The 144,179-nt window shown below is 37.3% G+C and overlaps 6 protein-coding genes across 7 annotated transcripts; 2 read left to right on the top strand and 4 right to left on the bottom strand.

The window, feature by feature from the left end:
* Positions 1-28,775: 28,775 nt before the first annotated feature.
* On the bottom strand, positions 28,776-60,991 carry LOC120432667 (katanin p80 WD40 repeat-containing subunit B1). Its single transcript, XM_039597920.2, has 6 exons — positions 60,678-60,991; positions 55,698-55,825; positions 49,450-50,970; positions 48,634-49,385; positions 48,496-48,570; positions 28,776-32,902 (listed from the first exon to the last, which is right to left on the bottom strand). The coding sequence occupies exons 1-6, from the start codon at positions 60,724-60,726 to the stop codon at positions 32,665-32,667; spliced, it is 2,763 nt and encodes a 920-aa protein (XP_039453854.1). The 5' UTR covers positions 60,727-60,991; the 3' UTR covers positions 28,776-32,664.
* Positions 60,992-70,164: 9,173 nt separating this feature from the next.
* On the top strand, positions 70,165-75,549 carry LOC120412989 (serine--tRNA ligase, mitochondrial). Its single transcript, XM_039573643.2, has 3 exons — positions 70,165-70,784; positions 74,607-75,183; positions 75,245-75,549. The coding sequence occupies exons 1-3, from the start codon at positions 70,278-70,280 to the stop codon at positions 75,487-75,489; spliced, it is 1,329 nt and encodes a 442-aa protein (XP_039429577.1). The 5' UTR covers positions 70,165-70,277; the 3' UTR covers positions 75,490-75,549.
* A 2,781-nt stretch (positions 75,550-78,330) lies between these two features.
* On the top strand, positions 78,331-92,118 carry LOC120413531 (uncharacterized). 2 transcript variants are annotated; one of them, XM_039574416.2, is made up of 4 exons: positions 78,331-78,878; positions 78,936-79,187; positions 91,607-91,841; positions 91,968-92,118. In XM_039574416.2, the coding sequence occupies exons 1-4, from the start codon at positions 78,581-78,583 to the stop codon at positions 92,083-92,085; spliced, it is 903 nt and encodes a 300-aa protein (XP_039430350.1). In that variant the 5' UTR covers positions 78,331-78,580; the 3' UTR covers positions 92,086-92,118. The 2 variants fall into 2 exon arrangements, with proteins under 2 accessions (XP_039430350.1, XP_039430342.1); XM_039574408.2 differs by having other exon boundaries at positions 78,331-79,187.
* A 1,878-nt stretch (positions 92,119-93,996) lies between these two features.
* On the bottom strand, positions 93,997-99,943 carry LOC120412416 (protein FAN-like). Its single transcript, XM_039572881.2, has 8 exons — positions 99,539-99,943; positions 99,011-99,467; positions 98,698-98,883; positions 96,085-96,991; positions 95,582-96,014; positions 94,918-95,046; positions 94,405-94,862; positions 93,997-94,342 (listed from the first exon to the last, which is right to left on the bottom strand). Exons 1-8 carry the CDS (start codon positions 99,550-99,552, stop codon positions 94,242-94,244), a joined length of 2,685 nt encoding a protein of 894 aa, XP_039428815.1. The 5' UTR covers positions 99,553-99,943; the 3' UTR covers positions 93,997-94,241.
* Positions 99,944-108,678: 8,735 nt separating this feature from the next.
* Positions 108,679-109,811, bottom strand: LOC120412889 (proteasome subunit alpha type-7-1). Its single transcript, XM_039573520.2, has 2 exons — positions 109,554-109,811; positions 108,679-109,476 (listed from the first exon to the last, which is right to left on the bottom strand). The coding sequence occupies exons 1-2, from the start codon at positions 109,653-109,655 to the stop codon at positions 108,829-108,831; spliced, it is 750 nt and encodes a 249-aa protein (XP_039429454.1). The 5' UTR covers positions 109,656-109,811; the 3' UTR covers positions 108,679-108,828.
* Positions 109,812-112,688: 2,877 nt separating this feature from the next.
* Positions 112,689-141,373, bottom strand: LOC120412464 (uncharacterized). Its single transcript, XM_039572942.2, has 8 exons — positions 141,248-141,373; positions 133,317-133,419; positions 119,454-119,547; positions 117,149-117,252; positions 113,843-113,950; positions 113,542-113,776; positions 113,362-113,482; positions 112,689-113,300 (listed from the first exon to the last, which is right to left on the bottom strand). Exons 1-8 carry the CDS (start codon positions 141,250-141,252, stop codon positions 112,892-112,894), a joined length of 1,179 nt encoding a protein of 392 aa, XP_039428876.1. The 5' UTR covers positions 141,253-141,373; the 3' UTR covers positions 112,689-112,891.
* Positions 141,374-144,179: the final 2,806 nt, after the last annotated feature.

The raw sequence follows: 144,179 nt of genomic DNA, 5'->3' as shown, positions 1-144,179 counted from the left end.
AAAAGTTTGAACTTTCTACGAATATTCACCAACGCGAACTTTTAATCCAACGAACGATCTTTTTAAATTTAGAGTATTTTTTCTTTGTGTGTACCTATCGACTCAGAATCGAAAACTGAACAAATGTCTGTGTGTGTGTGTGTGTGTGTGTGTGTGTGTGTGTGTGTGTGTGTGTGTGTGTGTGTGTGTGTGTGTGTGTGTGTGTGTATGTATGTATGTGTTCAAAATTCTTGCCAAGTTTTCTCAGCACTGGCTGGACCGATTTTGATCAAACCGGTTGCATTCGACTTGGTTTAGGGTCCCATACATCGCTATTGAATTGTTTGAAGTTTCGATAAGTAGTTCAAAAGTTATATATAAAAATGTGTTTTCACATTTATCCGGATCTCACTTATATGCATGAAAACTATGTCCGGATCCACCATCCGACCCATCGTTGGTTAGGTTATCAAAAAACCTTTCCAATGAGTCCAAAACATTGAAGATCTGGCAACCCTGTCTCGAGATATGGCCACATAAGTGATATTGATGCACTTTATTGAAGCCGGATCCCACTTAAATGTATGTAAACTATGTCCGGATCCACCATCCGACCCATCGTTGGTTAGGTAATCGAAAAACTCTACGAGCTCACAACATTTTTGATCTGGCAACCTTGTCTCGAGTTATGATTACTTAAGTTATATGTGTGTACGTATTTTTCTGGATCTAAAAAAAATAGCTGAAATATGTGTCCAAACCACTCATATTACCCATTGTGGGTAAAAAGTGAGGAAGGCATCAACCACGTAGGTGGATTAAGTTAGTTTTTTAAATCGATCATAGCTTGTGTTTTTTAAAGATTATAATGTGGAATTGTCTCAGATTAGGTTTTAATTTGTCGGTTTCTCAGTAAAGCGGTGCGCTAGTTTTCAAAAATTTACCTTTTTTAAAACAATTGTATTTTTAGGCTAAAATTGGTATATAACGGTTAACGGTTAACAAATGTATTTGAAATCTTTTCAAATCTTTTCTAAAATTACCCAAAAAAATATCGAATTTATCAGCATTTTTGTAAATGTCAAGCAGTCTACAAATGACCATTTTGAAATGTTTCAGTTTATATTCGCTAAATCCTGATCTACAATGGCAAATCGCAGAATGTTGCGTTTGAAAACTTGATGATTGTTTTCGCAAGAGTTTGCGTAAGTTTGATTGTAGATGAAGTGCTATGGAAAAAGTACATTGGTTTTATTTTTGGAACAACATGTACAGATAGAAATCTTATGAGCAAATCCGTAAAATCTATGTTGACGACATCTCTCAAATCATTTACCGTTGCCTCTGTGCACTTGTACTAAGCTTACTGATTTTCCTATAGAGCACAGCGGTATAGATAAAACGTTGTCGATTTAGAAAAAAAATGCATCTAAATCCAGAAAATTGTAAACGATTTTGTTCAAAAAATTTCAGCGATATCGGAAACAACAAATGTTGTTGAACTATTTTACGGATTCGCTTACAAGAATTCTATCCGTGTGTACAAGCAATGTTCCATTTAAGTTTTAGATATTTTTTTCAATTATTTCTGTGATTTTTTTATATTTGATATAAGAATATTTTTCTTCCAAAATTTCTGGGGGGGCACAATGTATGGGCTGCCCCCCCAGCCAAATTTTAGGGGGGGCAAAAAGTACCGTGCCCCCCCAGAGTCGGCGCCTCTGGTAATGATTATGGTTGATTGCTCCTCTCTTAAAATTTTCAATTCGCTTCCATTACAATTTTAAAAAATAACTTGTTTAACTAAATAGAAATGGGCAACAATAAAAAGAAACGCACCTTCCACTTTACGGTGACCTGAGTTCAATAATTTCTTTTTCATGTTTTCTGATGTACCAGCTCGAGCTCGAACAACCGAAAAATTGATTTTTGATTAAGGCCTTCGCAGTCGGTGCGGTGCGCTGCGCCGCGTGTTAAACTGTTCCTCCCCCGTGTCGGCTTCAACGGTCGACGAATGTACAACACAAATCGTTTGCTTCCGGTCACGCAAGGAGGTCCCGGGCATCCCACCGACTTTCGACAGGCGCACAGCAGACTGCCTGGATCGACCTCAGCGGGACCCCCACTACTAGCAACGGGCCAACATGTGTTAAACTCGGCGTCTTTTTCGATATTTTTCGAAAAACTACATCCAATTAGCCTCTGCAATTTCGGCGTCCACGCGGCAATTCTCTTTTTCTTTTATTGCAGCCCAAAGGCGTATTTGTATAGTTTTTGAAAAATTTCCCAAACTACCCCCGGTGGGTTTATTACGGGCCGTCCTTTAGCAAGGGTGGCAATTGGCTTGAGCTCAAAACAGTCCACCCTCGCGCGCTTGCTTTCGAATTTAGGGGGTGGAAACTGTTTATGGTCCAATGGATCAGATAGTGTAGGTATAGGTTTAGCAAAATTTGTTTCGAAAACAATTAAATTTTACAGCTCTGTGTTTGAGAAAGACTAAGGTAGAAGAATCACCTTTTATGTGAACGAAAAGCCGACACAGCATGGGTAGCGGAATGATGGAGTTGGGAGACAACTATATGAATTGGAATTACGTAGGGGAGAGTGGGGAGACTTGATCCCCGGGGAGACTTGATCCCAAGCCTGTATCTCGTCAGCATGTGGGTAAAACAATTAGCTTTGTTCTAGAAAGTTGTGCGAAATTGACTAAAACTCATTGTAGAAAACAAAGAAAAAAATTAAAAAATGTTTAGATTGAGTTACACACATTTTTCTAAGAAGAGCTGCAAAAAACATCCAAGAGATCTTTTTTCTTTGTTTTGATAAGTATAGAAAACACTCAAAAATTATTCAAAAAAATATTTTTTATACATGAATTGTTTGATAAACATATCAACTCCAAAACCCTTACGCATTTGACGTTAAATTTATCGTCATACTATTTTTACAATCAATTGTTTAAAAAAGTGCGTTTAGGGAGACTTGATCCCTGCATTTTTACAGTCACTGGAATCAGCCTCAAGATTAAATAATTGGGCTGGGTTTTCGTACATAGTTTCCTTTAGTATAGTTGTACATAACTTACTGCAGTTTGAACCATTTTTCAAAAGTTTTGTAAACAAAAATTACCAGCTTTTGTAAACATGCTCAATTTTGGTCTAAAAAAGAAAATTTTAAGTTTTTAAATATTTTGCATGCTAAACTTGTTATATTTTGATTACAAACGTACAGGTTTAATGTGAAATTGCTGTAACTTATAGAAAATTAAAAGTTTGGATGAATAAGAAACATTTTGCTTAAGGTTTCTTCAAAATGTTGAAAGGGGGATCAAATTACCCCCAACATTTTGAAAATGTCGGTTTAAAATATTTTTTTAAAACGCTTGGCATGATTCGAAGAGTTTATCTGATGAAATACCCTTATCAGCCAAACATAGTTGAATGTTTAAGCTTTCAATTCATGCAAAAAGATCATAGTTTTGTGAGAAATTGACAGAGTTATGTGCGATACAAAAAAAGGGGATCAAGTCTCCCCACTCTCCCCTACAATAAAACGTTGTACGTTGTAGATTTGCTGTTGCAGTTTTCTAATTTTTACCTGTAAAACAGTGTGTGCATTAGAATGGTTTAAAGAATAGCCTCTTTCAACCCAAGCCAAATCAATTTTGGTTTTGGACTTTTTGGTATTTCGAGATACCAAAAGAAAACTTTGCCGAGGACAAAGAAGTGATTCGTCAACTCTAAATAATTGTTGTATGCATTCATCGCAGCAAAATTTCTTCCAACCTAAATTGACAGTATTTCAATGATTCTGTGCTCTCTTAAACTAAGCTTACTGTGATTCCTATCTAGTTAGCATAAGAGAGCACAGAGGCATCGGTATGTTACTTAGTTAGCTGAAAGTGCTGCCAGGAGAAAAGAATAATTTTGAGTTTTTTAGGACGTTTTATCTATTGCTTATTGCGAGATAAAATCACGTTTCTCCTTCGCTGTGAGTGTCAGGAGATTATTTCCGCTTAACCACCGCAGTGTAAAAATCAGCAAGTTGAACTGAAATTCTGCGTTGATTTGGCTGTCAACTTGGTTTGTTTTGAATATTTTCCAAAAAGTCAGCTGAAAACTCAAGGCAACCTTTGACAACAGCCAAAAATTTGTTCTGCGGTTGTCATGCGGCTGTCATGCGACCATTATCTTGCGGTCGTATCACCGCGCGTGAACTCTAATTATTGACGCCCGCAGTAATAAATAACCAAACATTTAAAGATTATCCAACTTCGACCAACGCCTAAAGCATATTTTTTTGGGTAAATTTTGCCTGTATTTTTGATTACCATCTCCTATATAAAGATGAAAGAAGTACCGTAAACCGGGGTGACATTGATAGGATTTCAATTCATTTTCAAAATATTATTCAACCGTTAAGACGATACTGTGTGTGTATAGTTTGTATCAGACTTGGGTTAGCTGATACAACTTATCTCAGTCCCGGTTATTAGGTGGTGATAGCCCTCGCGCTGCTTCCAACGACCCATTTCAGAATGACAGAGCTCCTTGCGGTCCAATTCCGAGGTCGTTGGGCATTGTCCGGCCTCGCCTAAACATAGAGTAAAAACCAGACGGGTTCTCGATCTATCTTTAAACTTCCAATCCCATCAGGCAAACAGGGATCAGCGCGTATTTAATTATTGTTGAAAAGAAGGCATCATTTTAAATTTTCAGTTCGGATAGATCTCACCAAGTTTCTGGATCGACTGGTTGTCCAATTTCTAGGCAGCTTTTAAGCACCCGTACGTTGTATCCTGTTTTGTTCGCAAGCGCCCGGAATTCCAGCTGCGAGCAGCTTGATCACATCTTGGAGTACAGATTCTCTGGCAATTCTTGGTCAGCTGCTGATTAGATACTGCGGCTTCAGCGCAATCTCCAACATTTCCGGCCGACTTCACCCGTTCGTTGAACTTAGTGTAGTTTCACTGATCTTCCAAGTACTTCCTCTTCATCTGCAACACCTCCTCCAGTAGTAGATAAAACTGCTTGAGCGCAGCTTCCAAAAGCCTTCCTTTGCACACTATTATTTTCTTTCGCACTAATTGATTTTTGTTATTTTAGGCGTAGAAAAATACAGGTTGAATACCACCCTTAGAGCTAGCTAGCTCACATCTCACTAATACAACGCTAGACCGAAGCCACCGCGACGATTTGCTTGAACTGTCAAACCCGTCAAACCAGGCGTCGCAGAAATTAAAATCGCGAAAACTGGTCAAATTTATAAATTTAAACGAAATCTTCACTTTCCACAAGTAAATCTACACATTTTACAATCTTTCCACTTCTTTCCAAGGTCATGACTATAAAATAAACGTTCAAAAATCATTCAACCGTTAAGACGATTCTCAAACGTTATTTAAACAATTTTCTCAAGATTTATATTTGGAAAAAAGTACTGGTGTAGGCCAAACAATGTTCATGTTCATTTTTCTCTCAAAAGTTTTGTTTAATTTTGCTTTAATTTTTTTTGTGAACACCGTGGAGATATTCCCTTGTCCCCTTAAAAAAGAAGAGCATCAACACTTCCCGTTTCCCAAATCTATATCCTTGTCCCTGTTGTGCGGTGGAGATGAGAATGTCTAGCAATGGGCGTGTTGAAAATCTGCTTCAGGTGGAATTGGTTTTAGCCGCTCTGTATACATGGCGAAATCCAGTCTGCAATCGGCTAAATCACCGTCTCCAAGCGAAGCGTCTATGTTTCTTACAAATTTCAGCCTCAAATTGCGCACTTCAAGGCCGAAATTTGAATTGATTGAATTGATTACTTCGAATTGACCCGAATTGAGGTTCCTTTTAATGTTACAATAAATTGTTTGTTTAACCCTCTACAACCTAACCCCGGCTTCGATCTAAAAAATCTCCAAAAATCAATTTTTCCAACCAATTTTTGATCTTTGAAGAGGATTGAAAAGAAAAACTCTTAAAATTTTAGAAAGTTTTAGGGGTGGAAGTTTTACTTTTTTTATGTGACTTTGCCAATGTTTTTAATAATCCCTGGGCCTTGTAAAGTCAAGGGGCATGATTTGATCCTAGTGCATTAGTTAAAATTTGGGTATAAATTATTTTTTATAAGCACTATGGACACCACTTCATGCTACGAGAACTCGCTTTGTCGCAGCCCCAGGGCTTAAGCGTTGACCGATAAGCTGTCTTCGTGAACTAGGTAGTTCTCCGATAGTGAAAATATCACAATTGCACAAGACACCGTTGCTTCTGTGACTTTTTCACTATCACAATGTGGGATTTAGGTTGGGACTTCAGGATAGTTCAATTGATTTGTTGCTTAGCATTAGCATTTAAAATAAACCTGTATCCTTTCCAAATCTATTTGATGTTAAATTTAGTTGCAATTGTTAAGTTAGAGTAATGCTTTCAATAAATTTTGATTGATGTAGAATACTAGGCATTCTTTTATGTCAAATTGTCCATAGAGTCTCGATCAATCAATAATGTAATGATATCGGACAAAATTCGTTGATCTGTTGAACTAACGGTTTTCGGATTATGGTTGTATCGACCATTGTTGCGAATCGAGGAACTACGGATCTTTTGACGTAAATGGTCATTTCTTTTTCAAATCGCGATTTCTATCCTATTTGTATATCAGTTCATAAATTTTTATTGTTTTTCATAGAAGTAGTACTACAACAGTTAAAGGAACGTTTACTTTTGAACATTAAGTTTAGAGGATTTTAGATTAAAGTTTAGATTTTCAATCCAAAGTAGTTAGAAAATGAATATTTGGACTTAAATGAATAATTGAATAAGTTGGACTTATGAATAACATACAACTGTGCATTGGTCGAAGTGTACTAATTCATTGGCAGATCTGATTCTAGTTGTAATGTACGACAAGACTACTGACGGACGTGACAGGACGAGGGCCCAGTTTAGAGGTTTCAACATCAACGATGTGCGGCTGGACCACCCTCCCAAAAAAAAAAAAAAAAAGACTTTGCCAATGTTTTTAATAATGTCATTTTTTAGGGGTTAACTTTGGCTGTGTTTTTACTAATATTTCCTATATTTTAAGTAAAAATAAGTATGCAGTAATTTTTATGAGCGTCCCAGACTATGCCTCTTCACATTTTATACAATTTAAATGATAATGGTGCCATTCTATAGCAGAAAATGTGAAAAACAAGTAAAAAATTTAAAAAGTGACTGTAAAAACATGAAAAAAAATAGATAGGCAAAATGTAATGATAGGAGGTGGTAGAATATGCCAAATACTACCAAAAACAATCATAAACTAAACAAGATAAATGCAAATTAAAACACTTAAAATGAAACAAGAAAAACATAAAACAAGAGAAGTGAAGTTTTTTGTTTTACAAAAATTGCTCAAAATGACCTCCCGAACACGGGAAATATAAAAAATTTCGAAAAAAAATGGGCATTAGAGGGTTAACTTTTAATATAATGTGAATAAATTTGAGGTTATTTAAATAAAATGTTCCAAATTAGCTCAAATTTATTACGAATTGATTTTTTCATTAAATTTCTAGAATTTTATGTTTATATGACCTATTCAAAAAACACTATAAATTATGAATGCAGGCTGTGGAAAAAAAATGTTTGGAAAATCAACTCAAGCATTTTCAAATAATTTAATTTCATTCAAGTATTGCTTCGTTTTTTTTTAAACCATAATTCGATTTTAAATCAAATTTGTTTAATTAAAAATTAATGTTTTTTGAAGCATGTAAAATCATTTAAAATAAGAAATATATTTTCATTGCAAACTTCTAGTTCAGAATCTTGTTTTTCAATTAGGACTCATCAAAAACCAATTAATTTCATTGTCCGTTCACCCCTTCACGGTACAACAATCCGCATCGAATTTTTCAACCAAACCGGCATAAAAAAGGAAGAATAGTTTTTCATGTTAAGTTCAAAATGAAGCAATAAACGCGTACCAACGATACACCCTCTCGTCAGCGCTCTGCCTCGATATTGAACACCACGCGGGGACTCGGAAGGGGTGGAAAACATGTGTTGGAAATTTCAAGCCTCTTTTTTCATAACGAGTTTTTTCTTTCGGCATGAATGATAAACTGGAATGAAACGAGTGAAGAAAAAAAAAAGTAATTTAATTATATTCAAACCCAAACCTGTGCTTGAGCGCCCAAAGGTACCAGCTTCACGATAACATTCGTCAGGTTCGATTAGCCACGCACATTTGTGTGCAGTAGAGTAGAGTCGTGACCCACGTGGTGGTCGTTGATAAACACTTGCTGCAAACGCAACAACCCCTCCAACAACTGGGACGCACTTGTTCGCCAGGAACGGCACCATCTGATGCAAATATACATCCGAGAATAGTTCCGGAACCAAATCCGACCGTGAGAAATTGACCTGTTGTGTGGGCTCCTTTCGGGGAATTTTAATACTTTTGTCAAATATCGGAAAAGGGGCTCATCTAAGAGAGATTGAATTTAACAGTCAAACAGTGTTTGTGCATTAGAGAAGAGATTAACAAAAATGAGCATGCAAGGAATTTAATTGAAAGTGACACGTCGCAAATTTATTTACCGATTAGATTAGAGTTGACAATATTAACACGAACACAATTTGTCTTTAATAAAATGATTGAAAACTGCTATAATCCTTTACAACGCATTCACGATTCTAAACCGGGGAAAATATGAAAAATTAAAAAAAAAACGATTTTTAATTCTCTGGTCTTAAAAAAGATGGAACATGTTTTAATTGTTTTTGTTTCCTTCCTTCAAATATTTTCTCAAACGAAGACAAAAAACAATTAAATTTTCGATATTCGATTTGGAGTTCTTGCAACCCTGCATCATGCTATGACCACTTAAGGGGTTACATACATGTAAATCGGCAAAAATGTCTGAAGTTGATATGAGCACACACTTAAACTTTTTTTAAATCTGTTTTCGAGTATTGAAATATACATTTTTGCAATTCCGTCGTGAAACTACTTACTTTTCCTGTCATTCTTGAACGACGAAACAGCCTACTTTTCTGTACCAAAAATAACAGAATCGAATAGCAACACTTTTCAAAATAAATGCTGAAAAGTTCTACTTTTCAGCACTGAAATGGGTGCTGAAAAGTTGAACTTTTCAGCACATGTTTTGAAAAGTAACACTTTTCAACATTTTTTTACTTAAACGATTTATTAACAAAATACATGAAAATTTTACTTAAAATTTCACTCAATGGGTGTTTTTCGGAATTGCAAAAAATGTTGTATGGAACTCGTTGCAAAACTTGATTTTTTCAGCACTCATCGTATTTATCCAACTCGGTGAACCTCGTTGGATAAATGTACGACTCGTGCTGAAAAAATCCTCTTTTTGCAACTTGTTGCATAAACTACTATTTTGCAATTCCACTGTGAAACTGTCAACATTTCCTGCCCTTCTGGAGAAACGAAACGGCCTACTTTTCCCTACCAAAAATAACAGAATGGAAAATTAATACCTTTCAATAACAGTACTGAAAAGTTCTACTTTTCAGCACTGAAATGGGTGCTGAAAAGTTGAACTTTTCAGAACTAGTATCGAAAAGTAACATTTTTCAATATTGTTTTGTTTTGAACGATGAATTTACTAAACACATGAATGTTTGACATAAAATTCCATTAAATAAGCGTTTTTCGGAATTGCAAAAAATGTTTTTCAGCACTCGTCGTATTTATCCAACTCGGTGAACCTCGTTGGATAAATGTACGACTCGTGCTGAAAAAATCCTCTTTTTGCAACTTGTTGCATAAACTACTATTTTGCAATTCCACTGTGAAACTGTCAACATTTCCTGCCCTTCTGGAGAAACGAAACGGCCTACTTTTCCCTACCAAAAATAACAGAATGAAAAATTAATACCTGAGCAATTCTCTGAGATTTCGGTCATTCGATTTTTTTTGTATTTTTTAATCCGGCTGAAACTTTTTTGGTGCCTTCGGTATGCCCAAAGAAGCCATTTTGCATCATTAGTTTGTCCATATAATTTTCCATACAAATTTGGCAGCTGTCCATACAAAAATGATATGTGAAAATTCAAAAATCTGTATCTTTTGAAGGAATTTTTTTTTTTTTTTTTTTTTATTCTTTATTATAGAGTTTTTCAGCCGGAGGCTGGTTCAACTCTTTAACATCTTTTGAAGGAATTTTTTGATCGATTTGGTGTCTTGGGCAAAGTTGTAGGTATGGATATGGACTACACTGAAAAAAAATGATACACAGTAAAAAAAATTTTGGTGATTTTTAATTTAACTTTTTGTCACTAAAACTTGATTTGCAAAAAAACACTATTTTTAATTTTTTTTATTTTTTGATATGTTTTAGAGGGAATAAAATGCCAACTTTTCAGAAATTTCCAGGATGGGCAAAAAATCTTTGACCGAGTTATGATTTTTTGAATCAATAGAGATTTTTTCAAAAAATCGAAATATTGGTCGCAAATTTTTTCAACTTCATTTTTCGATGTAAAATCGAATTTGCAATCGAAAAGTACTTTAGTGAATTTTTGATAAAGTGCACTTTTTTCAAGTTATAGCCATTTTTAGGTAACTTTTTTGAAAATAGTCGCAGTTTTTCATTTTTTAAAATTAGTGCCCATGTTTGCTTACCTTTGAAAAAAATATTTTTGGAAAGCTGAGAAAATTCTCTATATTTTGCTTTATTGAACTTTGTTGATACAACCCATAGTTGCTGAGATATTGCTATGCAAAGGTTAAAAACGTTCTAAATCCACCTTTAGGTGGTTGGTGCCTTCCTCTCATTTATAGAGTGATTACAATCCCCTAAAGTGTCCACATGGTTTATGGATCTTCCCTAACGTGATCGCAGCACCTAAGAGGTCCTAATAAAAATAAGTTACGAGTAAAAAAAAAGAGACTTCCTACAGACTTTTTGTCAAGATTATACAGACACCGCCTTTCAGGAAAATGGCATCCCTCTACAAGGCTTTTTTCGTAGCGATCAGTCGGGACCATTTGAGGTTATGTAAATTCAGATAATTTTTTAAATTGCTTGTAATTTTAGATAGGTAAGTCAGATCTTGAAAATTCTTAATCCACAAGAAAGGTCTTCTCATATGCTTTCTAAAAATATATAACATGTGAGGGTTTCATGAAAAAACCACCCTTTTTACCATAATTTTAATTTAATATGAAACAGTTTTTTAACATAACTTTTTAAATACATGATCAAACTGCATGAATTTAAATAGCAACTTAGGGGACGTTAAGACGGATTGATTAAAACCATTCCGGTCAAAATCGGTTGAGCCTGTGACAAGATATTCCAGTGACATTGATTTGGTACACATGTCTACATACAGCCAAACACACAGACATTTGCTCAGCTGGTGATTCTGAGTCGATATGTACAAATGAAGGTAGGTCTAGGAGGTCTAACTAAAAAGTTCATTTTCCAAGTGATTTTATAGCCTTTCCTCAGTAAAGTGAGGAAGGCAAAAACAGGAAAATTGATGTTTTCTAAGTCTCACCCAAACCACCCACCATTTTCTAATGTCGATATCTCAGCAACTATACGTCCGATTCACAATGTTAAAATATGAAACATTCGTGAAATTTTCCGATCTTTTTGAAAAAAATATTTTCAAAAATTTAAAATCAAGACTAACATTTCAAATGGGCGTAATATTGACTGTTTGGCCCGTTTGAAATGTTATTCTTGATTTTAATTTTTTGAAAATATTTTTTTCAAAAAGATCGGAAAATTTCACGAATGTTTCATGTTTTGACATTGTAAATCGGACCTATAGTTGCTGAGATATCGACATTAGAAAATGGTGGGTTGTTTGGGTGAGACTTAGAAAACATCAATTTTCCTGTTTTTTAACCTTTGCATAGCAATTACTCAGCAACTATGGGTCGTATCAACAAAGTTCAATAAAGCAAAATATAGAGAATTTTCTCAGCTTTCCAAAAATATTTTTTTCAAAGGTAAGCAAACATGGGCACTAATTAAAAAAAATGAAAAACTGCGACTATTTTCAAAAAAGTTACCTAAAAATGGCTATAACTTGAAAACAGTGCACTTTATCAAAAATTCATTAAAGTACTTTTTGATTGCAAATTCGATTTTACATCGAAAAATGAAGTTGAAAAATTTTTGCGACCAATATTTCGATTTTTTGAAAAAATCTCTATTGATTCAAAAAATCATAACTCGGTCAAAGATTTTTTGCCCATTCTGGAAATTTCTGAAAAGTTGGCATTTTATGCCCTCTAAAACATATCAAAAAATAAAAAAAAATAAAAATAGTGTTTTTTTGCAAATCAAGTTTTAGTGACTAAAAGTTAAATTAAAAATCACCAATAAAATTTTTACTTTGTATCATTTTTTTTCAGTGTAGTCCATATTCATACCTACAACTTTGCCGAAGACACCAAATCGATCAAAAAATTCCTTCAAAAGATACAGATTTTTGAATTTCCATACATCATTTTTGTATGGACAGCTGCCAAATTTGTATGGAAAATTATATGGACAAACTAATGATGCAAAATTGCTTCTTTGGGCATACCGAAGGCACCAAAAAAGTTTCAGCCGGATTAAAAAATACAAAAATTAAAATTAAAGAAAAAAGACCGATTCCGTAGAGAACTGCTCACCTTTCAATAACAGTACTGAAAAGTTCTACTTTTCAGCACTGAAATGGGTGCTGAAAAGTTGAACTTTTCAGAACTAGTATCGAAAAGTAACATTTTTCAATATTGTTTTGTTTTGAACGATGAATTTACTAAACACATGAATGTTTGACATAAAATTCCATTAAATAAGCGTTTTTCGGAATTGCAAAAAATGTTTTTCAGCACTCGTCGTATTTATCCAACTCGGTGAACCTCGTTGGATAAATGTACGACTCGTGCTGAAAAAATCCTCTTTTTGCAATTCCGTCGTGAAATTACTTACTTTTCCTGTCATTCTTGAACGACGAAATAGCCTACTTTTCTTTACCAAAAATAACAGAATCGAATAGCAACACTTTTCAAAATAAATGCTGAAAAGTTCTACTTTTCAGCACTGAAATGGGTGCTGAAAAGTTGAACTTTTCAGCACTTGTTTCGAAAAGTAACACTTTTAAAAAAAATTGATTTAAACGATTTATTGACAAAATACATGAAAATTTGACTTAAAATTTCACTCAATGGGTGTTTTTCGGAATTGCAAAAAATGTTGTATGGAACTTGTTGCAAAACTTGATTTTTCAGCACTCTTCGTGTTAAACCAACTCGGTGAAACTCGTTGGATAAATGTACGACTCGTGCTGAAAAAATCCTCTTTTTGCAACTTGTTGCATAAACTACTATTTCATCTATTAACAAAACAATTTTGAAAACATTGGGTAGTATCATTGCCGAGAGATAGCTATTTGAAGTTAGCAGTTTCAAAAAACGGGTGCCACGATATCTAAACACTGTTTTGACCAAATCGGCTCAAAATTTTGGTGAAGATTCGTTAAACCGATCCCGTGAGCATGACGAAGGCCGATTTCAAAAAAATATTTTAAAAAAAGATAAAAATATTTTTTTGTTCTTCATATAAAAAATCGTCAGTTTTTGATTTTTGTAATTTTTTAAAACCTAAATTTAAAAATCGGACTTCGTTATGCACACGGGATATGTCTTAAGAGTCTTCAGCCAATTTGGTCTATCCCATCTCGAGATATTGTGGCACATTTAATAAATTTTCTATACTATGAAATTTTGTGAATTTCTACATGTATGTAACCCCTTAAGTTATATTTAAGCTGGGTGCTGAACAGTGGTTTGCAAAACGGCCTCATTTTTGAACTGTCAAAGTGGAACCATTTTACTGTTCACCAAAAATAGAGAGTATTGTAATCGATCATTAAAAATTGTTTTTTTTTTTTTGCAATAATGGAAAATGTGTGGCTTTTGAGGACCTGGGGTTGAAGTCAAGAAACCTTATTAAAAGTTGAAGGCAAGATCGTATTTTTTTATAGTTATGAATGGAAGTTGTTTATGGATTCGATGCGGTTGTATCCATCCAGAAGCTGTATTGTATGATTCCGTTTGAAAATCTGGTTTGGTGAAAATCCATTCTGTATGTTGGATCAACTTCGCTAGAATTAGCGATGTTTTTTCGCAGGATCACGAAGAGCTGCAGGATTCCAAAATCAGCCAGGGAGTTTATCTGCGACATCGTCGATCGAAACGTGACAATTTTCCAGTAAAAAATTGTCATTTTTTGACAAACTAGACAAATAAAACACATACTTACTTTGCAGATGTAAACAAAGTGGGATCATTCGAAAATCAAGTTACGCATTCTCTCTATTCATCACCCAGTATTTAAGTACCTTAATTTAGTCGGATCTCACTTATATGTATCAAAACTGTATCCGGATCAAAGATACAACCTATCGTAGGGGAACGTTCTTTTATTACGTAATGCAGATGGGGGGAGGAGAGGCCGGAGGCCGTGTTACGCTCCATACCAAATTTTTAATAATTTGTATGAAAATTTTGTTCCGAGGGGGAAGGGGGTCAAACAAACTCAATTTTTTGCGTTACGTAATAAAAGAACGCTTCCTAAGATATGGAATCGCAAAACCTTCCCATTGAATCTAAAATGTTGAAGATCTGGCATCTCTGTCTCTAGTTATGATCCATTAGGTGATATTTATGTACTTTTCTGAAGTCGAATCTCACTTATATGTATGAAAACTTTGCTCGGATCAATCGTTCGACCTACCGTTGAATAGGTTATCGATCTGAAGATCTGGCAACCTTGTCTCAACTTATGAACACTTAAGTGTTATTCATACTGTCTCTTGGATATTTAGAATGTTTTGGTTTTAGTTGGTTCCGTATCAAAAACCTAGGTTCTGTATCTGAATCTTGAGAACGTATTTTCTGGTCATGGTGTCTTGGGCCAAGTTGTAGCTGTTGGTTGGGACTTCTAAGAAAAAATAGCTGCACTCTTAAAAAGTGTCGTAAAAAATTGTTGACTTTATTTTTATATGAAAATCATAATAGCGTAAAATTTTTGAGTGACGATAACTCAGCAACTATGCGTCCGATATTCATTGTCAAAAAATTAAACAATCATAAATTTTCCGATCTATCAAATAAAATAAAAAATCCTAAAACACCAATCGTGCCTTCAATTTCTTTAACATAACTTTTCTAAGCAAGAGTGTATCCCTCTCAAACCTTATGTAAACTGTCATTTGAGTGAAAGGGATACACTCTTGTTTACAAAAGTTATGTACTCTTTTGAAATGTTATGCTCCAAATGTTCGACCATATTAAATCTCGCTTACTTTTCAAAATATCCTATGTACATAGGAAACCCATGGCGCATTGGTGGTTTAGTAAAAGTAATCTAGAAATAGGTGATCTGAAAATATAGTTTTTTCTTACATTTCTCATGACCTGGTTACCCCCGGTTGAATATTTCAATTGCCTCCGAACTCATAATGCTGCACCAATGGCACAAATTGGACATTCTCAATGTCACCTTTTGGTCACCTCTCTGTGCTCTGTGACCCACTGGTCAATTTCGATCCGTCCCACCAAAATATACAGATATCGCTACTTTAGTCAACTTTTCATACAAATGTTCAAAAACGTAGAGGTCGTCAACTTGGGCTGTCCCTCAACCAGCGGCATACCCGTTCTATTGAAGTCGCAACTTTTTAGAGGTGTACACCTTAATTTCCCATCGCTGATGACCCGGCACGATAACGCGTTCCGAGGGCACACAATGCAGGAAATCGTTACAAAAATCGTAATTACAGGCTTCTGGCCAAGTTGGAAATGCCTTCCCGCTGGCCGGAGTAGAGCAAACTATCAGCAGGACTCGACGCCACCGGAATCGTTTCGGGGGACCATTCCGGGAAATGCCATTGGCAGCACCCCCCGTTGAGGGCGCTGATTTTGTTGATTAAAAAGTTATTAGGCGAAAATTGAATGTTCGCGAAGGGGTTCTAGCTCGAGCTCGAGCTCGGCCACCAACGGAGTTCCGCGCAGATGTTGAACGTGGACTTGGGAAAATTACACTCAATGCAACTGTTCCCAGCGAGAGGGACGACGAATGTATTTGAAACATCGTAAACAAACAATCTGAATTGAGCTGGGCCAGACATCACAGAGACAGGAATGCTATTAAAAATTTAAAACGTTTCACAACATTATTAAACACCATAAAAGTGGCATCTTCTTCCAAGATGATGCACCTTCCATTCCGGAGTTCTGCCGCCGGCGAACATAAATCATCATCTGTTCCAAAATGATCAGCATGTTTAACATTTGACACGATCTCCTTCTCGCGTGTGTTTGGCGCTTAACGGAATTAGTTTAGGCGTAGGAGCTCGAAACTTTGAAAGGTTCGGCGTATTTCAAAAGCACTTTTCCGTGTTTCAGCCCTATTCTGTACAAACCCACATTTACTCAGTGCGGACGTTACGCATCGGCGGCCGTTACTGATCGTGTGGTCCGCCCTAGAACCGCCCTGGCGGGCCGAGGGCGAGCCGCCTGGGCGGTTGAAATTTGACATTTGAAATTTTTCAATTTCGTCCGCCCTCCATCCGCCTTGGCGTGCCATGGGCGCATCGCCTGGGCGGTTCAAACTGATCGCTGAAATGTTTCAATATCGTTCGGCCCTCAATCGCCGCGGCGAGCCAAAGGCTGATTGCCGTGGCGGTTTGCATCTGAAGGAATTTATCTCGAATTTGACATTTCAGTCAGTTTTCAACGAGCTTCGGTGGGTGTTGTTATTTAATCGGCGGCTGCTGATTTTCGTTGTTAAGTTTGTGTTGGGAGAAGTGTTGTGTTGTTTAGATTGTTTACTTATGTAAACAAACAGTTGAAAGTGCGTTTGAAATAGTGATTGAAGGTTGTTTTGCAAGAATCGTTATTGTTGGTGTAATTTATGTGACACCCCTTATAAATGTTGTTGGCAGATGTGCAATCATTTGGAATACTTAGAATTTGATATGTTTCATTGTTGTTATGATTTGATTTGTTCTTTTTTGTATGTTTGTATGGAAATTTGGTGTACATTTTGGTAAAAAGTATATCTTTCCCAGGGAAACCTCTTGAAGGGTATCGAGGTGGCCTTTACAAACCGGATTTTGTGCCAATGTTTACTCAATTAATGTTAATGTTTTTTTGTGTGAATGTTAACACTCCATAAGTTGCGGGTTCAGTGCCAGCAGTGGAGGCAATTAGTGGTGCAGCAGCGATTTTTGTCTTTCTTTTGTTTGACGTTTTTTAGGTGTGCATGATGCAGGACGTGGGTAGGAAGTAATTTCAATTATTTTCAATTATCAGTTCAGCGGCAACAATATCATTTAAAATTGTGTTTAATTTTTTTACAGCTTCCTGGATCATTTATAAATGAACTGCTTATATGTATTTATCTATTCTTCATTTGATTTATTTGAATGTTTATATCATTCCTATTCCTTGTCCTTTTTTCTACCATTCCTCCATACCATATATGATCAAATTTCATGAACTAACGACAGTTACTGAAATAGCAATGGAGCCATCTGAAGAATTTTACTTTAAAATATAATTATCTTTCTTCCAGCTTCCGGAAATCTTCTTCAATTTTAATGCCTACATTTATCTATTCACTAGATGATTTATTTAAATGTTTATATCCTTCCTTATCCTATTCCTTTTCTTTCAGCAATGGAACCATCTGGAGCATTTGTCTTTTTAATTATAGTTGTTTGTTTTGCAGCTTTCCGGAATCATCTTTAAAATTACTGCTTATTTGTATTTATCTTTTCACTGATTTATGTTTATATTCATATCTACCATTTCCCCATACAATATCTGATCAAATTGAATGACAAGTAAGAACATGGGGTGTAATCTACTAGGATACTTTCTTCGGATTAGCTGCGCTTGTGTTTGATTAGATTAGAGTATGAATTGTTAACATTCAATACGTTGCCTGTTTATATGTAATTACCAATAATACATGAACATTTTAAATAATTTAGTTTTTAAGAATTAGTTAAAGAATTGTTTTTATTTGCAGGAAATGGAAAATCTTCGCAACAAGTTTGCTTATCAATATATTATTTTGTTTCTTTATTTTTTTCATCATTTCACCTCAGTGAACTAACAACGCACGTAAGATTTATTGAGAACAAAATTATGTTGAAAATTATGTTTTTTTTTTCATATTTTTGTTTTATTTCTAAATTTCAGCACACATGAATCTACAAAGATCTGCATTTCTATATAAGGCACTTTGTGTTTTTTTTTCAGTTTTAGATGAACTTGAAAAAACACTATCAGAATCCTGAAGGAACCTGAACGGGTATTCTGCTTGGGCGGATGAAATATGTATGAAAGGCGAATCGAGGGCGGGCCAAGGCGGTTGGGGCATTTTGGGCGGATGAACTTTATATGGGGGGCGTATCAAGGGCGACCCGCTGGCGAACCAACCTACAGGGGCGGCTGAACCTTATATGAAAGGCGCATCAAGGGCGAGCCAAGGCGGTTGGGGCGTTTTGGGCGGATGAACTTTATATAGGGGGCGAATCGGGGGCGATCCGCTGGCGAACCAACCTACAGGGGCGGCTGAACCTTATATGAAAGGCGCATCAAGGGCGAGCCAAGGCGGTTGGGGCTTTTTGGGCGGATGAACTTTATATGGGGGGCGTATCAAGGGCGACCCGCTGGCGGACCATCTTACAGGGGCGGACGAACCGTATATGAAAGGCGGGTCGAGGGCGAGCCACGGCGGTTGGGGCTTATTAGGCGGATGAACTTTCTATGGGAGGCGTATCGAGGGCGACCCGCTGGCGGACCATCCTATAGGGGCGGTTGAACCATACAAAAACGGCGTATGTGGGGCGGATGAACGGCGGGTGAAACATTTCAAGGCAATCTGGGCGACCCCGGGGCGAGACGCTGGCGGACCAACGTCACGATAAAAAAACTGATCGTGCGCCAAATTGTTGCAAATTTTATCCGCCAGCGGGTCGCCCGTGGTCCGCCAAATCAAACGCTGGCGGATCGCCAGAGCGGTTTGGCGGTCCGCCAGCGAACCGCCGGCGGGCTGCCCTGTCAATGTGGGAAGCAGTGCACCGAAGAGAACCAGTTGTTTGTACATGTTCTATAGTAGGTATAGTGTTTCATGTATCTATCCGTCGCGAAGGGGTTTATGCTGTCGAACATGGAGCAAACAACGTTTTACGATTTTATGACGGGTGATCTACTAGTTGACTGCGCCGTACGATGTTAACAGCTCTGACTGTTATTTGGAGCCTAACATTTCAAAAGGGCACAAAACTTTTGTAAACAATAGTGTATCCCTTTCACTCAAATGACAGTTTGCATAAGGTGTGAGAGGGATACACTCTTGTTTACAAAAGTTTTGTGCCCTAATGAAATGGAAAGCACGATTTATGCTTTTCGGTGTGCCCTTGACATCACTTGTTTCAAATTGGAACTGATTGAATGATATTAGAATAACGAGTTATTCATCGTGATATTTTTTTTTATTATTATCATATGAGCATAGAGCGTCCATTTTTCCGGGGTTACAAAATTCCTGGTAACTGGGAAATTTTTAACAAATTTCCTGGAAAATTTCAAATATATCGAAAATGATTCTGATCCTGGTTTTGATTAATATTTTGCAGAAATATTGTATACTGTTCGTGTTGTCAACTTTGATGGCCAAAAAGAAGATTTGTGAATAAATACATGAATGGAAAACTAGGAAAAAATCAAACAACTTTACTTTATATAAATTTACTAATTTTACATTCTGTCTTTCAAATCGTACCAAAACAAAACATGATCATCAATATTTTTTTGTTATTTCCATGCTTCACATCCATAAAATTGCTTTCAAATTTGTCTCTGTGACCAGTTTGAGAGAATATGAATAACATTGCCACATTAAGTTGAAATGAAAACAAAAATCATGTAAAAATATGCTTTTGATAGCAAAGAACTTTTCCAGAACAAGCCTTACTGGTTTCAGGTCATGAATAATATACAAGTTTTACAAGTAGCTCCAGTTCTTAATTAATATTTAACTTCATATTGAATTTCTCAAATGGGTAATTCTCTACCAACTCACACGAAATCGGGAAAAGTTGCCCCGACCCCTCTTCGATTTGCGTGAAACTTGTTCCTAAAGGGTAACTTTTGTCCCTGATCAAGAAATCCGAGGTCCAATTTTTGATATCTCGTGACGGAGGGGTGGTACGACCCCTTCCATTTTCGAACATGCGAAAAATGAGGTGTTTTTCAATAATTTGCAGCCTGAAACGGTGATGAGATAGAAATTTGGTGTCAAAGGGACAGAATTCGGAAAAAACGTATTTTTCATCGAAAAAAAACACTAAAAAAGTTTTAAAAGTTCTCCCATTTTCCGTTACTCGACTGTAAATTTTTTTGGAACATGTCATTTTATGGGAAATTTAATGTACTTTTCGAATCTACATTGACCCAGAAGGGTCATTTTTTCATTTAGAACAAAAATTTTCATTTTAAAATTTCGTGTTTTTTCTAACTTTGCAGGGTTTTTTTAGAGTGTAACAATGTTTTACAAAGTTGTAGAGCAGACAACTACAAAAATTTTGATATATAGACATAAGGGGTTTGCTTATAAACATCACGAGTTATCGCGATTTTACGAAAAAAAGTTTTGAAAAAGTTACTTTTTGCGTTTCTCTTTGTTTCGTCGTCCGTGTCTGTCGCGGGTGACCATGAACGGCCATGATCGATGACGACCAACTTTTTCAAAACTTTTTGCCTTCCTCACCTTACTGAGGAAAGGCTATAAAATCACTCGAAAAATGAACTTTTTAGTTAGACCCCCTAGACCTAGCCCTAGACCTACCTTTATTTGTACATATCGACTCAGAATCACCAGCTGAGCAAATGTCTGTGTGTTTGGCTGTATGTAGACATGTGTACCAAATCAATGTCACTGGAATATCTTGTTACAGGCTTAACCGATTTTGGCCGGAATGATTTTAATCGATCCGTCTTAACGTCCCCTAAGTTGCTATTTAAATTCATGCAGTTTTATCATGTATTTAAAAAGTTATGTTAAAAAAACTGTTTCATATTAAATTAAAATTATGGTAAAAAGAGTGTTTTTTTCATGAAACCCTCACATGTTATATATTTTTAGAAAGCATATGAGAAGACCTTTCTTGTGGATTAAGAATTTTCAAGATCTGACTTACCTATCTAAAATTACAAGAAGTTTAAAAAATGGTCTGAATTTACATAACCTCAAATGGTCCCGACTGATCGCCACGAAAAAAGCCTTGTAGAGGGATGCCATTTTCCTGAAAGGCGGTGTCTGTATAATCTTGACAAAAAGTCTGTAGAAAGTCTGTTTTTTTTTTACTCGTCACTTATTTTTATTAGGACCTCTTAGGTGCTGCGATCACGTTAGGGGAGAACCGTAAACCATGTGGACACTTTAGGGGATTGTAATCACTTTATAAATGAGAGGAAGGCACCAACACCCTAAAGGTGGATTAAGTTACGTTTTTTCGTAAAATCGCGATAACTCGTGATGTTTATAAGCAAACCCCTTATGTCTATATATCAATTTTTTTGTAATTGTCTGCTCTACAACTTTGTACAACATTGTTACACTCTAAAAAATAACCCTGCAAAGTTAGAAAAAACGCGAAATTTTAAAATGAATAATTTTTTTTCTAAATGAAAAAATTACCCTTCTGGGTCAATGTAGATTCGAAAAGTACATTAAATTTCCCATAAAATGACATGTTCCAAAAAAATTTACACCCGAGTAACGGAAAATGGGAGAACTTTTAAAACTTTTTTAGTGTTTTTTTCGATGAAAAATACGTTTTTTCGGAATTCTGAGTACGCCATCAAATCGGGCGTCTAATTTTACATAAAAGTCCCTTTGACACCAAATTTCTATCTCATCACCGTTTCAGGCTGCAAATTATTGAAAAACGCCTCTTTTTCCGCATGTACAAAAATGGAAGGGGTCGTACCGCCCCTCCGTCACGAGATATCAATAAACGGACCTCGGATTCGTGATCAGGTACAAAAGTTACCCCTTAGGACAAAGTTTCACGCAAATCGAAGAGGGGTCGGGGCAACTTTTCTAGATTTCGTGTGAGTTGGTAGAGAATTACCCCAAAACGAAAAAATAAACAATTCATAAGTTGAACATATAAAACGTTTTGATTAAAAAAATCTATTCTAAATTGAAGATAACTAAAATTCTTGTTGAGTTTTTCAATAGTTTTCAGTTATACATTGAACTGCAATGTTTTTTTTATTTTTCCAGCGATTTCATGATTACAGTTCTATTCATTATGAGTGAGACAACCATGGTCAATCTCTCAAGTTTGTCCAAATTACTACACATCACGACACGATTGATTGTATGCAATTTGGACATGAGCTAAACTATTTTATCTTTTACATCCTATCTTACAAAGCACGATTTTGTTTGAAGAACCGCCTTAGGTTCTTTCAGCCGATAAAAAACATGTTTATTGTTCATTGAATCGAATAAGCACAGCTCATCAAGCTAAAGTCTTGCAGTAAAAAACTATAATAATTTCTAATCCGACTGTCCTTTTTCTCCCTCATCACCTCCGCTTCTTGGGACCCAAAAGCCGACTGCTACATTTTTTTTCCTCTGTTCAAGTTTTTCAACTGAGTTGAACACATTGTCTCGCAATGTCCGTATGCCTCGGACCGACCCGTCAAACGGGTATAAATCTTATTTGTTGAAGAATTTTAATTTACGAGAAGATCGTCGCTCGTTTCACGCTGTTAATTTGATACAAGGTAGCACTTCTTAAGGCACAGCAGACCCGATTGGCGACATCCCTGCTCCGAATCGAGAGAATCAAGATGTTTGCCTATGTACTCCTTCGGAAAGTGGGTTGGGTGCAAACAACTGCTTCTGTTCTGTGTTAGTATAGAGAATGTAACGAGGACATGGGATGACACGTCTTTTGTACGACTTCAGGAATCAGATTAATGGATCGATTTTCGAGAGGTCTTTCAAAATATTTTCTATTGGAGGCTATTTATAGGGTCGACCCTCACGGTTTTCAAGAAAGAAATGTTTTCTTACGTTAGTCAATTGACGGAATCGGGGATAAAACGGCTTTCAGGAATTATCCCATAAATCTAGAGCACAAGAGTTATGTTTGGACATAATTTACCGTGGATTTATCTTGAACGTCGTTTAACCCTCTTACGCTCATCACAGACCCAACGCTCCAAAAAATTGTCACTTCAATTTGAAATTTCTGAAAAACTATCAGACGAATTGAACTATTTTTTTTTTGCATAGATTTATAAAAGCTAATTACACAACTGGATATTTTAAAAGTAGATGTCAGTAAACGTTTCAGTTTCTTCAAGGTATGATAGATTTGGGCTCCCTGAACACGCTCCAATCAACAGAATTTAATATTAGTGAATTTCCTGCTAAAGAATAATATAGTAAATTTCGGGAATAAATGCTATGAAATCATTTTTAGAAACCAAGAGCCTAAACTGATTTTCATTTTCTCAGAAGAAACCAAGGAGGCGCCTGGTTTCTTAGCACGGAATCATATAATTTAAACTCGAAGTTTACAAACTTATTCTTCCACAGGAAACTCACTAAAATCCAATTTGGTTGATTGGATCGTGTTCCAGGAGCCCAAATCTATCATACCTTGATGAAACTGAAGTGTTTATTGACATCAATTTTTTACTGGTAATTATGAAAAACGTAAAAATCTCAAATTTACTCTGGGTGGGAAGGGACTAAAAACAAATATTTTTGACACGACTTTGTAAATACAACGTTTCTTCTTGTAACTTTGTAAGTAACGTTTCTTCTTGTAACTTTGCAAGTACATAGTTGTAGAGCTAAAATTAAATATACATTCTATACTTAATGCATTTTACGTAAAATAATTTTGAAAAAGTGATAATTTTTGCCAGTTTTGACCAGTATTTCAAAGTTTTCACACTTGAAACTCAATCAAGTGCTTTTGAAAGTATTTTTTTATCAAAGCTCTGAAAATTTCACATAAGAATGACAGGATATTACAAAATACAAAAGGATGTACAGTCCAGACTCGATTATACGAATGCCTTGGAAAAAAATCACGTCAGATTATCAAATCTTCGGATAATCGATAAACTTCGATAACACAAAAAAAATATTCGTTGTATTATTTCTCATTGTCGAGCTTTGACTCATAAACTACGCTCAAGTGAATTTGTAAATCCAAGGCGGCCAAAGTGGCGGAGATGAAATATTGAAAATAGACATTTTGTAAAATTATAGGCAATTCACTATTCAAATTTGACTAGAATGGGGTCGCAGAACTCGTATTTAATTTAAAAAGAAGGAAAAAAAAGAAAATTATTATTTTTTGCTCATGATTTGATTATCCAAATCTTTGGATAATCGAAACTTTGGATTATGGAGTCTGGACTGTAATAGTAAAACCTTATTATGTTTGTCCAGAAATTACATTACTTACACAAACTTCTCCTGGAATAAGTCCTTGTTTACAATTAATAAGCCCCTTAAATCAAACGATTCGAAATATATGAAAAATCCAATGATCAATATGTAACTTTTATTCCATCCAGGACCCCGAAAGCAAACTGCAATCCTGCAGGAACCTGGAAATGGTGTCCCCCGCTGGGAGAGAAGGTCAAAAAATCAGCTTCCAGCTACGAGACCCGCCGCTGGGAATGAACAGCGCAGCAGCAAGTCGTCCGTCAGCCCGACCGTTTTTCTTTTTTTCCTCTCCTCTCTAATGATGGCTCTATTTATTCCGAAGCCGTGCCATGTGTCCCAACGGGATATCGATTTTTGTCATCATGCCCATGGGTTCAGTCAGGCAAATATTGTATTTGCGTTAGATTTGCAATTTTTAGGCAGGAGGAGAGGAGGGGTGCCAAAAATCATTGAGCACATTTTCGAAAATCATTCACGCGGGGTCTAAGAGCGCCTAATTCGGGCAAATCCGGGCAAACATTTGTAAACATCAGCGCCAGAAGTGGGTACTTTACTGTTCCGTTCTCGAGTTTTAAGGGGGAAGAAACTATCAGTCGATTAATCCTGGTTCTCACAAGGAAGAATGCGTTTCATGAATTTAAACGAGAAGTCACACCCCTCCACCGTATAATCAATCAATTAACAAATCCTCGCAAGCTGTCCGAGATCAACCTCTTGAAGGCGCGATATCTTCATCATTAGAGAGGAAAAAAACGCCCGTTAAACAAAGCCCTCGATCTTGATGGGGCATAACGAAAACAAAAAAAAAATACGATGTCATTCTGTGTAAACAAAGCAGGCACCAACCACCCGCGCGCGTGTGTCAGGACTCGCTAAGGTCCAAGGAGGCAGTGCAGTGGGAAAGGGGTTGGAGGTGTTTTTTTTCTCGTAGCCTAACGCAGCAGGCACGTGGCAGCTCTCTTTTATGTTGATATTTTCAACTTTGACGTGATTTTTACAATAGATTGGAGTAATCTGAAGGATTAGAGTGTGGGGATTGGTCCCATTAAAAAGACATTGAATATATAATCAATATTTTTTTCAGTTCTATTTTTTTAATGTGAGATTTTTTTTCACAACGTTGTTTTTTTTTATTATAGTAGCAATTATTTTGGATTTCGTTTCGTTTATACAGAAATTAGCAAAATATGTATGGAGGACACACCTTAAACTTAATTTGTCGGTGTGAATTTGTTTCGAATCCAAACAATGCCAAAAGTTTGCTTCTTATCTGAAATTTAGTGCTTCACAACTGTGTCAAAGGACCGAAAGCGCTAAGATAGGCCGCTTTAAATATTTTTAATTAACTAGAAACAATTTAAGACACATTTTCTTGTATTGTTTTTTTCACGTAATTTAAATTCTCATAGTTTGGCAGGTTAAGCAGCTCCTAACTCCATTCAATTTGCTGTTTTTAACTACTTAAACAACTTATTCTGTAAAACTGTTGTTAGAAACTTGCTTGCTCACTTCTTATTGAGCTATTTATCATTCGATTTCAGTTGAAAACGAACGGAGTTAGATGCTGTTCCCCTTTATAAGGACTCATTTGATATTTAATTTAATTAACAATTCATTTCATTCATTTCATTTTATTTGTAGCATAATTCATCATACAGTTTGGTAATTTGTTTTGCAATGTAGTGCCCCATCCTTTCATCTACGGTTTGATTCCTTTATCAATTGAAAGAAATTATGCTAAGGATTATGGTTCAACAAGTGCAGAAAAAGTTCACAAAAAAAACTGCAGGAATTAAAATTTAATTAACTTTTAAAGTTATTTAGGCCGTTGCAAATATTTTTTGAAGTTTATGTCCTCTGACTCTGACAAAAGCCAAATGAGGGGGGCAAAAAAAAAGTTTTAAAATTGATTTTACAAAAAATGCAAAAAATCTTTGACCGAGTAATGAATTTTTGAATCAATACTGATTTTTCCAAAAATTCGAAATTTTGGGCGCAAAACACTTTCGAACTTTGAATATAACGCCCTTCTGAAATGTTAGTCTTGATTGTAAAAAAAATAAAAATATTTTTTTCAAAAAGATCAGAAAATTTTACGAATGTTTCATATTTTAACATTGTAAATCGGACCATTAGTTGCTGAGATATCGACATTAGAAAATGATGGGTTGTTTGGGTGAGACTTAGAAAACATCAATTTTCCTGTTTTTAAATCTTTGCATGGCAATTTCTCAGCAACTAAGGATCGTGTCAACAAAGTTCAAGAATGCAAAATATAGAAAAAAAATTCTCAGCTTTTCAAAAATATTTTTATCAAGAGTGGGCAAACATTGGCACTAATTTTAAAAAATGAATAAAATATGAATATATTTAAAAAAATGAATATATCAAAAAAGTAACCTGAAAATGGCTATAAATTGAAAACGGTGCACATTTCACTAAAGTACTTTTATTTTCTCAATAGTCCTCAACAATACCTACAACTTTGCCGAAGGCACCAAATTGATCAGAAAATTCAATCAAATGTTACAGATGTTTGAATATTAACGTACCATTTTTATATGGACAGCTGCCAAAATTCTTTGGAGGCTTGTATGGGTGAACCAATTACACAACATAGCTTCTTTGGTCATAGGCAGGTTCCCACAAAGTTTGAGCCAAATAAAAAAAAAATAATTTTGGTAGAGAATTGCTCTTATAACTTTTTTCTTTAAAATACTAAAACCCTGACCCTGTCTTAAAATTATTTTTTTTTAGTCAAATATCGAGAAAAAAATAGTTGATGAATCAAATGTAGCCTAATGGGACAAGCTGTCAAAGAAGAAATATCTGTCTAGAAGGCCGCGGATTTTTTTTTCCAAAATGGATCTAAAAATGCATTGTACAGTACAGTAGTTGTTCGGTAACTGGGCGTTTTTTAACTGGGCGCTCGATAACTGGGCCGTAGCCCAGTTAAAAGGCAGACTAACGTCAAAAAACCAAAACAAACCGAAATGACCGAGGGGTTAATGTATGCAATAATCATGTTCAATATATAAAAAAACTTTTTTCAAATTTTTATTTGATTTCAAGGCACAATTAAAGAAATATCAAAAGTAAGCGTTGTAAATAAATTTGAGAAACTTTTATTTTTATATTTCATCAGCAAAATACTATGCATCGGTAGTCCCCTCGTAACTTTTCGTTCAGCCCAGTTAGCGAGCAGCATTCGGTGACAGGGCTACATTCTCAGCCCAGTTACCGAACAAGTTCATATCACGAAATGTGAAAAACACTACCAATAGAAACAAAAACTTATCAAGATAAATGCAGAAAAATACTAATAATGAATGAAGAAACACATAAAAAAAGAAGTAAAGTTTTTCGTACAGCCAGAGTTGTTCAAAATGACCTCCTGACTACGGAAAAAGATAAACAAGTGACGAGTACAGGGTTAAATTTGTAAACAAAATAAATTCAACAACCGCCAAACATCCCTCCTCTCCCAATCGACCATACAGAAAAAAATAATAATATCCTTAAGTCTTCAACAAACCCCGTCGGAATCTTCCTCCTTTCCGGAAATCATCCTCCTCGTTTGATCGTCTGGCTATAAAGCTGGTATCTCTTCCTGTTGCCTTCGCCGCCGGCACCGGTAAGAGGATTAAGGCGCAATCATACGATTTGATTGTTGACTCTTAACGTGAGCCTTCCCCGGGGGCCAAACTGCGTAACGGTTCGTTCCATCCTTCAAAAACAGTTCATTGAGACTCGGGCTGTTCGGATCATGATAATAATTCATAAAACACGTTTTGATATTTTTTAATTTTTAATAATTTTTTGAGTGGGTTTTAGTGTGTTTTTGTGTGTGTACAGTAGCAAATATTTTGTTTCCTCCTTTCGCGTTCCGACAGGATGTTTGTCCTCTATACAAAAGTAAACTGTTAATTACAATAGATTTTCTCGCTTCCCTCCCGGAAAGTTTCGTTTTGTTAGTTTTTCTCTGAGAGTGCGATTTTTGTTCCTGCTCAAATTAAAAGAAACAAGGCAACGAAAGTATTTCAGTTTGCTTAAGGATTGCAGCTTTTGTGGTGTAATCTCAGTTTGTTCTCTCTCACTAGATTATCGCTTGTCTTTCATATTGGGTTGCCGTGTAACATGTTTGTTGCTTTCACTCTTACAAAATGGAGATTTATTTGAAGGCACTTTGATTCTGTTTTTTCGTTATTCGTTAAACGTTAGTTGCGTTCTTTTGCTTGTATGGTTTAGTTTTGCTTTATAAATATTGTTGTTGCTGTTACTTAAAGTGTGAATTACTTTGGGGGTGAAAATCACTTAATTTACTATCGATTATTGGGGTTGATGAGTGTGTTTTTTGTGGGGTGTGCTATTTACAGACATTATGAAGTGGATTATTGATTTACCTACGTTGGAACTCTCTAGCACAAAGCGCATTCGATGGCCGATCGTTACAATTGTAAATGAAACACAATATTGTCATTCAATTTTGGAGAATTTCAGCCGATAAGAGCGTAACTTAGGGTGAACCATATTGTTCCTCTTAGAAATTTAACTGTCATGTTGCGGGGAACGCGCTAGCGTTCTTTTTTTAATGGATTTGTATCAAACGTGTTAAACTGACTGCACTATCTACTTTTGATAGATAACTGATATTGCTGTTTAATGGTAGTGTGTTCATAACTAAACTGTTTCGGTTTTGTACGTTTTGTGGTTGGGGAGAACATTTCTCGGGTGAGTTTTCAAAAAGCCGTAAGAGCCACCGTGACCTCTGACACTAATTTTCGTTTTTCTCCAAAATTAAACAAAATTTCATTTATTTTTAGTTTGGGGCACTTGAAGGACGTGTAGATGAACAATCTCAAGCATTTTTGATATTGGTTTTTCGTAAGTAGGTCGAGTACCGAGGCAAAAAGGACTTTGTTTACCAATGGCTCTTACGGCTTTTTGAAAACTAATCCGAGATTTGTTCTTATAGTACTGACGATTGGATTGTTAGCAAAGATCTGAATTTGCTCGAATTTTACACACATGTTTTATTTAAACTAGTAAAGTTATTTAGATTTCAACAATAAAAAGATAATTTATTTGACGTCTTAGCCATATGGTGTTTTAGGAAGAGTTATCAATTGTTATTCTTGATAAGGGCTATCGTTTAAAGTTATTGACACACCGGGTGGCGACATTTCAGGGTGTCAACCAAAATCCAACTTTTTTGGATGACGGTTTAGGACTTTGATGTTTTCGGCAAAGTTGTTGAGGAGATGAAAGTTTGCCCAGGATGTCAAATTTCTTGCTGATCTACAATAGATATAGGCTATTTTTGGAAAATGGTCGATATCTAGAGTTTTTTTTTAAGAAAAAAAAAGGTCCAGAAGCTATTGTGTTTCATATGTTTATAGGACCTTACCAAAAGAAACTCTTGATATGTTCGGCAAATGTAGTGTGTCGTTTTAAATGCTTCATTTGGTTTTGCGCCAAATGTGACATTCTGAAATCATAGCAACTTGGAAACAGGCTCAAAATCACTTAAAAACAATGACAACTCTTTAATTGAAGCTCAAAACGTTTTGCTGTCTTCGGTAAAAATGTGTAATTTTGTGTCATAGACAACTCTTCGCTGCAACTTCCAGTACATCAGGAGGAAATCCAGTTTTTTCGTGAAAACTTAACACGTAGCCTTATGTGTAGGACAAACTTCGAATGCGTTTTTCTCAGCTTGTTGTTTTTGCATATGGGACATTAATGCGAACATGGGCAGTCCAAATTTGATTTTGGTAGACACCCTGTATGTCAATAACTTTAAACGATAGAGCTTATTAACTACAACAACTCTTCCGAAGACACCATTCGTCCAATAAATGAGTTGATTTGTTTCCGATAACATTTTTTTCATCATCCAATAAATTATCCAAAAAATATTTAATAAATATTTTTCATATAAAAATATATATATTTTAAATTGTTTTTAGAAATAAATCTTTTAGGGAGGTCCTACCCGAGTTAAGGTAGTCCAAAAATCGTGTTTTTCGACGATTTTCAAAAAAACACGTCATTTTTTAATTTCAGTTTTCATTGTTTTTTTTTGTAACACACGATACCTACAACTTTGCCGGAAACATCAAATAGATCAGGAAATTTGTTCTTAAGGTACAAGATTTTTGAATATTTTAATTTTTTTTTATTTTTTTATTTAGTTTATTTTTTTGTGACATTTGGTCCACCCCCGTCAGTAGGCCTTGAAATTTGAAGAAATAATTTTGAAAATGTCGTGTCGATGAATGACAAAACAATTTTTTTGAGGAGTTTTCTCTTAGGAAATGCATTTTAAAATGAGGTTTTTCAAAAATCTATAAAAACAGGGGGGTGCCACGGGCGCGGGGTGGACTTGGGATTATTTATTTTTGAGGAAAAAACAACCCCCATACCAAATATGAGCAGAAACGTTAGCCCTTTTGAAATCTTAGTCTTGATTAAAAAAATCCAAATATTGTTTCGAAAAGATCGGAAAATTTCACGAATGTTTCATATTTTACCATTGAAAATCGGAAAATTTTATAGCAAATTTTTTGAACATTAAAAAAAATTAGAAATGGTCATTCATGGTCACTATTTTTGAAAATCGAAAAACTGCAAATATTTCGCTAAAATCAAAGTTTCGGTGGCCATATCTTGAAAACGTAGCCCTTCATCAAAAAATCTGGAAAGTACTTTTCGATTGCAAATTCGATTTAACATTAAAAAAACACGTACAATTTTGTTGTCGTAGGAAATATAGATTTTTTGTAAAAACACTATTTTTTCAAAAATTCATGACTCTGCAGTAGATCGGCAAATGGTTTTATTCCGTGTACCTATTTTTTCTCAATTGTCCTCAACAATACCTACAATTTTGCTCATGACTAAATGTCTGATCAGAAAATTCACTCAAAAGATACAGCTGTTTGAATATTTACGTACCATTTTTGTATGGATTTTTTTTTGTATGGACCGCTGCCAAAATTGTATGGAGACTTGTATAGGTGAACCAATGACACAAAATAGCTTCTTTGGTCATAGGAAAGGCCCCCACAAAGCTTGAGCCAAATTAAATCCATTTTTTTCAGATTTAAGGTTTTCTTTTATAGTTAGTCAAGAAACATGTGTGTTGAATTGAAACATTTTCAGGAAATTTAATCTTTTTTACTGTTATAATTTTGAAACATTTTTATTTAATGACACATTTAACCAATTAAAACATTACTAAAAAACAAGGAATGATTACACGGAAAATAATCGAAACTCTCCGCAAATTGTAATACTGCAGGACAGGGGACCGAAACCGAAAGATTAGTCAGTCGAAAGTACTTTTTTGTCGGGAAATATACTGATTTGTTACCACCACTTAGTTTGTTTATCAGTTCTGCTATTCATTATACTCTTGGGTAGCTTTGTTATTAAATGCACTTTTCTTCTTCTTTTTTTTGTTTGCTGTTGCTCTCAACTGGAGGGGAAGGGAAGGAAAACAAAAGGTTTCTAGACAACAAAACACAGGTTAATCACATTTCCTTGTTCGCCTTTTTAAAGCACTAAGTAAATCACCAATTTCCGTTACGCTTTCGTTTTTGTTTAGTGTTTCAAGCCGCGCAGTTTTGCGTTGTTTCGTGTATGTGTTGAATTATTGTAATTGACGCAAACTCGGCAGAGTTGCGGGTATTTCGTTTTGGTTATGTTTTTTTGTCTTTTTATTAAAACTAGTTGTCTGGGTTCTATTATAAAATGATTCGCATTATTTTAGTAGGATGTTTTTTTTTTGTTTTATATTTTCAATTAAAATTTTCAGTCTTATTAATAATCTGTATAGAAGTAAATGTGTGTTTTCTTTATCTCGCATCAATGTACTAGTTTAAAATTATTACGCTTCTATAAGGACAATGATAAAAACGAAAGAAAAAGAGTTAAAATAATTATACATTTAACTTCCTCGCGCGCTTTTCAATAAATTAGTGACGTTAGCGTGTGGTGTGTATTAATTTATTTAAATTCTGGACGAGTCAACCAATTCGCGTAAACTTTTTTCTTCTTCTTTTTGTTGTAAAAAAAAAACACAATCGAATCAAGACAAGGCTAAACAAAACACAATCGACTTACGTGAACCGCCCACGACGGCGACTTGGCTACAAATCGACCATCATGTTCTGCAGCTGCTGCAGGTTCGTGCCGATTTTCGGATTTTCCGGCAGAGTCCGTATCCGCAGCAGCCACGCCTTGCACTCGACGCACTTGCTGACGCGCTCCTCGCGGCTTACGTCCACGCCCAGCGTGCACGAGCCCCACGGATCGGTGTTGGAGCGGATCATCTCGAGGAAGGTGGTCAGGATGACTCGCAGGGTGTCGCAGGCACGGGTGCAGTGGCTGGAAAAAGTATTTTTGAAAATTTTGTGTTCATTTGACTTTTTAAAAGGACGTTCGATGGTTTAATCAGAATTTCGAAAATTACGTTATTACGTTATTACGTTTTTGACCACCTCCCCTCTCCCCCCTATCGTCACAAATCGTAACAGATGAGCGATCCCCTCTACCCCCCTGTAACGCGTAACTCAAGGTCTTCTTGCAATTTTGTATGAGTGCCTATATGAAAAATTTTCGTTACGTAACATAATTTTTCATCATACTCACCCCCCCTCCCCCAGTTTCCGTAACATTTCGTAATAGACTCCGACACCCCCCCCTCCCCTAACTGCGTTACGTAAAAAAAGAACGCTCCCTTAGTTTCTGAGATACAGACTCACAAAGAATTCGAATTGATAATAAATTTCTCTAGATGTCATCTAATTAGCCTGTAATTTTCAACTGAACTCGAAAACTATTGGACCGATATTCAATATTAAAAATTTAAACTTTTGTGAGATTTTCCAATAAAACTATTTGAAAAAAAAAGTATATTTTTTCTAAGCTGGAACATTATTTTTTTTATTGAAGAGATTAGAAAATTTTACATAAATTCGTTAACATAAATAGGTTCCAAGATAAGCCAATTGAAAATTACAGGCTTTCATTTTCATAGAATGGAATTCTTTGTGAGGCCGTATCTCAGAAACCCGTTTTTCAAAGTTCCAGAGAGAAAATTATAGGAAATCATCTCAGCTCTTCAAAAATAATTTGTCGGAGGTGCTCTTCTTTCAAGAAGTATTTTAAAAATGCAAAAAAGTGACTATAACTTGAGAACTGTACTTTTAAAAAAATGTGCAGGACTCTTTGATTGCAATTTAGATTTCGACGCCAACATTTCAAAAAGCACCATGTACAAACCGTGCGTTTTGAGAAAACCGCATTTGAATGTTGAGCACTAACGTGCACAGGGTGGGGCAACATGGGGCAACTGCCCCACCATCCTCAGAAATTTGTTCTAATTTTAGTCAGGGGGCGTCCATAAACGACAAAATTTTCAAATCGTCCATATAATTGCCCCACCTTCCTCGAGGAGCTGGCCACGCTACTGATGTTGAGCATCATTTTTCAATTCCCATTTTAATATAAAAGCAAAAGAAGATGATTTATTGATAACAAACGATGAAAAACGATGCTTTTATTGATACTTGATCATCCATTTTCAATAAAAAATTACTTCCGTCATTATTCGCAATTCGCAATTTCGCAATTTTCAGTGTAAGAACGGGCCTTGACCGATCTTATGCACTAGGTTCCCGAAGAACACGCACTGCCCTTACACCTACATCTCACCCTCACCCTTGCTCTGAGTCAGTACGAGCAGCACGCTAGAACACGCTTTGAGTGTTCGTGCCAGGCATGCACACCTTCTTTTCCGGTTACGCATTTTAACTCGGCCGGGGGTGGTACATTACGTAGGGTTTGATGTAAGTATAAGCGCCTAACCATTCATAGTGAGCCTATCAATTTTCATTAAAGCAAAAAACTGTTTTATTTTTAGTTTGAATTCAAAAACTAATTGTTATTTACTGTGTATTGTTTTCTCCTGAAATCTTTCCTAGTGTTGAGTCGTGTTTATTTGTTGCTATTTCTTTTGTCGCGGTGATTTGTTACAATTTTTGGTCCTAAGCATTTTATAAAAGTTTACCAAAAGTACAACAGTAATATTTGTGTTAATCCTTTAACCATTCCATAAATTGAGTAAGGGCTCAAACCTCACTAGTTTGAAAAAAAGGGTGAAGATTGAAAACAATAGACAGTAAAAGAGAATTTATTTTATAAAAATCAAGAATCAATAGTAAGAGAATGATGAGCGAATTTTAAAGAATAAAAATGAGAAGCTAGATGTATTAGATGTAAAATTAGACATTAGTTAATAAATAGAGATACAAAACAAGCTTAGATTAAAGTAACGATAATTTATATGACAGATAAAGAATTATTCAAATAAATAAATTCGCAATAAAATCAAAAAAGATTAGGCAAATGATAAATAGACTTGATATTACTAGTACATTAAGGAAAAGTATATGTTTAAGAAAAAAAAAACAAAGTTTGTTACAGCAGTCTCAATTGGTAAAAAAGAGTGGAAATGCTTTGAGAGATAAGAGAATCAGAAGTTAGTAAAATCAAAATCAAATGATATTAAATAGAAGAATCAGTGAAAAAGTGGGAATCAATAGAGCAAAAATAAAAATAGGATATAGGTGGTAGCTGAGAATGAAGAGAAGAGAAACCCCGTTGTGCGATGTTTCAGGTACATCCACAGCAGTTGACTCAACATACTGCGAATCAAAACAATACCGTCTACAATCACAAATTATTTCCCTTTCCCACATTGTCGCGCCCCTTTCTTTTTGCCGTCTCGACTCTGACCCGCGGTGGTCAAAGGTTTACGATCCGTTTCCACAGGCCACCAGCTAGGTCATCATGAAAACCAAGCCAACGTGGAGGTAAGAAAATAGGACACTTGCAAGGAACCAGAGCTATACTGTTCTGATCAAGATAATTCGGATGATCTAACAGAACTACGGATGTAGTTAGTTGCGCTCCTTCCAGGATGTTCCTTACGTAGACGTCAACCGAAGAGCACGCAACAAGGTCAGTGCCATTGCATGCTCTTAGGTATCAATCTTTGGCCTGCAATTACTTCCGTCATTATATTAAAGAAAAACAAACATAACTTCTTTTGAAATAACCAACGTCTTATCACCCTTTGTTATGATTCGTTTTTCTTCGCCGAATGTACATGGCGCCTTTTGCAAGTGGAGGGGGAGGTTTTTTATGATTCGCTTTTCGTCGGCAAATGTACATGGCGTCTTTTTCATGATGCTTTTTTTTCGGCACGAGGTTCATGTAGTCTTTTATTTGACAGATTGACAGGGCTTTATAAACAGGCACTGCTGATGCCAGAGATTTTGTTAATGTTACTATATTTAAAATCATTATTAAACCGACTTAAATAAAGTAACTTTTGCTCATTTTTGGTGGAGAGGTAGCTTATTAGGGGTACTTTCAGAATATGCAATAAACCAGAAAATTTCAAAATATACATGATGCCTTTTGAAATGTTGCCGTCGATTTTGCTTTTTAAAACGTTTTTTTTTTGTCAGATTTACGGTATATTTAAAAAAAAATATTTAAAAGATCGTATCTCCTAAATCAGACTTTTCACCATCACGCACCATGACTCAAATAATGTAATTTTAGTCCCCTAAAACATATTTTAAAAAAAACTTAATTTCAAAAATACGTATTTTGTGAATTTGATTGATAAAAAGTGAAATGAAAAATTGTTTTTTTTCGTACATCTTTTTTTTTAAAAATTCCTGATCTTAACCTACAACTTTGTCGAAGACACCAAATCGTTCAGAAAAACCATTCTCAAGATACATAATTTCATACATTTACAAACCCATTTAGTATGACCAGACTAATAATGCAAAATGACTTTGGTTGACATAGGGAATGCATAGACATAGTTTCAACCAAATCAAAAAAATAAAATTTAAAAATTTCGAAAAAAATGGGAAGTTGTAGAGAACTACTCAAGTTAAAAAAAAAGTTTTAAAACCTCTATGCTATGTAATGGAAAATTTAATATTCTTTTCGAATACATAAACCAAGTCTTATACAAATTAGACTTTCTAGTAATTATATTATCTGTTTTGTAGAAATATAAAGCAAATAATCGACACACTAAAATTAAAAAGAAAACAAGAAACTGAATTATCTGTCAAATTGGACAAGAACCGAATCGACAGATTTTATTGTGTTGCCGTCAATTTTCGACATTTTGTTATTCCGTAATTCATCTCAACAGCCCGAAATCGTAATCTGCCATAGTATAGCCGTGATATTTGATACATTTCGGACCTTTTTTCTTCTTCCGACAACTTCAACAAAATCGCCTCTAATACATAGATCTGCCTACCGGCGTTGTTGATGCGATTATGATCTAGTTTGAATGTTTGTCGCTTTGTTAACACGGCGCAACTGATCCGGTGCTGATGAGCGTATCAAAAAAGGAAAAAAAAAACGAAAAAAAAAATCACGAGTGTCAATTCAAAAAGAGCCGAAAGGCCGGGTGCGAAAGCTGCTTGTTTATTTGTTTGGCTACAACATGAACATTAACAGTTTCCCGCTTTTTGAAGGGTATCCCTTTTCATCCATTCACAAAAACGTTGAAGTACCTAAATAGAATATAGGAAGAAAAACAACATCGATTCGAGGTTCACTCGCTCGAGCGAGAGCAAAAGGCGACGAGTGATTATTCAATTTTTCCCTCTCCCTGGTCTCAAGCCCCCGAGGTTGAGGAGGACGTATCTATTACGTTCGACGGAGTTGAAGTTTGAAGTTCGTTTTGCCACTGTAATTCACTTATTCATGCCCATCGGGAGGGGTTCCGTTAACGATCTTATTAGCATTTTAATTCAGCGTATGTAGTTACGGGAGGCCAATTTGAAAAGTTATTTAACGAACTTTTTCATTCTGAGAATCAAGGCTTATTGATCAAATTATTTAAATAATTTAAAAATTTGTGAAAATAAAGCTACTTTTTAACAGAGCTTATATTTAATTGATGTAGATTTAACTGATTTAATAATCAATTTTATATCGGTTGAATCTTTGCGCAACCTAAATAAAAGATTTCAAATACGATGCAGAATCGAATACAGTCTGGACTGTATATAAATGTCACAATCAGCATAGCATAGCATAGCATAGTTTTCGTTTTCTGAGGATTTTAATCGAAGTCTTATCGGCTAGTTCTGGAGGAAAAAGATGGAGATGGAGGATATTTTCAACAAATTCTAGATTCAAAATAAAATCGTAGAAAAATCGATCGAACATATGAAACACACAAAATGTTAATAATAATACGATAATGATTGGAGTTTGCAGAACAGGGTAAACCCTATAAGCACTTATACGGGATTACTAAACGGGATAAATGCATATAAAAAAAACGATACTCAATCCACCTTTAGGTATTTGGTGCCTTCCTCACATTCATAAAGTGAATACATTACACAGTCCAAAAAAGTGTATAAATAACACTTATTTTTAAAATATCTGAGATCCGGCCTCAAAAAAGTGTATAAAAAATCAATAACTTTTGATGGGGTTGTCAGATCTTCAATCTTTTAAACGCATTGGAAAGGTCTTTCAAATACCTTTCTAACAATATATAGCATGACGGGTTTTCTTACAAAAACCACCCTTTTTAAAATCTTCCGAATTTTAGTTAAAATCGTTTTTGCATAGCTTTTGAAGTACTTTTCTAAACTTCATAATATTAACTAGGGTCTTGTGGGACCCCAAGATGGATCGAATGAGACCAAAACGGTCCAAATCGGTTCAGCCAATCCGGAGATAATCGGATGCATATTTGTCAGTGCACGGACTTACAGACATACACACGCACAGACATTTGTTCAGAATTTGATTCTGAGTAGATAGGTATACGTGAAGGTAGGGCTACGAGGTCGAATAAAGAAGTTCATTTTTCGAGTGATTTAAAGCCTATCCTCATTGAGGTGAGGAAGGCAAAATATGCAAAGAAAGAAACAGTTTATTAGTAAATTTTTGTTTGATTAGAAAAGATTCCAAAATAACACCCAGGATTTTTTTAAGTCTTAAAAGGCAGGAAACACTTAAACTACCTCAACTTTGTTCAAAATGGTGCAGTAAAAATCATATTTTAACTTTCTTTTAAACAATTATATCGCTTACTCCATACTTTAAATTATTAGTTTTGAATACAAAGTGTTCATTAAATCCACTCAAAACCTCGAAGTTCTACGAATAGGTTTAGTGTGCCGAAAATGTTTTTTTTTCTCCTTCTTTATCTCATTTTGTAATTATATCACAAATGAAACATATTTTTTTTTTAATCTATTTGAATCGAATTTGAAATATCAAAAACATTATCATGTGCGATTTTTCCAAAACATTTCATGAAGCTACTTGAAACTAACTAACAATTTCAATTGTCCTTCAAAACACAACATGAAAGATAATACAATGTTTTGTATTCGCAACTCAGAAAAAAACAGGCAAAAATTTGTGCTACAGCCATTAAATTTCGGCTAAACAACTTTCATCCACTGGTATTATTTATAATCCCATTTGCTTGAATCCAACAAGCAAAAGCAATAACTCATCAGTACCTCGCACCACTTGAATTCACTGTGCGCCCCTTTTGTCCATGCTGCCTATAGCATACATAAAAGTTTCCCTTTTTATTCCAAAATCAAACAACCGTGCTGAGGAATATAAATTAATGCTCCACCGTCAAACCAGCAGGCAACCTTCTATATCATGTATAATAGAGGTTCCGTTATGTACAACGCTTTTCGATACAGTTCTATTGTGTCTCATTATGATCGATGCTCTCGATGTGCTTCAGAAGAGGCAAGTTATGTAGGGTAATAGGCACTACAGTCGTCTTTATATTTTTTTATGTCTCTAAAATCTTAAAATCTGTAGGTTTCTGTTTATAACATTTTGTTTACAAACAAGTTTCTATAAATCCAAAATTAATTTTATAAAATAGTCAGGCGCAAACACAGTTCAGTTCACGCAACTCGCATATAAGCATAAATCACCAACCGCGTACATAATCGCATCATAAGCATAAGCTCCGCCCATCGGGAGGAACGTGTAAAAAAGGGGGAGAAAGTAAATAAATACCTACATAAGAGGTCGAGCTCGCGCGAGAGAGTGATGAAGCAGATTAGCTGCACAAATAAACATAAAAGTGTGGCGGCGCGTAGCAGCATAGCGAAGACCTGCTATTAACAATAGCACGACGAGAAGGCATAAATAAATGAATAAATAAATAAATACTTCAAGGCGGGACACGGGCCCGGGAGGAACCAGAGCCAGTGGGCTGTGAAAACTAGTTCCGGAAGAACGGAAGGCGTTCGACGGAGACGACGATGACTGGTGGAACGTAGGGGAAGATCTATGGCGATGGATTAATCGGGAGAAGTGTTGGAAGATTTTTCAGTCGTTTTGTGTTTTTTTTTAGCGCAGCCTTGGAAAAGTTTTCATTAAAAACAAGTTTTAATAAGCAGCACACAGGCACTTGATTGAGAATTTCAAATATTTTAGTAAAATAGAACGGGGCAAAAGTACTCACAAGCCATTCCGAAACTTTTCGACTTGTTTTGATTCAATTTTTGTGTTTACATAAATAAAGTAAAACATTTAAGTCTGTGCAAGTTAGGGACAGAAGTAACTTGTTGGCAATTTTTTTTTTTTTTTTTTTTTTTTTTTTTTTTTTTTTTTTTTTTGAGAGGGTGATCCAGCCGCACATTGTTGATGTCGAAACCTCTAAACTGGGCCCTCGTCCTGTCACGTCCGTCAGTAGTCTTGTCGTACATTACAACTAGAATCAGATCTGCCAATGAATTAGTACACTTCGACCAAATAAACACTGACGCTGTATGGATCTGACTCTAGAATAAATGCACAGTTGTGTATTATTCATAAGTCCAAAATGTTCAATTATTCATATAAGTCCAAATATTCATTTGCGGATAACTACCTAACTTGAATTCAATACAAGATTTAAAGTAACTTTTCCGAAAGCTACTCTTATCTCAAATCCCCGACATTTTAATTGATAGCCAAAAAAACGTTTCTTTTAAAACCTGTCTGACTTCTTTAAAAAAAAAAAAAAAAAAAAAAAAAAAAAAAAAAAAAAAAAAAAAAAAAAAAAAAGGATAACAGTTCATATTTTACAAGTCGTGAATTGAAATAGAGACGACCATTTGATCGTCAGAATTCCAGTAGATCCTCGATTCGCAACAATGGTCGATACAATCATAATCCGACAACCGTTAGTTCAACAGATCAACGAATTTAGTCCGATATCATTTCACTATTGATTGATCGAGACTCTATGGAAATTTTGACAAATCAGAATGGTTGTTATGCTACTTGAATGAAAATCACCGATTCTGATAGAATTACTAAATTCACTGTTACTAATTTTTTCCCTAGATAACTAAAGGCAAAGTATACAAAGTTGATATTTATAGTTAAAATCCTAAATTGAGCATGAGCATGAGCATGAGAGACCACCCATGGTTGTCCTTCTCCGTTGCTGAACAGGACCGTAATATCCTATCAATACAACCGACCATACGCTTGAACGATCTAATGGTGTTTCCCTTATCAACAGCATGTATGAATGCGCTGAAAAGATAAAAGATCAAGATCATTAAAACTAGATCTGGAGCAAATAGGTAACAGTCGTTGGCCACCAACGGCGCCCGCCATGTCAGTTTGTAGATCTCGGGGGATTGGGACGGGAATGTTAGTTAGCACAGGTTGCTACAAAGGGTGGGTTCTATACGATATCCACACCCCCACGTGTGCCGGAAAACTACTTCTACTTGGGATTTTGTTAGTGGGTAAGGGTAATGGCCAGGATTCAACATAGAGGATGATGATGCGACCCAATAATCAATAAATTTTGTTTAATGGTGTGATGTATTATGCATTCTCAAGGCAAACAGTCGGAGTATGCGGATGAGACTATTCCCGGTTATTTGGTGTTGAGTTTTGCATAAATGATTCAATCTTAGACAGCCGGCTGTGGAAAGATAAAACCAACTAAAATGCGAAAACGCGAAACCGCCCGGACCGAAATACACACACAATCGGGGGGAAAACAAAGACGGAAACGGCAACGAAAATCCGGCGTGTTGCCCGCGACGCGCAACGTTCAAATTCTCCAAAGCAACTGTCAACATCGCGAAATCACCCGGGTCGAAATACACACACAATCGGGGGGAAACAAAGACGGAAACGGCAACGAAAATCCGGCGTGTTGACCGCGACGCGCAACGTTCAAATTCTCCAAAGCAACTGTCAACATCGCGAAATCACCCGGGTCGAAATACACACACAATCGGGGGGAAAACAAAGACGGAAACGGCAACGAAAATCCGGCGTGTTGACCGCGACGCGCAACGTTCAAATTCTCCAAAGCAACTGTCAACATCGCGAAATCGTCCGGGTCGAAATACACACACAATCGGGGGGAAAACAAAGACGGAAACGGCAACGAAAATCCGGCGTGTTGCCCGCGACGCGCAACGTTCAAATTCTCCAAAGCAACTGTCAACATCGCGAAATCACCCGGGTCGAAATACACACACAATCGGGGGGAAAACAAAGACGGAAACGGCAACGAAAATCCGGCGTGTTGCCCGCGACGCGCAACGTTCAAATTCTCCAAAGCAACTGTCAACATCGCGAAATCACCCGGGTCGAAATACACACACAATCGGGGGGAAAACAAAGACGGAAACGGCAACGAAAATCCGGCGTGTTGCCCGCGACGCGCAACGTTCAAATTCTCCAAAGCAACTGTCAACATCGAGAAATCGTCCGGGTCGAAATACACACACAATCGGGGGGAAAACAAAGACGGAAACGGCAACGAAAATCCGGCGTGTTGACCGCGACGCGCAACGTTCAAATTCTCCAAAGCAACTGTCAACATCGCGAAATCACCCGGGTCGAAATACACACACAATCGGGGGGAAAACAAAGACGGAAACGGCATCGAAAATCCGGCGTGTTGACCGCGACGCGCAACGTTCAAATTCTCCAAAGCAACTGTCAACATCGCGAAATCGTCCGGGTCGAAATACACACACAATCGGGGGGAAAACAAAGACGGAAACGGCAACGAAAATCCGGCGTGTTGCCCGCGACGCGCAACGTTCAAATTCTCCAAAGCAACTGTCAACATCGCGAAATCACCCGGGTCGAAATACACACACACAATCGGGGGGAAACAAAGACGGAAACGGCAACGAAAATCCGGCGTGTTGACCGCGACGCGCAACGTTCAAATTCTCCAAAGCAACTGTCAACATCGCGAAATCACCCGGGTCGAAATACACACACAATCGCGGGGAAAACAAAGACGGAAACGGCATCGAAAATCCGGCGTGTTGACCGCGACGCGCAACGTTCAAATTCTCCAAAGCAACTGTCAACATCGCGAAATCGTCCGGGTCGAAATACACACACAATCGGGGGGAAAACAAAGACGGAAACGGCAACGAAAATCCGGCGTGTTGCCCGCGACGCGCAACGTTCAAATTCTCCAAAGCAACTGTCAACATCGCGAAATCGTCCGGGTCGAAATACACACACAATCGGGGGGAAAACAAAGACGGAAACGGCATCGAAAATCCGGCGTGTTGACCGCGACGCGCAACGTTCAAATTCTCCAAAGCAACTGTCAACATCGCGAAATCACCCGGGTCGAAATACACACACAATCGGGGGGTAAACAAAGACGGAAACGGCAACGAAAATCCGGCGTGTTGACCGCGACGCGCAACGTTCAAATTCTCCAAAGCAACTGTCAACATCGCGAAATCACCCGGGTCGAAATACACACACAATCGCGGGGAAAACAAAGACGGAAACGGCATCGAAAATCCGGCGTGTTGACCGCGACGCGCAACGTTCAAATTCTCCAAAGCAACTGTCAACATCGCGAAATCGTCCGGGTCGAAATACACACACAATCGGGGGGAAAACAAAGACGGAAACGGCAACGAAAATCCGGCGTGTTGCCCGCGACGCGCAACGTTCAAATTCTCCAAAGCAACTGTCAACATCGCGAAATCGTCCGGGTCGAAATACACACACAATCGGGGGGAAAACAAAGACGGAAACGGCATCGAAAATCCGGCGTGTTGACCGCGACGCGCAACGTTCAAATTCTCCAAAGCAACTGTCAACATCGCGAAATCACCCGGGTCGAAATACACACACAATCGCGGGGAAAACAAAGACGGAAACGGCATCGAAAATCCGGCGTGTTGACCGCGACGCGCAACGTTCAAATTCTCCAAAGCAACTGTCAACATCGCGAAATCGTCCGGGTCGAAATACACACACAATCGGGGGGAAAACAAAGACGGAAACGGCAACGAAAATCCGGCGTGTTGCCCGCGACGCGCAACGTTCAAATTCTCCAAAGCAACTGTCAACATCGCGAAATCGTCCGGGTCGAAATACACACACAATCGGGGGGTAAACAAAGACGGAAACGGCATCGAAAATCCGGCGTGTTGCCCGCGACGCGCAACGTTCAAATTCTCCAAAGCAACTGTCAACATCGCGAAATCACCCGGGTCGAAATACACACACACAATCGGGGGGAAACAAAGACGGAAACGGCAACGAAAATCCGGCGTGTTGACCGCGACGCGCAACGTTCAAATTCTCCAAAGCAACTGTCAACATCGCGAAATCACCCGGGTCGAAATACACACACAATCGCGGGGAAAACAAAGACGGAAACGGCATCGAAAATCCGGCGTGTTGACCGCGACGCGCAACGTTCAAATTCTCCAAAGCAACTGTCAACATCGCGAAATCGTCCGGGTCGAAATACACACACAATCGGGGGGAAAACAAAGACGGAAACGGCATCGAAAATCCGGCGTGTTGACCGCGACGCGCAACGTTCAAATTCTCCAAAGCAACTGTCAACATCGCGAAATCGTCCGGGTCGAAATACACACACAATCGGGGGGAAAACAAAGACGGAAACGGCAACGAAAATCCGGCGTGTTGCCCGCGACGCGCAACGTTCAAATTCTCCAAAGCAACTGTCAACATCGCGAAATCACCCGGGTCGAAATACACACACAATCGGGGGGAAAACAAAGACGGAAACGGCAACGAAAATCCGGCGTGTTGCCCGCGACGCGCAACGTTCAAATTCTCCAAAGCAACTGTCAACATCGCGAAATCACCCGGGTCGAAATACACACACACAATCGGGGGGAAACAAAGACGGAAACGGCAACGAAAATCCGGCGTGTTGACCGCGACGCGCAACGTTCAAATTCTCCAAAGCAACTGTCAACATCGCGAAATCACCCGGGTCGAAATACACACACAATCGCGGGGAAAACAAAGACGGAAACGGCATCGAAAATCCGGCGTGTTGACCGCGACGCGCAACGTTCAAATTCTCCAAAGCAACTGTCAACATCGCGAAATCGTCCGGGTCGAAATACCTTTATAGTTAAAATCCTAAATTCTACAAAAACTAAATTTTTAAAAACCCGCATCCTAACCTGACACCCACATTAAGATAGGGAAAAATCACATATGTAGCGGTTCATTGTACAAATGTGATATTTCCACTATCGGAGAACCTCCTTGTCTCGATGACAGCTTACCGGCCATCGATTAAGCCCTGAGACTGCGCCAAAGTGGGTTCTCGCAGCATGAAGTGGTGTCCATGTGTAAAAATGGAAGCTTCAGCAATATACTGAAAACTTCGATTTTAATCCCACATCGAATCAAATCATACTCTTTGCCAAATAAGCATCAAACCTATGACACTCATTATGACAAAGCCCAGGGAGAAGTAACTTGTTGGCAATTTTGATCAAATATTTGAAGGTCACAAAATAAAGTTCATTAAACTTCAGTTTTCTGCAAGTTGAGAAAAAGAGCTTAGAAGTTTGAAAAATGATTTATCATGAATTTCAAACAATCATTTCTCTGGAATTTCAAACAATAGGGATCTCTCACATGCTGTTCATTAGGCTTTTGTTAAGTTTGTATTGATAATTGCATTGATTTAAAGCTTTCGATTAGGAAAAGTACGCTGGATGGGACTTCGTATGTGCGCATTTTCTTCATAGTCCATCAAAATGTTTGCATACAAGCCCGATCAAAGCATGCTGCCAAGGTCACCAATATTTGTAAACATTTTTTCTGTTCAAAATGGTGAAAATATAAATTATTAAAAACGAACTAATTATTCGTTTGAGTTATCTGTTATATGTCCTTAAAATGGATGGTTTTACTGCCTATATTCAAGTGGTTGACAAATCAGAATGGTATGTTCAAAACATTATTTTTCTTTGCGGAACTGGTTTGTGATCATTTTCATGATGAGACTCATAAGTGGACATTTTACAGATAGGACAAACAGACTTGCCGCAAATTTGGACAATTTAAAAAGCATTTATTCATATTGTAAGTGTTGAAGTATATAGTTTTTGCCAAAATCTTTATTATTCTGTAGATAGATGAGTCCAAAAACATCAAAAAATGCATTTTTAATTAAATTTTCTGCAAAAACATCAAAAAATGCATTTTTAATTAAATTTTCTGCAAAAAGCGTGGTCGGGGTAAAATGCACCGCTGTGAAGCTCCTTTGTAAAACAGCGGTGTCATCTAGTGGTGACTAGTGAAAACTGCTTTTATCCGGTGCATTTTGCCTCATGTTGTGATGCATTTTGCCCCGTTGTTGTAGTGCATTTTGCCCCAATGTTGCGGTGCATATTGCCCCGCATGGTTGTTTGAAATGAATCAAAAATGTTTTTAGAAATTTGATATTTTCGAACAATTTTGAGGTTTTTAGGACTTTTTTCACATGGATGACGAAGAAAAATAGTTGTTTTAGAACATCGAACAAAATTCTTCCACAGTAATGCTGTAATGGTTGAGAAATGACAGTTTTCCCTTAGGGGGTGCATATTACCCCCTCTCCCCCTACTTTTAAAATGTCCTTCGTTTTTTTAAATCAAGATATCTCAAGTTGAAAAAATACCCCTGAGTGCTAGATCTCCGTTTTCAAATGTGACCTGGCACAAATTTGCGCCTCTTAGAGATATTTGAGTTTTGAAATTGCATCTTTTTTACTTTAAAATAGCTGTAACTTTTGACTAATAAGTCCACAACCAAATTGTAACTGTTCGTCCAATCGAGCTTATACTTGGGATTTGGGCTCACTATACACAAATAATACAGCCCTGCAATGGAAGGCGAAAAGGCAAATTTAAACCAATCTGCCATTCTACGCATAATTGTCCCATGTAATTTTTGGCTGATTTTGACACTTGGTCGCCAAATAGTTTGTTGGACCATAGTCACCCTCATTGAACAAGACCGATATAAGACCGTTCAAATCCATCTCCCAAAGAACCTACACCAAACTACACCATTAGCTTGGCCTGCTGTACGATTCTCCGCCAACAAGCTCGGGTCATGGCTGCTTGCCTGCAATTTCGCGGGAAACCCACTCTCTCCAAATCGTTCTCCACTTGGTCCACCCACCTCGCTCGTTACATCTCCCTAATACATCTTGTTCCTACCGGCTCTGACACAAACACCAACTTCGCAGGGTTGATCTTCTGGTTTCGTTGGCTCAATTGCTCGGGTCGTTCCGGCATCCTAGCAACATGACCCGCCTACTGCAACCGTCCAGCCTTCGCAACCTTCCGGATGCTTGGCTCGTTGTAGAGTTGCGCACACCGCCATACCCCGTTCTCAAATACGCCGCCGAAGATGGTCCTAAGCACTCGACGTACGAAGACGCTTAGCGCTCGTAAGTCCTCCTCGAGCATTTTCCACGTCTCGTGCCCGTAGAGGACGACCGGTCTTATCAGTGACTTGCAGATGGAACACTTCGTATGTAGAGAGAATATCTGGGACCATAGGCTTTTGTGGATGCCGAAATAGGCACAACTTCCAACGATGATGCGCCTCCGAATTTTCCTGCTGAAGTTGTTGTCCGACGTCACCAACGATCCGATGTACACAAACGCTTCCACCACTTCGAACTAGTCCCCGTCGATCGTCACGCTCAGTCCACTGCGAGCCCTAAGGGACTCCTCCTGCAAGCAGGTACCTTGTCTTCGCTTCGTATCCCATCGCCGTGCCAAAGTCTCCCAAGTGAAGGAAACAAGTCCGATTCCGCACCCGATATCTTCAAACAGCATCAAGCCCCATCCATCGTCATTCTGGTCAATCTTATCATCTTCTCAGGAAAGCCGTTCTCGTCCATTATTTTCTATAGCTCTTCGCGTTCGACTGAGTCGTACGCGGCTTTGAACTCGGTGAATAGGTGGTGTATGGGGCTTGATACTCGCGACATTTTTGGAGGATTTGCCACACAGTGAAGATTTGGTCGGTTGTCGATCTGCCGGTGAATCCGGCTTGATAGCTTCCAACAAAATCTACCGACATCGGGGATAAATGGCTGAAGATGATCTGAGAGGGTCAGGGCCGGGTTGAGTATTGTGACGGCACGGTAGTTCTCACGCTTGTCCCCCTTTTTGTAGATCGGACACTCCACTGGTAGTTGTACTGACTCCCAAATCGACAGGCCGCTAGCTTCTCCGTCGATGAGTGTATCGAAGTGCTTCTTCACCTGATAGAGGCTAGCGTACCGGTTAAAAACATTGAAAACTCTGGGGCGACCATAAAGACCATAACATTTTTAACCAACATCTGCTCGTCTGCTAAAATCCAAAAATATTTGTCTAACGGTTGTTTTATTTGCCAAATCAAACCCTTCTCTTCCTAATTCCACTCCATGCAAAACAGCAATACTGCGCGCAACTTTAAAAACTTTTTATCCTCTCAAATGACAAGATAATTAGCTTGAGATGAGTTTGCATACCCCACTCAATCAAACATCGCAACGACATCTCCCTCCCCTTTGAACCAGGATCAAACCAGGTGTTTGAAAAAAGGGTACTCACAATTTGTATTCGCTCTGCAGCAGGTCGTATATTTTTGGCAGCAACAATACGCACATATCCAGCGTGAATTGTGACCTGAATTAAAAGAAGGACGTTAGAAATTTGTATTTTTAGTAAGCATTTGTCGAAAGAACTTACGATTTTTCCAGAATGGCTCCCAGCAGGTCAACCAAGATGTGCTGGTCGTTCATGCGGACGGCGACCTTGAGCGCGGTGCTCACGTCTCCGGTTTGGGTGTAGTTCCGGATCGCCGTCAGCAGCGCCGTCCGGTTGCACAGCGCCTGAAACACGCTGTCGTGTTCATTCATCAGCAGTTGAATTTCAAACTCCTCATTGGAGGTCATTCCTAGTCTCGTACCACCACCACCACCACCTCCGTCTCCGTCATGCGAAGGAAACCGGATGATCGGAATCTGGTGGTGCAATGCGGTGGGAATCGACGACGGCGGGGGAACCGACGGTGGTGGCATCAACAGCGAGTCGCGGCCCATTCCCCCTCCTCCGTCGCTTATTCCGATGTGGGACAGGCTGTGATTGTGTGGCGCTCCACCTCCTCCTCCTCCCATCGTGCTCATGTTTCCATTGCCGTTGCTGTTGTGTTGGATGATTCCGGCCCGGCTCATGGTGGCACTGGTGCTGTGGCCGTCGCCGTTGTTGTTGTGGTTCCGTTGGCGCATGTCCAGCGACGTCTTCGATCGGACTGGTTTCGTGACAATCTCCACCTTGACGTTGGCATTGTGTTGACTATTGCTGCTGCTGCTGCTGTATCGGCTGGTGTTTTTCATGTTGTTGATTTGTGCTGTACTTTCGCTCTTGCGGATCTTGCTGCTGAGGGCGGTGTTGTTCCGGATCGGAGAGCTGCCTCGGCTGATGGGCTTCTTGAAGGTTACCTGGGAAATGGGGTTTAGGTGTTATTCGAAATGTAGTTTAAAATAAATACTCAAAAACTCTCACCTGCTCCTCATTGGCCAGCTTGTTCAGCTCCAACGTGCTCCTCGAGGTCGAAATCCTCCTCGCCAGATTGCTGCCGATGGTCGAGTTCCGGTTGGCGGCAATGTTCGGCTGTGAAGTTCTTCTCTGCGCCATCGTGCTGTGACTGATAGAGTCTGTCTTTTGCCGAACCAGCGTGCTACTTTTCGTCGTCGTTGCCGTCGTCGTGGAGTGGGAGGTACTGCTGGTGTTTCCGCTGCTGGCGTTGGTCGTCGTGTTCCCCGAGGTGGTCAACTTGGGGGCGTAATCCGGAGGTTGAGCGCTTTTGACGGGAAAGTCTTCTTTTTCCGCGTCCGAAGCGGTGTTCTTGCACGGGTAGTAGTCAAGGTCGCTCGAATATCCAGTTGACGTGCTGATGTTGTACATTTTCATCTCTTCCTTTACAAGATAGTTGCTGTTGGAGAGGGGGCCCGAAGGCGGTCCGGAGACCGTGGCCACCGGGATAGACGATGGGGTAGGCGACGCGTAAGACTCAAAACTTCCCGTACCACTTCCGTTGCTATGGCTAAAATCAAATGCCTTCTGCTCGACCAAAATCGTAACGTCTTCTTCGTCAATCATCTCGATGCTCAGGTTAGGAGACATTCCGCCGTTGGAATTTCCCTCCATACTGTCACCGGATAGCCCTCGATCGCCAATCGACAACCGAACCTTGCCACTTCCTCGGCTAAAACTTTTCCTAGAGCTCTGATGGTGGTTAAACGGCTGATTCTGCGGATTGTAGAACGGCTTCACCATGTTCAAATTCAACGCATGGATCGCAACGTTCCTATTTTCATAAGTTCCGCAAATCAGCTTCTTTCCGGCAGTGATCATGTCGCCCAGCATCGTCCACGTCGAGTCCACATGGTCATACTCCTGGTCCGGTTCCCAACCAATCACAGAAATCCCCGCCGCCGTCCCACCAAACAGACACGATCCGCCCTCGTCAAACGCAATACACTTCACCGCGTGTCCCTTCGAGTGTGTTTTGTCCGCTCGCGACACCAGCTGCTTCTTCTCCAGATCGTACAAATCCACACTGCCATCGTTCCGTCCAGCGGCCATCAGCAGATCCGACGGATGGTACTGAACACACATCGCCGGCGATTCCCGCTCGGTAAACTCCATAAACTGCTTGCTCATGCGAATGTCCCAAATGATGACGCATCCCTCGGTGCCAGCCGAAGCGATCCACAACCCATCCGGGGAAAACTTGACCGAATTGACGTGCGAAATGTGGCCCCGATACCGTTTGATGCACACGTTCTGCCGCACGTCCCACAGCCGGATCGAGGTGTCGTGACTGCCCGAAACGACGTACTCGCTGTACGGGTGAAAGTCCAGCGTGCGCACCGTTTTCATGTGGCCAAAGAAGGTGGTGCACTCGGTGTCCGAGTTGAGGTCCCATCGCTTGATCACGCCCGTGTCGTCCGCCGAGTAGACAAAGTCGTCCGAGTAGGCAAACTTAACGCAGTCCACCGGGGCGTTGTGGCCGGTCAGGGTCTGGAAGAGGGAGGGGAAAGGTAAACACAATGATACAATTAGTTTACTATTGAAAAATGCAGATACTTGAAATATTTTCGAAACGCTTTGAACTTCCAAGCTAAATTAACGCTTTCCCAAAACTAACGGACAGGGATGTTAAAATATCAAACCTTAACTTCTCAGCGACTCCAATTATCATGCCCGAAATCTAATCTCCCAATTTTCACTGCCCCTCTCGTCCCATTCAAAATCATTCCCCCGCGATAGAGCGCAGCCATAAAAGCCGCCACAAAACAAAATTTGCCAACGCAGTTTAACGTGACGTAATGCGTGGTCGGTTTTCAATCCCCCTCTCGCGTTCTTTCATTGCGGTTTTCTGAGAAAACCAAAGAATCTTCGGCGAGAGTTCGCGAACGAGGAAAAGAGAAGGAGTGATATAACGGGAATGCTCATGCTGAAAAATCACGAGATAAAAGAAGAGAATTCAAAAGGTACAGTGACGCTCGCTGTACCTGCTGATTTTTTGGTGCATGAATCACCAAATGATAGTTTTTTTTCTATTACGCATTTATTAACTAAACTGATATCCATGTTTTTTTTTATTTGAAAAGGGTCCTATAAGCTATTGTGCGGAATTTTGATTATTTCCAGTATGAGGAATTGTTGCTAGCAATGCAATTAGCTGATTCTACTAACACATAACCGCCAAAAAGACGTAAACGCCACGGGGCATAAGATTTAATGAAGTTTTTTTTTCAAAACCTTTGTTTTCCTATAATATTTGGAAATTACAAAATAAGGCTTAGGGTTCGTTTTAATGCTCATTTTACCAAAATGCTAATTTTCCTAGATCAGTAGTGTCCCTACCAATGACATGCACCTATTACAAAGTATGATTTAACTTTTGGTTATTTTTGTTGAGAGCTTTTAGAAAATCTTGTTCAGGTGGGGCAAGTGTACCATATGGATTTTTAGTATGGAAAAAAATACGAATTGCTGCAACAACATATTTTATTGGGAAATAAATACATGAAAGTACATAAAAACTGATAAACAATTGTTAAAAAAAATTGTCCATACAAAATATAGTGATATTATGAAAATTTACTATTTAACATCTAAGTAATATTTTTTTTTCGTAAAAACGATAAAATTTTTAGTAAAATATTATTATTTAATCTAAAACCCGATTTAATCCCACCTGGGGTGAGATAGAGCCATTCTTACTAAAGAATATAAAAATGGTAGAACTTCTTTAAATTCATAAAATCGACTTTGCCATTCTGCTTCTACGCACGTGACAGAGTCAGAGATAGCTATTTTTACAACCACACCACTACACACTCAAACGCAAGTACCTTAGGTAGCAAGCCATTGGCGTCGCCAGCATTGAAAACTTAGAAAACGATATAAACGATGAAAAGCTTAGAAAGCTCCTATTGGAATCCAATGAACTCTGTTAAATAAACTTACGAAATCACGAAAAAATTAAGCCTACTTTAACCCTTTCAGGCCCGAATTTTCAAAAAAATATTTTTTTAGTCAGTGATGGGAAAATGATTCTTATGACCATACGAAAATTATAGGGTAGTTTTGGAAATTTTGATATTTGGGTCATATATGACCCATCAGGCTCGAAAGGGTTAAGGCGATTTTAGGAGCACACGGGAAACAAATTGATTGTAGCCGGTTGAATGTCCTATGTCACAACAGTTTTTGCATAAACATTGGACAGTTATGCAAAAACGGACAGGGCAAAAGAAACCGTAAGCTACGATATCTTACATGTTGTAGGAAACATCGGTAGACAAGCTACTACAAAACGAGTATAAGTCGAGCCACAAAACAAATGCGCCAGCATTCTCGCGCCAGTATTCGAAGCTCAACTTGACAACTTGTCGACTTGACGACGAAGCGTCAAAAATCGATGCAGTGTGATTTTTTGACGATTTTTCCGATTAAAATTGATGCTGAATCGACATATTTACGAAGATGGAAATGACGTCCAGCCTTAAAGTAAAACCTATACCTTTCTTTAGTAAGAAAGGCAAAAATGGAAGAAACCTTTCAAATACATTCTAATCTGATGTATCTAAGTAATAACAGTTCAATTGTTAGCAAATTAACATGTTTTTTCATTCATTGTTCCTCTTGCCCCAACGGGTTGTTCGTCTTGCCCCACTAGTTGAGTAGAACGTACGGAAAATTAAAAATTTTAAAATCATTTTTTTACATTAAAAACAGGATTTTTTTAAAACTTGTTCTAACAAAGTCTTAGTCAAGACCTAGAATAAGATGATTATAATAAAATCCGACAGATTTTTCAACATTTTAATGGGTTATAACGAGCATTTCCTTAGCTTGTTACACTTGCCTTACTTCCCCCTATGTTTATAGGACCTATCTAATCTAACCTAATCAATCCCTAGCGCAGCCAATCTTTTGAAGGGATCCTGGAGAGTGCCTTAGTTTAGATGACGCCTAGCACTCTTCTTGTCATTTGTTGACATCTGTAGTGCGCCATAGAGGAGAAAATCGTGACGTCAGAAATGAACTCAAATAACTCAAAGTTCATTTTGTGAGTGACTTTAACATGTTGGCCTAGTTTGACAGCTACCTTGTCCCCAGTTTTTATGTGGGAGAGAAAAGGAGGCGAATACTTTATGAAAATCATACCTGTCAAAATTCCTAGCCTCAAAATTTTGTCGCGAGTTGCTTTTCTCCTCTATTGCATCGGAATGCAATGAAACATCACAGACTTTAATGCGGCCAGGCCTACTGCGTAAAGTTGTATCGCAGTGACATTATGAATCTGATTATGTTTATAGAACCTATTAAAAAAAATTCTAGATAGGGGAAATATGCCCATTTTAAGCCTAATAAGCGGTCGTGTTTGAATGATGCTGTATAATCTGGATTGTTCCTTGAAATTCACTAAAACCAAGTACACCCACGAGTAGAGAAACTTTTTGTGAACATTTCTGTTTATTTTCACTTTTATTAAATGTTATGCTATTCCTTTTACAAGCATTTATAAAAAATATTTCAAAAATGCATTCTAATCAGTCGACTGCATTGGGCCACGCCCATTTTTCTATTTTCAGCTTAGTTCTTTTTTCTTCCAGCGCTCTTTTGGGTCTGCTTAGTGCTGCCAAAATTGATGAAATTTCAAGCGAACACTCACGAAAAGTAGCATTTATAGCGAAAGTTTCCTGGCAGCACTTGCTCACTCCAACAGGCGCTGCACCAGCATGTTGGTGGTGTTGGTGGCCACCCTTTGTTCTTTATTTGCCTTCGCTCCAAACGTCAGAAGACTTAGCGCGTTTGTTTTTTTGATGGTGCTAGCTAATTAGTTACATTTTTCGGGATTATTTTTCAAGTGAGTGACTAAGTAATGGTCAAAAAAACATGTTGCCGGTAGAAGGAAGCAATTTAATATCGTAAGCGCTTTGAAATCGTTAGCGCAAGTAAAAAGATATTTATGGCAACATTCGTTAAGCAGTTAACCTCTGATCTTGCGTGTGGATGTGTGTGCCACCAAAATGATGAGAAATGGTCTCGCAAAATAGAAATTATGATCAAAAGTGCATTAAATTTGATCTTTTTGGCCAGTAAATGGCATAAATTTGCGTGCTTACTCGAGGCGGTGCTGTTGCTGTTAAGTTTATAGCCTAAATAGTTATTTTTGGAGCTTTAATCGAGCATCAAAATCTCCATATGACGAAGATAGGTGTTTGATTAGAAAGGGTATATTTCCCCTATAAACTACGTTATTCAATGTTGTTCCAGTTATGTCTAACGGCATAACTTCTTTTGATTTTGAAATTGAATTTTTATTTTAAAAGAATTTAACAGTTCATGAAATATTTTTGAAATTCTGTACCATAATTTGTGTGTTTAGGCACTTTGGAATGTTAGGCTTGAAACTTTGCAATATTTTTTTTAAACATTGAAAATTTTACTTGATTTTCAAATTCGATATTCGAACCTGAAACATCAAAAATGAAAATTGTAGGATATGTATGCTTGTAATGTAGTCAAATTATTGTTTGACCTAGTTATCAGATAAATAATCAATTTTTAAACAAGGACTCAATTTTTCTTTTTATGTTGTATCCATCTAAAATTAATCGTTACTATAAATACAAATTGACTTGTTTGCCAGATTAAGCTGGACTCAATCCAAAAATATATTTATTTGAATATCTGAAACTTTATTTTTTAACTTAAATATTAAATTAAAATACCTAAAAATAATTTCAACTCGAAAATTAAAATAATTTCAATTATGTTATTAATTTGACACTCTAGCTGTCGATCTTATCGATATTTGCTCTTTTTGCTATTTCTCCAGCTGTCAATAATTTTTTCAGTCCCTTCAAGTAGCATGCTTTGACTTTTCGTTCTATAATTTGATACCCCCATCAGTGTTGAAAATCCGACGACTATGCTTAATTTTGCGATTAATCACTGCCTGTTACAGCTCACGAATAAGGCTGCTGAGAATAGTCATTATTCTCAAATTGCCACGACTAGCTGTCATTCGTCAATAGTACAATCGCTGAACTACGTTATTCAACGCTATTCCGGCTATGTCACGGCATAACTACTTTCACTTTTTTTTTAATATTAGGTATGATTATTTAAACTGTAGAATTATTTGGAATCTATCAATTACTAGTTTCAAATATCTTTATAATACATTCAAATAAATATGCCAAGCGACCTCATGCCGCCATACTAACCATAAAACATTCCTTGCTGCCAAAGGTCCACAGGTTCACGTTCCGGTCCTGTCCTCCGGTGACCAGCACTCGTCCGGTTTCCCCAATGTCCAAACATGTCACCTTGCTGTTGTGTGCCGTAATATCATCTGTAGAAGAAAAAATAAATAAACAAACAACAATTTAATTACAATTAAAACAACTAAAAGTAAACAAAAAAGAAGAATCTTTCGCACAGCACAAACTACAGACTCCTCAGTACCTACAACACACAGAGATGGTGTAAAAATAGGTGACGCGAATTTGTCCGTTAAATCACAGGCCGGTGAATTTGCTACGGGATGGCTATTTTCGCGAGCAATGCAACAATGGAACCCGAAACGGAGAGTGTTTAGTCGTTTGGGTGGTGTCGCCCCTGCGAACATTTTCATTCAAAGACCGCACCTACCGACCGGCACCAAACCCTAAGTGCTAGCAGCAGTGGTAGTATAATTGCGTAAAATAAAAAAAAGTAGTACATACAAAGTACATGCTTTGCTCGGCGTTTGAGCGAATATGAATAAAAATGTGAGACGAATCTTTTGGTTTTTTTACTTTCGATAACAGATAGTCAATTTTGTGTCAAAAGAATTTTAATTATTTTGACTAATCAAAAAATATTTGTTTAACCGAAAAATGACTATAACCTATTCACAAATACCTAATTCTGTAACGTTTCCATTCATCAAAACAAAGAATGAAACAAAAGCCAAAATACGTGTTAAGCCGGACCGATAATATCGCACGCGTACAAAGTGTTCTTTCGCACCTTTTTGTTGTCTCTCACGTTGCACCATTCAACGTCGCATCCATCGAAACTGTTGCTGTTGGTATCTTTGTTGTTGTAATTAAGCAAAGTGACAATCGCGTTTCGCGGCAAGCCCTGACGAATATGGCTAGTGCGACCCGCATTCGCTCGATTCGGAACGGACTGACGGCAATGAGCCTGGCTCGGGATGATGGGTTTCTGTCGCGACTGAGACAATAACATTATAAGTTGATGTAGGATGTGAAGATTTTAACGAGCTCCAAAAATCAATCAGGAGTCAATAACATTTTTTTAAGCTTTTTTCTGTATTGGTACTGTACTTTTATAGCTTCACAAGATCCAACATATTTTATTCAATTCAATTCGATAAAAATGCAAATCACCGAATTTCGGATCGTTTGGTACGGTATGTCCAAGCATCCTTCTTTTTTCTTTTTTTTTTTTTGGGAGGGTGATCCAGCCGCACATCGTTGATGTCGAAACCTCAAAACTGGGCCCTCGTCCTGTCACGTCCGTCAGTAGTCTTGTCGTACATTACAACTAGAACCAGATCTGCCAATGAATTAGTACACTTCGACCAAATAAACACTGACGCTGTATGGATCTGACTCTAGAATAAATGCACAGTTGTGTGTTATTCATAAGTCCAAAATGTTCAATTATTCATTTGCGGATAACTACCTAACTTGAATTGAACACAAGATTTGAAGCAAGCTATCCGAAAGCTACTCTTATCTCAAATCCCCGACATTTTAATTAATAGCCAAAAAAAACGTTTCTTGTAAAACCTGTCTGGCTTCTTCTGAAAAAAAAAAAACAAAAAAACAAAAAAAAGATTAATATCGGTTCATATTTTACAAATCGTGAATTGAAAAAGAGACGACCATTTGATCGTCAGAATTCCAGTAGATCCTCGATTCGCAACAATGGTCGATACAATCATAATCCGACAACCGTTAGTTCAACAGATCAACGAATTTAGTCCGATATCATTTCACTATTGATTGATCGAGACTCTATGGAAATTTTGACAAATCAGAATGGTTTTTATGCTACTTGAATGAAAATCACCGATTCTGATAGAATTACTAAATTCACTATTACTAATTTTGTCCCTAAATAACTAAAAGCAAAGTATAAAAAGTTGGTATTTAATGTTAAAATCCTAAATTTTACAAAAACTAAATTTTTAAAAACCCGCATCCTAACCTGACACCCACATTAAGATAGGGAAAAATCACATATGTAGCGGTTCATTGTACAAATGTGATATTCCCACTATCGGAGAACCTCCTTGTCTCGATGACAGCTTACCGGCCATCGATTAAGCCCTGAGACTGCGTCAAAGTGGGTTCTCGTAGCATGAAGTGGTGTCCATGTGTAAAAATGGAAGCTTCAGCAATATACTGAACACTTCGATTTTAATTCCACATCGAATCAAATCATACTCCTTGCCAAACAAGCATCAAACCTATGATACTCATTATGACAAAGGATGTCCAAGCATCCTTCTTCAAGCTAAAAAAATACAAATCCGCCAAAAGGTGGCGTTTAATGAGATAGTTACACACTTAGAATTTGTTTGCCGTAATCGGTAAAAAAAATCTACAAAAACAACCGATTTCATCGGTAAACATAAATTTTACCAAAAAGTTGGTAGACTTGCTGCGTATTACTGATAAACCGGTAATAAAGTACAACTTTACGAAAATCTGTCAATTGTTTTTACCGATTTATGGTTGTTTTAAATATTTACCAAATTTAGGTAAAACGTGACAGGAATTCTGCACATGGTTTACCGAAATTCGGTTGAATAATTAGTAGCCAATTTGATTGTGGTTTGTGGAATCAACCGGATTCAAGTATTCGGAGCAAGAATGAACATTATCTGAAACAATGATACAGGAGCGATTATCCGGAACAGGAATCTATCCCGAGGGGCCAAAGGGAAGCAGGAGGCTGATTTCCTTTGAGGGAAATGATTTTTTTTTTTGAACTGTATAACAATGTGTTCAAATTTATCACTTTTGTTCACTGGATAAAGGTAACATCCCAATGAAGAGCGATTTTCGTTTTCTGTTTGTGCGAGCTAGCTGATTTTAGTATTGCCCTAAATCAAATACCACTTCGGGTCAAGTTAATAATATATCTACCCCGGAAACAAAGTACCTGCACTAGTTTTAAATAGTTTGTAGGAAAATATGTTAAATCAAACATAAAAATAATAAAAACTGATCATTCATAACCTCAAATTAAACAACTAACAACTAAAATTTAGTTAACTTGAAGAAATCTACCGAAATCAGTTTAAACTTTACCGATTTTTCGGTTATTTAGAATATCAAAATTGAAATTTGTTTAATGCAGTACAAAACTCTACCGAAAAAAATGGCACAGTTACTTATTTTTGCTTGAGGAATCTGGTCAGAAGGTATCCTTGATATCGATTATTTTTACTGTTACCCTAGTATGCAGTAATTTTTGTAATATCCCAGACTATGCCCCAGATTTTTTTTACAATTTAAATGATTCAAGCAGAACAATGTAAACGGGATAAAGTGGATTAAATCCACTTTGGCCCTTCTACATTGTTTTGCGTGGATTATGGTATCATTCTATAGTAGAAAATGTGAAAAACATTCCAAAAATTGAAAAATTGACTATTAAAACATAAAAAAGATAGATAGGCAACAGGTAATGGTGATGAAACTTAACTAGATTAAAGCTAAGTGAAAATTTTAATGTTAAAAATGAAACAAGAAAAACATAAAACAAGAGACGTAAAGATTTTCGTAAAACAATGCTCATGCTAACTAGAACTTTCGTCACTTGTTTGCGCTAGTCCGGCTAGTGTATTATTCTAGCTCGTAATCGTCAATCTTATAAGTTCACTTTGTACGAATATGTAAATGCATCAAAATATGAAATATATATAACACATTTATCCAACAAGATCCAATCGGACAGCGCACATCTATTGACCAAACAAAAAACCAGTTACGTTGTTGCATTTTCATATCAGATATCAGTCAGCAGGGAACGAAACGAAAAGAAAAACAACATCACACTCTTCCACCCCCACATCTCTCCACACTCCACCGATAACTCGACGCCAACATTTGAAAAAGCATCATGTACAAACCATGCGTTTTGAGAAAAACGCATTTCTTGACTTTTTTTTGATAAGGTCCTATAAACAAATGTAAACATTGAGTGTATCCCGCTTACTCCGATGGACTTTGACATAAGGTGTGAAAGGGATACACTCAATGTTTACATTTGTTTATAGGACCTTATCAAAAAAAAGTCATGATTTGAATGTTGAGCATCCATTTTCAATTCCCATTTTAATATAAAAGCAAAATAAGATGTTCTAATGATAACAAACGATGAAAAACGTTGCTTTTATTGATACTTGATCATTCAAATTCAATAAAACATTATTTCCGTAATTTTATTTAAGAAAAACAAACATAACTTCTTTTGAAATCACCAACGTCTATATCACCCTGCTGTCATTAAGGGGGACGCTTTGTTATGATTCGTTTTTCATCGCCGAATGTACATGGCGCTTTGTTCATGTTGCTTTTTTTTCGTCACGAGGTTCATGTAGTCTTTTGTTTGACAGGTTGACAGGGCTATATAAACAGGGACTGCTGATGGCAGAGATTTTGTTTATGTTACTTTATTTAAAATCATGATTAAACAGACTTTACTGAAGTAACTTTCGCTCATTTTTGGTGGAGAGGTAGCTTATTAGGAGTACTTTCAGAATATGCAATAACCCAGAAAGTGTCAAAATGTACATGATGCCTTTTGAAATGTTACCGTCGAACTCACGACGACGATGATGTCGAAGACCGCGAAGAGACACAAGCCACCAGCAGAATAATCGTGCGAAAAGAACACAACTTGCCAAAGCAAGGTAAGAGACGACAAACTCCGCGGGGACCCCACGGCGGCGGAGGTGGCAAGTGGCACGGAAGCAGGGGGGGAAGGCCGTGCCATATAGGAAGGAAGGCGAAAAACCTTGATCTCAGCTGTGTCCAAAGGGGCGTTTTTCTGGACCACCGAATCCGGTTCCACGGTACGGATTTCCCTACGGAGACACTTTCCCCTACGAGCAACACGAAAATAGCCATCCCGTGACTGGGACAGACGAATTCTTCCCCCGTTCCGTCGTAGCTACTCACAGATTTTCGATGGAGTCTTTCTGCTGGCTGCTGCTGCTGCTAAGGCCATGCTCGGGAGGAGGAGGCGAAAAAAGCTCTCGCGCACGCACAGTCACCAAAACACAACTTCTTTCTTTGCCGTTCACTTCCGCGGTCCTAAAACTCGTGCGGTTTGCGCTTCCTCATTCGTGTGGGGTCGCGCCGCGGGAATCGGTTCCGAAATCCGTCTCCTTTTTTCACGGTAGAAAATTTTATTTCCGAAACTTTACTCTCGGGTTTTTTGCTCGCGCTGCTTCGTTTGCTTGTTCTTCCTTCTTTTTATGTTGGGCTGGCAACTGACAGCTGTGATGACAGATCATCGTCGCGCAAGAAAGGGTTTGGGCGCGCGAAGTCGAAACATCGCAACAGTGCCGAATAACGGAATGGTGGCGTAGGGCTACGCAGCAAATAATGTTTACTACAAAAATCTATTGGCCGCGGGTCAAAATCGTTAGGATTGATCGGTCTGATCGTCGTTCTTACAATCAGATCAGATCGGCCCCGTATTTCTCACTGGTAGAGTCACTGATCGGCAGTTGGACCAACAGTCAAAAGTAAGTCAGTTCGCATCCCGGGATGGATGGGAACTAGGTTGAAAAAAAGGTTTGGATTATAATAGATATACCTCACCCTTTCAAGCCTTCGAACACAAAGTTACGAGTAGAGAACGCCAAGACCATGCTGTACACTGAAAACACACAACACTTTTTATTCAAGTGCCCAAACATTTGAATGATTAAATAAAGCTACTTCTTAGGTCTCGGGGCAAGACAGCGAGCAAGAGAGTAGCTCTTATTACTCCAAGTTTCTCCCGTTTTCTCTACTTTGCTCCCGTTTGCTCTGAAATTTTGTTTTTGACAGTTTATCTCGGTTTCTCTACATTTCTCCCGATTCCTCTCGATTGCTCCCGAGTCTTAGATCTAATTAGTTTGAGTTTCAATTTCAATCCAATCCACTAACAAATTCAAATTCGATTGACTTTTTGGTAGATTTTGACAAATTATTTTCATTCGGGTGGTTCGAGCTTTTCAAGTGTTTTGCTCATAAATTTGCCCCACTGCGTTGAGCTATTAAAGGTGATGAGGAATACACTTGCAATTCCAGAGTTTTTTTTGAAAAGGTCCTATAAGCTATTGTCTTTCATATGTTTATAGGACCTAATCAAAAAAAAGTCGAGAATTGATCTAATTATCTACCCAAAGCAGGCATTATTCAAAGTCAACGTGATTTTCCACTTGAATTTAATGTGTTTCGCTCTCGGTTTCACTGATTGATTTTAGCACGACTTTTATCGAAGGCTAGGGCAGTGGGCTAAATTCATGAGGAAAACCATTGAAAAGCTTGAGTCACCCGAATAAAAACAACGTGTCATAAAATACCAAAAAGTTAATCGCCCAAACACTTGCTATGATGTGGATTTATTCAATCATTCAAGTGTTTGGGCACTTGAATAAAAAGTGTGGCGTATTTTCAGTGTAGCTTTCAGGACTAGCAAGCGTGAACCGCTTGGACATACAATTATTTTTCAACAACATTTGAAATTCAATTGTTTGGCTTTTGGGATTTTTTTATAGCAAATTTTCCAGTGATCCAGTAAAGTGTTTTGCGATTGATATTTAAGTGCTCTGTACAGCACTTCAATACGCTGTAGGAGTTTTGCTTAGTCTAAAATTTCTATTTTTCATTAGGTCCTATACACATATAAAAGACAATAGCTTTTAAAACCTTTTAAAAAAAACTCTGGAAATGAACAATTCAAGAAAAATAATAAAGAATCTATCCTGCGCACATCAGTTGTTTTATTAGGAACGAGCAGGGTAGACTCTTTATTTACAGTGGGACATCGTCCCAATTACATTGTTTTGCTGGAATTTGATTTTTGATAACCTCGTGCTGTACTGTATCTCAAGCAAAACAATATAAATGTGAGATTGTATCCTGCGAGTTTTATAACCATGGTAAATAAGGTCCAGGGCATTTGTGGAAATACAAGGTCCCATCCCAGAGGGTCTCAGAGTATTGCTGTTTGAACATTCGTGCTCAAACTCAATCCATTTAAACGAATCATCTTTGCGGTTAATTTTACGCAGTTGGCCTGGCCGATCAGAAAAAATGTCCCAAAGTTTGGTTGAATTTGGTTGCAGGAATCCCGAGTTATAAATAAAAATGTTTGCATGTACGTATGTCAAAATGTCTTCTGTGTTCCCATTGGCCAGTTGTCGCACTTGCAGCATTTTTCAGGATGTGTCAAGTAAGCACTTTTAGATCAAAATGTATTGAGCATGAGCATGAGCATGAGAGACCACCCATGGTTGTCCTTCTCCGTTGCTGAACAGGACCGTAATATCCTATCAATACAACCGACCATACGCTTGAACGATCTAATGGTGTTTCCCTTATCAACAGCATGTATGAATGCGCTGAAAAGATAAAAGATCAAGATCATTAAAACTAGATCTGGAGCAAATAGGTAACAGTCGTTGGCCACCAACGGCGCCCGCCATGTCAGTTTGTAGATCTCGGGGGATTGGGACGGGAATGTTAGTTAGCACAGGTTGCTACAAAGGGTGGGTTCTATACGATATCCACACCCCCACGTGTGCCGGAAAACTACTTCTACTTGGGATTTTGTTAGTGGGTAAGGGTAATGGCCAGGATTCAACATAGAGGATGATGATGCGACCCAATAATCAATAAATTTTGTTTAATGGTGTGATGTATTATGCATTCTCAAGGCAAACAGTCGGAGTATGCGGATGAGACTATTCCCGGTTATTTGGTGTTGAGTTTAGCATAAATGATTCAATCTTAGACAGCCGGCTGTGGAAAGATAAAACCAACTAAAATGCGAAAACGCGAAACCGCCCGGACCGAAATACACACACAATCGGGGGGAAAACAAAGACGGAAACGGCAACGAAAATCCGGCGTGTTGCCCGCGACGCGCAACGTTCAAATTCTCCAAAGCAACTGTCAACATCGCGAAATCACCCGGGTCGAAATACACACACAATCGGGGGGTAAACAAAGACGGAAACGGCAACGAAAATCCGGCGTGTTGACCGCGACGCGCAACGTTCAAATTCTCCAAAGCAACTGTCAACATCGCGAAATCACCCGGGTCGAAATACACACACAATCGGGGGGAAAACAAAGACGGAAACGGCATCGAAAATCCGGCGTGTTGACCGCGACGCGCAACGTTCAAATTCTCCAAAGCAACTGTCAACATCGCGAAATCGTCCGGGTCGAAATACACACACAATCGGGGGGAAAACAAAGACGGAAACGGCAACGAAAATCCGGCGTGTTGCCCGCGACGCGCAACGTTCAAATTCTCCAAAGCAACTGTCAACATCGCGAAATCACCCGGGTCGAAATACACACACAATCGGGGGGAAAACAAAGACGGAAACGGCAACGAAAATCCGGCGTGTTGCCCGCGACGCGCAACGTTCAAATTCTCCAAAGCAACTGTCAACATCGCGAAATCACCCGGGTCGAAATACACACACAATCGGGGGGAAAACAAAGACGGAAACGGCAACGAAAATCCGGCGTGTTGCCCGCGACGCGCAACGTTCAAATTCTCCAAAGCAACTGTCAACATCGAGAAATCGTCCGGGTCGAAATACACACACAATCGGGGGGAAAACAAAGACGGAAACGGCAACGAAAATCCGGCGTGTTGACCGCGACGCGCAACGTTCAAATTCTCCAAAGCAACTGTCAACATCGCGAAATCACCCGGGTCGAAATACACACACAATCGGGGGGAAACAAAGACGGAAACGGCAACGAAAATCCGGCGTGTTGACCGCGACGCGCAACGTTCAAATTCTCCAAAGCAACTGTCAACATCGCGAAATCGTCCGGGTCGAAATACACACACAATCGGGGGGGAAACAAAGACGGAAACGGCAACGAAAATCCGGCGTGTTGCCCGCGACGCGCAACGTTCAAATTCTCCAAAGCAACTGTCAACATCGCGAAATCACCCGGGTCGAAATACACACACACAATCGGGGGGAAACAAAGACGGAAACGGCAACGAAAATCCGGCGTGTTGCCCGCGACGCGCAACGTTCAAATTCTCCAAAGCAACTGTCAACATCGCGAAATCACCCGGGTCGAAATACACACACAATCGGGGGGAAAACAAAGACGGAAACGGCAACGAAAATCCGGCGTGTTGCCCGCGACGCGCAACGTTCAAATTCTCCAAAGCAACTGTCAACATCGAGAAATCGTCCGGGTCGAAATACACACACAATCGGGGGGAAAACAAAGACGGAAACGGCAACGAAAATCCGGCGTGTAGCCCGCGACGCGCAACGTTCAAATTTTCCAAAGCAACTGTCAACATCGCGAAATCACCCGGGTCGAAATACACACACACAATCGGGGGGAAACAAAGACGGAAACGGCAACGAAAATCCGGCGTGTTGACCGCGACGCGCAACGTTCAAATTCTCCAAAGCAACTGTCAACATCGCGAAATCACCCGGGTCGAAATACACACACAATCGCGGGGAAAACAAAGACGGAAACGGCATCGAAAATCCGGCGTGTTGACCGCGACGCGCAACGTTCAAATTCTCCAAAGCAACTGTCAACATCGCGAAATCGTCCGGGTCGAAATACACACACAATCGGGGGGAAAACAAAGACGGAAACGGCAACGAAAATCCGGCGTGTTGCCCGCGACGCGCAACGTTCAAATTCTCCAAAGCAACTGTCAACATCGCGAAATCGTCCGGGTCGAAATACACACACAATCGGGGGGAAAACAAAGACGGAAACGGCAACGAAAATCCGGCGTGTTGACCGCGACGCGCAACGTTCAAATTCTCCAAAGCAACTGTCAACATCGCGAAATCACCCGGGTCGAAATACACACACAATCGGGGGGAAACAAAGACGGAAACGGCAACGAAAATCCGGCGTGTTGACCGCGACGCGCAACGTTCAAATTCTCCAAAGCAACTGTCAACATCGCGAAATCACCCGGGTCGAAATACACACACAATCGCGGGGAAAACAAAGACGGAAACGGCATCGAAAATCCGGCGTGTTGACCGCGACGCGCAACGTTCAAATTCTCCAAAGCAACTGTCAACATCGCGAAATCGTCCGGGTCGAAATACACACACAATCGGGGGGAAAACAAAGACGGAAACGGCAACGAAAATCCGGCGTGTTGCCCGCGACGCGCAACGTTCAAATTCTCCAAAGCAACTGTCAACATCGCGAAATCGTCCGGGTCGAAATACACACACAATCGGGGGGAAAACAAAGACGGAAACGGCATCGAAAATCCGGCGTGTTGACCGCGACGCGCAACGTTCAAATTCTCCAAAGCAACTGTCAACATCGCGAAATCACCCGGGTCGAAATACACACACAATCGCGGGGAAAACAAAGACGGAAACGGCATCGAAAATCCGGCGTGTTGACCGCGACGCGCAACGTTCAAATTCTCCAAAGCAACTGTCAACATCGCGAAATCGTCCGGGTCGAAATACACACACAATCGGGGGGAAAACAAAGACGGAAACGGCAACGAAAATCCGGCGTGTTGCCCGCGACGCGCAACGTTCAAATTCTCCAAAGCAACTGTCAACATCGCGAAATCGTCCGGGTCGAAATACACACACAATCGGGGGGAAAACAAAGACGGAAACGGCATCGAAAATCCGGCGTGTTGCCCGCGACGCGCAACGTTCAAATTCTCCAAAGCAACTGTCAACATCGCGAAATCACCCGGGTCGAAATACACACACACAATCGGGGGGAAACAAAGACGGAAACGGCAACGAAAATCCGGCGTGTTGACCGCGACGCGCAACGTTCAAATTCTCCAAAGCAACTGTCAACATCGCGAAATCACCCGGGTCGAAATACACACACAATCGCGGGGAAAACAAAGACGGAAACGGCATCGAAAATCCGGCGTGTTGACCGCGACGCGCAACGTTCAAATTCTCCAAAGCAACTGTCAACATCGCGAAATCGTCCGGGTCGAAATACACACACAATCGGGGGGAAAACAAAGACGGAAACGGCATCGAAAATCCGGCGTGTTGACCGCGACGCGCAACGTTCAAATTCTCCAAAGCAACTGTCAACATCGCGAAATCGTCCGGGTCGAAATACACACACAATCGGGGGGAAAACAAAGACGGAAACGGCAACGAAAATCCGGCGTGTTGCCCGCGACGCGCAACGTTCAAATTCTCCAAAGCAACTGTCAACATCGCGAAATCACCCGGGTCGAAATACACACACAATCGGGGGGAAAACAAAGACGGAAACGGCAACGAAAATCCGGCGTGTTGCCCGCGACGCGCAACGTTCAAATTCTCCAAAGCAACTGTCAACATCGCGAAATCACCCGGGTCGAAATACACACACACAATCGGGGGGAAACAAAGACGGAAACGGCAACGAAAATCCGGCGTGTTGACCGCGACGCGCAACGTTCAAATTCTCCAAAGCAACTGTCAACATCGCGAAATCACCCGGGTCGAAATACACACACAATCGCGGGGAAAACAAAGACGGAAACGGCATCGAAAATCCGGCGTGTTGACCGCGACGCGCAACGTTCAAATTCTCCAAAGCAACTGTCAACATCGCGAAATCGTCCGGGTCGAAATACACACACAATCGGGGGGAAAACAAAGACGGAAACGGCATCGAAAATCCGGCGTGTTGACCGCGACGCGCAACGTTCAAATTCTCCAAAGCAACTGTCAACATCGCGAAATCGTCCGGGTCGAAATACACACACAATCGGGGGGAAAACAAAGACGGAAACGGCAACGAAAATCCGGCGTGTTGACCGCGACGCGCAACGTTCAAATTCTCCAAAGCAACTGTCCGTAAGCACTTTTAGATCAAAATGTATTTCATATGAAGAGTGACAACAATGCACGAAGTTTTTCCAGGATTGAAATTGAATTTTTGAAAACTATGAAGGTTGAAAGATGAGGCATTGAGATCTGCACAAAATGGCGTCCTTATCTAAATTTGGCCCAAAATTCACATGCGACAAAGACAGCACGAGAATGAAATTTGAACTCAATTTTAGCACCCCATTTTTTCTGTTGGAGTATTAAGCCACTTAATCCTGATTACGAGAACTATTGTAGCGTGTTACCCATTTTTACTGTTATTAAGCATTTCCAGATCTATAACACAGTCCCTATTGAGAGGGAAAGTGCTGTTCCATCCAGATGCTGTAAACTAGTGCGTCCATCCCGGGAATTCCCGGGACAAAAATCCCGGGATTTTTCCAAAACCGGGAATTCCCGAATCCCGGGATTTTTCATAATTTGTCCCGGGAATTCCCGAAATTGAAAAAAAAAATCAAATTTTGGTCTGGAAATTCTGATTTGGTTGTAGAAATAGATGAACAGTTTAATACATAGTAATCAATACAAATTTTAAATTTGGATTCGGATTATATCAGCTTTAATTTGACTTATTAGGGAAAATTGTTTAAAATTTAGTTCACAGATCCGCAAAATGCCTGACGCTTTAAACATTTTCTATTTAATTTTATGTTTTTTTTTTAAAGACTGGGTATTAAATTTATATTTAGGATTTTAAATTTGAAAAAAAAATCTAACCTTAAAATATTTTTCATCAAACACCGGAATCTGGGGCAAGTAACGAATTAAGACTGCTATTTAAGAAAAAAAATGCATCGTGTTTTAAATAACTTCGGTTAAAACAGAAACAGAAAAAACAATTAGTACACCAATTTCCAAATCCAGTTTTTTTTTAAAGGTCCAATAAACTATTGTGTTTCATATGTTTAAAGGACCTAATAAAAAAAAGTCTAGAAATGTATTGCTCTGAAATCTCCTGTACCTTTCAGACTGTAGTCCTGATTTTCCCCAGTTGACGGTACTAACTTAAAGAGAATTAGTAAAATATGTTTTATTTAAAATAAGACATTGAAAACTTATCTAAAATTTTGCATTGACTGGTATCATTTTATTTTCTGATTTTTTTAAAGGTCATATAAACATATGAAGAACAATAGCTTATACGACCTTTTTTTTTTAAAAAAAAATCTGGTTTTGTTGTCGCTTCTCGTTTTTGTAGATATTTGTAATGAAATTTTTCAAGCTTTTCTTGTTATGGCATTTATAAAAAAATATATAAGAAATATATTCATAAAACACTTATTTAATTTAAATGACATTGAAATTGATATTTGTACTTTTTTAAATATTTTTTTTTCGATTTCTTTTAAATTATTTCAAAACTGTCGTCCTTGTCTAGATTGAAGTGAAGATGGCACCAATTATTATTAAGCTTATTCAATGATTTTAAGCTTGAAAGCCTATCAAATATTATGAAAATATAGATTTTTTGACTGCTTCAAAAATTTCCCGGGATCCCGGGAATTCCCGGGATTTCAAAAATATTTTTCCCGTTTCCCGGGAAATTCTAAACCCGGGAAAATTGGACGCCCTATGTAAACTCCTTTCCTTGTACCTTGTGCGCTATGTATCGCTAGAACCGCGGTGACAATTGGGTCCTAAAATGAAGCTTAGATTGCTGATATTCTTGTTTACAGCGATAAAGCTTATTGTTCTGAGTACAATGACCCTTTGTACGACTCCAAAGAGTTTAAAATGGATTTTTTGCAATTCCGTCGCGAAACAACTTACTTTTCCTGTCATTCTTGAACGACGAAATAGCCTACTTTTCTGTACCAAAAATAACAGAATCGAATAGCAACACTTTTCAAAATAAATGCTGAAAAGTTCTACTTTTCAGCACTGAAATGGGTGCTGAAAAGTTGAACTTTTCAGCACTTGTTTCGAAAAGTAACACTTTTCAACATTTTTTTGATTTAAACGATTTATCGACAAAATACTTGAAAATTTGACTTGAAATTTCACTAAATGGGTTTTTCGGAATTGCAAAAAATGTTGTATGGAACTCGTAGCAAAACTTGATTTTTTCAGCACTCGTCGTATTTATCCAACTCGGTGAACCTCGTTGGATAAATGTACGACTCGTGCTGAAAAAATCCTCTTTTTGCAACTTGTTGCATAAACTACTATTTAAATCAATTTTGAAAAATTAACCTCGCGGTCCTTCTTGACAGAAAAGCTCCTACTTGACAGCTCGTTCCAAGGGGACCATAGTTGATCCATCGAAAAAATGTTGTCTTGTAAAAAAAAAATTTGCATTAAAATGAAAAAAAGTGATCAGAAATGGATTTTAATCGTGTTTTTTACCGTTGTACATAAAAATTTACATAGGGCTTTAGTACCCAATTTTTTCGTGTCATTTTTCAAGCTCTTCCCAGCAGCACCCCCTTATTCGATGAACAACTGAGTCGACCAAAATTCGACCTTTTCCGTCAGTTCCTGTTTCTTTCTCAATGACAATTTCAACAAAACATCGCATGCATTCATTTTGAGAAACGTCAAAATCAGCACGTCGTTGTTTATATTTTTGCGGTCTTTTGCGTAATTTTTAGTTGAAACCGTTCTGTGTTTTAAAAAATCATAAAAATTCAATGAAATCAGTCAAATTTTGAACAGTTTTTCAACAATGTTAGCATTTAAAAGTTTATCCGTTCTAAAATCATTCCACTTGGAGCAAAAACTAGTCACCTACGCCCGTTTCGTTCATCACAAGTTTCACCTGGTGAAACCGAGCTATGACACCGATTACCTGCTAAATCCGGCCAACATACCGGAAATCCAGCACAACATTGAGCACCGCAAAGGCGTCGGAAACATTCAGCTGGTCCATGAGTTAAACAGTAAACTCCGTTCACTTCCCGCCAATGCAGGTGAGGCAGAAAGATCCCAACTAAATGATCAACTTCAGGCGGAGTTGAGAAAAATTCCCAACCGAACCCATCCGGGCGTGCTGCAGCACGGTGCGGATCCCAAAGTGGTGCGGTACTACAACGAGAAGCCGTCCCTCGGCGAGGGGGCAAAGGTGTTTGAGTTTTCCGAGATGACCAAAAAAATGAACATCTTTCGGATGGAAAAGCTGGGCAACTTTACCGGCCACAAGTCGTACTATCTAACGGGCGAGTTGGCCGAGCTGGTGAGTGTTTCAAATGGATAAACATTACTTTTTTAAAATCTTGCCAAATAAATATTGTCTTTGCCACGTCCTACGGCAAATGCAATCGGTTTGAACAGGTTTTGTGAAACCTTGCTTTTGCAAAATATTTCGTTTTTGTTATTGGTTTCGGATAGTATAGATTCAGAATTATAAATTATATAAAATTCATGGCATGAGTCTTTTGGCATTCTTCAACAAAGATGTGCTCTGGAACATAATTATAGTTCGTTCGTGAGGTTTTGAAAATCCAAAACATTGTAACTATAATTTTGTGCTCTGGAACATAATTATAGTTCGTTCGTGAGGTTTAGAAAATACAAAACTTTGTATGGTAATGAGCTGTTCTCTGAAGTTCCGGTAAATTAGTTGTATTTTGAGATTTTCCAAAAAGTGTCCTCGTGTGTATGGATGATCCCTAAGAACTATTTAGTAAAAACACGGCCTTTTTTATTTTAATTTTAATTGTTTTGGTGCCTTCCTTATGCCCAAAGAATTTATTTTGCATTAGAGCAATTCTCTTCGAAATCGGCCGATTTCGGCCATTTTTATTTTTTGTATTTTTTTATTTGGCTCGAACTTTGTGGGGGCCTTTCCTATGACCAAAGAAGCTATTTTGTGCCATTGGTTCACCCATACTAGGGAGCCCAGAAAAAAATGACCCCCTGCTCCACAAGCGGAAAACGGTTTTTTGGGTTATTTTAAGCATCTGTGCAAATTTTGAGCGAAATTGGTTGAGATTAACCCATTGATACCCTAGCCTAAAGTTGGTGAACAAAATGTTTTTCATACAGAGATGTTTTTTTGAATCGCTAATAACTTTTCCGGATAAAATTTTACAGCTTTAGTATGCTCTACAAAGTTGTAGAGCATTAAATGTTCAATGAGAATCTCACTTTTGGGAATATTTGGATGGAAGCAGCGCACCGTGCAGATCAAACCGTAAGAAAGTTGAGTTTTCCATACATTTTTAAATTTTTCCCATACAAACTTCACCTTCGAGTATCAATGTTGACCAGTTTTGCTCATATTTGGTCCAGAGTCCTAAAAAAGCTCAACACGCAGAAAAATAAGGCATATTTGAATCAACAAAACATTTTGTTGATTTGAAAATCAAGATTGTTGTTGAATCAACGCTAAACGTCAAAGCAACTTTTTCAAATCAACAAAAGATTTTTGTGGAAATGAGAAAATCAAGGTTTGTTTCAACGCAAAATTGGCGTTGATTATATTCAACATAATTTTTGTTAAAACAAACCTCGTACAGGCTGATTCTACAAAACATTTTTCTGCGTGAAGGAATAATAATCAGCTTGTGGAGAGAGGGCACCCTAACCCATACAAGTCTCCATACAATTTTGGCAGCTGTCCATACAAAAATGGTACTTTAAAATTCAAACGTCTGTAACTTTTGAGTGAATCAGTGATCAATTTGGTGTCTTCGGCAAAGTTGTAGGTATTGTTGAAGACTATTGAGAAAAAAATAGGTACACCGAAAAAACATTGCCGAATTTCTTATTAACTTTTTTTTTCACAAAAATTCAATTTCCTAAAATACATATTTTTGATTTTCGAGATATTTTGATATGTTTTAGAGGACAAAAACCCGTAACTTTTGAGCCACAGAGAAACATGGTCAAAAAATCTGCCGCCGAGTTATGATTTTTTGAAAAAATAGTATACAAAGCAAAATTTTACCTAATTTATTTTATGTAAAATTGATTTTGCGATCGAAAAGTACATTACAGATTTTTTAATAAAGGGCTCCGTTTTCAAGATATAGCCACCAAAAGTTTGAATTTGGCGAAATTTCCCCAGTTTTTCGATTTGAAAAAAGGCCATGAGATACCATTTCTGAAAATATTTTTTTTGATAAGTTCAAAAACATTCTCTCTAAAATTGTCTAAGAGACATTGAAGATTGAACATCTGGTTGCTGAGATACAGCAGTTTAAATTAAAAGAAACAGGAAAATTGAAGTTTTCTAAGCCTTACCAAAACAACCCTCCATTTTCTAATGTCGATATCTCAGCAACTGATGGTCCGATTTTCAATGTTAAAACATGAAACATTCGTAAAATTTTTCGATCTTTTCGAAAAAAATATTTTCAAAAAAAAATCAAAACTAATATTTCAAAAGGGCAAAATATTCAATATAACGAAAAAAATCCGATCTTTTAAAAAAAAATATTTTCATTTTTTTAAATCAAGCCTAACATTCCAAAAGGGCCAAACATTCAATATTACGCCCTTTTTAAATGTAAGTCTTGATTAAAAAAGTTGCGACAAATATTTGGATATTTTGAAAAAAATCAGTATTGATTAAAAAATTCTTAACTCGGTCAAAGATTTTTTGCACATTCTGGAAATTTCTGAAAAGTAGGCATTTGATGTCTCCTAAAACATATCAGAAAATAAAAAAAAAACAATTAAATTAAAAATCACCAAAAACTTGTTTACCGTTTATTTTTTTCAGTGTAGTCTTTATCCATTCCTACAACTTTGCCGAAGACATCAAATCGATAAAAAAACGCCTTCAAAAGATACAGATTTTTGAATTTCCATATATCATTTTTGTATGGACAGTTGCCAAATTTGCATGGAAAATTATATGGACAAACTAATAATGTAAAACGGCTTCTTTGGACATACTGAAGGCACAAAAAAAGTTTCAGTCGGATTTTAAAATGCAAAAAAAAATCGAATGACCGACATCTCAGAGAATTGCTTTACTCTAAAAACAACTCAATCTTTATTTCTCACAAATCTTTCTTAAAAATGTACTTTTTAACACTTAATTTCAAATTGCAAATTAAAACAAATTTTAGATATATTTCAGATGATGAAAAATGAAAAATTTCTTTCAAAGGAATTATCGAATTTTCCAAAATTTCTAAATATTGTAAAAAGAAACCCCTGACTCAATACACCGTGAATAAAAATTATTTTCTACCAATAAAGATTTTAATGTTTTTCTAAAACCAACATGGCTGACAAATTGTCGACCAGGAATGATACAAATACTTTAAAAAAAATGAACAATGTGCATTTTCAGTGTACAAACGGGCATATCTGATGAACCAAGTTCTCGACGACAATTGGTAATATAATTGGTACAATAGAGTTAAAAACCATTGAGAGATAAGAGAACCAAAGCTAATAAAATCAAAATTAAATTGTGTATAATAAACAGAAACCAAATTCGAATATCAGTGAAACTAAATAAAATCAAAGATAGATCGTAGCTAAAAATGGGAAGAAGAGAAAAACCGTTTTGCGATGTTTCAGGTACATCCACAACAGTTGATTCAACATGCTGCAAATCAAAACAATACCGTCTACAATCACAAATTACTTCCCTTTCTCACATTGGCACACCTCTTCTTTTTAGCCGTCTTGACTCTGACCCTCGCTGGTCAAAGGTTTACGAGCCGTTTCCACAAGCCACCAGCAAGGTCACACTTTGTCATCATGATGACGACCACCCTTGTGGCCTGCAAAACGTATAAAATAATTATCCCCAATTTCAAAGGCTTTGAAAGGTTTCATTCCTGGTTGGCCATTTGGCGGTCATGTTTATTTAAAAAAAAGATCAATCAAATCTTCATTCAGGATGTATCAATTAAAAAATAGTTAACTTTGTGATGTTTGTAGAAGCACTTAACATATCGTGATTATTAATTTTCATTTCCATTTGCTATTTCTGGACCCTGAATTCAGTACCATCATTGACAGTCACTGCCCCAAGAGTGAATGTTTGAACGATATAGATTGATAATTTCTACGCTTTGTTCAACCATTCCAGGAGCAAGCCCTCATCCGGTACGCGCTCTCAAAACTCCTGGCACGCAACTTCCACCTCATCACCGTGCCGGACATCCTGCCGGCTCGCATAATCGAAAGCTGCGGCATGAGCACCCACGGCGAACGCAACCAGGTGTACAAACTCAACTACCCGCACGAAACGCTCTGCCTGTCGGGCACTTCCGAGATGGCCCTGGCGGGATACTTTGCCGGAACCGTAACGGAGGAGTCGCGACTGCCGCTCAAGCTGACCGCCGTCAGTCGGTGCTTCCGGGCGGAAACTTCGGCACTGCACGAGGAGAAGGGCATCTACCGGGTGCATCAGTTCACCAAGGTTGAGATGTTCTCCGTGTGCCGGCCCGACCAGTCGGAGGCGATGCTGGAGGAGTTTCGGGACATCGAGGTGGATCTGTTTGACGCGCTGGGCGTTCACTTCCAGCTGTTGGACATGCCCGCGTGCGAGTTGGGTGCGCCTGCCTACCGGAAGTATGACATCGAAGCGTGGATGCCGGGCAGGGGCATGTACGGGGAAATTTCTAGCTGTAGCGATTGTACGGATTATCAGGCGAGGAGATTGGGTAGGATTGTTTTGCTTTGTAATTAAAATTAAAACTTTAATGATAATCTTCTTTAACACAGGAATTCAATATCGCTCCGGAAGCGACAACAGTCAGCTGAACTATGCGCACACGGTCAACGGAACGGCGTGCGCAATACCACGAATGTTAATTGCCCTGCTGGAGAACTTCCAAAACAAAGACTACACCATTACGGTTCCGGAACCGTTGCGACCCTTCATGCGAGGGAAGGACAAAATTAGCCGAAAGAAAGTGTTGCCCGAACTGAAGCTAACCAAGCGATTAGCTCAGGAGGAAATTTGTTAAGATCGGTTATCGTTACGCAGAATAAGAATTGTTTAAATAAAATCAATTAATATGAAAAGAGCTCTCATCTCATCCCTTTCATAAGAGGCCAACGAAACACTCCCTCTTTATGCGAAATAAAACTGTCTGATTGATAAAATTCAAAAAAATAAAATGCCTCCCTGTTTTTGCACAATCCAATCCGGAGTGCCTCCGTCATGACCAAAAACAGTATCAACTGCTCCCGTCGAAAGAGTGTGACGAAGCGTAACGGCACTTCACAACGTCCATAATCTCGATCTTCTGCGTTGGTTTATGGCAAAGAATAAAACAAACTAGGACTGAATTGAATAAACGGTGCGTGCACTCATACTTGTACCAACCACACACAAGATTTTGCAAATCAAGAATCCGTTTCGGTTCACCGGAGGAGATTCCGATGTCGCCAGCCCGTCAAGCGGAGCCCAATGAAGCGGAAAGTTCTTAAAAACCAAACGGTCTTGGTTCGCTATATCGTCATCGGTTGAAAATGTTTCGCGTTGAGTTCAATCGCACCTTGGGAGCGTTCGGAGTAAATGCTTATCTCGTAATCTCATTTCGGCAGGTTTGTGGTGAAGATGCTTGAAACTACGAATGAAACATTACGCAAATAGGTGGAAGGTAGAGTTTGATTTTACCTCTTAAAAATAAATAAAATAGAAGCACAGTTGTAAATTAGACTTTTTTGGGCACTTAAAAAATGTAGTCTTTTATATATCATTGTCCATGCATTCCCTATGCAAAAGAAGTTTTTTTGTGCATTATTAGTTTTTACATACAAGTCTCCATACAATTTTAGGGGTTGGTCATACAAAATGGGTACACGCAGAAAAATATTTTGTAGAATCAGCCTGTACGAGGTTTGATTCAACAATTTTTTTGTTGAATATAATCAACGCCGATTTTGCGTTGAAACAAACCGTGATTTTCTCAATTCCACAAAAAACTTTTGTTGTTTTGAAAAAGTTGCTTTGACGTTTATCGTTGATTCAACAAAAATCATGATTTTCAAATCAACAAAACGTTTTGTTGATCCAAATATGCCTTATTTTTCTGCGTGTATGTAAATGTATGAAATTATTTATCTTGCAAACGGATTTTCTGATTTGTTGTCTTGGGCAAAATTGTAGATGATAAGGGCTTAAAAAATAGGTACGTTGTAAAAAATCCCAGTTTCTTATTCAACTTTTTATGACTAAAAGTTGAAGTAAAAGTAAAAAAAAAGTAAATCTTTCCCAGTTCCTGAGGGGAACACCCTTGAAGAGTATCGGGGCCGGCATTTACAAAGCGGATTCAGTGGCAGTTTCATTCTCAACTTAATGTTAACATGTTAAGGTTAATGTTAACATTCCATAGGTCGCCTCCCTAAGGTGTCGTGATAAGGTCCAGTTTGTGACGATACACTACCTTCCCTTTACTAAGCAATCGATTCCAGAAGGGAAAAGATCGCCAGTTGTGTTGGTCCGAGCCGGGATTTGAACCCCGATCTACCGCTTACGAGGCGGAAGCGTTACCACTGGGCTACGTGGCTCGGTTGAAGTGGGTTCTAAAATTAGGCTTAAATTTGTGATATTATTGTTCACAATGATAAAGCTTATTTGTCTGAGTACAATGACCCTATGTACAACCGCAAAGGATTTACAGAAAAGGTCCTACTTGACAGCTCGTTCCAAGGGGATCATAGTTGATCCATCGAAAAAATGTTGTCTTGTCTATGCTTTCTTTTCTTCATTTTTTTTTTATTTTTCTGACATCAAAAATATAAATTTTCATCAGAAACTTATTTAATCTGAATCACATTAAATAAAAAAATGTGGTTAATAAAAAATCCATAGAATAACAAAGTACATAACTCGAGTTTTTTAAAGGTCCTATAAACATATGAAGTACAATAGCATATAGGACCTTTTCACCGTTTCCCGGTAAATTCAAAACCCGAGGAAATTCTATTTTTTTTTGTAGGTTTAAGGGGACTAAAATAGACATCTGCAACAAGATTTTTTAAAACCATTTCTAAAGCAAATCGATTTTGCAATCGAAAAGTACTTAACAATTTTTGAAAATATTTTTTGCAATTCCCGTCCTTCTGGAGAAACGAAACGACCTATTTTTCCCTACCAAAAATAACAGAATGGAAAATTAATTCCTTCAATACCATTGTGAAAAGTTCTACTTTTAAGCCCTGTAATGGGTGCTGAAAAGTTGAACTTTTTAACACTAGTATCGAAAAGTAACATTTTCTATATTTTTCTGTTTTGAACGGTGAATTTACTAAATACATGAATGTTTGACATAAAATTCTTTTCGAAATGGCAAAAAATGTTGTAAGCAACTCGTTGCAAAACTTTTTTTTTCAGCGCTCGTCGTATTTATCCAACTCGGTAAACCTCGTTGGATAAATGTACGACTCGTGCTGAAAAAAACTTCATTTTGCAACTTGTTACGTAAACTACTATTTAGGTATGATTTTTTGTTTTTGATAAAATTCTCTAAGCGTCACCTAATTAGCCTGTAATATTCAACTGACGATATCAATGTTAAAGAATGAAGCTTTTCTGATCTTTTCAATAAAAATATAATATATAGGTTTCAATCCGGAAAAAGAATGTTGCAAAAATTACTTTAAAAAGAAAACCCCTTCGATTCCGTTGACGATGCGTCTCGTCATAAACGCACCAACTAGTACATATCTTCAACTCAGTTCAGCCAAAATCTGGGATCGGCAAATCACTGACTCGCGACCAACCTCACACATGGGCTAAAATCGGTAAGCTATAAAAGATATCACCGACACTGTCAACCCGCTCATAACCGTGTGCACCGGGTATTCGAACGGACTCGAACTCGCAAGAATCCGGAATTTAAGGCTGGCTGCCGGAGTCCGGACTTGTCAGAGTGTGTGTGTATGTGCGTGTTTAAAGTTCGTGAACTCAGTGATGAAGTGAAAGTACGTGCGTGCGTGCGTAGAAGATCAAGCGTGGCTTAAGCTCAAGGATAGAACTGCTGGACAAGCCGTTTGGCAACGGGTACAAAGTTACGAAGAAGCGTTTTAAGCAAACACGCCACAGCCAACATGTCCTACATCGGAAACGCATCTGACGTTGAGCAGGAGAAAAACCTGACCGAGTACAGGCGGCAGCGGAGTTCCAGCAATTTGCTACCGGCCGGATCCAAGGCCGTTAGTAGCTCGAAGCTGTCGGATGTGCTGTGGAATGACAAACGTGCCAACCAGGGTAACCAGACGGACGACGATGACTCCGAGGTCTCGGACAGTGAGAACTTCCTGGCCAAGGGGGCCTTCCTCCTTACACCGTCACACGAGCTTTCGATGGATAGAGCTGCGCTGATTTGCGAAAAAATGAATTTCAAAGGTTGTTTTAGCCTTACCAAGACGGCCACAGGAATATTATTTAAATTTTCTAACCCAGAAGATTATCAGGCTGTGTTCAAGAAGGGATTTCACAAAGTGACGGGGGCACGTTTCTACAAGAAGGTGGCCATCCCATGCCGGCCCCAGAAAACTTTTATGCTGTACGTATTCGACGTTCCGGATGATGTTCCCGTGGAAGACATACGCCACTCGCTGTATCGCTTCAACTCGGTCGTCGAGGTCGTTCGGTTGGTAGTGCACTACCAGAAGCAATCGAATTCCCAGAACGATCAGGAACAAATGCAAGCAGGTACGTGTAAAATTACTCTTAAAGATTAACAAAGCCGAATCTCTGTTTCGAAGCCCGCAAATTCCAATGAATTTTTATTTATTCGAATTTTAGAATCTGGACTCTCTAATTTAATATCTTAGTATTTAAGCAAGTTTTCTACTAGCATAAATTTGAAAAGTTAATGTAGTTATTAGTATGGTTCAAAAAAATTATTAAGTTTGGCATGAAAGAGTACACTCAAACCCCGATGGTTTGACACCAACTGTTGTCAAACGAACGGGGTCACTTTTTAGTTTGACTTTGACCAACCAACGGGGTACAAACTAAAAAGTGTCAAACGAAAAAGTGACCAACCACCGGGGGTTGAGTGTACTCAAAATGGGGGCCTCCAGCCCAATTTTCAGCCCTTTTTGGTTGGAAACAGGCTTGCCGGGAGCAGGAACAAGTTTTAATGGATATTAACCCGCAGAACTCGAGTGTTAAGACAAATCACTCTGTACAGGCTAGCCGTTTAAATTTGATAAATTAAGCAAACCATGGGGTCCAAAAGGATGGCTTTAGTTATAATTCCTCTGAAGGGTGCGGGCCTCTGGGGTTGCCTTGTAGCCGATTAATTCAGGTGTCGCCGAAATTTGAATAGTCCCAGCAAAATGTATAAAAATGTTAAAATCAAAGTACACTAAGAGGGCTGCCTCGATCAGTGGACGCCATAGGGCAATCAGAACCACGTGGCCCTAAAGTATCTTCAAATTCGACTTCTAAATTAAATTTAGCGTATATTAATGGTTTTTGCACAAATTTCTTTTTATCACAAATATCTTAACCCTCTACAACCCAACCCCGCCTCTAGACGGGCTTCGAACTAAAAAATCGCCAAAAATCATTTTTTGCAATTCCGTCGTGAAACTACTTACTTTTCCTGTCATTCTTGAACGATGAAATAGCCTACTTTTCTGTACCAAAAATAACCGAATCGAAAAGCAACACTTTTCAAAATAAATGCTGAAAAGTTCTACTTTCCAGCACTGAAATGGGTGCTGAAAAGTTGAAATATTCAGCACTTGTTTCGAAAAGTAACCTTTTCAACATTTTTTTATTTCAACGATTTATTGACAGAATACATGAAAATTTGGTTTAAAATTTCACTCAATGGGTGTTTTCGGAATTGCAAAAAATGTTGTATGGGACCATTCACAAACCACGTGGACACTTTTTTTGAAATCTCAACCCCCCCCCCCCCCTCGTGGACAATTGTCCATACAAAAAAAACTTTTTTGTATGGAGCGTGGACAATCGCCATAAAAAGTGTCCACGTGGTGAACCTCGTTGGATAAATGTACGACTCGTGGTTAAAAAATTTGGAAAGAAGAACTCTTAAAGTTATAGAAAATTTAAGGGTTGGGGTGTCTTGTTCTATGTGACTTTGCCAATGTTTTTAAAAATGTCACTTTTTTAGTGGTCAATTTTGGTTGTGTTTTTTACTAAGATTTCCTATATTTTAAGTAAGAAGAAGTATGCAGTAATTTTTGTGGTGTCCCAGACTATGCTTCAACGTATTTTTAACAATTTAAATTATAATGGTACCATTCTAGAACAGAAAATGAGAAAAACTAGCAAAAAATTGAAAAAGTGACTGTAAAAACATGAAAAAATTATATAGGCAAAATGTAATGATAGAAGGTGGTAGAATAGACCAAATACTACTAAAAACGAAGATAAACTAAATAAGATTAATGCACATTAAAATACTAAAAATAAAACAAGAAAAACATTAAACAAGAGAAGTAAAGTTTTTCGTAGAACAAAGTTGCTCAAAATGACCTCCTGAACAAGGGAATTTTTTTAACACTCCTCCGTCCAAGGTATCCCATACTTACACGAACGACCAAGGCGGAAAAAAAGTTGGAACGCTAACTTCAACTCGCTGGTTCTCAGCCAAAACTCAACCAATCTGGATGATTCCTTTTTCCAAAGATTTGTACGGATCTCCAGATGAGCCTAGAACTTTGCAGATCTCGATTTGATCAATCCTCTAATTACTACGACTAAATTAGTTGGAGCAACTTTTTTTCCGCGTGTATTTCCGAAAAGCGACTCAAGCGGGAACATTTTTGCTACGCTGCAAAAATACAATAACTTTGCTAAAATGTTAGCAAAACCCATAAAATTATATATAAAAATTTCCGTTATGATCTCAGGATTATGATGAGCTTCTCAAATTTCCATTATTTTCTCAAAAAAATTCACAAAACTACGTAAAACTACAAAAAAAATTAAAAATGCCTCATTTTATGACAAGAACTTTATGGTAAAATCATTGATTTCATTGATTTTTTTATGAAAATGTGTCAAGTGATCTAAATTATATGTTTCAGAATCATTCTGAGTGTGTTTCTTCCTGAATACTAAAATTTTTTACAAAAACTACGTAAAATACAGAAAATTTTATGCTTTCCTTTAGAACTTTATTTGCTGCATGGTAAAGTCATTGATTTATTTAATGAAAATGTTTCAAATGATCTAAATTATAAGTTTCCGAATCATTCTGAGTGTGTTTCCTCCTGAATACTACAAAATTTTACCAAAACTACGTAAATACAGAAAATTTTATACTTTCCTTTAGAACTTTATTTGCTGCATGGTAAAATCATTGAATTATTTCATGAACATTTTTCAAATGATCTAAATTATAAGTTTCCGAATCATTCTGAGTGTGTTTCCTCCTGAATACTACAAAATTTTACCAAAACTACGTAAATACAGAAAATTTTATACTTTCCTTTAGAACTTTATTTGCTGCATGGTAAAATCATTGAATTATTTCATGAAAATTTTTCAAATGATCTAAATTATAAGTTTCCGAATCATTCTGAGTGTGTTTCCTCCTGAATACTACAAAATTTTACCAAAACTACGTAAATACAGAAAATTTTATACTTTCCTTTAGAACTTTATTTGCTGCATGGTAAAATCATTGAATTATTTCATGAAAATTTTTCAAATGATCTAAATTATAAGTTTCCGAATCATTCTGAGTGTGTTTCCTCCTGAATACTACAAAATTTTACCAAAACTACGTAAAATACAGAAAATTTTATACTTTCCTTTAGAACTTTATTTGCTGCATGGTAAAATCATTGAATTATTTCATGAAAATTTTTCAAATGATCTAAATTATAAGTTTCCGAATCATTCTGAGTGTGTTTCCTCCTGAATACTACAAAATTTTACCAAAACTACGTAAAATACAGAAAATTTTATTATTTCCTTTAGAACTTTATTTGCTCCATGGTAAAGTCATTGATTTATTTCATGAAAATGTTTCAAATGATCTAAATTATAAGTTTCCGAATCATTCTGAGTGTGTTGTCTCCTGAATACTACAAAATTTTACCAAAACTACGTAAAATACAGAAAATTTTATACTTTCCTTTAGAACTTTACTTGCTGCATGGTGAAATCATTGAATTATTTCATGAACATTTTTCAAATGATCTAAATTATAAGTTTCCGAATCATTCTGAGTGTGTTGTCTCCTGAATACTACAAAATTTTACCAAAACTACGTAAAATACAGAAAATTTTATTATTTCCTTTAGAACTTTATTTGCTCCATGGTAAAGTCATTGATTTATTTCATGAAAATTTTTCAAATGATCTAAATTATAAGTTTCAGAATCATTCTGAGTGTGTTTCTTCCTGAATACTACAAAATTTTACCAAAACTACGTAAAATACAGAAAATGTTATGCTTTCCTTTAGAACTTTATTTGCTGCATGGTAAAGTCATTGATTTATTTAATGAAAATGTTTCAAATGATCTAAATTATAAGTTTCCGAATCATTCTGAGTGTGTTGTCTCCTGAATACTACAAAATTTTACCAAAACTACGTAAAATACAGAAAATTTTATACTTTCCTTTAGAACTTTACTTGCTGCATGGTGAAATCATTGAATTATTTCATGAACATTTTTCAAATGATCTAAATTATAAGTTTCCGAATCATTCTGAGTGTGTTGTCTCCTGAATACTACAAAATTTTACCAAAACTACGTAAAATACAGAAAATTTTATTATTTCCTTTAGAACTTTATTTGCTCCATGGTAAAGTCATTGATTTATTTCATGAAAATTTTTCAAATGATCTAAATTATAAGTTTCAGAATCATTCTGAGTGTGTTTCTTCCTGAATACTACAAAATTTTACCAAAACTACGTAAAATACAGAAAATTTTATTATTTCCTTTAGAACTTTATTTGCTTAATGGTAAAATCATTGAATTATTTCATGAAAATTTTTCAAATGGTCTAAATTATAAGTTTCCGAATCATTCTGAGTGTGTTTTCATCCTGAATGCTACAAAATTTTACCAAAACTACGTAAAATACAGAAAATGTTATACTTTCCTTTAGAACTTTATTTGCTTCATGGAAAAAAATGGATTTATTTCATGAAAAAATTTCAAATGATCTAAATTATAAGTTTCAGAACCATTCTCAGTTCGTTTCTTCTGAAATACTAAAAATAAATTACCAAAACTACGTAAAATACAGAAAATTTTATAATTTTTATAATTTTATGTTGGTATTAGAATGTAGAGCATTGTTTTGGTAGCTTATTGTATAGGAGCAGTTCTCTACAGAATCGGTATTTTTTCTTTAATTTTATTTTTTGTATTTTTTAATCCGGCTGAAACTATTTTGGTGTCTTCGGTATTCCCAAAGAAGCCATTTTGCATCATTAGTTCGTTCATTTAATTTTCCATACAAATTTGGCAGCTGTTCATACAAAAATGATATGTGAAAATTCAAAATTTGTATCTTTTGAAGGAATTTTTTGATCGATTTGGTGTCTTCGGCAAAGTTGTAGGTATGGATAAGGACTACACTGAAAAAAAATAATACACGTTAAAAAAATTGGTAATTTTTAATTTCACTTTTTGTTACTAAAACTTGATTTGCAAAAAAACACTATTTTTAATTTTTTTATTTTCTGATATGTTTTTTGACCGAGTTATGATGTTTTGAATCAATACTGATTTTTTCAAACAATCTAAATATTGTTCGCAAAAAATTTTCAACTTCATTTTTCGATGTAATATCGAATTTGCAATCAAAAAGAGCTTCAGTGATTTTTTTCATAAGTGCACCGTTTTCAAGTCAAGCCATTTTTATGTAACTTTTTTGAAAAAAGTCGCAGTTATTCATTTTTAAAATTAGTGCCCATGTTTGCCCACCTTTGAAAAAAATATTTTTGAAAAGCTGAAAGCTGAAAAGCTGAAAATATTTTTAAAAGGGTCAAACATTCAATATTACGCCCTTTTGAAATATTAGTCTTAATTTTAAATTTTTGAAAGTATTTTTTTCGAAAAGATCGGAAAATTTCACAAATGTTTCATATTTCAACATTGTAAATCGGACCATTAGTTGCTGAGATATCGACATTAGAAAATGGTGGGTTGTTTGGGTGAGACTTAGAAAACATCAATTTTCCTGTGTTTTAACTTTTGAATGGCAATATCTCAACAACTAAGGGTCGTATCAACAAAGTTCAAAAAGCAAAATATAGAAAATTTTCTCAGCTTTTCAAAAATATTTTTTTCAAAAGTGGGCAAACATGGGCACTAATTTTAAAAAATGAACAAATTTCAAAAGAGTTACCTAAAAATGGCTATAACTTGTAAACGGTGCACTTTATAAAAAAATCACTAAAATAATTTTTGATTGCAAATTCGATTTTACATCGATAAATAAAGTTGGAAAATTTTTGCGACGAATATCTCGATTTTTTGAAAAAAATCTGTATTGAAGTTTATTTTCTAATTTTTTTTAATATTACTTTTCGGATGAAAAAATAAACAGAAAGTTTTGAAAACTTATAATTTAGAGTATTTAAACATTTTCATAAAATAAATCAATGATTTTACCATGAAACAAATAAAGTTCTAAAGGAAAGCATAAAATTTTCTGTAGTTTTGGTAAAATTTTGTAGTATTCAGGAAGAAACACACTAAGAATGATTCGGAAACTTATGATTTAGATCAATTGAAATTTTTTCATGAAATAAATTTATGATTTTACCATGAAGCAAATAAAGTTCTAAAGGAAAGAATAACATTTTCTGTATTTTACGTAGTTTTGGTAAAATTTTGTAGTATTCAGTATGAAAACACTCAGAATGATTCGGAAACTTAAAATTTAGATCATTTGAAACATTTTCATAAAATAAATCAATGATTTTACCATGAAGCAAACAAAGTTCTAAAGGAAAGTATAAAATTTTCTGTATTTTACGTAGTTTTGGTAAAATTTTGTAGTATTCAGGATGAAAAAAACACTCAGAATGACTCGGAAATTTAAAATTTAGATCATTTGAAACATTTTCATAAAATATATCAATGATTTTACCATGAAGCAAATAAAGTTCTAAAGGAAAGAATAACATTTTCTGTATTTTACGTAGTTTTGGTAAAATTTTGTAGTATTCAGGATGAAAAAACAATCAGAATGATTCGGAAACTTAAAATTTAGATCATTTGAAACATTTTCATAAAATAAATCAATGATTTTACCATGAAGCAAACAAAGTTCTAAAGGAAAGTATAAATTTTCTGTATTTTACGTAGTTTTGGTAAAATTTTGTAGTATTCAGGAAGAAACACACTCAGAATGATTCGGAAACTTATAATTTAGATCATTTGAAACATTTTCATAGAATAAATCAATGATTTTACCATGAAGCAAATAAAGTTCTAAAGGAAAGCATAAAATTTTCTGTATTTTACGTAGTTTTGGTAAAATTTTGTAGTATTCAGGAAGAAACACACTAAGAATGATTCGGAAACTTATGATTTAGATCATTTGAAATTTTTTCATGAAACAAATTTATGATTTTACCATGAAGCAAATAAAGTTCTAAAGGAAATAATTAAATTTTCTGTATTTTACGTAGTTTTGGTAAAATTTTGTAGTATTCAGGATGAAAAAAACACTCTGAATGATTCGGAAACTTAAAATTTAGATCATTTGAAACATTTTCATAAAATAAATCAATGATTTTACCATGAAGCAAACAAAGTTCTAAAGGAAAGTATAAAATTTTCTGTATTTTACGTAGTTTTGGTAAAATTTTGTAGTATTCAGGAAGAAACACACTCAGAATGATTCGGAAACTTATAATTTAGATCATTTGAAACATTTTCATAGAATAAATCAATGACTTACTTTACCATGCAGCAAATAAAGTTCTAAAGGAAAGCATAAAATTTTCTGTATTTTACGTAGTTTTGGTAAAATGTTGTAGTATTCAGGAAGAAACACACCCAGAATGATTCTGAAACATATAATTTAGATCATTTGAAAAAATTTCATGAAATAATTCAATGATTTTACCATGAAGCAAATAAAGTTCTAAAGGAAAGTTTAAAATTTTCTGTATTTTACGTAGTTTTGGTAAAATTTTGTAGTATTCAGGAAGAAACACACTCAGAATGATTCGGAAACTTATAATTTAGATCATTTGAAACATTTTCATAGAATAAATCAATGATTTTACCATGAAGCAAATAAAGTTCTAAAGGAAAGCATAAAATTTTCTGTATTTTACGTAGTTTTGGTAAAATTTTGTAGTATTCAGTAAGAAACACACTAAGAATGATTCGGAAACTTATGATTTAGATCATTTGAAATTTTTTCGTGAAATAAATTTATGATTTTACCATGAAGCAAATAAAGTTCTAAAGGAAATAATAAACTTACTTTACTTTTACTGCTCGTACAACCTCCGGGTCATGAGCTGTCTCCAGATGCGCTGCCACTGAACTCGGTCTTGGGCTGCTACTCTCCAATTCCGACTCGGAACTCCCACACTTCTCAGATCTTCCTCCACTTGGTCTAACCACCTCGCACGCTGCGCCCCCCTCCGCCGCGTTCCAACCGGCTCCGAATTAAACACCAACTTCACCGGATTGATAGTCTGGTTCGGTTGGCGCGCATCCAGCGCGTCCAGCATTCTTGCGACGTGTCCGGCCCACCGGATTCGGCCAGCCTTGGCGACCTTCCGAATACTTGGCTTGCCGTAGAGTTGCGCCAGCTCGTGGTTCATCCTTCTCCTCCATACGGTGTTCTCACGCACGCCGCCAAAGATCGTCCTAAGCACTCGTCGCTCGAAAACTTCAAGCGCTTGCAGGTCCTCCTCGAGCATCGTCCACGTCTCGTGCCCGTAGAGGACGACGGGTCTTATCAGCGTTTCGTACATGGTACACTTTGTACGCCGGGAAAGGTGACCAGACCGTAAGGTCTTGTGGAGTCCGTAGTAGGCACGACTACCAGTGATGATGCGCCTCCGAATTTCTCTGCTGCAGTTGTTGTCCGACGTAACCAACGATCCGAGGTACACAAACACCTCCACAACCTCGAACTCGTCGCCGTCGATCGTCACGCTCGGTCCTATGCGAGTCCTAAGGGACTCGGTTCCTCCTGCCAGCAGATACTTCGTCTTCGCGACATTCACCTTCAATCCAACCATATCCGCTTCCCGCTTCAATTCGGTGTACCGCCTGGCCACATCCTCGAACGTTCTGCCGACAATGTCCATGTCGTCGGCATAGCAGATGAACTGGCTGGACCGGTTGATGATCGTGCCCCGCATGTTGAAGCCCGCCCGCCTCATAACACCTTCAAGCCCAATGTTGAAACAGAGGCCGGAGATACCGTCGCCTTGTCGCAGTCCCTTGCGCGATTCGATCGGGTCGGACATCGCTCCCGAAATCTTCACGCTGCACCGTGCCCCGTCCATCGTCGATTTCACCAGTCTGATCAGCTTCCCGGGAAAGCCGTTCTCGTACATGATCTTCCATAGCTCTTCGCGATCGACCGAGTCGTACGCGGCTTTGAAATCGATGAACAGGTGGTGCGTCGGGATCTGGTACTCGCGACATTTTTGGAGGATTTGGCGTAGCAAAAAGATTTGGTCCGTCGTCGATTTCCCCTCCACAAAACCGGCTTGGTACGTCCCTACGAAATCCTTTGCTCGCTCCGACAGACGACAGAAAATGATCTGAGACAGCACTTTGTAGGCCGCGTTGAGAATAGTGATGGCTCGATAGTTCTCACATTCCAACTTGTCCCCCTTCTTGTAAATCGGGCATATTGATTTTACCATGAAGCAAACAAAGTTCTAAAGGAAATAATAAAATTTTCTGTATTTTACGTAGTTTTGGTAAAATTTTGTAGTATTCAGGATGAAAAAAACACTCAGAATGATTCGGAAACTTAAAATTTAGATCATTTGAAACATTTTCATAAAATAAATCAATGATTTTACCATGAAGCAAACAAAGTTCTAAAGGAAAGTATAAAATTTTCTGTATTTTACGTAGTTTTGGTAAAATTTTGTAGTGTTCAGGAGACAACACACTCAGAATGATTCGGAAACTTATAATTTAGATCATTTGAAAAAAAATCATGAAATAAACCAATGACTTTACCATGCAGCAAATAAAGTTCTAAAGGAAAGTATAAAATTTTCTGTATTTTACGTAGTTGTGGTAAAGTTTTGTAGTATTCAGGAGGAAACACACTCAGAATGATTCGGAAACTTATAATTAAGATCATTTGAAAAAATTTCATGAAATAAATCAATGACTTTACCATGCAGCAAATAAACTTCTAAAGGAAAGTATAAAATTTTCTGTATTTTACGTAGTTTTGGTAAAATTTTGTAGTATTCAGGAGACAACACACTCAGAATGATTCGGAAACTTATAATTTAGATCATTTGAAAAATGTTCATGAAATAATTCAATGATTTTACCATGCAGCAAATAAAGTTCTAAAGGAAAGTATAAAATTTTCTGTATTTTACGTAGTTTTGGTAAAATTTTGTAGTATTCAGGAGACAACACACTCAGAATGATTCGGAAACTTATAATTTAGATCATTTGAAAAATGTTCATGAAATAATTCAATGATTTTACCATGCAGCAAATAAAGTTCTAAAGGAAAGTATAAAATTTTCTGTATTTTACGTAGTTTTGGTAAAATTTTGTAGTATTCAGGAGACAACACACTCAGAATGATTCGGAAACTTATAATTTAGATCATTTGAAACATTTTCATTAAATAAATCAATGACTTTAGCAAATAAAGTTCTAAAGGAAAGCATAAAATTTTCTGTATTTTACGTAGTTTTTGTAAAAAATTTTAGTATTCAGGAAGAAACACACTCAGAATGATTCTGAAACATATAATTTAGATCACTTGACACATTTTCATAAAAAAATCAATGAAATCAATGATTTTACCATAAAGTTCTTGTCATAAAATGAGGCATTTTTAATTTTTTTTTGTAGTTTTACGTAGTTTTGTGAATTTTTTTGAGAAAATAATGGAAATTTGAGAAGCTCATCATAATCCTGAGATCATAACGGAAATTTTTATATATAATTTTATGGGTTTTGCTAACATTTTAGCAAAGTTATTGTATTTTTGCAGCGTAGCAAAAATGTTCCCGCTTGAGTCGCTTTTCGGAAATACACGCGGAAAAAAAGTTGCTCCGACTAATTTAGTCGTAGTAATTAGAGGATTGATCAAATCGAGATCTGCAAAGTTCTAGGCTCATCTGGAGATCCGTACAAATCTCTGGAAAAAGGAATCATCCAGATTGGTTGAGTTTTGGCTGAGAACCAGCGAGTTGAAGTTAGCGTTCCAACTTTTTTTCCGCCTTGGACGGAGGAGTGTTAATGACAATAGTTTGATAGTTCAATTTTTATAAACTGTCTGTTTGCACAACTTTTTCACTTCTCGACATTTTTTTGATTAGGTCCTATAAACATATGAAAGACAATAGCTTATAGGACCTTTTCAAAAAAAAACTCTGGACTTGATTTTCGAATGTAGTTAAATGTTTTCCAATTTTCAAACTTTAACCAAATATACATACATACATTTCCTTATAATAAATTTCCTTCAAATAAAAATGCGTAAAAATTTAATTATTATTCAATTCGATAGTTTTATCCTATTAAATGTACATTTCACCAAATTTTAATATTTTTGAATTAATTTTGAAACAAACTTTTTCAGAATCTTGAAATCTTTATTTAAAATTTTATTGAAAATAACAGCAAAGATTTTTTCGATTATGTTGTACAGTCCAGACTCGATTATCCGAAGTTTTGTATAGGGCTTCGGATAATCAAATCACGAGCAAACAAAATATTTTCGGGTTTTTTTTATTTTATTTTTTTTTACTTTTAACAAAATCCAAGTACTGCGACCCCATTTTAGTTAAGTTCAAATGGTTGACTGCTTATAAAATTTAAAATTTTTTTTTTCTATATTTCATCTCCACCATTTTGGGCGCCATCTTGGATTTCAAAATTCTTAATCACTTTAGAGTAGTTTAGGGGTCATACTAAAGCTCAACAATAAAAAATAATTGTGGTTTGGTCTAGGGTTTTAGTAGATAATAAAAAATAAGACAACAACAAAAATCGTGATTCGATTATCTGAAGTTACGATTATCCGAGGTGAAATTTTGCCAAGGCCTTCGGATAATCGTATTTTAAAATCACATTTATTTATAAAATACAAGCTCTTCCCGAAAAACTTCGTCTTTTCCTTTTTTCGTTTGTTGACGTTTTTAGATTTTTCCTTGTTCAGCCTCCTATGATCAAAATTAGATTTTACGCAACTTTTTCCATACAATCTGCAGATTTTCCGGAATCGGTTCCAGAGTGGCCAAAGTGGAAATTTCTTGGCGTAAGAACCTTCCTTGGGCTTATACGAACCCAACGCAACAAAGAGCGCCTTGATCCGACGCTCCGTATTGAACTGATTCGCGTTCGAACAAAACCGTCGAAATTTTTTATATATATAGAAGTGAGTAATTTTTCTAGAGAACTTACCATGAAGACTCCTAAGTGGGCCGGATTCCATAGACCTCAATGGGCCACAAGCGTCCTACGGGCCGCCTTTTAGTGAAGTTAGATAGTTCGCCTGGTTTACAAAAACAATTCAGTTTTATTTGATTAGACTTAAATGGGTCATTTAACACCTGGCAACAACTCCTATTCTGGGCTCTTTTTTGTTAACTAGATAGGAATCCCAGCAAGCTTAGTACAAGAGAGCACAGATGCATGTGTTGATTTCTTAGTTCCAATTTCCAACGTGTTCACGTTGTTTGTGGACGATTCCTTAAAAAAACATACCATCATTACACCTGCAAATTTGTACCATGCAAACAAATAATATGGTTTTTTTACCTACTTGACAACATTCGGTTAAGTAATGTTTAAGTCAATTAATGTTTGATTGCTGATAAGCTTGAGTTAGACAATAGATGTTTTTTTTAATATGAATAAGTATGAGTTGAATTTGTAAAAAAAATATGCTAAATTGATGTTTTACTTACCACTAATCGGATCTTTCCAGTCCCAGCCACACCGAAGCCCCCGATGCCGAAGCTATCCACGGCCAAACCGATCGATGAGCAGGACGTGGCCCTGCAGCGGGAATCGCCCCCGCCGCCGATCCGCATTACGCTGGCCTCCATCGACGAGTACCACCATCTGCTGCAGAACGGGCTCGACTTTTACGGCGCGACCTTCTTCCCAACGGAACCGACTCTGCCGGCCCAGGCCTCCAAGATAGCCACTAAGAAAGGAAGGTACTAATTCTAACCATTTTGTAGGGGTCGCGAGACTTGAGCGACTTTACAGGGAAAAAGCGCCCGTAACGGTCGATTAGTTGATGGCATAATTTAAATTGTTTCTTTTTTCCTTCTGATCCACAGTCGCATGATAGACGGCTCGATCCCAGGGCGTGTTCGCGAACTGCTTCCGGTGTTTGACGCGGCCGGTTTCAGCAAGATTCCGCCGCCGGCTTCCAAGACGATCAAACCGCGCCCCTAAAAAAATCATAAAATTAATCGCAAAAAAACAAAATCTCTCTGCTCGCGTTCCCACAGCTCCCCTCTCAACATACCTACATCATCATTTAACTTCAATTTACGAACGCTGTTGTACTAGCTAAGAACTAGACTAGACGTTAATGTCTGTTTTTTCTTTTATTATAATTTGTTTCTTTAGGAGCAGCGATTATTTCATTGTTACTACACAAGCAAGCAAGTTACGCTCGATTAGCCTGACGAACGCGTGACGATCACGCGAAATGAACGCGTGGTGACGACCAAGAATCATTAATCGACACATCACTTATATTGCATTTACATTTAGGGTTTGGCTTTCTTACAATGGGATATCCAGTTGATACAAAATAATGTCCGCACAGTTAATTAAACTTTATCTCTCTCTATTTAACTTATAGAAAGTAACTAAGATGTACTCCGTTAAGCAATCAACAGTTCCTCTTTTTTAATGTGTGAAAGATTTTACTGATATCTAATTTAACTGCTTTTTGATATAAACTTTTTTATTACAACCAGTAAGACAGTCCTAAAGTTAGAATTACCTGAGCATGAATGAAAGTCACACAAACAAGTTACAACATATATACTAGTTAAGATGTGTTTATGAGTTTGACTAGGTAGTAGTAGCAAACAATGACTATGCTGATAAAGATCTTTAAAAAAAACAACACCAATATCCTGCTGATGCTGATGGCGATTCCAATTCTTGATGATGATCATATAATTATTCTGTAATAAAAGCTTTCAAATGACATCTAGAAAGTAACAACGCAGTTTTCTTGCAACCCTAAAGAAAAGAAAGTCCTTTGGAGCAATCAGCGGCGCCCACCACGTTCAAATGCAGACTTCAAGATGGTATTCCATTGCGGGAAACTTTGTTTGCAAAGCACACTAGACTTTGAGTCTTTTTTGCACGGGCGAACTTTGTTGTTTTCTACAATCGTATATCGCCTTTATGAGAATGGGAAAGGTTGTTAGCAGCCAGAGAGCTTGATGAACTGCCAATAAGTTTCTGATGTTTTTAAGAGGCTTTAAACATTCCCCAAGTAACCATCAAGCACTAGCAAAAAGTCATAAATTGACAACAGACTGGCAGTCTATTGCTAATTAGTCACGCAACACCATTAACAAATGCGATTCAGCCCTTATTCAACTGCACTGTCCAAAGCTTAAGAAGTGCGGCTTAAGTGCAACCCTAGCAACACTGTCATGCTGTTTCCATCAAACTGGCAACATTGTTCTCATTCTGAGTGTAGTGTGTAAGAAAAAAGCAAAAAAATGTCAAAAACTACACAAAATAAAACACATACTAAACCAAATTGACTTTATAGCTGTCGGCCACTATTGCTAGTACCAACCACTAGAGTGTCTTCCTTCCTTCCTTTCCGAGTACGGCAAGGAGCGACGGCACCGGATACCCATATTTACACAAAGAATTTTAGAGGTAAACCTCGTTGGACGACTCGTGCTGACTTTTTTTTCTCTTTGCAACTTGTTGCATAACACTGGAACGCCCAATGCATGTCCAACTTACACGGACGCCCAAGCCTCCCAAAAAAGTTGGAACGGTAACTTCAACTCGCTGGTTCTCGGGCATAACTCAACCAATCGGGAAGATTCTTGTTTCTAGGGATTTGTAAGAATGTCTAGATGATTCTAAAATTTTGCAGATCTTGATTTGAACAAATCTGTAATTTCTGCGACCGAAAACATCGTTCAAACTTTTTTAAACAACAGAATTGATTGCACACAGTTAAATTTGGTCGAAATGAATACGAAGAGTGCTGAAAAAATCGAGCTTTGTAACTAGTTACACACAACATGTTTTGTACCTAAGACTTCATTTGCAGACAAAATGGCTTTCTCAAAATCAAATTACAATCAAAGTCCTTCCTCACGATAAACAGATGAACGAGATTCAATTTTATTGCTCGAAACGTAAAAGAGGTAGTAAAAATTTAACACGGAAAAAACGATTTCATTAAAAATATATATCACGAATAAATAGACGCTCCACAAAGCGGGCAGACTTTTTTTGTGTGTGTGTTTTTTTTCGCACGAAGACCAACTTTTGTTTGTTTGTTTAGAAACTGGGAAAGTTTAAAAAATGCTTTGAAAAACTTACTTACGCCACACAGCTTACAAATTACTCTTCCATATTTTGACACAATAGTCCCGGTCATCTTTGCCACTGGTTATGATTTGGCCATCGCGCGAGCAACCGACACCGTAAATGCAATCTGCGAAGGGTTTGGAATTTGTCAGTTTGAATCTTGGAATTGATTTACTAAAAAAAACTAACCTGCATGTACTCGAATCTCTTTCTGGATCATGCCCTCGAGCATATTCCACACGTACAGCACTCCAGCGCGATCGCCCATCAGCAGATACTTGTCGTCCTTGGCCCAGCAGAGTGCACTCACAACGGCCGGCATTTCGCGCTTGAAAATCACCATCCCCGTCTCGATGTCTACGATGTTGAACATGCGATCTTCACCGCTACTTACGATCATCGAGCAGGACCGGTTGAATCGAACCACCGTAACGCCGTCCCGATGCTGCAGGATCAACCGGTGATCCTCGGAGTCTACGGCGCGGTTTTGGTCGGTTATCTGCAGTTGCCACAGGAACAGTTCACCGCTGGCGCTTCCGACGAGTATCTTCAGACAGTCTTCGGTCTTGAACGTGTCCAGACAGACGATCTTGTCCTCCAGCGGAAGGTAGCCGATCACTGCATCAATGTGGAAGTTGTTCCAAACTCTGCGAAAGAAGGTGTTACAGATGATAGTTTTAACGTTGTTTAGAAGGAACCTACTTGACGCTGCAGTCCCAACTGCCGGACACCAGGAGGTTACTTCCCTGAACACAGGAGATGCACGAAACCGCATCGTCATGGGCTGGAACTACTTGCGAGACTTTCCCGTAATCCAGGTTGTAGATTGTTCTACCAAATGCAAAGTCAAAGTTACCAAGATGTCATTCTCTTTAACACTGGAACGCCCAACGCATGTCCAACTTACACGGACGCCCAAGCCTCCCAAAAAAGTTGGAACGGTAACTTCAACTCGCTGGTTCTCGGGCATAACTCAACCAATCAAGATGATTCTTCTTTCCAGTGATTTGTTAGAATGTCTAGATGATCCTAGAACTTGGCAGAACTTAATTTGATCAAATCTGTAATTTCTGCGACCGAAAACATCGTTCCACCTTTTTTCAAAACGACTGCCTCCGCGGAATTTTTGGCGAATTTTTTTTTACACGCGAAAAAAAAAGTTGGAACGATGTTTTTGATCGCAAAAATTACAGATTTGATCAAATTAAGTTCTGCCAAGTTCTAGGATCATCTAGACATTCTAACAAATCACTGCAAAGAAGAATCATCTTGATTGGTTGAGTTATGCCCGAGAACCAGCGAGTTGAAGTTACCGTTCCAACTTTTTTGGAGCCTTGGGCGTTGGAATGTTAAGCGATCTGCTTACATGCTATTGTCCCAGCAGCCCAGAATGGCCGCCTTGGCACTCGTCAGCCGGATCGCGCACAGCGGCATGTCGCTGATCTGAACGCTCCGGATCTGGCGCCGCTCGACCAGGTTGTAGCACTTGAACGTGCCGTCCTTGCTGCTGGTGAAGATATTCGCCGTCGGTTCGTCCAACAGCAGCGACGTGATCTCGTCCTTGTGGGAAAAGTATTGCGCGTCCAGTTCGACGAGCAGTTCGCAGTCTATGGACAGGCTGCCGCCGGAGTGGGCCAGCGGTGAGTCCACCTTGAGGAGCTTGGACACGTGCGGCGTGCGGAAGAGCTGCTTCGGGATTTGGCCAAACTCGGAGATTTGTACCTCGAGGGCGTGTCGTGCGGCCAGGTCCTTGATCTGATCCAGGTCGACGGACCCCTCGTAGCAAAGATGGTAGAACACTGTGGATGAGAATAATCATTTTTTTGTCGCTCTGAACCCATCCCATATTAATGGACCAATTTTACTCACAGTTATCCGCCTTCAGCGCTTCTTCGCCCCTCTGCTTGTACCCGAATATCAAATCGATCCAGTGGTGCAAATTGCTGGACACAAAGTCCGACTCGAGCGCTTCCCGCAGCATCCCGACAAACTTCTCCGGCGAACCCTTCGCCCACTTTGGCAGCTGCACGTGGTTCACCGGCGTTCCGTCGAACCGCGCCCCGAAGTTAATCTTCATCTTGTTCACCAGAAAGTCCCCGCCCGTTTCGGTGTCATAAAACTCCGGAATCAGCTCCTTAAAATCGGCCATGTTGATCATGCAGTTGCTGTACACATCCTCCACCTTGTTGAACATGCGATCCGGATGGTCGAAGCGCCCATTCTGCAGGCACAGCATCAGCTTGGGATACTTCCGGACCAGATAGAACAGAACCAGCCCCGGTGCCGAGTAGTGCGACCCGTACAGAAACTTCTGATCGTCGCCCATCTCTTCGCAGCGTTCCTTCAGTCTTTGCAGTCTCTCCTGGCTCAGTGCGCCGACCGGTTTCGTAAGGTCACGGTACACTGTCGGATCGCCCAGATCCAGCTCTTCCGAGGTGTAATCGCAAATCACCCACGGAAACACCGGATACTGGGTCAAGTCCTGGTACGTCCGGTCGGCCAAGCTGTTCAGATACAGCAAGTAGTCGTAGTTGGAAATCAACCCGTTTTGCCATTTGAGCGTGATGCTTTCCGGGATTTGTTCCACGACGGAAAAATCATCCTGCTGGGTTGTTTTGGCGTAGAAATCGTCCCGCACGGTCTGGTTACGGAAGGACACGTACAGCAGCTGGTCGGTGCCATCGGACCATCGCAGCTCGAGGCCCACGTGGCGCAGCAGGAAGCGACGCTTGGTGAAGCTCTGGATTGTTTTCAGGCGGATTTTCACAACGGGGTACTGGAAGAAAGACGTTGGTGATGATTATAGAGAAAAGTCGAATAATTTTTAGTCGGAATCAACTTTGAAAGGAAGTCAAAAATCTAAAATTATGAAAAAAAAATTAAAACTCTTTTGATCTTAAACTCTTAAATTCTTAAATTCTTAAATTCTTAAATTCTTAAATTCTTAAATTCTTAAATTCTTAAATTCTTAAATTCTTAAATTCTTAAATTCTTAAATTCTTAAATTCTTAAATTCTTAAATTCTTAAATTCTTAAATTCTTAAATTCTTAAATTCTTAAATTCTTAAATTCTTAAATTCTTAAATTCTTAAATTCTTAAATTCTTAAATTCTTAAATTCTTAAATTCTTAAATTCTTAAATTCTTAAATTCTTAAATTATTAAATTTTTAAATTCTTAAATTCTTCAATTCTCAAATTTCATGTTGCGATTTTGGCCGCAATCGCAGATTAGAGAGAATCAGATTACTTTGGAGCATGTTTGGGGTTAGTTTAGGCAAGATACCCAAATTTTGCGAAAAATAAAAATTTAATGATTCGATTATTCGCGGTGAAATTTTGGCGAGAACTTCGAACAATCAAGGACGAACTGTATCCAAAAGCTTCAAATCCTTGAATTTTGTTTTTTTTTTAATATTTTCAGCAATTATATTTTTTTAATTTTTGAAATCATGATTTTGAGTTTTCAAATATATTTAGTTTTTTATGTTTCTGCAAGCTTTGAGAGTCCCTATGTATAATGACAATTTAAAAAATCTAGATTTAGATTTTTTTATTTTTCAATTAAAAAATTAAAAAAGGAAATTTTTTGAAATTTTAATTTTTTTTTTATTTTATTTTTTTTTGAATTTCAAAAAATTATAATGCTTTGATTTCTTTTAAAATTTAGAATTTCTGTATTTTGGAATTTTTAAATCCATATTTGTTTTTTGATATTTGTATAATTGTATTTTGAATTTCATTTTTAATTTCCAAATATTTGATTTTCGTTTTTGAATTTGTAAAGACTCGATTATCCGAAGGCCTTGGCAAAATTTCACTTCGGATAATTGAATCACAAAAAATGTGTTTTTTTTTCGTTGTCTATTTTTAGTGTCGAGCTTAAGTATGACCCCTGAACAACTCTAAAGTGATTTAGAATTTTTAAATTTAGGATCGCGGCCAAAATGGCAGTGATGAATTATTGAAAAACTGCATTTTTTTTCAATTTAATTCAATTCAATTAAAATTTGACTAAAATGGGGTCGCAGCACTCGATTTTGATTTCAAATGTCAGAAAATAAAAAAATATGAAATTTGTTTTTGTTCATAATTCGATTATTTGAAGTCCCATACAAACCTTCGGATAATCGAAACATCGTTTAATCTAGTCTGTATTTGTATTTCAAAATTTGTGAGTTTCTAAATATTATTTAATTTTTGAATCTTTGATTTATATTCTACCAGAAAATCAAATGATTATTATTATGGCTTTGGACCATGGGCGCGGCCATCCATAAACCTCGTAAACACTTTTTCTAAATTTCAGCGTTTCAAAACTTCTTTTTCTGAAGTTTTTGGAATATGAAAAAAATCGTTGACTAATTGCAAGACTATCAAGATGTTTAAAGTGCAGTTTCAGCAGGAGCAGAAAAACAGCCTTTTCTAAAAACTTTGTCTAATAAAACTTAAAACAGGAACGTTCCTGCTCGCCCATGACTCACCCGTTGAATGTTGTTGTACGGCTGGAAGTAAACGAACGCGTTCGTCAGCAGCAGCCGGCCGGGATTCACCACAAGAGGATTTATCTCGTCCACTTGGTAATCGCAAATGATCTTTTCGTACAGGTTCTCCAGCCAAAGCGGGTTAAACTTTACCCTATTGTGGCGCGAAAAGACGATCGTCGCAATCTGTGAAGCAAAAAAAGAAAAAAAAGTGTCTCAGAGATATTGCACAATTCTTGAATGTTGATTGATAACCGTGCGACGACACTCTTATCAGTGGCGGGGTTCAACCCCTTTGAGCGCAAGTTCTTACCATGCTGTTTTGCTCGTACGCGTGCAGCGTCGAAGCCCGATGAAGTTGGCACAGTTGCTGGATGTAATCGTCCAGTTTGGCGTAGTGAAAGTTAAACAGGAATACCTTTCCGTCCTTTTGCTGGTACGGCTGCACGACGTTGTCGTTGAGCATCTCCGTGTAGTGGCTGCACTCGATCGCCAGCACATTACATTCCATTGTGTCCAGCCGGGTCGGTTCCCAGCGCCGGATCTGCAGACAGTCCTTGTAGGCGATTTTGACGAGGGGCTGTCGGATGTCATCCTTCGCTTCAAACACCACCGACTTGGAGCACATCTTCAGCCGTCCAATCAGCGAAGACTGGAACGACGACGACGACGACTTGGACTGCGACTGCTGATCATCAGGCTGGAGCAGCAGGTCCACGGAAAAGTCCTCAAAGTAAATCTCGCCGGGCTCGAGCAGCAGCAGCGAGAATCTGCGTAGAGAAAACAAATTCATTATGAATCACCTTTCGCCACTTAATCCCTTGATCAACCGCAAGCTTACCTTTCTTTTTCCATTGCGTGTGATGGTGTGATGTGCGGCGAAAGTCTAGATCTAGATCTGATTGCGGGTCAGACAGTCAGTCACACACAGAGTTCTTTCCCCTCGCAGAGTCAGCTCATCAATGAACCTGAACTTGGAGCACGACAACACCAACAACACTAGTATGGCTAGACACAACACGACATGAACACAAGAAATAATCTGCGACGTTTTCCTAGCTAGATTGGGCGTTTAAGTGACACTAATCACCTCTGAGTGCATCGTATAATTTGGAGCGCCCACTCAATTGAAAATTTTCAGCTCCCTTTTTTTTTCAAAGTGACACGATTAAGTGGGGGGCTTACTTGAATGTTTTGGTTTTGTGCCCCCAGACACAGTACATGCACAAAGATTAATACAATATGAGCAGAAAAGCCGAATAGACAGCAGAAGAAGCAAAAAGAGAAAGAGTGTTGCAATTTGTCAGCTGATGGATGGTGCCCTGGTGGTACTTTTACGGTTTGGGCAGTAGTCGCAAAACTGGCCTAAATAAATGGTCACATTCTCTTTGAGAATAATTTTATTTAATTGATAACTACACCTATTTTTTTTTTAAACTAAATTGTTTGTTTATCAAGCCACTAGTAAAATTCTGTAAGATTATTCAAAAGCTAGTTGTGTTTTTTAAATATTTTATTCACATTAACATTTATATGGTTGTGTTCCAATGGTGGATAATGAACAGCACGTCAAACAGAAGATATCTGGTAGCTGAGAAGTGATAAAAGAGAAACCTCGTTCTGTGATGTTTCAGGTAGGCCCAAAACAGTTGTTTCAATATGCTGTGAATCAAAACAATGCCTTCTACAATCACAAATTACTTCCCATTCGTTCCATTCCCACATTACACAGTGGGATCAAATAAAGAAAAGACTATTAGGTTCACATCTCGAAACGGAGCGGGTTTCCCAAGTCCTGCCAAGACTTTTCTTATGTAAAAATTTGTAAACATTTTTCAAACCCTATAGGCTGATATGCAGATCGGAAGGAACGCAAAACTCCATATCTAGAGTTTGTTTTAAAAAGGTCCTATAAGCTATTGTCTTTCATATGTTTATAGGACCTAATCAAAAAAAATGTCGAGATATAAAAAAAACGCCCAAGAAACGGTCAAGGAAAGGATCACGAAAAGATTTTTCTTAAGCGGTACGCAGCTGAAAAGGAACAGAAACGGAAAGTGGCGTTTGACGTTTCTTCGCGCGCTGCTTGTTTGTAATATGTTTTGATGAAAAATCAAAGAATTTGAATTTTAGTTTTTGAACGCGACTGAAATTTACAAACGTTTTAATAATTTTATATTCGTTAGAATAATAGAAAATCCCGGCGAATCTCAACATGCAGAATCTTTAAATTAACCCCTTCCCGCCCAGAGCAAAATCGATATTTTTTTCGTTTTTCTTCATTTCTCGTAACTGGATGGGCCAAATTGGATGAAATTTGAATGGTGATAAGTTAACATTCTATATAAATTAATGCAGGTTGAACCAGGCTGAAAAAATGCAGGGCTTCAGAAAAATTTAATTTTGAAGACACAAATTTGTGGTGCTCTGGAGTAACCATGGGCATGAGAGGGTTAAAAGGGCAGATTTAGGTTTTTGGTCGAACGGAGTAAAAAATAGAAGTTGTCTTTATTGCTGTTGGCCCACTTGTCGCCAACTATTGCTAGTACCAACCAGCAACCTTTGGATTGTATGTTCAAAAATGTGTGTGTGTGTGTGTGTGTGTGTGTGTGTGTGTGTGTGTGGTTCAATCCAATACCCGCTGGCCGGCAGCGAAATTATGGGAAAGTATAGTTTGTATCAGACTTGGGTTGTGCTGATACAGCTTATCTCAGTCCCGGGTATTAGGTGGTGACAGCCCTCGCGCTGCTTCCATTTCAGAATGGCAGAGATCCTAGCGGCCCGATTCCGAGGTCATTGGGCATTGTCTGGCCCCGCCTAAACATAGTACAAGAACCAGACGAGTCCTAGACCTATCTTTAAACTTCTAATCCCATCAGGCAAAACAGGGATCAGCACGTATTTAATAATTGTTGAAAGATAGGCAAAATGTGAAAATTTCAGTTTGGATAGATCTCACCAAGTTTCTGGTAGTCCTTAGCATCCGGGAGTTGTCCCCTATTTTGGTCGTACTCGTCCGGAATTCCAGCTGCGCTCACGAGCCTCTATCACGAGCAGCTTGATCTTATTCCTGTCGACACGACTCATATCCTGGCGAACCGATATGCTGGCGATTCTTGATCAGCTGCTGCTTCAACACGATATCCACGTTCTCCGATCAACCTCAACCGATCGCAGACCGGCCACCAAGCTTTGCTGATCTTCCAAGTACTTCTTCTCCATCTGCAATACCTTCTCCAGTAGCAGATGAAATTGCTTGAGCTTGACACTTCCAAAAATATTCCTTGACAAACTGCTTTTATTTCTTTCGCACTATTTGATTTTTCTAACGAGTTGAATACCACCCTTAGAACGAGCTAGCCCACATCACACTAATACCACTGCAAGGGCGAAGCCGCCGCGATGAACTGTCAAACCTTTGACCAAGCGGCGTAGAAAACAAAAATGGAGAAAAAAATATCCAAATTCCCAAATTTACAGGAAATCTTCACTTTCCACATGCAAATCTACACATTGTAAAATCTTTTCACTACTTTTCACGCGATTTTTATAAAAACAAACGAATAAACAATTCAAATTTCGTGGACCGCACACCGCCAGCCTCCCCGGTCACGAGATTTTCTGGCAGAAAAAGTTCTGCTAGAATCCAGCTAGAATGATTCTAGCAGGCCTATCAGAATTTTGTTAGAATTTTACTAGAATGTTCTAGCAGAGCAAGGGGGTGGTGCTAGAACAAAGTGTCAGTAGACTCGGCCGTCACCAAAACCTTACTAGCCCACGCAGTTGTATTCGTGAGTAGCCCCTGTCTGAAACTAGTCCATGCGTTAGTGTTTGTGAGTAGCCCCTGTCGAAATTTTCTGGTGTTTAGTAGTGTTGAAAATGTTTTGGTTTTATTAAAATGGCAGCCTTAACATAGACCTGTAGCAGAGCGAAATCTGTAAGAATTCTGCTAGAATTTTGCTAGAATGTTTTCTTGAGAGCGAAATCTGTAAGAATTCTGCTAGAATTTTGCTAGAATGTTCTGACAGAATTCTTGGTCGACAGGCAATGTTGGTCGATTCCCTCGCCGATGCATGATCACGCACTCGGAACCGATGGAAGCCAGTAGTGAACATCCATGGAAGAAAATGTCGTGATTTTTAATATGTACTTTGTGATAAGATAAATAGGTGTTGAATAAATATTTAATAACTGAAAATTTATTTGTTTGTTTTTTTCTGTCCAATAATTCTAGCAAAAATCTAGCAGGATTCTAATAAAATTCTCTGCCATCACATTCTAGTAAAATTCTAACAGAATTCTAGCAGGATGGTCTGTAAGAAAAGTTCTTGCAGCATTCTAGCAGGATTCTAACAGAACCGGTTGAATTCGCCGGCTTCTGCTAGAACCGGTTATTGCATTTGAGCTAGAATTCTTTGAGAATTCTTGCAAAGATCTGGCAGGATGATGGCACAGTTCTAGTAAGAATATTTTCGCTCTGCTGGAAATCTCTAAGAATTCTGTGAGAACGCCATGACTGGGTCTGCCCAGTCACGGCGTTCTCACAGGATTCTTACAGAATTCTAACAGAGCGAAAATATTCTTAATAGAACACTGCCATCATCCTGCCAGATCTTTGTAAGAATTCTCAAAGAATTCTAGCTCAAATGCAATAACCGGTTCTAGCAGGAACGGCGAAATCAACCGGTTGTGTAAGAATCCTGCTTGAATGCTGCTAGAGCCCAGTCACGGCGTTCTCAGAGAATTCTTACAGAGTTCTTACAGAGCGAAATTATTCTTACTAGAACGCTGCCATCATCCTGCCAGATTTTCTCAAGAATTCTTTGAGAATTCTAGCTCAAATGCAATAACCGGTTCTAGCAGGAGCCGGCGAAATCAACCGGTTCTGCAAGAATCCTGCTAGAATCTTGCTAGAACTATTCTGACAGGCCTCCTGCTAGAATTCTGTAAGAATTTTGTTAGAAAAAAATGACAAGAATTTCTGTTAGAATCCTGCTAGAATTTATAAGAATCTTGTTTGCATAATATTAGTCAAAAAGATTAGTTTTTTAATTTTGCTAGGTTGCATCCTAGCAAAATCAACCGCGATTTTAGTTAACTTTATTTTCCACAAATATTTATAAATCACATCTCATTATCACACATCATTTCTTATACATTTCTTATACACTAATAATTTCAAAACACTACACACTAAACCCTGGCCAGTGGCCACAGATGGTTTATGTGTCATCTGCTACGATGTAGAATTTTGTTAATGGTTCCGGCTTCCCGGTTTTCCGGAAGGCATCGTTTTCCGGAGACGCTTTCTTAATATTCACCGTCAACACACACAAAGATGGATGGTCAACGGAAAGGCTTCGACGAGCCATCTTATTTCTCCGAAAAAAAAAACAAAGTGAACGTGTGCGAACAAGTCCGCTGCAGAGAATATTTTGGTGGCAATCACATTCGCCACAAAGCGGTTCAGCGAAAATGGCGTCATTTTCGACAGATTTTGCTCTGTCAGAATATTCTAGCAAAATTCTTACAGCATTATGACAAGCCTGCTAGAATCATTCCAGCAGGATTCTAGCAGAACAAGCTCTGCTAGAAATATCCGTGACTGGGAGTATTCTGACAGGCCAACCTGCTAGAATTCTGTAAGAATTTTGCTAGAACGAGACAGAAAATTTTCTGCTAGAATCCTGCTAGAATTCAGTAAGAATGTTTCAGCTAAAATTTCTGGTAGAATCTATAACTTAATTAAAAATTGATAAGAAAAAAGAAGTAATTTTTCTGTTGGATTTCAGATGAAAGACAACAAGATGTTTAATCTTTTATTACTCACAAAAACATTCACAGAAAAATACAACAGTCTCATTTACACTTGTTTTTTTTTTGTGCACCATTTACTTCACTACGGTTGATTCTTAATTCTTCTACGGTTGATGTCCGCGTTGACATGGCAGGAGCGGAAGCACCGAACTCTACGACTCATCTCTTACCAACCTGGACTCAAAAATCGTAGCAGGCCTGAGGGCATTCCAGAAATGATGTCCGTAAACGGCTGCTGGGATCGAAGTTGGTTGTGGTTGGTGATGTTCTGACGCGTCTTCCGGGCGTATGTAATGGGATTAGTACCTGTGAAATATATAAAAATAAACAAAATAGTTGTTTCAATGTAACGCGTACTTACCAAACTCCGGAAGATCAGGTTAGAAACAGAACGCCGCCGAATCGACATTTTTTCACTGATGGGAAAATTGCCACTTTTGCCAACAAGTTTTTTTTTCCAAGATGGCGACAACAATGCGGTTTGGCGAAAATGACGTCATTTTCGACAGATTTTACTCTATCAGAATGTTCTAACAAAATTCTTAGATAATTCTGGCAGGCCTGCTAGAACCGTTCTAGCAGGATTCTAGCAGAACAAACTCTGCTAGAATTTCTCGTGACCGGGTGCTCTCGATGGCAGGGCTACCAACTCCTTTGGATAGTAAGTTCAAAAATGTGATTCAAAAATAAAAAATTGAAAATATGGAAAAACAAACATTTTAGAAATATCAAATAACAAAAAAATAAGAAGGAAATTCCAACCGTTTTCAAAAACTTAATTTTGAAGATTCAAAATAAAAATTATGCAGAATTGGAAAAAAATAATATTAAAGCCGAGATTGAAGAATTTATAAATTCAATAGCTCAAAAAATTAATAATTCGAACCCTGAAAAAATCAGAAACAAGTCAAAATTTCAAAAGTTTTAAAAATCTGAAGTATAGAAATTCGAAAACACCTATTTATGAAAAACCCGAAATTCTAACATTCAAACATCTATTTTTTTCAAAAATTTTAAAAAAACTAAAAATTCCAGAACTAAAAATGTGGAGTTCAGAAATTTCAAAATTTAAGAATTTAAAAATAATTAAAAAAACAATAAAATTTAGAAATTTAAAAATATAAAATTCAAGAATTTAAGATTTTTTTTTATACATTTGTACCAGCCTTATTTTATAATTTCTAAATTACCAAATTTCCTAAGTTCCTAATTTCTTATTTTCCTGATTTCCTTATTTCCTAATAACCAAATTTCAATATTACCAAATTTCCTAACTTCCTAATTTCCTATTTTTCTGATTTCCAAAATTTCTAAATTTCCTAACAGACAAATTTCCAAACTTTCTTATTTCATTATTTCATTATTACATAATTTCCTAATTTCTTAATTTCTAAATTTCCTAATTTCATAATTACCAAATTTCCTAGCTTCCTAATTTCTTAATTTCCTAATTTTCTTATTTCATTATTACATGATTCATAATTTTAGTTTGTCTTGTTTTAGAATTTAGAAATTTCTAATTTTCTGATTTTTTAAAGAAATTTTAAATTTTAATTTCTTGATTTTGTTTATAATTATTAATTGTTGTTTAAGAGGCAGTATTTGTAAATTCTGCTCGGTTTGTTCTAGAGGTCGTATCGAGGTGCTCCGATTTGGATGAAACTTTCAGGGTTTGTTTGTCTATACATGAGATGTACTCATGCCAAATATGAGCCCTCTACGACAAAGGGAAGTGGGTTAAAACGGGCATTGAAGTTTGAGGTCCAAAACACATGAAAAAACTTAAAATTTCTCGCATTTCCGTAAAACTTCATCAATTCCTACTCTCTTAGATGTATTCGAATGGTCTTTTGAAGCCCTTTAAAATGTGCTATAGACATCCAGGATTGGTTTGACTTTTTCTCATAGCTTTTGCAAATTACTGTTAAAAATGGATTTTTTTAAAACCTTAATAACTTTTTGCAACAGCCTCCAACACCCATACTCCCATAGGTCAAAAGTTAGGAAATTTCATGGACTATAAGCCTACGGTATTAACTTTTTGGCCAATCGCAGTTTTTCTCATAGTTTTACGATTTTTCTAAAACAAACATTTTACAACGGTAATTTTTGCCCTGTAGGCCAAGAAGACGGCACTTTTTGGTTTCAATTTTGTCATATTCGGAATCCTCGGACAATTTCACGTAAGTTAGAAGTATTGGAGTTATAATTTTGATTTAAAAAATAATTAAATAAAACATTTTTGAAAAAAGAAATAGATCTTATTTACCCTATGATCAATACGTCAAATGCTGTATCAAGTAGGCGAAAACTTGTTTTACCCCTAATCCGACAAAATGCTAAATAATATTTAAATTAATTTTAAATGGCATTTTTTTTCAATCAAATTCAAAATTCCAACACCTCAATCTAACGTAAAATTTTCTGAGGATTCCGAATATGACAAAATTGAGACCAAAAAGTGCCACTATGGAGGCCTACAGGGCAAAATTTACCGTTGTAAAATGTTTGTTCTAGAAAAATCGTAAAACTATGAGAAAAACTGCGATTGGCCAAAAAGTTAATACCGTAGGCTTATAGTCCATGTAATTCCCTAACTTTTGACCTATAGGAGTATGTGTGTTGGAGGCTGTTGCAAAAAGTTATTAGGGTTTTAAAAAAATCCATTTTTAACAGTAATTTGCAAAAGCTATGAGAAAAAGTCAAACCAATCCTGGATGTCTATAGCGCATTTTAAAGGGCTTCAAAAGACCATTCGAATACATCTAAGAGAGTAGGAATTGATGAAGTTTTACGGAAATGCGAGAAATTTTAAGTTTTTTCATGTGTTTTGGACCTCAAACTTCAATGCCCGTTTTAACCCACTTCCCTTTGTCGTAGAGGGCTCATATTTGGCATGAGTTCATCTCATGTATAGATAAACAAACGCTGAAAGTTTCATCCAAATCGGAGCACCTCGATACGACCTGTTTCACATCGGTGAAAAACTCGCTCTTAAGGTTTTTGAATAAACATTTTTAATCTATTTAATTATAATTTCCTAACATCCAAATTTCCTAATTTTCTTATTTTTTTTATTTCATTTTTACATAATATCCTAATTTCTTAATTTCTAAATTACCTAATTTAATAATTTCCTAGCTTCCAAATTTCTTAATTTTCTTATTTCATTATTACATAATTCATAATTTTATAATTTTAGTTTGTCTTGTTTTAGAATTTATAAATTTCTAATTTTCTGATTTTTTGAAGAAATTTGAAATTTTGATTTGTCACGCAACATTTCTTGACCGCGTTCCTTCCGATCTGCATACCGTACTTATGTATAAAAAGCGTTTTCAAAATAAAAAAATTTAAGATTAAAAAAAATGTCCCAAATTTGTCAATTCGTTTTGAAAAATCATGAAGATTGACATGTATCTTGTACTTTTTACTGGACCAAATTGGCCAATTCTTCCCCCGGGGGAACCTGGACTGTTTAGAAAAAATAGGTACACGGAAAAAAAAATCTAGCCGATTTTTTTAAAATTAATTTTGTTTTCACAGTATCTCAATTTCCCAAAATTGGTATTATTTTATATTCGAGAATTGTTTATGTTTTAGGGAACCAAAACCCGCAATTTTTGAGCCATAGAAAAGTATGGTCAAACATTTTGTCACCGAGTTATGAATTTTTTTAAATAGTGATTGTTGGGAAAACAAATTCGACACATACAATTTGTTTAACCTAATTTTTTTTATGTAATTTTGAACTTGCAATCGAAAAGTAATTTACAGTATTTTTGATAAAGTAACTCGTTTTAAAGATATAGTCACCGAAAGTTTAATTTCAGTGAAATATTTGCAGTTTTTCAATTTTTAAAAATAGTGACCATGAGTGACAATTTCTTGGAATATAAATTTTTAAAAGTTCACAAAATTTGCCCTAACATTTTCTGCGAAACATTAAAGAAAAAAGAGAAAAAGAAATAGGAAAATTGAAGTTTTCGAAGTCTAACCCAAACATCCCTCCATTTTCTAATGACGATGTCTCAGCAACAAATTTTCGAAAACAATATTTTTTTTTTAGTCTTGATTCAAAATACTTGAAAATTTATATGATTTTAATCTTACCATAAACAGAAGGACGTTCGGATAATTTGCACAACATTTTTCCACCAGCCGTTTGTTTTATACTGATCCTCACAGTTCTGTAACCGCAAAAAGCAATCATTTATTCCAAATTGTAATTACTTCGATACCTTTTAAATGTAGTGTGTTTCAATCAATGCAAGAAGAACCAGAATCCTTACCGCGCGCAACGTCCTTCCCCGTTTACTTCTTCTGCTTCTTCTTTTCCGCTTCCTCCTCCTTTTCCTTCTCGATAATCGCGACGTACTTTTCGATCGTTTCCGCGTCGAGCATCTGCATCGGCTGGTTCCGCTTCATGACGGCCACCTCGAGGTTCTTCTGGCCGGACTGTACCACCTCCAGCAGGGCCTTGATGGCCAACTTGATGGCTCCCTCTTCGGACTCGACCAGTTCTGGGGTGTAGTACTTTTCCAGGAATTCTCGCACCGTTTTGGCGGATCGCCCAGTGGCGTTGGCCTTCCATTCGTAGTAGATTCCCGAGGGTTCCGTCTGATAGAGGTGCGGCAGACCGTCGTAATCGAAGCCTCCGATGAGGCAGGAAATACCGAACGGACGTCGTCCGTTGCTCTGGGTGTACTTTTGCTTGAGCCCAGCAATGAACCGGGTGATGTACTCGAGCGTGACCGGGTCTTCTACGTTCAGCTTGTGGCTTTGACACTCGACCTGGGCCCGGTTGATCAGGATTCGAGCGTCGGCAGTTAAACCGGCAAAGGCCATCACTACGTGGTCATCCAGCAGACAGATCTTCCGAACAGTTCGTTCCTCCTGCAGCTTGGCCACCGATTTCTTCTCCACACCCAGCACGACCACATCCTTGCCGCGGACACCGACCTGCAAGCAGCGAATTAACCAGCTCAGATTCCGGAATGACAAGCAAAACAACGCAAGTTTGAGGTTAGTCTACTCACGGCGGTGGATCCTTTCCGGACTGCTTCCTGGGCGTACTCCACCTGCAGCAGATGGCCATCCGGGGAGAACACGGTCACGGCGCGGTCGTATCTGGCCGACATGGTTGCGTTTCAAGGGGAATCTACAGCGAAAACTTGCAAAAATTAACAGCAGCTAAATCACTTTGCGGCTGCGGCGACGATGATACGGGATTTTGTTTGGGTCGAGTTTGAGTGACGTTTGAGTCGACGAAGAGAGGCGCAAAATAAAAATCGACGAAGGCATATGGTTGGTTCGGAGCGCGGAAGTTGACTTGATTCTACGAAGCAACACGTGGTTGGGGAAGGTTCGTAGATTATGTGCCGGGAATGCTGAAATTGATATTTTTTTCAATTATAATTTGTTCATTTACAGCTGGAGACATTGTCTGAAACAAAAATAGAACGTCAACGTACTGATTTACCAACATAAGGTGCCAGATATATTCCTATCCAGATTTTTAAGCGAAGATGGCGTTCGAATGGTGAACGCCCGAAATGTCAAAATCATGCAGTGGTACCAACATTACGAAAAAAGTGTGCCAGGGCATGACAGCCATACTTTTTTTCTAATGTTGGTGCTACTGCGCGATTTTGACAATTCGGGCGTTCACAATTCGAACGCCATCTTCGCTTAAAAACCTGGATACTTTCCTTGCTATCTAACAACACACTTTCAACAACAACAAAAAAAGTTAATGTATACTCAAACTAGGACACTACAAGACAACTAGGGTGAATCGGGACACATGGGGCGAATTTTGACAGCAGTTTCAACCATGTAGGAGCACAATATTTTGATTTTTCTGGTTGATTTCGGTTAGAACAGACTCAGACCAACAAAATGTTTATACATCCATTTCCAAATTTAAAACCATTAAATGCTCTAAACACTGCTGTCCCTATTCAGACTGTAGTCCCGATTCGCCCCAGATGACGGTAATATAAATTTAAAAAAATAAAAACAAAAATTTAATGCCACAAGATACTCAGAATGATGAATGATGAATATTTTTGAGGAAAAATAAATAATTTTACTTTTTAAACAAAGTTCTCAAACTGGAATTAATCGGCCTAAAAACACTTTAAGTAAATTTCGAACTATCAAAAAAATGTAATAAAAAATTATGGAAGCAACAATAACTTTTAACACGTGCATGTTGTTTAGCAATGCTGTTAATCGTTGAAATCAACGGCGTTTATATCATCGATGTCGATGATCGTTGATTTAAACGTAATCGTAATCGCAGCCATCGTTGATTTAATCGTCAACGTCAACGGAGTCGTTGATTTAAACGGCGTTGATCAACGCGTTGATTATCGATAATCAACGAGTTGATCAACGGCGTTCTTTTATAGTTTTCTTGAGTTTTATGAGGAAAGAACGATTTTTTCATAAATGTATTGATTGGGAAACATTCTCAAATAGATGTGACATGGTTGTTCCGGGATCCGGGTGTACCAAGAGTGACCGGATTTTAAACCGAAATTTAAGCCTTAGCTAATTACTGGTCACTTTCATCTCCACTTTGGTTCCCAAGTCCAACCAGGATTTTTCTTATGTAAATGACACCGAGGACGGACGGGAACCGAGATATGGTCGGATTAACACCGGAATTATTGTTCCGGCGGGTTCAGTAAGAGTCTCGCATGGCTAAATAACGACAGAATTTGTTTTTCTATGATACAATACTGAATTGACCGCATGACCCATGTTCCAGAACCCAGATTGAGATCGGCCAAGATGTCAAGCTTCATGACAGACCGGAGTAGCTACCTGCTAGTATTCAAAGAGTAAACAAAATATTTATGACCTACTGCGATCGGTTTTCGGCACCACACGAAAGATTTTTCTCGTGGGGTTCAATCGAAACTCATTGATCACCAACAGTAGGCTACTCCGGTCTGTCATGAAGTTTGACATCTTGGCCGATCTCAATCTGGGTTCTGGAACATGGGTCATGCGGTCAATTCAGTATTGTATCATAGAAAAACAAATTCTGTCGTTATTTAGCCATGCGAGACTCTTACTGAACCCGCCGGAACAATAATTCCGGTGTTAATCCGACCATATCTCGGTTCCCGTCCGTCCTCGGTGTCATTTACATAAGAAAAATCCTGGTTGGACTTGGGAACCAAAGTGGAGATGAAAGTGACCAGTAATTAGCTAAGGCTTAAATTTCGGTTTAAAATCCGGTCACTCTTGGTACACCCGGATCCCGGAACAACCATGTCACATCTATTTGAGAATGTTTCCCAATCAATACATTTATGAAAAAATCGTTCTTTCCTCATAAAACTCTAGAAAACTATAATAGAACGCCGTTGATCAACTCGTTGATTATCGATAATCAACGCGTTGATCAACGCCGTTTAAATCAACGACTCCGTTGACGTTGACGATTAAATCAACGATGGCTGCGATTACGATTACGTTTAAATCAACGATCAACGACATCGATGACGTTGATTCATCGATTAACAGCATTGTTGTTTAGCAAACTGAAGACGTTATCGTGAAAGTTGGAGAAACAAAAATCCGCGGTTGCGTGATTTGAATTTATCGATCGTAAACTCTCTAGGGAAAGTTTATGTGATAGGGGATATCAGGGATTTTTTTTTCGCTGTTTGACTGATGTTGAATGTCCTTTGATTTTTTTTACTCCAAGGAACCTTCTACCCCAGGATTCGAACTGACGACAAGCGACTTCACTAGAGCAGGCTTGGTTTGGTGTGTTGTTTGTACTACACCTGGAATGTTTAAACGGCCTAACAACAACTAAGGTCGGGACCGACCTTTTACTTCCTCATTTGATAGAAGGCAGGAGCAAATGGGAATCGAACTCATGACCATCCACTTACAAAGCGAACAGCGTAACCATTCAACCACGCCGCACAAAGTTACCTAGACATCCTTACAATTCACTCAAAAAAGAATCGTCCCGATTGGTTGTTTTGTTCGCGAGTTCCAACTTTTTTGGGGGGTTGGGAGTTAAAATGTTAATAAAAAAAACTAAAAATGCTGCTATCAAAAATCGAGCTGTGAAATCTTTTATTGTAAATGTACATCAAAATGAATTTCTTTTTGTTTTATTTCAGTAAACACTCAACACGGACTGCGTAAAGCTAGCATATACTTTAATTATAAATATAACGAATAGATAATAAAACAATGTTCAAGTATTCCATCTGAACAAACAACGTGCGTCCCGTAGACGTTGTCTTGGCCTAAATGGCTCCAAAATGGTGTGTGTACTGTGTTCCTTAAATGCACAAAGCCCTTCGAATCCGAAATTATAATTAAAACAATAAAAAAAGAATTAATCCTTGATCACCAGCGGCATCACCACGAGGGGCGCATTAAACTTCGGATTGTCCGAGTACAGTGACCACGTGCGGCGCTTGCAGTCGAAGATTCCCACGCACACCGTCTTGATGATGTCCTTGGCGTCCTTCTCGCGGAATACGGTGTGCTCCTGGGCGCTCTGATCGCCCAGCATCCGGATCACGTCGTTCAGCGTTTTTGGCGCCTTGAACGCGTTAAACGTCTTCATACGTTCCACGCTGGAATCGATTATAAGGCCATTCACCTCGGGCACCGGCAGCCGGAGATACATGTTGGCGTGTGTACTGTACTCGCCGGGGCTTACGGTTAGGATGTTCAGCTGGGACTGGTCCCGCTCGGCCGGGCCCATCTCGGCGTTGTGGAACAGGCGGTCACCTTCTTGCCTGTAAAAATTTTTGGCTATAAGTAATGCATTTTGAAAATGTTATTGCTCAGAGAACTCACTTCAAGAAGGTCATATTAACCGAACACCCGTCGGCAGCTCCAACTCCGTTATCTCGCAGAATTTGTTGCGCTTGGACAAAGTTTTCCGCCGACAGCAGAGCACGTGTAATAAAGTGTCGAGCTGTAACGAACATCGAGGATTAGTGAGCGCACACGACCCCAACCAGCCCAAATACGTACGAGTTTTACCGCCGTGAAGACGGGCCGCACTCAGCGTGTTGATTGAAAACACCAGCCCGTGATGGTTGTAGTTCATGGTGTAGCCCGGCAGGTGTCCAGCGTAGCAGAGTGACGTGAAGCGTTCCTCGGTTACGTTGTAGCGACCCTGGGGAGAGTCCGACACGATGTGAGCCGAAACGAAGTAGTAATGGTTCAGCACCTCGCTCAGCGCGTCTTCCGTGTGGGCCAGGATTTCCTGAATGAAAAGAGTTTTTGCATCAGTTTTAACATTCCTTCCTAATTGCAACAAGCAGTTGCTTACGCAATCGGGCTCGTTGACGCAGATGGTCGAACATCCAATGGGTTGGTTGATGCTGTTCCGGCCCTCGACGGCCACCGGCAAGATATCGTCCATGTGCAGCAGGAACAGCTGTGAGAAGCAAATCGAAATCATAAGGTTAGGTTAAGCTCGCGTAATTAGTCCAAGTGCATTCACACGGGTCCGATTAAAGGGTGATTTTTTTATTGGAATTTAATTGCCGGCCGACGCCGATGGCGTCGCGACGTCTAAGGTGAGTGGGAGGTGTGAATTGATGTTTTGCGCCAGCGATCATAACATGCGAATGAACTGCATGTGGTGCAGAACTGTCTGCTGAACCGGGGCTGGCTGGCGTTCAAGTTCAAGTGCAAGAGCGAGCTGAGCACGATTGAGGGACTCATAAATCATATGGCCACAGGGGGTGTTTGAAGATCGATTATGCAAATTGTTGCAAATGCTGCATGTTTTTTTTTTTAAGTGATCTATGTTTTAAATCAGTAATGGATGTGCAATGTTAATTATTATTCAAATTCTTCCATCCATTCTTTTAATTATGCCCAAAAATGCCATATTTGCAAATATTCAAAAATGTTCAGAATGGTTTTTCTAATTACTAGAAATTTTAAGCGTTTCATCCATTTTCAAATGAGAAAAAATCCTTCAGATCAAAACACCCTTCTTATGACAAAAAAATCTTTTTTGCAATTCCGTCGTGAAACTACTTACTTTTCCTGTCATTCTTGAACGACGAAATAGCCTACTTTTCTGTACCAAAAATAACAGAATCGTATAGCAACACTTTTCAAAATAAATGCTGAAAAGTTCTACTTTTCAGCACTGAAATGGGTGCTGAAAAGTTGAACTTTTCAGCACTTGTTTCGAAAAGTAACACTTTTCAACATTTTTTTTGATTTAAACGATTTATTGACAAAATACATGAAAATTCGACTTAAAATTTCACTCAATGGGTGTTTTTCGAAATTGCAAAAAATGTTGTATGGAACTCGTTGCAAAACTTGATTTTTTCAGCACTCGTCGTATTTATCCAACTCGGTGAACCTCGTTGGATAAATGTACGACTCGTGCTGAAAAAATCCTCTTTTTGCACCTTGTTGCATAAACTACTATTTTTAGCAGATGTTTATTATACACTCAAACCCCGAAGGTTTGACACCAACTGTTGTCAAACGAACGGGGTCACGTTTTAGTTTGACACCCCTTTTACACGGAGTTCACACTCACTACCAAACGTTTGTTTTGATAGTGTGCGTGAGCGCCGTGTAAAAAGTGACAGTTCGTCACTTTTTAGTTTGATTTTGACCAACCAACGGGGTACAAACTAAAAAAGTGTCAAACGAAAAAGTGACCAACCACCGGGGGTTGAGTGTATTTTAAACCCATAAATGTCTTCTTATTTTGATTCCTCTTTCATGAGACAAACAAATCATTCTTTACACAGTAAAATGTTATAATGATATTTTGGAAGGTGTAATTTTGGAAGGTAGAATATTATCTCTTTAATGTTGTAATATTACCTCAATTTAGACTGAAAAAGTGTAAAAAAAATTTCTGACATAAAAGATGTACCACTTCCCAGATGTTATATTGCCATGATTTTTTTTACTGTGTAAAGAACTATTACACTGAGCAAAACTCACACAGCGCATCGAAGTGTTTCGCACATGATCTGACCCTGCAGTACTGAACACTCAAATATCAATCGCAAAACACTCGAAATTGCGGTTATTGGCCATGAAATAATTTTAATAGCCAAACACTTGAATTTTAAATGGTGTTGAAAAATAATAGTACGTACAAGCGATATACAGGTTCTCGCTTGCTAGTCGTGCACGCTACCACTGCGCCGGCCGGCCAGTTGAAAACGGGAGAGTTTTTTGTGCTACTCGTTCTAGCCTCGCTTCTAGCCATCGATAAAAGTCGCGCTAAAATCAATCAGTGAAACACATTAAATTCAAGTGGAAAATCACGTTGACTTTGAATAGTGCTTGTTTTGTGTAGATCTTAAGATCATTTTCATGTGTTTTCCTCATCACTTTGAATAGTTCAAGACAGTGGGACAAATTTATAAGCAAAACACTTAAAAAGCATGAGCCACCCGAATGAAAATAACGTGTCAAAAAATACCAAAAAGTCAATCGCACAAACAATTGCATTTGATTGTGATTTGGATTGATGTTGAAACACAAACCAATTAAATCTATAATGTGGCTTTATTCAATCATTCATGTGTTTGGGCACTTGAATAAAATGTGTGGCGTATTTTCAGTGTAGTAGACATACAAATTGAACAAACATTAAGTCCAAAATTTCAATCGCGATCTACTCAGTTGCACTTTTTCGAACATGGATCAATTATGCGTAGAACGGCAAGAGTTTTAATTGTTAACGATGCTTTTTCCAACATTTTGTGGTTAAAAGAAAACACAAGGAACTCATAATAAAATTACAAAGCAAAATTACAAATATATGGCTTTCAGTACCTTTAAAATTTCATCTTAATCTGCCATGCTTCCCAACTATCAATTAGTCAAAATAATAATGGTCCATCAGTAAGCCTACACAGCACGAAAACCCCCACATTAGTCACACTTTAAGTTAAGACTAGCCACTGGCTAGACGTTCGGCCGCCACCCCTTCAACCGGCGCTGCATGCTCACAGCACAGTATTCCGTCGATCCCCCCCGATCGACTCGCTAATAAATAACAATAATTGGATAATTGGCTCTGTCACACTCTGCTTTGGTGCTCAGTAAAGCGCCGCGGAATTACGCGCGCATTGATAAATATATGTCCCAGGACGCGTAATTGACACTGCTGAATTCATCAGATCGGTTTGTATTTATTTTACTAAGTGAGATTGATGGCAAGTAATTGACGTAATTGATATGTTGAGGGTGCAGAGTGATTTATTTGAAATTATGATTGAAAATCGCTTCAGAAATAAAAAAAAAATCTGCTGAGTGTTCCAATATAAGGAGTCAAGCCCAAATAACTCACGACAATTAACACTAAATGAGCTCAAGTGCCATTCAATTTAGGTGTAAATCAATTACTCTTGAAATGAAGACAACATTCAAAGCATAGTTTCATGATTAAAAATGGAATATTTATGAACTGTTTGTATATTCCTTAAAAGTACTGATGCCAAAGTAGTAAGTCAACTCAATCAGCACAATTAATTAATTCTAGCGATTATTCAAAAAGGCTGGTGATAAAATAAAACACAATCTCGTTTCTTCAAACATCGAAACGTGAACATTGCCGGAACTACAATGTCTGACATCATACCTTGTGGAACTCGACCTGAGCACCGTCGGCCGTTCCCTCGAGCTCACGGATATACTGCGGAAACGACTTCTTCACCGTCTCCAGTGTGGCGTTGTACACTTTTCCTGAAAATAAAAATGGATATTGTCGTTTTTATTGTTAGTTTTGTTTTAATTTTACGACACCTTTTGGTGAATTAATGGCCAAACCGTCCACAACCCAAAAAAAAAAAAAAATCACATTTTTAGTTAAAAAAAGCATCAGGTTGCATGAGCAATTCTGACTAAACTGTTTCATCAGTAAATTGTTCTTACGAGCAATTCTCCTCCAAACCCAGAAGTGGATTTTACTTATATTTTTTTATTTGGCTCAAACTTTGTGGGGGCCTACCCTATGACCAAAGAAGCCATTTTGTGTCATTGGTTCACCCATACAAGTCTCCATACAATCTTGGCAGCTGTCCATACAAAAATGGTACCGTCATCTGGGGCGAATCAGGACTACAGTCTGAATAGGGACAGCAGGTTTTAGAGCACTTAAAAGCCTGAAATTTGAAAATCGATGCACTATTTTTGGTAACCTGTGTCTGATTTGGTGTCTTCGGCAAAGTTGTAGGTATTCAGAAAAAATAGGTACACGGAAAAATTGTGATTTTTTGATATACTTTTTGCACAAAAAACAGTTTCCCAAAATCCATTTTTTTGTTTTTTTTTTATGTTTAAAGGGACAAACCACGCATCTCTTAAGCCATTCAGAAGTATGGACCAACATTTTTCCGACGAGTTTAATTTTTTTTAAATAGAGATTTTTGTAAAAAAAATGAAATCTCTTTTTCCACAAAAAAAACAATTTCCAAAAATCCATTTTTTTTTGTTTTTATTTTTTTTATGTTTAAAGGGACAAACCACGCATCTTTCAAGCCATTCAGAAGTATGAACCAACATTTTGCCGACGAGTTTAATTTTTTTTAAATAGAGATTTTTGTAAAAAAAATAAATCACGTACTTCAATTTTTTTACCTTTTTTTTTTGAAAAAGGAGAAGTTTTCTCAGATTTCGGCCATTCGATTTTTTTTTAATTCGGCTGAAACTTTTTTGGTGCCTTCGGTATGCCCAAAGAAGCCATTTGGTACCATTAGTTTGTCCATATAATTTTCCATACAAATTTGGCAGCTGTCCATACAAAATTCAAAAATCTGAACCTTTTGAAGGAATATTTGATCGATTTGATGTCTTCTGCAAAGTTGTAGATATGGATAAGGACTACACTGATAAAAATTTTAAACGTTAATTTTTTTTTAATTTTTCGATATGTTTTAGTAGACATCAAATGCCAACTTTTCAGAAATTTCCAGGTTGTGCAAAAAATCGTTGACCTAGTTATGAATTTATGAGTCAATACTGTTTAAAAAAAAAAAATTTCAACTTCGTTTTTCGATGTAAAATCAAATTTGCTATCAAAAAGTACTTTAGTGAAATTTTGATAAATTGCACCGTTTTCAAGTTATAGCCATTTATAAGTATTTTTTTAAATAAAGTCGCAGTTATTAATTTATTAAAATAAGTGAAAATAATAAAGAATCAACTTTTTTCATTAAAACTGCGATAACTTCAAAATTTCAGCAATGTCCTATACATGTTTGGGTACCAAAAGTGGCGTCTTTCAATTACGAAAATTTTGATACCCAAACATGTATAGGTCACCGATGAAATTTAAAAGTTATCGCAGTTATACCGAAAAAAGCTTTCACTTTACGTCATTTTCCTGTTTTTGCGCGTGGCGCGTCGAAAAACTCAGTTTTTATTTTGAAAAAATCGTATCTCGGAAACGTACGGTTCGCCATCGCCAATATTTTAAAAGTCGTGTCGAATTTTCCGAGGAATCCGATAAAAATATTTTCAGACATAGGCTCTTTGGTCCAGACACGGTCAAAACGCCATTATAAGTTTTCATACGACTTTTTCAAATGTTAAGCTAGATTTTTTAAACTTCTTACTATTTTTCCCAAATAGCCAAACTCATCACCTTTCTTTTGCGTCTAAGACAGCTAAATCGGATGAAATGGCGCGGAGATATGAGTTTTTTAAAGCGTTTTTTTGTGAAAAATGACGAAAATTGCCATTTTTGAACCACCCTAGCACGATGTAGGTCACCCTTATGGCCAAACAAAAAAATACGGGTCTAATTATTTCGGCCAAGGAACCCAAAGACCTGTATACCATTCTAAGTACCTAATTAGGATCACTAAGTTTAATAAACTGTTGTTCGGTCGGGTTTTTATCAGCTAATATCGAGTGATCAAGTATTGATTCTACTTAGTACTTACTTCCTTCATCAGTATTGTACAGCGGCAAGTACGTGTCGTTCAACGGTCCAGAAAGCTGGAGAAAGTTTTTGATGAGCGCTGCAAAGGTGCGACCCTGAAAAACAAGAACAAAAAATGGAAAGGTATTAAATAATTACTCATTAAATAATGACTTAGGTATTAAATAATTACTTAGAAATATACAAAAGGAACATTTCAGCCATTCACTAACGGCAAAGTCTTTTTTCAAAGGCAATAATTTAACGTCAACCCCGGCTGACAACTGGAAGATATCCGGAAGCGTTGGCGTGATTGCTGTCCGCCGCCGGTACCCCGTTGGTGATGTCTAACCTTCGAAGGCCACCAACAGCCCGCTGATCATCGACAGTCGCAGTCGATTTTATCTGGCTCAGCCAATCGATGCTTTTTTTCTGTTGTTGTTGTTCACAGAAGGGTTTGGCACTGGCACTTAGCACACGGGTACGGTTCTACGGAATCGTCAAGTGCCTGCACAAGCCAATTATAAAATGAGCCGTTAATAGGTTGGAAACAACCAACCAGCTAATTCAACCATTCGATGAACGGTGATTATTCAATCGTCACGTCGTGGCTTATCGGCTCGTTGTAGACTAACGCGGACCAGGGATTTTTTACTCCGGGTGAACTTTCACGTTTCTCTGCGGTCAACACTCGGTTGTTACGGGAACTTAACTCCGACAGTGGAGGTTGCGGCTAGAGAAAGGTTCCTTGCCGGATCAATTTCTATGGTCACGTTCGGTTGTCGGAATTGTGTAGACTCGACGAAGTTAGAGATATTTTACTACTTAGCTAGTTAAGGGCGTTTAACTTCTACCAATAGTGGTTTATTTAAATTATTTTTTCACATGAATTGCTGTTAGGAAACGACACTCCGCAATAGTTAAATTTTCGTTGTCTTTTATTAAATTATGTTCCGTCAACTGGGACGAATCGGGACTACAGTCTGAATAGGGACAGCACGTTTTAGAGCACCTTAAAGCTTCAAATTTGGGAAAGAATGAACACATTTTGTTGCTCTGAATCTGGTCTAACCGAAACCATTTTAAATAACTAAAATATTAGGCTGCAACACTGCCAAAACTGCTGTCCCGATTCACCCCATGTGTCCCGATTCGCTCCAGATGACGGTAAACCAATTAGATAATAACCCTCTACAACCGAACCCTGCCTCTAGACGGGGTTCGATCTAAAAATTCGCCAGAAATCCATTTTTCAACCAATTTTTGATCTTTAAAAAGCATTGGAAAGAAGAACTCTTAAAATTTTAGAAAATTTAGGCAAAATGTAATTGTAGGAGGTGGTAGAATAGGCCAGATACTGCCAAAAACAAACATTAACTAATCGAGATAAATGCGAATTAAAAGACTAAACATAAAACAAGAAAAACATAAAACAATAGAAGTAAAGTTTTCGTAGAACAAAAGTTGCTCATAATGACCTCCTGAAGACGGAAAAATAAAAAATAAATAGAAAAAAAAATTCGGCACTAGAGGGTTAACTGATTCAACCTATTGAAGTCAAATAAATAATAATAAGTTTGAAATTTCAAGCCATATTTAATTTTTGAAATTAAACAATAATGTAACAGTAACGCTCCTGTAAAAAAATATCAAAATTTCAATTAATTTGTTTAATTTTTTTTTGTCTATTTTAGTCCCAAAATTTAAAATTTATAAAAAGCCTCAATGCTTCAACGCTCTAAATGCTTTATAATCGATTTTTCGATTTTAAGTTTTAGCAATATTTCTCGGGAGAATTTTGAAGTGGAGGGGGACAATACCTTGAAATCAAATTTGCATTGTCTTAAGTTGTGGTAAAATTACACACAAAGAAAAAAAATAATTTAAGATTCGTGGAGTATTTAACGGTATATCGCAAATTTTTGGGATTATTTGGGATAACTTTTTTTTAATTAGAATAGTTTAGCAGTAGAATTTTAAAATTTCATCATAACACTTAAAATTTAGATAGCTCTACTTGCTAATTTTATAAAAAAAAAAACTGGTAAAAAAGTAGTGATGAAGATATTTTCAAAAAAGGTTGCACCAGCAAACACGCAGATTGAAGTGAAATTTCCGATTACAATTCTACGTTCCTTAGACATGCAATAACTAAAGTACAGGTTGATTATGCCATTGCACATTACGTTCTTTTGATTGAGCAATCACATTCAAGGAACAATTTGTCAGCACTTACACTGATTGATGATTTTGTATTTTTTTATGAATGAAACTTGTCGTCCCTGCGGGTTTACGTCGATCAATCTGCATATGAATTAGAATAGTAAACATAGTATAGTTGTAGTAGCAGACATTAATGCACTCAAATTAACGACTTCATTCTAACGACCACGCGTGAGGCTGGGGCAACTGCCAAAGCATATATCAATCTCTACACAAATCGAAAGTGTTTGTCCCCTCAACTACTAACATGGGCAATTAACCGGTCAAACACCCATCTCAGCTGGGCTGTCTCGTTGAAAAAAAAAATGTGTGCTCGTTAGCGTAAAACTACACTTGACAGTAATTATTCCGTCACAAGTCAGCTTTATAGTGCGACTGCATATCGCACTCCAAGCACCTGCTGGTTTAGGCGGCAGTGATTTAGCGAAATTCAATTGCAGAATCATCTAAATCACTTTGGTCACCGCCACTGAGTGTCCGATCATTGCCAAACGACAAACGACGTCGGAACACCCCACGTGTGAAGCTGGCTTAGCTGCATCTTGAACTTGAATCAACTCCTCTGTAGGTTGTACGACGCGGGTCCTTGCCGGAATCATTTTTTGCTCTCTTCTTTTTGACAGAATGAATGATTGTAATGAGACGAAAGAATGTGCTAATCCTTGCGAAAATATACATCAATCGATTCGATGTTGTCGTAGGTTGTGAAGTCCGAGAGAATCTGGTTAGGTGACTTGAACTTGTTCTGATTAAAGTCACTTTTTTATTAATTTGGTATTCTGCCTTCTAGCAGAACAAGTTTGGACTAGTTGATATTTGGCTCATGTTTTTTACTCTGATTTATATCATAAATGCTTGAATTTTAAGTACATAGTTTGCATCTTGAGGCTTGAATTTATTTAATTCTTTGGTCAAATCAAAGCGTATTTCGCCTTTCAAAAGAATGCAGCATCATCTAGATGAAGTGAGGGAGTCATAAATTCTAAATTTTAACCTTCTACTCCTTGAGGCCATAATGTTTTACGAAAAACTTGTTTTTTCCTTAATTTTCCAGCTAGCAAGAGTCTTTATGACTCCTACAAACTTTACAACTAGTTTTAAAGTTGCAACAAATTGCGTTAATATCACAACTTGACATTTTTAAAGTTTCAGTTTCGTCAAGATATGATAGATTTTGGCTCGCTGAACCCGCTGCAATCGACAGATATAAATTTTAGTAAATTCCCTGTCAATAAATAAATAAATAATAATTGTACATTACGAGTATGAATGGTATGGAATCATCAAAAGCAACCATGCACACCACCTTATTTTTGCCACCCCCACAGATAAACGTGAGTTCGCATGGATACGATGATTTTATACCATTTGCACCCGAAATGTTTAATTTTATTTATTAACAGGGAATTCACTAAATTTTAATTCTGTCGATTGAGGAGTGTTCGGGGAGCCCAAACCCGGTCAACTCAATCGGAATTCTGAAACGGAATTCAATTCGAATCGTTAATGTATTCCGTTTCAAACGCAACAACCGATACATACACGATTCGAATTGAATTCCGTTCCAGAACTCCGATTAAGTTAACTGGGAATACCTTGACGAAAATGAAGCGTTTGACATCAACTTTAAAAATGTCGAGTTGTGTTATTATGTCGGTTTCTCATGTTTTTTAAAGTATTGTAGTACTGTAAACTGTTCTGAATATGAAGGGACGATTGACTTATAAAAAAAAATCATCATGAAATTTGAAATCTAATGATTGAGCAGACCATAAGGCCGTTGCAAATATTTTTTGATATATCCCTCGACTCTGACCAATATCGAAAGGGGGCAAAAAAACAAAGTGAAAAAAAAAATCAAATTACAGGCGACGGTATCAACCATTTGAATGAATTGTGAATGTGTTGTAAAATGCATAATACACCTATCCAATTGTTTTGCAATCATTAGTTTCCAAAATTTCTAAGCATTGAAGAAAATTTTATTTTTGCGAGAAAAAAAAAAGTTTTCGCGGTGCTAAATTTATTATATTAAGTTATATTATCAATGCAGAGAAGGCATTTTAGATTGGTCTGAGTTAGTTAGACTTCTTTTTGCATTGACATTTTCAAGTTTCACGAAAAAACTTTTTTTTTGCCCCCTGATTTTTCGAACCAATTTTGACATAAAATTTGAAAAATATTGGCAATGGCCTAGTTGAAAAAAAAAACATTTTTTAAACATTAAAAAATATTCTTAGGAAAATCAACAACATTTTTTGTTAGTGAGTCAATTGTGGACGGTGGGGCAGCTCGTTTGCCTTGCAGGATTATTCGCGTTTCGAGTGTCCTTTTTTGTTTTTTCGTGCTTTAATTAAGATTACGAAAATTATTTCGTGATTTTAAAAGCCCTTCCTATATCATCGTTGATCAGAAGGCACGGCGTCGGGTGAATTGTGCATTAATTTTTCGAACAATCTGTAAAATTTTCAAGGTGAAAAAGTCATTTCTATTGAATCGTTTATCGAAAGACACGCTGACATTTTTGGATCGTCGAGTTAATAGTGGCGCAAAATTTGCATTTATTAGATACCGTCATCAGGGGTGACATTGGGTCTGGGGGGTGAGATTGGGTCATACAAAAATGCTGAAATTTGTATGACCCAATCTCACCCCCCAGACCCAATGTCACCCCTGATGACGGTATTAAAATAACTGTGTGTGAGTGTTCTTGTGTGTTAGTAAGAAAGACCTTCCCATAGCATCGTTGCTCAGAAGGCTCGCCGACGGGTCCATTATGATAGTCCTCTCCATAGCATCGTAGCTCGGGAGGCATCGAAAACCAGTACCTTATCCGGTTATCAGAAAGACAAGAGGATCGGAAGGCACGTTGATGGTTGAGTTCGTCGGGTTTGTCGCGTTACAAAATTATTTTGATTCAGCAAGAACGTTGCGTGGTGCGCGAGTGTTTTTGTGTTGAAAAAATACTTTCTTATGGCTTCGTAGCCCGGAGGGCCCGACATCGGGTGGATATGTGTTAAGTCCTCCCCACAGCATCGTAGCTCAAGAGGCATCGAAAAGCCAATACCTACTAACCCAAAAAAATAATAATCCCGTGATGATTGAAGGTTGTTGTTGTTTATTTTATTAACGTGACTTTAACCTAGAGAGGTCATTCGCCACTTGATGCTTGAAGAAGATGCTGTGGTTTCAACGGTCTCATGCGGTGTTAACAGGTATATAGCGAAAAGCTGTGTGCTAGATTAGTCTGCAACTCCAACTATCGGACTAACATTCCTCCCTTTTGTTGAACTGCAGGCTTCTTGGGATGGCGCCGGTATTGACTAATGAAGTCGGGAACTTCAGAAGTTAAACAGTAGGCTCCCAATGATCATTTTTGATTTATTGTTTAACTTTAGCTGATCTGTCAATAACGGAGTAGCAACTCATTGGCAGTCAACCATGCTCATGCTCATGCTCAAATCAACAACATTTTTTGTTAGTTTCATTTTTCATTGCATTAATTAAACATATCCCATTTCACTATGAGTCTGGCCAATCGTTGGACAATTTTCATGAGTCTCCGCAGCCGGATGAAATAGACTTTTGGGCCGTATCCGGCCCGTAGGCCATAGGCATATAGAAATATTTGTTTAAAAATTGATGCTGAAACTCTACAAAATCGAACATATATATATACTCTAGTTTTGGAATGTGACTAAGTTTCTTACACGAATGCAATGTAGGCTCAACATAAAAAATGCTGAATTCAGTGTATCCAGCATTTGTTATTAGTCGTATAAATAGTTTTGCTATTAAAATACTAGCTTCAAATAAAGTATTCAAAAAGATGCAATCCCTCGATACTTAGTAGATTCAAAATTCTAGATTACTTTTTCAAAACAACCAATGCGGCATGGGCTTCCTATGTACATAGGACCTTTTTAAAAGTAAGCGAGAATTGTCCGCTGTCATAAAACGCATGTTCAAGTGTTAACCGCAACACAAACAGGTATGTCGTGATGATGATTGTAATTTGATGCAATCACACACGCACCTAAAGTACCTGCAACGCGTCAATTCATTAGTTGCTATCGTTTTAATGCTGCCTCACTCCAACTAGCTAGCCGGTCAGTAGTAAAAAAACCGGCAATTTCCTTCCAAAGAGACACTACACTAAATCGATACAACATTCCTTGTGGAGTCGACACACACCGGCAAAATGCCGCAAAAGTAGATCAGTAGGTTCAAGTGTAAGGTGGTTGATGTTGATACCACTGGTGGTACGTAACCTTCCCGAAGTTGTTCGCGGTTTGGCCAAGGTAAAGGTCTCGAACGGTATGGCTAGGGCTAGGCAGAATGTTTTATGAGGTGGAGAAAGAGTTGTATAGGTGCGTTGACCGCTAACCCTTAACTAACCTTGAAGGTTTAATGGACGTTTGTAAAAAAATGATGTAATACAAATTTAAAAAACTGCACATAAAATAAATAAATAAATAAATAAAGAATACACATAAAAACGAGACTTGAGAATAACTTCATAAAAGAATAAGAAAACACCAACCAAGAGAAGTAAACTTTCGGCGATATTTAGCGTATCAATTAGCACCTCGGGGATATTCCGTCGTGATTTTTGCAAGTTTTAAAATCACCCACACTTTGCATACATAAATCCCACCATTCAGCGGGAAGGTCAAACGACTGCGAGGTGGTCGTGCTAATTTGATTTAATGATTCTGGCACTGTGATTAGAATAGAATAATCACGAGCCCGGTGCTTTACTGTACTGCGTTGAAGGGTAGGGACATGTAGCTCAATTACAACCGCGACCTCGTTGTTCATTAATTAAACACATTTTATATTTAGAGAACCCCCCACATCTTACAGGTTAGTGTCTGTATCTATCCTCCAGGCAATTGGCCGAGAGCTTTGTAGGTCGAGGTACCAATTCTTATTCCTGACACAGTTTTTCATTCTCGATTGTCACGAACCTGATACAGGTGATTGGATTTTCATGCAACTGCATTTATCGCTCCTTTAGAAAAAAAAAATGAAACATATTGTGTATGTTTTATATTGTAATCCGTGAGTTGTCTGTCGATTCGCAAAAGACTGGCAGGTGCCGGACTAATTAATGCAAAGATGGAATTTATTAGGTCGTTTCTGGGCCACCTTTTTCTGTCGTTAAGAGGGAGTAATTTATGGGATTCGCTAACTGGACGTTTGCGTGATTTTTATTTGATAGAGTAAGTTTGATTGCAGTTTGACTTTATTTATTCCGCATTCCCATAAGGTAACTAAACGTGCAGTGGCATTTGGTAGCATTTCAACCTAGGTACCTACTGTGATATAATTTTCAACTGATTGTGAGCTTTTTTTTACTTTAAAATGGTTAGGATAAGTTTATTTATCAGCTTTGGGTATCCTGCGTAGTAAAGATATCCTGTGTAATTCAGTGAATATATCCCTGAAAGCGTTCTCATAAATACTTAATTGCAAATTTAATGCTTTCATGTGCTCCAAAAACTGCTAGCCTATTTAGGATGTAGTCAAAATTCACCCCAGTTTTTTTTACAAAATCCTAATACGTAACCTTATAGGGGGTTTTAAAATTATTCTCCTATTTTTTAAAACTCTTTGCAAATGTTTGGCACGATTTAATTATTTGAACAAGAACTACGTTCCATTTCAACTGTTTTCAACAACTTCTAAAAAGTTGAAAAAAATCCGGGTTGTCTTTGTAATTCTACTTTATTTTAAAAGGTTCGCTACAAGATTGTTTATTTTATTTACTATTCATTAAAAATTGTCCATCATTCTATTAACCCTCTAACGCCCATAGTTGCACCAGAGCACCACTAATTTTTCACTTCAAATACAAATTTCTCGAAAACAAATCTCGGTGTGTTTTCAAAAAGCCGTAAGAGCCACAGTGACCTCTGACACTAATGTTTGCTTTTCTCGAAATAAAACAAAATTTCATTTATTTTTAGTTTGGGGCACTTGAAGGACGTGTAGATGAACAATCTCGAGTATTTTTAATATTGGTTTATCGTAAGTAGGTCCAACACCGATGCAAAAAGGACTCTGTTTACCAATGGCTCTTACGGCTTTTTGAAAACTAATCCGAGAAATGAATGATATGATCCCATTCTTCCTGCACAGTGTTATTAAAGATGTTTACTGCATCCAATTCAAATTCCATCCAATTTGGTAAATTCTGTATAAAATGGCAAGGATAACCGTAAAAATCTCGATTTTGCTATGGGCGGGAAGGGGTTAAAAATTTGAGTTTATAAGAAATTACCCTGAAACCCCGATAGATTGACACCAATTGTTGTCAAACGATTTTAGTTTGGCACCCTCTTTACACTTACTAAAAAAACGTTTGATTTGACAGTTCGTCACTTTTTAGTTTGACTTTGTCAAACCAACGGGTTACAAGCTTAAAAGTGTCAAACGAAAAAGTGACCAACCACACCGGGGGATGAGTGTAATACAAAGCATTTAATGGAATACGGGAAGGTCCGCCATATTGATTCCACGACTCGAGTTTTAAAAGCAGTTTTAAATAAAATGCCGTAACGGAGGGTTTTCTGTTTGTTGCACTCGTTGAAAAGGATGATAGCAAGCTAACTGTCGAGATCAGAAATCTAATAAGGAGATTGTAATCGTGAAAAGCAGTTTTAAGAAAAACGTCATATCTCGGAAAGTTCTCTGTTTGGTAGACAGAAAAAAGTCGTAAGGAAACAATCTGTCAAATTAAAAAAAAATGATTTAATTCACACAGAAGTTTTTTAATGGCCGACGTCCAGTTTTACCTTAAATAATTCAAAAAAAATAAAACTGTAGTTTTAAGCTGTAAATGCGTAAAATGTTAAAAAATAAAAGAGGCATAGTTGTTTTTATTTTTTCGTTTATTTAAGGCAACCTTCTTAGTCATTCGCTGCCTAAAAAGCAGTAAAGAAAACGAGTTAGGTCATGTTTCATGGACCAATCAACAAAATTTCTGACTTTGAACGAACCGCCCTAATTCACCATAAAAGCTTTGGAGAATACCCATTCGGCCCTGTCTAAATATTTTTGAAAAATTCTAAGTGCACGTGTTTATGGGGCCCACAAACTTCATGCTTCCTCTCGAATTGAGCCTACGCAGTCTTTGTGGCAATGACCTACAAAGTTAAAGAATGAAAGTTTTCAAATATAATTATTAACCGCAAATTGAAATATATACAATTTAAAAAAATGTTATATAAACTTAGGAGCAGTCACAAAAAAAGTAACAACATTGCATTTAATAGAAGAGCAATTCTCTACCAAAACCGGAAATGGATTTTATTTGTATTTTTTGATTTGGCTCAAACATTGTGGGGGCCTCCCCTATGACCAAATAAGCTATTTTGTGTCATTGGTTCACCCATACAAGTCTCCATACAATTTTGGTTACTGTCCATACAAAAATGGTATGTAAATATTCAAACAGCTGTAACTTTGAGTGAATTGTCTTTGTAGCAAATATTTTTTCGAAGAGATCGGAAAATTTCACGAATGTTTCATATTTTAACATTGAAAATCGGACCATTAGTTGCTGAGATATCGACATTAGATGGTAGTGAGTTGTTTGGGTGAGACTTAAAAAACTTCAATTTTCGTTTTTTTTTTCTTTCTTAAAGCGGCTGTATCTCAGCAACGCAAGGTCCAATCTTCAATGTCTCTTAGACAATTTTATAGCAAATTTTCTGAATCTTTCAAAAAAATATTTTCATAAATGGTCATTCATGGTCACTATTTTTAAAAATCGAAAAACTGCAAATATTTCGCTAAAATCAAACTTTCGGTGGCTACATCTTGAAAACGGAGCACTTTATCAAAAAAACTTTAAAGTAGTTTTCGATTGCAAATTCAATTTTGCATTAAAAAATAACGTCAAATTTGTTTTTGCATAAAATTTCGATTTTTTCCAAAAATCACTATTTCTTCAAAAATTCATAACTCGGCGGCAGATTTTTTTTACCATGTTTCTCTATTGCTCGAAAGTTGCGAATTTTTGTCCCCTAAAACATATAAAAAAATCTAGAAAATCAAAAAAATACGTATTTTGGGAAATTGAGTTTTTGTAAAAAAATAGTTGATTAAAAAAATTGCAATTTTTTTCCGTGTACCTATTTTTTTCTCAATATTCCTTAACAATACCTACAACTTTGCCGAAGACACCAAATTGATCAGAAAATTCACTCAAAAGTTACAGCTGTTTGAATATTTACAAACCATTTTTGTATGGACAGTAGCCAAAACTGTATGGAGACTTGTATGGGTGAACCAATGACACAAAATAGCTTATTTGGTCATAGGGAAGGCCCCCACAAAGTTTGAGCACAATAAAAAAATACAAAAAATAAAAATGGTCGAAATCGGCCGATTTCGTAGAGAGTTACTCAGAAGATAATTCTGGTAAGTTTTGCATGGTAACTATTCGGTCTTAATTTGCAGATTTTCACTTTTTGCACAAAAAAAAAAATGCAAAACTGTTGAAAGAACCCTGCTTGCTAACTCCCCGTTAATCGTTATCTGGTCCGAGTAGAAAATTGTCAATAGAATCGGAAAGTGCTAATTGGAAAGATTTCATTGGGGTTATTTGGTAGAGAAGTAACCATGCGCAGTACAGTTTGGAGTCATTTCGATAGGGGAGATGGGGGTAAGACGGCCACCCTAAGGTAAAAACTCATTTAAAATCAAAATAAATCGTTATTTTCAACTCCAACTTTGTACAGATCCTAGTTGGACTTCTCCTTCATAGAAATGACCTAAATTGGTATCTTTAAAATAAACTTTTCTTTACTTTTTATTGATTTCAAAAAAATGTGCTTTTTCGACCCTTCCTCCTCTTGCGGGGGTAAGACGGCCACCGTTTTTTGCAACTTAGATAACTAAGATAAAAATACATAAAAACCTAATATTTGTATCTGATACTGTTAAGGACAGTATCATCATGACTGTGAAATGAAAAGCTTTTGGTAAAATGCTTCTAAATGTTTTTAAAACAGTTAATAAACAAAGCACTTTTTTCAAATGATAAATATTACGTCACACTGGTGATTACGGCATTTTTTTCTTATTTATCAAAATTATGTTAACAAATCACTTTTTTATTTTGCAAAAAGTGGCTCAAAGTAACTTTTTTAGCATAAGGTACAATACCATTAGATATTTGGGTAACTTTTATCATGTTTAGTAGTAAAACGAGCGCATGGCCGTCTTACCCCACCTGGCCGTCTTACCCCCACCTCCCCTAATACTAAATTCATTTTTTTTTCTTCTTTTGCAACAAAATCTTCAACTTTTTCTTTTAACCTATCAAAGTAACCCCGGTTTTAAAGTATGCTTATAAAGATAATCTTATTAAAACACTCATAAGTCATTGCACCCATAAATTTTGCTGGCATCCTCGTTAAACAAATCATTTTGATCGTTAAACAAATTTAACGATCTGACCTCATCAAGTGAAGTTTCCGCATCTAACGCTCAATACAAATTCGCCGCTGCTTTTTTTTTTGCTGCTCCTAAAACATTGTCATTTTTGGAATTTTAACTAATTCCACCAATCTGAGAAAAAAAAACCCGTCACAGTCTGTCTATTTCAGCAGCTTAAAGCAGAAAAAACCCAACAACTTCTTCCTTACCACCATACATCAACTAGTAACTTGTTGGGGTAGGTTTAACCGCGATTTCGTGCCCAGACTGTAAACAAACCCAACATGAATTAGATGTGGCTCAGAGCAGTTTGATTATTCTTTTCGGGTAGGTGATTAATTCAACGACAATCGAGAATGAACATCAAGCGATGACCAAATTCAGCTAATCCTATACCGAAGACAAACAAAAAAGTCATGTCAAATTTGGGAGGTGGAGAAATAAAACTTAATGACGGATGATGTCGATTTAATCCTGTTTTGATTTTTTTTTTCAGCGGGAATATCACTAAAATGGGGAAAAACGCTCGCTTGGGCAGGTCGTGTGATCGTAAACCATGCTCGCGAGATTCGCTCAAGCTTCCACAAAATTCCGGTTTCAATGAATTGGGAAAGAAGGGGAAATTTCAATCGCACTGTGAATTTTATTGAATGTTGCATGATGCTTTTAAGATTGTTTATCGAATTATAAACAAATTTGGCTTTGAATATGACGAAAAGTATATTTCTCAAGAAAATTATGCTACAACATTTTAAATGGAAAACAATGGTTTTTTAATTGACACAAAATTGAGAAAAGCTGCTTGCTTCACTTTGATATTCATGAAACTGCTAAAACTTCTTATCAATAATGCTGAGATACAAATTCGATGTCGAAGGGAATAATAAATTTTTACAGCAGACGTGTCACAAGATAGCACACAAGCAACAACATGTAGAATTCGGAAGAAAGAAACCACAAGAAACTTAATGCGCCTTTCGAATCAGAAATAACAAAGACCTTTTAAAATTAAGAAAAAAAATATTTTGGAATTCATCAGAAAAATTTTAAGGGGGGAAATTTTGAGAGAAAAAAAATAGTTAGTCCTATTATTTCAAAGAGACAAATCTGAGGCAAATTTTTCAAAAGGCCGTAACCCAATGTTACGTATGTCCAATGTTACGTCCTATTGTAAAGTTACCTTGAAAATTTTAAGAAGAAAATGCTACAGTCATCTGGGGCGATTTGGGATACATATTGGGACAGCTATTTTGCCTTGTTAATGCACAATATTCAGAAAAAGACGGTATTTTAGCGATTTCCGGTCGGTTTTTAGGAGCTTTTTGTTATTGTTTTATAAATATTTGATTCGAAAGGTTTTGCAAGTTTTTCATAAGATAAGCACTTTATTTTAAGTTTTTAGGAGAGTTTATGGTATGGTGTTCATAACCGTAAATAGTTTTTACAAAATATTTTTTTTTTGCTGAAATTAGATTTTTTTCTTAACTAATAAATGCGAAGCAACTGTATCATCACTTTCGTCATTATTGTTACAATATGAGGTTTTAAAATTAAACTTAAGTTTTATTTAAAAAATAAATCTAAGTTTAACTATAACGAAAAAACTTGAAGTTTCACGAAAACTTTAAATTTGTAATAATTAACCTAAGGCAGCGAAACAGTTTGAAACAAAGGATTAAAAAGCATTGTAATATTAATGATGATACAGATGCTTTGCATTTATTAGTTTAGAAAGAATCCTAGTTCGAGCGAAAAACATCATATTTTGTAAAAACTTCTTAAGGTAAGCAATATCATACCCTCAATTCTCCTAAAACTTTTGACTTAAGATAAAGGCTTATTTTATGAGAAATTTGCTACACTTTTCGAAACAAATATTTATAAAACAAAATTATGCGATCACAATGCAAAAAGCTTGCATTTTTTTAATAAAACATTTTGAAAATAAAAGTCATCAAACAAGATCATTAAGAAATTATTACAGCTATTGTAAAAAGTTCAAGAAAAAAACTATGAATTCTTGTAATAATTTTTTAAACCAGTTTTTTGCCAATCTGTGATTTAAAGTAACTTAATTTGATTCAAATTGATAAATAAAACTTTCAAGATTCTAGCTGACACTATCTGGATTTTAAATTATTTTTTAAGTTTAAGAAAGGAAAACATTAATATTACAAAATCCACGAACAACAATGTCCCAAAATCAACTTACCACATCGTACCCAACGTCGTAGTGTGTTCCTCGGGTGTACAGGATCGGGATCGCCTGACGGCGCGGGATGTTCTTGATCTGGGGCGACATTTTGCTCGATTCACTACCAAACAACAAAAAAATGCACAATAGGTAACCCTTTAAAAATCAACAGTTTTTGCTAGCGGTATTCGTCTTTTTTTCCACTGGTCACTAAAAAGTCACTAAATCTTCACAGTTCGCGCGCGCTTTTGGTTCAGTCACTTAGGAAGCACTACTAGCGTACTGGGGAGATCCACCTCGGGCAAGAATTGCAACGCAACTAAGCCTAAAAAGTGCCCCGTCAAACGGCTTTATACACTATTAAATTATAGAAAGAAGGCAAACGCGAGCTCTGTACAGTGTAACAACGACGACGGAGTACGTTTGAAAAGGAGGAAAAAGAAGTTGAAACCGTAACGACGTAACGTGCACGATATGCGATAACCAAGTAATTTCAGTTAAAAATATAAATACACTATTTAAAAGCTGGGAGCCTTTTTCCGTACCTCTTGAGTGACTGTTTTAAAAGTTCTCACGAAACACGACGTTAGAAGGAGTTTTGTGCGAATTCGCGATTGATTCTGAACCGTCGGAGGTGTGATGCTCGACTTAAGGCTCCGATGGCTTAAGTTGCCGCTTATAAATGAGCCGACGACGACGACGCGCCTGGAAATGGTGACGATCATATTGTTTCAACTGTGAGTTTGTTTTTTTTTTCGTTGCGCCGTTTCTTTCGGGCGTCAATCGGCGCTGTTTTGTTTTATTTTATTAAACATTATTTTATGCACGAGCGATAATTAGCGGGGGAGCTGCGATTATTCACGGTTATAAATTAAAGAGAAATTCACGTTCAAAAAGTCTAAGCAAAAAGTAAATTCTCACCTTTGAATTATTTCAAAATTCATAATTAATACTAAATTTAATTTTGTTAAATGAAAATTCTCAAAATATAACACAAATGAATTTAAAAAATAGGACAGGTCTCAATTGATTATGCATGGTGTTTAATGTCTAAAGTTGTGTAGATATTCGTGACATCGTGACTAACAGTCATGTCCAGGCGATGCTAAGCGATGTTCTGCGCTAATGCGACATGCGTTGGCGTTCTGAACGGATTATACAGAGCGCAGGATGTGGGTCGTAAATAGTGGAAAAAGGTCGGAACAAAAAAAAAGGATTATGGACTTAGGTTTGAACACAGGTGTCACTCTATAGATTTGCTCTTTGACCTATTTCGAAGAAGAAAAATTAACTTGTTTGTTTGACCTGTGACCAGCATATGATTTAAGATGAGTAACTAAATATTCTGAGTAATGTTTTTTTTTTCAACTTGATTAACTGATAGTATCTACTTAATAAAAAGATTTCATACCTTTTTTCATGTCATGTTCATTAGGCTGTCCCAGTTTGAGGTCATGTCGAGGAATTTCAGGTGCTCACTTCTTAAATGATAGATTATGATGTTAGGAACAATGTTTTCTTAGACAAAATAACAATCAAAGTGGTACGAAAACCGAGGAAAAGGTATGACCGAACTTGCAAGCTATTTAAATTGCAGCGATTTAAACACGCAAATAACATTGCAAAGGGGTGTAGCTCCAAAACATCACTGTTTACATGAAATTTGATTTCAGATTCGGATTCAGCGGCCAAAATTACTATAAGAAAGCATACCCTGACCTTTGCGACACATGCTTGCAACATCGTGTAGTTAGTAGGCCTTGCTTCTGAATTCTGAGAAATTTTGAAAATTGGCACTTTTTTTCTCACTAAAACTCAAATATCTCGGCTCTGGAGTGTTGAAATTGCATTTTCTCAGAGGGAAAAATGTTCGCCAGGAAATTTCCTACAAGTTGCATGTATTGGTTTTACTGGGAAAAATAGGCTACCCTAAATTAAATGAGCATTTCTGAAAAAAGTTTCGAAAAAATGCGATTTTTTGACATAAATCCGCCTGGAAGAATTCAAAAACTTAGGTTTTGGTCCAATATCGATAGTGCATTTGAATCTATGGACAAAAACCTATCGTTTGAAGATAATACACACCTGATCAAAATAGTTTTTGTATTGATTCCAAGTGACTTTAGAAAATTTGTTCAAAAAATGACTTTTTTCAGTAAATTGACTAGGGGGTGCGAGAAAGTATTTTATTATTTTTTCTTGTCTAAGAAAACATTGTTCCTAACATCATAATCTATCATTTAAGAAGTGAGCACCTGAAATTCCTCGACTTGACCTCAAACTGGGACAGGCTAATTTTCATGAGTCCAAAAATCATTTAAATCATGTCTATCGGAGCTTGCCATCCGGTTTATCGGTCAACATTTACCTATTGATACTTGAGGGTGAAGTTTGTATGGGGATAATAAAAAATGTATGAAAAACCCCATCTTCTTACGGTTTTGTCTGCAGGGTGCGATACTTCCAACCACAAAAGTGAGATTCTCATTTTAAATTTAATGCTCTTCTTTGTTGAACATACCAAAGTTTTCAAAATAGATCTTGAAAAGATTTTTTATAACAATTTGAGGCTTGGGTATCAATTGGCTAATCTTATCAAATTTCGCTCAAAATTAACACAGATGTTTAAAATAACCCAAAAAACTGTTTTCGGCTTGTGGAGCAGGGGGTCATTTTTTCTGGGCACCCTAACCATTTTTGTTAAATTTCGCTAAAAAGACATTTTTCAAAAAAATCATAACTGCACGTCATTTCAACCGATTATAGATATCTTAGACGCTAATGTAAGGTGATTCATAATTCAAGGAAAAATAATTTTAGGACCGAAAAAAACAGCCAAAAAAGTCGTATGAAAACATAAAATGGTTTTTTTTACCGTGCCTGGACCAAAGAGCCTAAGTCTCAACATATTTGTATTAGATTTCTCAGAAAATGTCACATAAAATAACAACAATTGGAGATATCGACCCGCACGTTATGATATATGGTTCTTTTTTTTTGAAAATAAAAACAACGATGAGCTATATTTTTGGGTACCGTCAGTGGGGTGACATTGGGTCGTCTGGGGGCCTGGGAGTGAGATAGGGTCAAAGTGATTTTCACGGATTTTACAATTTCTTACAATGTTTGAAAATCTCTATTCAAACATTGTGGTTTGTCAATACAATTCCCTCGAACAAGAAACACTGTTAGATGACTTGTTTTTACCATATCTTTGTATTTGAACATCATTTTAGTTTCATTTGACCAAATGTCTTCCCCTCTAAGGGTTGAGATTGGGTCAATTGTCTAACGATTAGCATTTAAGGTAGAGTTCATTAAATTCCACTATATGTTGGGAAAATGTTAGAAAACTATCTAAGAACAGTTCTACTTTGAAAGATTTTTGATGTTATTTACATTGTTTTTGTTATTAAGAAATCACGAGAGGTGTATCGTTTTCTGAGAAAAAAATATTTTTTTTGCGAGAAAAAAAAGTTTTTGCGGTGTTGCAATTTCATAAAAGTTCAAAATATTATTAAACGAGACCAAACATGCTAAACATCAATGTAAAAAAGGCATTTGAGATTGATTTCAGTTCATTACACTTAAAGTAGGGTAGGGTAGTCATCAATGAGACACTTTTGGTTTTCAACTTTCAACGATTTTTCTATTTTTTTCATCAGCGTATTTGAATGAGCTTTTTGTTGCATTTTTTTTCTTTTAATGTGTTCTAACATTGACCAAAATATGAGATCGATCCGACATCTACAGTCAGAGTTATTCAACTGTCTCATTGTAGACGCACTTGGCAGGAACAATGAGACAGCTGGGGAACAATGAGACACTCTACGAAAATCAACATTTTCCAAGTAAAACATCATGTTTTTGTATTGTTCCATTGCAGGTGACTTGCGTTGAACATTTTAGAGCAATTTTTTCAACATGAAACTTTAATTAACAAAAGTTATACTTAAAAGTATTTATTTTTTGTAAAATCCATATATTTATACCAAATATCTTTGTATTTTTGGTTAAATTAAGTTAAAACTCTATAAATATGTCAAAAATCACTTTTAATTCATGTTTTGAAAGATTTCCATAGATTTTGAAAAGTTTAATGAAGAAAATTCAATGTGTCTCATTGTTACCCATGGACTGAAATGAGTGGGGAACAATGAGACAGCCCTGGATTCTGGGTATATTCAAAATTTTGGCAAAACCTAATGAAAGGATATTGTAGCCCAACTCAATCACTATGGAACGTCGAAAGAAATTTAAAGTAATATTAGTTTTGGTGTAAATGGCAGCCTACGAGCGAAAAAGTATTTTTTGTCCATAATTTACTTTTACACCCCAGAATCAAACATTTATGAATAACTTTTCAAGGGAGCGTCCATAACCAAAGCCACTATTATGGCAGACGTGTATCCAGTAGACACACCTTTCCCCCAAATATGATCCTGATTGCTTGAAACTACGACTTGTGAGAGCCATTTTATCATTGTTCCCCGTGTCTTTTTGATGACTACTCTACCCTACTTGTTCCGTAACTATGCTGAGAACGTATCCCAGTCACCGAATGCTACTCGCTAACTGGGCTGAACGAAACATTACGAATAGATCACCGATGCGTATATTTTCTTGATGAAATATGAAAATATAGGTTACTCAAACTTATTTATTGTGCTTACTTTCCATTTTGCTTTAATTGTGACATGAATTTAAATAAAGGTTGATTTTTGCATCCATTAACCCCTTGGTCGTTTCGGTTTGTTTTGGTTTTTTGACGTTTGTCTGCTTTTTATCGAGGCTACGGCCCAAATATCGAGCGCCCAGTTACCGAAGAAGTATTGTACTTCCAGTAAAATGAATTTTTTTCTTGAAAAAAACATTTTGCCTTTTAATTTTTCGAACCAGGGGGGGTGACATCAAGTTTGATTTTTTTTAAGTTTATGTTCCTCAACTCAGACCGAAATTAGGGGGGGAGGGAGTGCAAAAAATTACAAAAAAAGTAAATTATGAGCCATGTTTTCAACATTTGAATGTAAAAAGATAAGGGGGGGACGTCATAAACTTTGCAAAATATTTACAACGGCCTTAATTTGATTATTTTTTTGCAATTTCAAAATATTCCAAGAGAAATAAGTATTGTTCAAAAGCGAAGAAAATGTGATCCATTTTTCATTATTTGACTGAGTTTATATGACTGCTGCTTGCTAACGTTAGCCCGGTAATGAGCCTCTGTCAATGATGGTTCTGAATTCAGGGTCCAGAAATAGTAAATTGAAATGAAAAAATATTCACGAAACCCGTTATTTTCGACTGACCAGTCTATATTTTGTGAAATTTTCTGCACTTATCGCTAAAAATGTTTTCGATTTTTTTTTTAATTTCCGTGAAAACAAATATTTTGATCATCTTGAAATGATTGGCTTAGTTCTTAAATTATGGAATTATTTTCATTGAAAATAGATAAAAACGTTACTTAATCCACCCTTAGGTGGTTGACGCCTTCCTCACATTTAAAGGGTGATTTCCAAAATAGACACAGAAGGGCGGTTTTCAAAATATCTGAGATCCGGCCTCCAAAAAGTGCATAAATAACACTAAAGTGCAAAACCGGTTCGTCCCGCCCGTGTGGATCAATCGGACCACGCACTGGACTCACAATCCAGAGGTCGCTGGTTGGAATCCCGCGGCGGGCGCTCTAAAATTCTTTGTGTAAATATGGGTATTCGGCGCCGTCGCTCCGTGCCATACTTCCATACACTTAGGAGCCCAGGGCGGCGAAGTCCTTGTAGATAAAAAGGAAGACACTAGTGGTTGGTACTAGCAATGGTGGCCGACAGCTATAAAGTCAACTTCGTTTTTTTTTCGCTTATAACTTTTGATAGGGTTGTCAGATCTTCAATGTCTTGGACGCGTTGGAAAGGTCTTTCAAATACCTTTCTAAAAATGTACAACATGACGGGTTTTCTTACAAAAACCACCCTTTTTACAATCTTCCGAACTTTTGTCAAAATCGTTTTTTTAGTATAACTTTTGAAGTACTTAACTAAACTGCATAATTTTTAATAGCAACTTATGGGACCCCAAGACGGATCGAGTGAGGCCAAAACGGACAAAATCGGTTTAGCCAGTCTCGAGATAATCGAGTGACAATTTTTTGATCAACATCCCACCACACACACAGACATTTGCTTAGAATTTGATTCTGAGTCGATAGGTATACATGAAGGTGGGTCTAGGAGGTCTAATTGAGAAGTTCATTTTTCGAGTGATTTTATAGCCTTTCCTCAGTAAGGTGAGGAAGGCAAAAAATCACAAAAAATATTTTTGCTGCAATGTTATTTATTGTTGTTACCAACATAATTTCAGTAATAAAAATGCATGTTTATAAGATGCCAGCCAGAAAAAACTGAATTTCCGTCAATTATAGACCGTACATCAATTTTTAGCAGCTGTCAAATGAACAGGATTTGTTTTAAAACCGTAATTTCCTCAAATTTGTTGACAACGTCCCTCTTACAAACTTTTGAACAGAATTAAGTGTAATTAAGAAATTGTCAAAACCGTAAAAAAACTCAAATTCACTGATGGTTTATGGAATTTGACCATATAAAAAAAACAAAGCAGCTTTTTCCTGTCCAAAACACGAAAAAAATCTGCATTTTTGTATCATTCATTATCAAATAAAGTATTAACAAATTCGGTCAGTTATTTCGAGGTTTTAACCAGATGTATAACAGAATCAAGAATGTTATTATCATGATAATAACTTGTGATTCACTATTTATTTAAATTGTCAAAAACATTCACTTGTGTTTATGTTAACTAACCACATAATTGAAATATCACTTTTTGAAATTCTGGTGACGAAAGACCCCTTTCTGGTTAAAGTCACCTTAATTAAATAAACAACAACTTATTGCAACTATTTTCAAATTTCATATTTTGTCGAAATACCAATTTTCACATTACCACATAGCACAGATTATATTTCACTAACGTCAATCCCAAACTGAGAAACAGTCCCATATGTTGTGCACATGGAACTCCATGGAAACGTCTTTGGCGCTGAACAGCAATTCATAAGTTTGCGTGGGTCAGAAAATCACCGTCTCGGCTGAGTTTTTAAATAATTTTCTTTGCCACGAGTGTGATGCATGTAGAGACTGCATACATGCAAATGATATGCAAAATTGATTGACAGCTTAAGTTTTGGTTGAAGTTACGATTATTCATGATCATGAAAAAGTGACGAAACCACATTTTTTAGTTCAGAAGATATCAAAATGACTCTAAATAAAATAGTATGTTGAACAATAAAAAAATAAATCATTTATCACCGTTATTCTCATTATCGCTCAAATTTGAATACGGAATCCGAATCAGATCATTCACCACCGCTTAATTATGCTTTAACACCTTTAGATTAAATTTGGTAGCAGCAAAAAAAAAAACAAACTCAAGCAACGTATCCGCTAATTAAAGTGGGTGATGCCAAACGGTTCAACTTAAGAGGCTCCCCCCTCCAGCTTAGCTACAAGTTTACTGCACCCTTCAATTAGGAAGTGCTGTATTAATCCCAACTCGAAACTAATCGAACGGTTCAGAACAACCAACGCGTCGTGATCTGGCCAATCTGATGACGGTTGCCCCTTTGGGCTTGGATTTGCAAACTCCACGTCGGTTGAGGGCTGTGTCACTTTTCTAACACTTCCGTTCTTTTGATTTTTAGATCCCCGGAAGCCACAAACGTCGCACGTGCAATTAAGCCATTTTGACACGCAACTTGTGTTTCGAGTTGAAAGGCCCTCTAACAAAATATTAGATGGTGACTTATGAATCTACTTTGGAGATCTATTTTTTGTAGAAAACCGCAGATAAATTCTAAATCTAGCACAACATAACACGTTTTACCACAGGGCGCTGAACTTGTTTTTTGTTTCGTTAGTAGAATTTACCCCATTTTCAGCTAAATTTTGGTCACTTGGTCACTTTTAAGGAAAACACGTCTCTTTTGGTGAACAGCTCACGTACCGAAACGCGACTGTCTGTTCTATCTACCGGCAAACGACGGCGGCTAGAGGACAAGAAGTCCAACAACACGACGAAGACGACGCGTGTTTACGTTGTTTGCATGATAAGAGAGTGTGGTATTTAAATTTGAACAGCTCGAAATATAGAGCAATGCATTATCGTGGCGATAAGTCCTGCCAGTCTTAGTCTGATGTTCGAGGTTTCCCAAAACAGCAATGTGGGACGTTTCCTTGATGGTAATGGCTAGTTTGGCCACTCATACTTAGAGATGAACAACATTTTTTTGTTAAAAGTTTTTTAAATGCTTTTAAAGTGTGTTATGGTACCTTTTTGCAATCAAAAATGTTTATATGGCAATATTTCATGACGAACATTACACATAACGTCAAGTGTAGGCTTCTCGAATAATCATCAGATAAGAATTATTGTATTTTATGAAGAAGATAACCCACATGAGATTTAGTATGAGTGTGGTGGGTTTTCGACGTTAATTGCAGCTGAATAGAACGGATTTGCTCATCGTTATTTCACTTTTTAAGTAATGTCGATTTTGGAGTAATGACTATCATTCTACACACACTGCAACGTATTTTTTATAGATTTTTTTGCGAACATTCCCTAAGAGGTAATAATTGTCCCTGAGCACGAATCCGAGCAAGAGTTGGTATCCTTATTTATATCTGTGTATACAGTAGGGTGCCCAGAATATGGGACTTTTTTTACAAAACCTCGCTCCACAAGCTGATTATTGTTCCTTGAGCTATTTTAGGACTCTGAGTAAAATATGAGCAAAATCGGTTAAAATTTACCCATTGATACTTTGTATGGGAAAAATTGGAAAAATGTATGAAAAACCCAATTTTCTTACGGTTTTGTCTGCAGGGCGCGTTACTTTCATCCAAAAATTCTCAAAAGTGAGATTCTTATTGGAAATTTAATGATCTAGAACTTTGTAGAACATGCCAAAGCTGTAAAACTCGATCCTTAAAAGTTATTAAAACAAAACAACTTTAGGCTTTAGTATCATTAGGTTAATCTTAAACAATTTCATTCAAAATTTACACAGATGCGCGCAAAAAACGGGCAAATGACGAAAACGGGTAAAAATCAACCTTTTTCACTAAAAAACCAATAACTTTAAAATTTCAGTGATGACCTACACATGTTTGGGTACCAAAAGTTGCGTCTTTCAATTACGAAAAAAATCAAAAAATTTGCGTTACGTAATAAAAGAACGCTCCCATAATACAGATTTGTACGGAATTTGGACAATTTTTTAAAATTGATTTGCTTTTCTGATCTGGCCAAAGCTTTTTGTAATTAAACAATTTTATTTATCTGTCAATTTGTTTTAAAGATATAATATGGATAGTTTTCCGGGGTTTCCTCAGATCATAGTTGATTATCAATTATTGTTCTTTTCAAATTTCTTACAAAAAAATATTTATCCGATAAAAGATCCAAATACTTTCTAAAGCTTGTGAAAACCTGTAAACATTTTAATTACAAATTAAGAGTTTTTTTAGAAAGTCCTATATTGTGTTGTTTTTAGGACCTTTTTTTTTTAAAAAAAAACTCTAGAAATGTTTTTATGAGAACGATATTATTTTTAAAAGCAAACTTGACATTTCGAAAAAAAATAGAAGATTGAGAAGATATGATTCAGCAAATCGCGGTTTATTTTGTGAATATTTAAAAAAAATGGAAATTATAAGCACTCTGATAGCCAAGTAAAATTTGTGAGCTGTTAAAACGAGACAGTTTTATATATTTAATTTCGAATTTATATAATTTATCCCTTGGCAGTTTTTGTTATACCATGGTGTCATATCGGCAAAGTGTACGGAAATCTGCTCAGCAAGAGTTGGTAGCCTTACGCATGTTCCCTTCTTTCGCGCGGTGCGTCGAAAAACCCAGTTTTTATTTTTTTTAAATCGTATCTTGGGATATTGAAAACATAACTTCACCACTTTTTTAAATGACATGTAAAATTTTCCGAGAATCCCTCATAGGTTTCCTATGCAGATAGGGCCATTTGAAAATTTAATCGAGAAATATTTTCAGACATAGGCTCTTTGGTCCCGAGCAGAGGCGTACTAAGACCGGGTGTCACCCGGGGCGGGCTGCCCGGTGTCACCCCTCACCCCCTCCCCCTTCTCACACCCCCCTTTCTAGGTTTAATCCCACCAAACTTATGTCACATGGTATTCTTCTTACAAACTGGAATTCTTAATAATACTCTGCAATGAGCAAAAATCTTGCAATATAAAAAAATACAAATATTTTTAATAATGAAAATTAACCTTTTTATATTAAAGCAAACAATTTTTCAAAAAGTGTTTATAATTTGATTTTTTTTTTCTCATATGCAAATACACGTATTATAATTATCGAAATTATTATATTGAAGAACTAGTTCATTAAAGAAAATATCATTCAGCTCGGCGATTTTCCTTATAAATAACAGATTTTTTTAAATGAAAAATATTCAGAATATATGTTGTGTCATCAAATATACAATACATTTTTTTTATCGTTTGATAGTCTTTACACAGAATATTCTTTTCATCAAAATCAAAATCATTTTCCTTAAAATTTAGAAAGATTAAAAATTCATATACGCTCAACAATCGATACGAGAATGAAAAAATCGTAAATTTTGAATGCTGATTTAAATTCAAATATTTACTTTGAAAAAAAAAAACGCGCGGTATTAGTATTCTCTAGAAATTTTGTAAAGATAATTTTTTTTTTAATAATTATAATACATGACATTTGTTTAAGCTTTATAAATCTTTTTCCAAAGGCAACAAATTAAATAAAGCAAACTGATTTGATTTAATATACATAATGTAT

The sequence above is a fragment of the Culex pipiens genome, chromosome 1, assembly GCF_016801865.2.
Source record: "Culex pipiens pallens isolate TS chromosome 1, TS_CPP_V2, whole genome shotgun sequence".
NCBI lineage: Eukaryota > Metazoa > Arthropoda > Insecta > Diptera > Culicidae > Culex > Culex pipiens.
This window is presented reverse-complemented; position numbering and strand designations above follow the sequence as displayed.

Bases quoted from the DNA above. Each gene is read 5' to 3' on its own strand.
- LOC120432667 (XM_039597920.2), bottom strand. From the start codon at position 60,726: ATGGCCTTAGCAGCAGCAGCAGCCAGCAGAAAGACTCCATCGAAAATC. The intron at 49,386-49,449 runs GTGAGAGTTTTT...CCCATTTCCCAG, and splicing joins AGCTGGCCAATGAGGAGCAG to GTAACCTTCAAGAAGCCCAT. The intron at 32,903-48,495 runs GTGAGTACCCTT...TACTTTTTCCAG, and splicing joins CTGCAGAGCGAATACAAATT to CCACTGCACCCGTGCCTGCG.
- LOC120412989 (XM_039573643.2), top strand. From the start codon at position 70,278: ATGTTAGCATTTAAAAGTTTATCCGTTCTAAAATCATTCCACTTGGAG. The intron at 70,785-74,606 runs GTGAGTGTTTCA...CAACCATTCCAG, and splicing joins CGGGCGAGTTGGCCGAGCTG to GAGCAAGCCCTCATCCGGTA. The intron at 75,184-75,244 runs GTAGGATTGTTT...TCTTTAACACAG, and splicing joins TTATCAGGCGAGGAGATTGG to GAATTCAATATCGCTCCGGA.
- LOC120413531 (XM_039574408.2), top strand. From the start codon at position 78,581: ATGTCCTACATCGGAAACGCATCTGACGTTGAGCAGGAGAAAAACCTG. The intron at 79,188-91,606 runs GTACGTGTAAAA...GGATCTTTCCAG, and splicing joins TCAGGAACAAATGCAAGCAG to TCCCAGCCACACCGAAGCCC. The intron at 91,842-91,967 runs GTACTAATTCTA...TCTGATCCACAG, and splicing joins ATAGCCACTAAGAAAGGAAG to TCGCATGATAGACGGCTCGA.
- LOC120412416 (XM_039572881.2), bottom strand. The intron at 95,047-95,581 runs GTAAGCAGATCG...TGCATTTGGTAG, and splicing joins GGCTGCTGGGACAATAGCAT to AACAATCTACAACCTGGATT. The intron at 94,343-94,404 runs GTTAGTTTTTTT...AACCCTTCGCAG, and splicing joins AGAGATTCGAGTACATGCAG to ATTGCATTTACGGTGTCGGT.
- LOC120412889 (XM_039573520.2), bottom strand. From the start codon at position 109,655: ATGTCGGCCAGATACGACCGCGCCGTGACCGTGTTCTCCCCGGATGGC. The intron at 109,477-109,553 runs GTGAGTAGACTA...CGCTGCTTGCAG, and splicing joins TCCGGAAAGGATCCACCGCC to GTCGGTGTCCGCGGCAAGGA.
- LOC120412464 (XM_039572942.2), bottom strand. The intron at 113,951-117,148 runs GTATGATGTCAG...TGCTTCTCACAG, and splicing joins CTCAGGTCGAGTTCCACAAG to CTGTTCCTGCTGCACATGGA. The intron at 113,777-113,842 runs GTAAGCAACTGC...CTTTTCATTCAG, and splicing joins GCGTCAACGAGCCCGATTGC to GAAATCCTGGCCCACACGGA.